At 41.6% G+C, this 144,179-nt stretch overlaps 1 protein-coding gene across 1 annotated transcript; it reads right to left on the reverse strand.

The window, feature by feature from the left end:
- Positions 1-39,266: 39,266 nt before the first annotated feature.
- ERCC6 (ERCC excision repair 6, chromatin remodeling factor) lies at positions 39,267-115,816 on the reverse strand. Its single transcript, XM_081075068.1, has 21 exons — positions 115,621-115,816; positions 110,921-111,356; positions 108,964-109,084; positions 106,951-107,062; positions 101,582-102,281; positions 86,211-86,339; positions 80,820-80,978; positions 71,705-71,840; positions 62,896-63,066; positions 62,242-62,418; positions 57,827-57,943; positions 54,210-54,305; positions 51,959-52,174; positions 51,396-51,506; positions 50,894-51,013; positions 50,067-50,161; positions 46,560-46,705; positions 45,782-46,474; positions 44,073-44,277; positions 43,341-43,416; positions 39,267-41,989 (listed from the first exon to the last, which is right to left on the reverse strand). The coding sequence occupies exons 2-21, from the start codon at positions 111,340-111,342 to the stop codon at positions 41,570-41,572; spliced, it is 4,422 nt and encodes a 1,473-aa protein (XP_080931194.1). The 5' UTR covers positions 111,343-111,356; positions 115,621-115,816; the 3' UTR covers positions 39,267-41,569.
- Positions 115,817-144,179: the final 28,363 nt, after the last annotated feature.

The following is a 144,179-nucleotide window of genomic DNA, read 5'->3' on the forward strand; positions in this document are numbered from 1 at the left end:
CTTGTTTTGGCATCATCTTGCCCAGCACGGACAGGTCATGTGTGCAAAGCAGGCCTTCTCAGCACACTCCAGCGGTGAGGCACTCACTCGCAGCCTCCCTTCCCTCCTGCTGACCTCAGCCTCACACAACAACAGCACGCTTTCAGAGCACACTTCTGAATCGCAACATAAATATTTATTGAATGAAATTGACTGATGTCTGAGCAAGGTTGGCCAGGCGATTCCCCTCACTCGGCCCGTCTCCAATCAGCCCACAGCCCCCATAGGACAGCCTGGAGGGGCGTGGCTCAGCACCGCACCCTGACACCGAAAGCACCTGTCTATCCATTCATTTCTTCATTCACTCTACAAAAAGCTATGGAGCACCAGTTGTGTGCCTGCAGCATTCAGGGATGCACTTGCAAACAAAATCCCAGGAATATGGAAGGTTGATTTGTCAGGAAAGCCTCTTATACCCATTGTAGAGGAGCTTGCCAAAGCCAGGTCTCCAGCGAAAAGATGCATCCCGGGAGAGGACCCCAGCTGTCCAAGGCTGCCCCACAGCCCGCCAGCAGCTGGCCCACGGAGGCTCAGCCTGCGAGGGTGAACCCCAGAAGGGCAGCTAAAGCTGGCCTGGACGAGGGCTCCCCTTTGCTGGGGGGCAGAGATCCCCAGCACAGCCCCTCAGATGTCCACCCTGCACCTGCACATTCCTCTTCTCCTTCACCCTCCAATTCCTTTCACAGATGCTCGCTGAGAACCATGTTTGTGCCAACCTCACGCTGGGGGCCGGAGAAACAAGGTGTCTTAATGGACTACGATGCCATGCCAGTAGGAATAGGTCAGCTCAGGCTTAGCAGGATACTCTAAGCTCTTAGCCCAATGCCTAGCATCCAGTTGAATGCATAAACGGAAGAAGACAAAATCTCTCGGCTCAAGGCCTAGAGGACACAGATGTGAACAGAGCATTTGGTGATCAATGCCTCTCCCTGCAATGCAGGTTGTATGTCCTTCGATGTTCTCTGGGAGAAGTCAGGGCATAAAGAAACACAGGAATCAAGAACGACTCAATCGTCTCCTGTCTCCTGAACCTCCTACTGAATGCTGCTGAGGCATTTGGACAGTCCCCAGCAGTCACCTCCAAGAGGCTCATCAGTGTCACACGGACCATCTTACAGGAGAGAGCACAGCAGTGTGAGAGCGCACAGCCTAAGCTGTAGGCCCAGCTTTATTCACAGACCCTTCTGGGCCGCTCTCTGCCCACTCTGCGGCCTGAAATGGTGTTTTGAGTTCAAAGTCCTCATTGCTACTGAACATTTTGAACATCATTTCCTCCACCTTGAACAGAGAAATGATTCCTATCTCAGAAGGAGTCCTTTGCGAAAGGTTAACATGCCCCATAGCTGTGGTGGTTGTTAACATGTGTGATTTCCCTTCCAGAAAACTTAAAGGGGAGAGGGCTGAGAAGTGGGCAACAGCCCTCCCACTTCTGCTCCTGTCCTCCTCTAGCGTCTTCTAGCATGCCTCCTTTCTCTGACATTGGTCTTCTCTCCCTCCCGTCTGCAGGTCAGCCGCTACCTAGAAATGCCTATGCCCAGCTCAGCTCAGCTCAGCGCTGCTCTGTCCAAGGCAGCCTGTCTCCTTGCGACTCTGCAGTAGCTCTCCCAAGAGCCTCTCCACTGACTCTGACCTCTCACCACCTCTCCCCTGTAACCAGGAAACAGTGTTTGGATGGGGAGATAAGAGTGGAGGGTGCAGAGTTTGCCACCTGTTATCAGGGTAGACATTTTCTTGTTTGACCAGAATTGATATTGGCTTTGTTTGATAATGTTTAAAATGTAAAAACAAGTATATAGAACACAACTGGCCAAGGTCCACACCCTGCCCCTTTGGAACATCTTGCTCTTTCACACGATGATTTTGGCCTGACGTCTGAAGACATTTGAATTTACAATCCTTGGATAGATTTTTTTGTTATATAGTGGTGGGTTTATGGCTGACTTTTCTGTTATTGTGCTCTTGAGAAAAAGCTATCTAACGAAAAATTAAATCAATCAATGAATTAAATGTTGAAATACTTTTTTAAATAACATGTAAGACAACAAAATTAAAATCATCCATAATATCACAACCTAAAGTTAACCATTATTAACATTTTATTATATAGCTTACTAATTTTTATATGAATTTATTGTGTACATACTTTTTAAAGAAGAAAAAAAAGATCGTACCACTGCCTGGTTTTGTAGTATCTTATTCACTTAACAACATACTGTGAATATCTTTTCATGTCATTAAGTGCTCTTCCATAATATTCTTAGAGGTTCTACACATAGTTAGGATATATGTCCGTTTGCTGCATCGCAGACCCACAACAGTGGCTTAAACAAGACAGTTTATTTTCATTTTCCTCTTTTGTGAATGTCCAGTCTGGTATGGCAGCTCTTATCCATGAGCTGGCAGGGCTTCCATTTTTAATGTGCTTTCTCCACCATCCTTCTGGTATGGTCCTTCTCCAATTGGCCCAAGAGGATTCCTCACCATATCAGCACTGCAGCCACCAAGGCTAGCAAAGGAGGGGGAAGGTGGCACACCCAGCCTTGAGGGCACAGCCCCTCCAAGATCTGAAAGTTGCACGTGTTCCCTCTGCTCTCATCCTCTTGGCCAGAACTGTGGTCACACCCAGCTATTAAGGAGGCTTAGAAATAGTTTTTATCTTGGCATCCATTTGTCCAGACAAATATCAGTTTCTATTATTATGAGAGAAAAGAGAATGGATATTAAGGGAAAACTCTCAGTATCTGCCAATATGGATAAAATGGGGGACAACTCAGTATCTGGAGTGCTGTGGAACATTTGTACCCTATTGTTATTTTCTTAAGATAAAATTTTAGTAGACAAACTATTTTATCAAAGAATAAGCAATATTTAAGATTCTTGACAGTCATTTGCATTTCTTTCCATTTCAGTGAAAGTCCATACCACGTAGATATTTTCCTTCTTGGCTTCCTTTCTGCTCTCCATCCTGCAACAAGGCTGTACTGAGCATAGACATCAATGAGCATAACCCCAAACTGAAAACTAGGTCCATAATGCAAATCCCACAGGCCTGAGTCAGCCCCCTCTAGTTGGGGGTGACAAAGTTGGAACCAGACAGAATCAGAGATGGTCTGGAATGTCAAGTACTGTTGGTAAGGACCCCTACACAGGCCAGGGGACAGAGGTCTGGATGGAAGCCCCTGATCCCGCAGGCAGATCCCTAGGGACAGAGGCTGGTTGGGGACAGATGTCACAATCAGGAAACCCAAGGCTAAAGGACATCGGGGTGGATGTGAGAATGCTGTGGAGGTAGGTCCTGGAACAGGCATAATCAGGGTGTCCTTTTCCAGGGTTAAGGGTTAAGGAGAAAGACATTCATTCACAAGGTCAAATTTCAGGGAAGTCAAGATGCCAGAACACAAGATGACTTCTCCCCAAGGCACAGTCATTTAACATGGTTCTCAGGAACCCACTCAGCTTTGGGGCAGGGGGTTTATGGGGGACTGCCACCAGCAGATAGGTCTCTCTGCTTACACCAATACAGAATGGATCACAGGTCAATCGTGTAAACACCATGAAAATGTAAATTCAGAATAGCAACTGGTGCCTCGAACAGAGAACAGGGAAAATGGGAGGGAAGCAGATAGGGGAAACCCTAGGCAACTCCATCTTAGGAAGCAGGGATGTGGAGGGAGGAGCAATCTCTGAGTCCCCAGTTCTCCCAGCCCAATTTCCTTAGATTGGGCTGAAAAAGGTACCAACTGACTGAGAAACTTCTGAAGGGGCTGCTGCTGCCTTGAAGTCACAAGGAGCCACCCAACCCAGAATCAGGCCCCCACGGCTTTAAGCCAGAGCCAACAACTGCCACCTGGTGGCACCAAACTGCAAAGGAAGTAGCTCCTCCCTTCTTCAGCAGGAAATGTAGATACAGCTTCATATCGAAAACTGGAGCCCTGACTGATTGATCTGGGGGTTGCCACTCCCACCAAGGTCCTCATACAAAGTGAGGGCTCAAAATGTCTGCCGGTTTCAGGATGAACAAATGGACGGACAGACGGACGGGTGGACAAATGGATGGATTCCCCCTGCAGAAGCTGTGCACCCCTTCCTTCTGGTGGGCCCTAAGATGGAGCTGCAGACGTGCCCTGGACCTCACAAGCAGCTCCAGCCCAAGCACAGGCCCTCCCAGGTGTCTCTGCCTCTGGCTCCATCTGGGTCCACAGCTTGCAGAGAGGGTCCTTTTTACACAAACGCGTGGGTACTAGGTCTACCTCCACAGTGGGGGTGAAAAGCAAGAGGTCCAAGGGGCCCTAAGGCTGTCCTAACCCGCATCTCACCTGGACAATCAGAGAAGCCACTCGTGGACTTGTCCCCTCCCCAACCTTGTCCTTGCTCTTCTCTGTCTGAGAAAGCATCAAGGCTCTGGTTCTCACTTCACCTGTCCTCAGCTCCAAGTCATCTCTTCAAGAGACTTCCAGGGCCGCCATACCCCCGCTCTCCCCGCCTCTCTGCCCTTCTCCAGCTTTAATTTCCTTGGTAGCCATCAGCACCTCCTCACAGGGTGTTGGCACACGCCTGGCACCTGACTCTCTGCTGGCCTGCAAGCTGACCTGCATCCCACTGCCTGCAACAGCGCCTGGCACGTCGCATTTTACTGACTGAACAAACCCCAGCTCTTCCCTGGCTGGACCAGCTTCCTGCAGCCCCCGGTCCCCTCGGCTACCTCCAGCCAGGACTGCCCACCTCCGGGAGAGTTCATTACCCCTGAGAAGTACACTTTTTTGCCACAAAGGCAACTTCTCCTTAATCACCCTGCTAATTATCAGTCCTGTAGCCGTAGCTCTGAACCACCACCATTGCAAACCTTGTTTCCTTACAAAGTCCAGAATAAACAAATCCAACCGATTTTGTTTTCGTTATCACCGCTTACTGGACCATAATGATACTAGGTCGACGGTGCACAGAGGTCACTCCATGTCGGTGCGGTGCAGGGCACTGGTGAGAGCCCCCCGTCCAGGTCTCACTCACCGTAACCCCCGCTCCTCCCTGTGTCCAGAAACCCATCACTTACTCATCCCGCTGGCTCCAGTGCTGCCGCCCCGGAGGATGTCTGCTTTATGAGAGGAACCAGGAACCCAGGGACCAGGGGACAACGGAAGTTCTCTATGGGCCAGGTGCTGGGTTGGGTCCCCCGTACTCATACGGCAGTACACAACGTTTTAAATAATTTCTGACAGTCTGACAAACCACACAAATAAATGCATCTTGCTTTATCTTTCTTTTTCCTTTTTAAGGGGTTAAACAGTTTACTATACACATGTTGCTTATCTTGTATTGTATTTCAGGGTTTGGGGAGGAGGCATCTTCTTATTCTACGCCTATTTTCCTGTCGGAGGGTTCTCGGTTACCATTGGACGAGTAATGATTTGTGAGAGCTCCACGTGCCATAAAATTTTACTCTTTGCCATCTGTGTTGCAAATCTTTTTCATAGTTTATTGCGTGGCAGGGCTGTGTGCCCACTTACAGCACAATTTCAACTGCTCTACCCTTTCACCTTGGCGGCTACAAGGGCTTCACCTCCACAGCCCCCTGACGAGTCAGAGGAGGCGGGGCCCTCATTCCTCACTTGGGAGCTGGTTCTCTGGCTACCCAAGAAGGGGGACCTCTTTTCTCCGGCTCCTGGGAAGAGCCTGATCTCACCCGTGTCACCCTCCGCCCGTCCTCCACCCTGCATACCTGAATCCCTGCTTTTTCAGCCTTAGGGAGTAGAAACACTGGTTCTATTCTGGCCTTGCATTTAGGCTCCTGGCTCCTTTGAATCTGTTTCTGCCTGGGGAGGGGTTGGGGGAGGATGATAGCCCTGAGGCACTAGTCAGAGAATGAAGGGGAAAGAAAATGTCCAGAGCAGCACACAGATGAGCCCTGGAGAGCTTGTCTCCACAGGACAGCTGGTCTTCACTTGTGTGTGTCCACAGAAACGCTTCTAAACACGGTGGTGCCCAGGCCACCGTGGGGGCTCTTTTCCACATGCACCATCCCTCAAAGCCATATTTGATGGTGGAACCTGGGGAGGCTGTGTTGGCTGCAGAGAAGGTGGGGGCACCTTGGACACAGGCAAGTCCTCAGGTGACTCTGCAGAGCTACGTCCTGCCGCTCACAAGCTGCCCTTTCCCCTTGACAGCTGGGTGCTGGGAGGAAGGGACAGGCTCCTCACAGGACTTTTGGGCTCACCTGAGGCTGGCCCTGAGCACACACACTCTTGGAGGGAAGCAGAGGCAAGTGAGGGGTTTGTCTGGCTCCTAACTACGGCCTGGGGGTTATTGGAAGAAAGGGGGTCTTCCGTGTGCTTCCGTCTCTTCAATCAACACAGTGTGGCCAGGCCAGAGGGCCCAGACATGTCCGGGGGGCCTGCTGTCGGGAACCTCCACATTCAGCAGCAGCAGGCTCCACAGGTCTCTTAAGGAATCCATTCCCATTTTGTCCTGCAGACACCCAGTTCCTGTGCATGTGGTTTTCACTGTAAGATAATGAAGCTTCTGTCTGGGCTGGGGGTTCAGGGACACTGGTGTTTGGAAACTGGGGGACCCAAGGGCCAGGGCCTCTTACTGCCAGGCTGATCTGCAGACCCCACACCCACAGAAAGTAGGAAAGGACGGTAAAAGCACAGAGCCGTGGAGGGACTGAGCTGGGGCCAGACGAGGCACTGCCACTTCTTCCCCCAACCCCTTCAGGATGGACTGATGAAAAAACTGAGCAAGGCCTGGAACCAGGTCTGCCAGCTCAGGAGTTGTGTGAATGCAGCCCAAGCAGCCTCCTGCTGGCCCGGCAGGCAGGACCCCACCGGGAAGAGAGTCCCACCGGGAAGTGGTTGAGAGCACGGGGAGGGGCCCAGCTGGGCCTGGCTGTGGAAGAACTGAGTGCAGCTTCCGTCCTGTCTAGGCCAGTGCTCAGCACACCCATCCTTTGGTCCTGCTCCTTCAAACAGCAGCTCTGCCCGCCTCGCATGGCACGCCACTCCCTTCCTACCTACCTGAGCTCCTACTCATCCCTCTCGACCAGCGGTTTTCAACTGGGGTGATTTTGCTCCCAGGGCACATTTGGTAATGTGTGGAGATGTTTTTGGTTGTCACAACTGGGTTAGGGGTGAAGAATTGCTACTGGCATCTAGTGGGAGAGGTCAAGGACGCTATTAAACATCCTACAAATCAGACAGAGGAAGCCACCCCAACCCAGTGAAGAAACATTCATCCAACCCCAATGTCAGCAGTACTGAGATGGAGAAGCCCGGTCCTAGGCCCAGCTCGTTCATTCATCCATTCCCTCATTCTACACGTTTACTAGTGCCGACTGTGTGCCTGCTCTGCCGTCCCCTCTGACACGCCGATCCTGCCTCGTGCAGGCTGCGCCCCCCTCCCCTTGGTCCCATTACCTCTCCTGTGTCTTCATTAAGTAGCAGACATGTCCCAACACCAGCCCTGGACCAGGCCTAGAGCTGCAGAAGGTCCAGCTAAGCCCATTCCTAGACGCTCCCAGCCCTGCCCGGCACCACCTGCTTTGCCACCTTGTATGTGAACTAGTGTTTATTTCATCGCCCTCACTACACGTGAGTGTCTCCTTCAAACACAGGACTTTGACTACATTCTCAATGTGTGAAGGGTTGAGACCTGCCTGCCTTCATCTCCATGTCTGTAGGACACCAAGAAATGGTCCTTGAAATGAATCTTAGGTTGGTCTGGGAGCCCCGAGAGGTGAGAGGCCTCAGAGGACTCTTATTAACCAGGCAGACCCACAGTCTGCTCCCCCCAGTAGACACACCTCACTCCCAGTCGGTGTTCTGTGCTGCCCAAATCCGAAAGCACATCTGTTTTCTTTTAAAAATAACTTTAGTTGGTTTTTCCTCTTGATAATATATTTTCATTGTAGAAAATATAGAAAACATAGCTAAGTAAGAAGAAAACAAAATCCTACAAGGTCTCAATAACCAGAGAAAACATAGTGTCGGCTGTAACGCATTTCCTTCTGGTGCTTTTCTATGCAAATAGTTGTAAACAAAAATAGGACCATATTATAAAGACTTCAGTAACCAGTTTTTTTTAATTCCACGATGTTATCAATATCTTGCTATGAACATTGTCTTCAATATCTTCTCCATAGCTTAGATTAGTGGATAGATAGGTAGGTGGATGGATGGAGAGATGGAGGGATGGTGGATGAAGCGGGAAGGAAGGAAAGAAGGGAAGAAGAAAGGAGGGAAGACGGAAGGAAAGAAAGGAGAAAAGGAGGGAGGGAAGAAGGAAGGAAGAAAAAAATGAATGGATGATTATTTATTCACAGGTTAGTTCACTATAGATGGATATTTAATTCACATCTGTTCTAAAATTTTCACTTAAGTGTTTTTTGTTGATAACATACTAAAGGATTGCTGGCAGCGGTCTCTTCTTTCTCATTCACTTCACTTTTATCTAAGAAATGCCATGTGTCTACAGTGGAACACAGGGGAAGACATCTTTCTCTTTCTACTACCTGTTTGGCAGCTTTCTCTCAAGGTAAGACTCTTGCTCTGACTTCGTTACACCTCCAGTGGTCCCACCTGGGATCCAGGTGTGTCAAGGGGACGAAGGGTAAGGAGCAGAGAGGCCTTTCTCTTGACTGCTTGTCTCAGCGGCACAGGGATACAGGTGTGCCTGACTTCCCTTGATGTGCCAGGCACCTGCTTCCTTCCCTAAGCTTCGTAACCCCCACTGCCCACCCACCTCTGAGGAGGACTGCATCCACCATCCACCAGCCAGCCAACCAGGAGAGTGGCAGGCTCTGCCCCATGCTAGGAGGAATAGGACTCCTCAGAGAAATGCGCGACTCCAGATCGGCCAGAGAAGCACAGCATGAGCCTGAGCCATCTTGCTGTGCCAGGAGGTAAGGAAGTTGCCAAAAGCTATGGGAATATTTCAAAAGGCCACAAGAGCTCACTTAAGGCAGCTCCTGGCCAAGACTGGGGATATCTGAGCATCAAAACAAATGATGGTACTAATGGATTATAACCTACTGAACAAAATAAAATTGCATGAGCCCATTCTGATATAAATAATATAAATAAGTAAGCATGGACAGCTCTTCCTTCCAGTAAATGCCAATAATAAGTGTGGAAGGGATGATGGAGTTAGAAAATCCTTTGGCAACCATCATAGTAATCATGGATTCAGGCAAAACTCATCAATGAAGGTAAAACCCAGTAAGCGAAAGTTTGATGAGGAACAGGATAGCCACATAATCTCTAAAGTATTTTCCCACAAATTACTTACTGAGCTCAAAGGGGGAAAGAGTGATGTAGAGTGCAAGAGCCTGGGGAAAACCACCTGCCCCAGGGATCAAGGTCGTCAGCATGACAGATACAAGGACAAAAGTTTGTGGTGTCTGCCAAGGCCATGCCCTCAGGGGACACCATGCCATCTCTGCTAGAAATGCCTCCTCTAACCCTAATAATCGTGGGGAAACATCCCATGGACCCAAACTAAGACACATCCAGCAAAGTCCAAATTGTGAAGGTCATGAAGGCGAGGAAAGCGGGAGAAAGTCTCCTCCTGTAGGAGACTAACAGGATGGACGGCCCAAGGCAGTGTGTGTCCTGGACAGGTGGGCGGGGGGCTGCAGAGGGCAGTGTGGGAGAGCTGACAATAGTTAAGTAGGGATTCGAACCAATAATAGTATTATGTGCATATCACATTTCTTAACTTTGATAATTATATTGTGCGTACCTAAGAGATTATCCTCGTTCTTAGGAAAAACACACTGAAATACTTAGGGGTAACGAAGAATGGTGTCCGCAACTTACTCTCAAATGTTCGAGAACAAAAATGTGTGTGTGGACAAAGCAGAGAACCCTATGATTTCACTGATATGTGGTATATAAACCAAAAAGAACAAGACAAACAAATGAGAAAGAAAAACTCATAGACACAGACAATAATTTAGTGGTTACCAGAGGGTAAGGGGGTGGGGGGAGGGTGATGAGGGTAAAGGGGATCAAATATATGGTGATGGAAGGAGAACTGACTCTGGGTGGTGAACACACAACGGGATTTATAGACGATGTAATAGATGTAATACAGAATTGTACACCTGAAATCTATGTAAATTTACTAACAATTGTCACCCCAATAAATTTAATTTTAAAAAAAATGTGTGTGTGGTGTGTGTATGTATGGGGTGCTTTGTGTGTGGTGTGCATGTGACATGTTTGTGGCATGTGTGTGGCATATGTATGTATGTGTGGTGTCTGTGGTTTGTGTGTTATTTGTGTACATGGTGGGTAATGTGTGTGGTATGTGTGTGGGGGTGGGAGTAGTGTGTGTTTGTATGTGTGTGTGGCATGTGTGGTGTGGTGTGTGTGTGGGGGTGAATGTGTGTGAAAGGTGTGTGTGTGTGTGTGTGTGTGTGGTGTGTGTGTGGCACATGTGGTGTGTGTGGATGTGTGTGAAGGGGTATGTGTGGTGTGTGGTGTGAGGGGGGCATGTGTGTAGGGTGGAGGTGCTGTGTGTGTGTGTGTGTGTGCAGGGACAGAAAGCAAATGGGGCAGAGACGTAAATAATTGGTGAATCTGGGTCAAGGGCACATGGGAGTTCCCTGCCATTCTCAACTTTTCTGTAAGTTTGAAATTATTTCAAAATAGAAACATTTTTCAGTTAAAGGAATTTGTGTGCTGACCCAGACCCTCTGCTTTGGGCATCACTGAAAGAGTAGAAAGCAGTGTGGCTGACGTCACCCTGCGGCCCAGAACCTGTGTGTGGTGACCGGGGCCGCTCAAGCCTGACCTCGCCACCTCAGAACTGGAGCCAGGAAGCCTGGGCCTCAGCTTGGGGAGGGCTGAGGAGGCTCATCTGAGCTGATGCAGGGGAAGCACTGAGTGTCTGACGCACAGTGGGCTCCCAGCTCCACTGACTCCCTCGCCCCCAGCCCAGGGAACTGAGGCCCTCCCACCTGCCCCTCTGGGTGACATCAAATACCAGGCATCCTTGGGAGGTCAGAGGCAGGTGCCTGGCTGAGAGAACGTCCCCTCACTCTGGCTCTGGGGTTGATCCCAGGATCTCGTAGACTTCCACATAGAGACATGGCAATCTGAAAGGAGCTGAGCCCTCATTCGCAAAAGAGAAGGAGAAAAGCTGCACTCAGTACCATTGAGAAATGAGAGCCAGATGCTGAGAACTGTCACAGTGATGGCTGCCACGCCAGCCAGGAACTGGCCTCCTTTCTGGGGAACATAAATGTGCTCTGACCCGGGAATCCTTCCAGAAATGACAACAGGGAGAAGACCTGTGTTCATGGAAGGTCCACCAGTATCATTTATAACAGGAAAAACGAGGACCCAGTCAATTGTGACATGTCTGCATGACACTATATTATGTGACCAAAAGAATTCTTAACATAACAATGACTGATTAAAGACACAAATGAAAAAACATATGTAAAGTATAATCTACTATGGAAAAATATTCAGAAGAAAAAAAGGCAGGAAGAAAATACATTTGGAAGTTAATTATAATTGTCCATGAGCAGTATGATGATGGATATTTGAATTAGTTTTTCATACTTTACGGAACTTCTAAATTTCCTCCAGTGAGCATGTGTCATGTCTCCTTATTACCCATGGAGTAAATCCAGCTCCTTCCTTGTCATTCCAGGTCTTGTAGGATTGTCTCCAACCCACCAGCACTCATGTGCCAGCACGGCCTTCTCTGTTTCCCTTCTAGAATACTTTCCTTTCTCTGCCTAGCAATGTCCAGGTGTCTCTCAGGGCTGGCACAGATGGCAATCAGCTTTCTGGGGACACTGCGTGGGTGCCCTATACAATGCCTTAATTGTTCGTGACAATTAAGTTTGTGAACTTGTTACAACAGTGTTGCTAACCTTTTTTGATATCAGAGGGATTCTTCATAATGAATTTGTATCAACTGGACAAGCAGTTAACCGAGTTTACTATTTGGAAGTGCCGAAAAGGCTGCGTGAAGCACTAGACAACTTGAACTTTTCGCCAACAATTCATGGCTCTTGCATCACGACAATGCACCAGCTCACAGGGCACTGTCTGTGAGGGAGTTTTTAGCCAGTGAACAAATAACTGTATAGGAACACCCTCCCTACTCACCTGATCTGGCCCCCAATGACTTCTTTCTTTACCCTAAGATAAAGGAAATATTGAAAGGAAGACATTTTGATGACATTCAGGACATCAAGGGTAATGCGACGACAGCTCTGATGGCCATTCCTGAAAAAGAGTTCCAAAATTGCTTTGAAGGGCGGACTAAGTGCTGGCGTCAGTACATAGCTTCCTAAGGGGAGTACTTCTAATGTGACCATAGTGATATTCAGCAGTGAGGTATGTAGCACTTTTTCCTAGGATGAGTTCGCAAACTTAGTTGTCAGTCATCATCAATGGCAGTGGCATGAACTGTGCAATGCCGCCTTCCATGCCAGTCTTTCTTGGAATCCTTGTGGGACGACATCGTCTGTGTCTTGCAGTCCCTACCAGAGCTTTGGTACATCTTGCCTGTTCACTGAGAGCCTGCCTGCCCCCCGAGGAGGGAGTGTCTTTGGGAATAGAGCCTTTACCTCCTTGACCCCCAGAGAACAGAATAATGGTACAGGAAACATGACCAATGACAGAGTGGAGGGGGATAGGGAAGGAAGGAAAGAGTGCCTTTGGGGACTTGCTAAATTCTCTCCTGGCCCTGCCCCGAGCCACCAACGCCCGCTGCTGGGCATGCCCATCCTGTCTCCTCCAGGACAGTCCTGCAGAAGAGGGGCTGCCTCCATGGCTTCTCTCCCCACCCCACACTCTCCCCACAGGCCTCTCCCAGCCAGGCCCAGCTGCCTCTGTGCCCAGCAGCTGTGGCAAGCTGAACTCAGGGGAAATGCATCTGTAGGATCGCCCTTCCCAGGCCTCTACCTGGGTTCAGCTGGGACCAGTGCAGACCAGCAAGCAGTGCCCTGGCCTGTCTCTGGCGGGTTTGCTCCTTAGCAGGCCCCGCTCACGCTGTGGAAATGCTGGGCCTTGTAGTGAGCTGGGGTCCTGGGCAGGTGGTAGAATTTAAATACATGGAGCTCAGCTCTCTGAACCTTCTCGTGCGCGCCCACCCAGGAGATGTTGAAGAAAAAGTGGGACTGGTCTACGTGCAATGCCAAAGACCCGGAAAGGTGGGGTGGGCAGCAATCCAAGGCCTCTGGCTGTCACCTTTTCATGGGGCTGGGAGACAAGAAAGATAAGGCAGAAGGTAGCTGGGTCAAGGAAGAGAAGAGATAGGTCTAGGAGTGATGTTCAGTGCCCCTAAAGTGAGGATGTCCAGCCTCACTCTTCACTCTCCTTCTCCTTTGCTCAGTGCCCCCACCCCCACCCACCCTCTACCTCCCGGCCTGCCCTGCATGTTCCCATCCACCAGTAACCCCAACCCCAGCTTCCCTGGGGCAGCCCAGCTCTCCCCTCTCCTGGAAGCACAGCCTGAGGGAGTAGGGGTCCTTGGTGATCCCCTTGGTGTTGGCCACCCTCTGGCAGTGCTCCAATATGAAGCGGGGCAGACATCGGAGTGGGCCCCATGCATGGTAAGCTTGTCCACGGAAGACAAATGCTCCATCTCCTCCACCGGCTTCACTTCTTCCAGACGTCGTCCCTGGCTGCCAGCACCTCCAGGCCCATGAGCAGCAGTGCATGGCTGCCCCACTGTGAGCAGCTCCAGGCCAGCCACACTCTGGGCCTTATATTCTCTGGGCCCTGGGACTGGACACCTGGTGGGTGGGCACCCTCTTCCCTGTGTCATTCCCAGGGAGACGGTATGACAAAGGTGGAGGGGCTAACAGGGGCCAGCCAACCCTTCCCGGAAGGAAGGTCTCCTGAAGGAACAGAGGGAGCATGCTCTGTGGCCTTGGGCCTTCCTTGTGTTTGAGCCTCAGTTTCCCCATCTGCAAGGAGCACCTGAAAGTCCTACAAGGCCACAAGGGATACTCTGAGGCTGTGAGTAGGGTGCCAGCAAAGCACAGCCACCAAATATTAACTAATTTAAAGGATTTCAGATTGGGTACCTCAAAAAAACAAAAAAATCCAAAAAGTGAACAGGAAGCAAACCAGTACTTGTGGGGCCTCCCCATGTTTCAGGTTAGTATCGTTTTATTTGGAAGTGAACGGTAGGGAAGGAGCATTAACTTCAGAGTTTGGGGCCTCCAGAGGTCCTTACAGATCCTGCCAACAAATCCCCACCTGCTTTCCCTCCCCCCTTCCCCCCGGGGCAGAGGTGGAGTTCCCACAGGACCTACTCTCAGGTCAGAATTCCACTGGAGAGAGTCCTCTCAACCCAGGTGGAAGGCCAGAACCCTGGCCAATCAATCACTACACATTGCCCAAACCAGGGATTAACACTTCCTTCACAGGACTGCAAGAAGCAAGAAGCAAAACGAGGATGTGAGCCCACCCAGACCACCCCACTAAACAGAACCCAGCTCTACCTACCCCACAGTTTTTTCAGATTCCTGCCCAGACAAAATCCAAGACCAGTAAACCTGGTTGGACCCCAATATTTTTAAATCCGGAAGTCTCCGAAAATTGTTTGAGGGGAAATACAAGATCGAGGCTGTGACTCTTGCACTAACGGGGTTCAGAACGTGGTTTGGAGTCAGAGAAACCTAACTGTATATTCTGCCACTTGGGCAAACAGGTACAGTTTTATTTGCTCAGCTTTATCATCTGCAACAAGGAATGATAAGGTCCCCCGCAAGGGCTGTCACCGGGATTAGTGATCAAAATCACTCCGTTCATGGGCTCTGTGGGAGGCCTGGTGCTGGATGCCTCCTGCCCAAGGTTACCCACCCTCAGTGGGAAATCCCAGAGAGGATGGTGGGCTCTAGGAAGCCCTCCCAACAGCCATCCCCTGGCAGGAGGACTTCGGAGGCCCTGAGGACTAAACCAAAAATGCAGCCCCTGCATCTGAGATTCAACCTGAAAAGCCATTCAGTAAAGTAAGTAAGTCCAGTGGTTCGGAGATTTCATTACGGTGACAACCCTGTTGTTTTTCAGAATATTGAACTCATTCCAGCTGTGTTTCTCCCACAGCTTACAGACTAATAGGAGAGAAGGCTGTGGGCCCCTCCTGCAGCCCAGGCTTCCGCCTTGATGTACTGGGACTGTCCACACCTCTAGCAGGTGACTGTCCAGGAAGTGCTTCCTGGCTGATTAGAGCCCTTGTCCCTGTCTCTGCTCTCTAAGGAATAAGCCTCTCCAGACAGTCACTTCCCTGGGCTCCAAGGACGCTGGGCAAACGCCTTGGCGGGCGTTGAGGTGTCTGGGGCCGGTCTCCCACCTTGAATCAGGCTCCCATAGTATGTAACGTTAGCTGTATGTTTTTGCAACAATTCTACATCAGTAAATAAATATCCATTGTGGTTTTAAACAGCATTCAATATATAAGAAATGAAGCACTCAGCAGTGTGACCAAACCACTGCTGGACCCTTCCTGCCCAGGTAGCTGGTTGTTGCAATTTTAAGATAAATGCTTGTATATGTGTATTTTGTGTACATAACTGTGAAGAATAGAAACCCAGACTTGCAATTCCTGGGCCAAAGCGTATATTTGTTTTTCATTTAAATGGACATAGCAAAATTACCACTCTAAGAGCCACGTCAGTTTACACTTCCCTCAACAGATGGTGAGAGCACCCCTTCCCACCCCGGGGACATTGTCCATTTTTTGTTATTTTTTTGCACGTGACTGTTAATGCATGCAGACCTTGGCTGTTGTGGGCTATTTTGGTTCTGATCACCACTGAGATTGTACGTCTTTTTACGCTCTTGGCTGTGTGAACTTTCTCCTCCATGAACTGCCTTGTAATTGTCTCTTTTTCTTATGGTTTTGTAGGTGCTTTAATGTCCTGGATACAGATACTGTGTCCTAGATGTCGCAGATTTTGTCTTTTATTTTTGCTTACTAGTGTCTCTAGTGGCTCCATAGTTTTCAATTTTTGAAGGAATCAAGTTTATCAACCTTTTCTTCTGTGTTTTTGTATTTTCTTTTGTGTGTGGGGGTGTGTTTTTGCTTTTGAAGGCTGTTTCCATTCTAAGTATATACACAAATTATTCAACAATTTCTCACAATATTTTTATAGTTTTTTAGTTCCTTAATTTGAAATTTAGTTTTACATTATTGTCTACAACTATCCACAATATTTTAAATGTATATTTAGGTTTCCAGTATCATTTATTAAATAATTCAGTCTTCTTTCTGGTCCCATCGATTGTACACTAATTTCCCATGCATATATGGGCTGTTACTGGATTCCATTCTGGTTCATTGATATATTTGTCTGTTTACTGCACCAATGACTTATTAATTATTATTATTATTATTATTTAGCTTTGTGTTCTGTTTTTGTATGTGGTGGGGCTGGTCCCCTCTCTGGTCTTCTTCTCAAAGACCTCTTGGCTAATTGTCCATCTGTCCTGCAGCGTCTGTGACTCAGGCCCCCCCATCTCTGTGGTGGTGGTTCCCCTTGCCATCCTTCAGTCCCAGGGGATCAATGGGTAGTTGATAATTAGTATAAATCCACTTAATCCCCAGAGGCCTGAACCTGTCTTCACACCCAGAGGAAGCAGCCCAAAGCCAGGCAGCCCCGCCCACGTGGGCAAGGAGGCAAAACACCTTTCCTGAAACGAGGGAGATACTGTCCAAACCAGTAACATTGAATTTTTTATGTTATGGAGTCTGAGGACAATTTGGGGTCCAGAAAGGAAAGGGGACTTGCCCAGGTCACCGAGTGAGGGGCTCCTGATCCCCAGCAGGGCAATCTCTGGTCCCTCCTGCTGAAAGAGGCCCCGCCCAATCTGAGCCAGGCCCCTCCCCTTTGCCTTGGCAGGACCTAGGTAGAGGCCCTTCCCCCCAGGGCTCTACTCAGGGCTTGCTCCTCACACCACTGGCTTTTCCAGGCCACATTTTTTTGTAAGGACATCCTCACTGCTCCCGTTACCCAGCCCTAGTGGCTGCACAAGGGGGACCCTGGGAGTCAGGCTGGGCCCCTTCCACTCCTTCACGCACCATCCTGTCCATCACCCAACTACTTCGGTTCTCATCACAGCTCCACCTCTTACTAGGCACGGTCTGAATCTCTCTGTGCCTCAGTTTCTTTGCCTGTCAAATGGGACAACGGTCATAGCTACCTCATAGGGTTGTTTTGACTGTTAAGTAAGGCAATATTTGGAAAATACTTGAACAGCACCGTCGATGTGCTGACATATAACTGCTCTTGTCACAGCCGCTCTCATCATCATATCTCAGCGCCTCCCTCAGCGAGATGCTGGCAATCCGCCAGCCTGGCCTCTTCTTAACACAAGGCACCTAACACTGGTCTCCTCACAGCAAGGCAACTCCAGTTGTGGCTCTTTGGTCTCCGAGTTCCTTCCAAATCCAAAGCAGACCCCTTTCGCCTCCCCTCTACCCTAAAAAACGGAGGTCTTTGCAGCTTCAGTATGGTCCCCTGGTCCCCTCTGTAACGGAATCGCCCTTGCCCACCCCACCTGCCCCCTACCTTCTGGCCCCTTTCTGAGTGTGTGATCTTCCCATGCTGGGTCCCATGCCATGCCACTTCGAGCTGACGCCTGTGTCCCCAGGCCCCAGCCCATGTCTGATGCAGGGCTGCTGCTTAGCAAATCTTTCAGAAACGAAGGCATAAATGTCCAGACAGTAAGCAGGAGTTGGCTTCTGAATTACCTGTTTGAACCCAGTTATATCTAAACACTGTGGTCCACTCAACGAATGCAGAATCCATCACCTCATTTATTCATTCATTTAACAGATGTTTCCCGGGTAGTTGCTCTGAGCCCGACAGCAGGACTCAGAGGCAGGTCACACGTGCCAGCCCCCCTCAGGCAGCATCCAGCACAGCACCGTGTGGCTTTGCACACACAGATGTGGGGGAGGGGCTGGTGTCTCCATTGCACACTTATTATTCTGTCTTTTACAATTAATAAGGAATTTGTGGAGAGGTACTTGAAACTACATAAAGACGCTCCAGACAGCATCCATCAACGGTTCTTCCATTTTTACTGATACTTGCCAAATGGGATTTTTTCCAACTCCATCTACATTTATTAGTTGGTATTCCATGCTAGTGAGAACTTTCCCTTGTCCCCAATTTATTAATCCATTTATTTATTATCTATTTATTTGCATGGACTTATAGATTCTTTTTTATCTAATAGATTATAATCCATACTGCCGTTATTTATTGGATGCTGAGTGTCCCAGATTTGGTAATGGAAGACCCATTATGTTATCTCTTCTGTCCCTTTAACATGTCCCTGATATTTTGGGGTCATGTCCTTATTTCTGGCACAAAGATGTTACAACCTCATTACATATTTAATTTGCCCCAGCCCTAGAGTGAGCCTTGTTCCTTTTAGGGGAGATGATATGTAGAGACCAATATCGGGGTATTCGGTATCCTCATTACTACACACCAGGCCACTTAGCAAGAATCCTTAAAAGCCAGCTGAGAAAATAATCCAGCCCAGAAGTAGCCCTGGGCTTTGCCCTCCCCTGCCCCCATCCCCCACCTCCGATTCCAGAGGCCAGACCCCTTGGTCTGAGCCCCATCGGGCCTTCTTCCCATAGGACCCCAAGTTGGCTCCAGAATGTGGTTGTCAAGACCCCTGTAGGAGCACAGGGGGCCGTCAGGCCTAGGACTGCCCACCCCAAGCTCCCAAGGATTGTCCACTCCCAGCCTTTCCGCCCTCCCTGAGAGCCCAGCTCAGGTCATATTCACAGCAGCCTAGGCAGAAGGGGCTGCTGATGAGAAAAGCAATTGGCCACAGGGACACCGTCAGTTTAGTCTTCGGTGGGCTCTGTTGGCTCCTCCATGCACAGTCAACCTCCGTTAGGGATTAAAACCAAACTAACAAGCCTCTGGCTTCTCACCCCGCTGCCCCTGTGTTTCCCTCACAACCCTCCCCACTGGTCCCACCAAGGTCATGAGATCTGACCCCGGTGCAAAAGAAAGAGAGACTGCAGACACCACATCCTTTCTCCATCCTCCAAGCATGCTCAGCTCACTTTGCTGGGCCCTGGGGATGTCTGACATGGAGACAGAGGTGGATCAGGGCCACTCACCCCAGGGAGTCAGTGTGTGGTTGGAGGTGATGAGAGACTCCCTCAGAGGAACTTTCTTTAATTTAGCTGTCTTTAATTTTTTTTAACAAAGCAATATACAGAGGGGACCAAAAACATGTATACACATTTTAAGAAAGGAAAAAACTGTATTAGTTGTAATACTCAATATATACTGATAACAAAACAGATGAAGACAAGTCACGTTTGACTCCTGGAATTACAACAGGTGCGCAAAGTGGTTCCCATGAGCATCCAGACACTTCTGATGACGGCAAAGTGCTGCTTGAGCATTGATGACATCTCTTAAAATGTGTCTACATTTTTTGGCACCCCCAGTATGTATACGTTTTAAAAAACAAATTCTACTCTAAAGCTGATAATTAGACAATAACACCTTGTGCCTGGATTGGGGTAGGGGTGCACAGCTGCACACGTGTCTCCAAATGTCAAAGCCTGTCCTCACTGCAGTGAGGGGAGGCTCTGTGCACAGGAGCAGAGCTGGCTGGCTGCTGGGCCTCCCAGGAGGCTCCTGCCTCTGAGTCATTTGGGTTTTCTTGAGAAGAATCTGCCAATTTCCTGCCTTGGGGATTAAATCTGGACATTGAGATTCAGGCTCCAGGTTGGAGAAGGAGGCATGGCTCTCACCTTTTACACAGAGGTCCACTTGATTTCCATTTTGATGACACCTCTGCACCCCAGCACCTACCGTGCCTGGTGCCTGAAGCGCACAGCTCCCCCAGTTCATTCCTGCAGAGGGTCAGCATTCCTCTGTGGCAGAGGGGATGTGGGGTTTCAGAGCTGGAGGCAATTCCCCTGTGTCCAGCCTCCAGGGGTGCCTGTGCGTCTAGTCCTTTCCAGCTACCCTCAGTATATTGTCTTCCTCCCCCTTCAACTCTATTCTGGTAAATCACTCTCCCTCCTTAATCTGCATTCGCTTTGAAAATATTTGTGGTATTGCTCATGCACAGTTTCTTCTGCTATCCTCATGCCCTGTGGGTCTACACCATGGTTTCAGGAAGGAGGGGAGATAACTGTGACCTCAATCCACCTTTCTCACTGGAGGTCTCTGGTTCATCTTCTAAGTGGTATGTCATTTGAAGAATGTTTCTTAACCTCCCCGGGCATAAGTAAACACGTTGTAAGCCAAGGATGTGCAGTTTTGGGCATCGGTAAGATCTCAAAGTGCTTGATGGCCAGCGTATCCTGGTGCGTGGTCAGGATTTAGCACGATCATTGGGACAGCAAGCCCTCACTTATCGCAGAGTGAGGCACTCAAAGTGGCAGCATGGGGCAAAGACAGTCCAACCGAGGTTCACTAGTGCTACTAAAGGAAGGCTCTAAAAAGAGGGAAAGAAAGAACACCTCTTCTCCTGAGCTCAAATGTCCACTCTGCCCCTGCACTAGGTGACCACTCACGTCCTAGCCTCAGCCTCCTCAGCCTTGTGTTAATGAGAGAAACTTCATGCAGGCTCTAAGGACCAAGGGAGTGAAGGGACGTTGGTGAAGAATGCTGGGTGGAGGTAAATGGTGGATGGTGGATGGCGGGTGGTGGATGGAGGTGGATGGTGGATGGCGGGTAGTGGATGGAGGTGAACGGATGTGGATGGTAAATGGTAGAGGAACGGATGAAAACGGAGGCTGGGAAGCCCTTCCCCACCTTTGGGTAAAGGAAAGACTTTTTCTCATTCCTGTGATATTCACATCCACCTTCAAAGGACTTTTATACTTCTGATCCATTTGAAAGAGTAGAAATTCTTAGTTGACTCTTAGAGGGCTTTGATGTGAAGGAGAAGAAGGAGGACCACACCCCACTCCAGGAAGACAAGTTCCAGAATAGCTAATTCCAAGGACTTTGCTCTAACCCCTAATTTAGGTCTAATTTAGGCCATTATCCTCCAGAGTCTAGAGCAGTGGTTCTCAAAATGAGGTCCTCAGATACTGTCTCAGCACCACCCAGCGTCTTGTTAGAATAATTATGGGCCCCAACCCAGACGACTGAATCATGAATGCGGGTAGTGACTCCTGCTGAAGTTTCAGAGCCACTACTCTACCGTGCACACAGATCACCTGGGGATCTGGTTAACATGCAGGTTCCAGGACCCGGGATCCTGCATGTCTCACAGGCTCACATTATGCCAATGCTGCTGGCCCAAGGACTTCACTTTGATGATCAAGGCTCTCAACAATGCAATTTGAGCCACAAATTGTATTATAAATTCTCTAATAGCCACATCAAAAAAAGTAAAAGGAGATAGGGTATGGATGGTAAATTATGTTTTATTTAAACCAATACATGAAAAATATTATTTTAACATGTGATCCAGGGGTGGCTGGGATGGCTCAGTTGGTTAGAGCGCAAGATCTGAACAGCAGAGTTGTGGGTTCGATTCCCACATGGGCCAATGAGCTGAGCCCTCCACAATGAGATTGAAAACTATGAGCTACTACTGAGCCGCCGGAGGGGCGGCCGGATGGCTCAGTTGGTTAGAGCGCAAACTCTTTAACAACAGGGTTGCCAGTTCAATTCCCGCATGGGATGGTGGGCTGCATCCCCTGCAACTAAAGATTGAAAACGGTGACTGGACTTGGAGCTAAGCTGCGTCCCTACAACTGGATTGAAGGACAATGACTTGGAGCTGATGGGCCCTGGAGAAACACACTGTTCCCCAATATCTCCACCCAAAAAAAAAAAAATACCAATAAACAAATGAAAAAAACATGTAATCCATGCAAAAATGTATCAAAACATTTTATATTATCTTTATATTATTTCTGTATTGACATTATTTTTCATACTTAAGTCTTTGAAATCTTTTACGTTTAGAGCACAACTCGGGGCACTGGCCACATCTCAGCATTCCACAGTCACACATGCCTAGTAGTTACGGATTATAAAGTACAGCTTTAGATGCTCTCCTCACACTCCCACCCTCTTTTTCCTCCAAGGACTCACCCTGGAATGAAGGCATGTGTCCACAACTCTGTTGGTGATCTTCCTGTGGGACTGTCCCCTTATTAGAGCGAGTATACATTTCACTTCACCACTGACTTAATATTAAAGATGATTCATACCTGTATTTGGAACATTTTATTTCTCACCAAGGATCATTATTCTTATGCTTTAACACCCCACAAGAAGAGAGGAGGAAAATCATTGTGCCCTTTTAACCCAAAGAGCTGGAACTGAGCCAGGGCTCTAAAATGGGGCTCCACATGGGGTGGGGAAGGAGGAAGACTCTCCCAAGGAAAACTGAAAACCTAAGCTTACGTCGTGCACAGGTTTGCAATCCAGCTGTACACAATCATGGAGGTGTGGAAATCTATAAACTGAAAAAATTAACATGAGAATTGGTTATAATTGGGTGAGACCTCAGGCATCCCAGAGGAATCAAAAGCAAAACCAATCTTTAGGAACAATTTCCCAGCCCAAAGACTTCTACATTAAAAACAAACAAATAAAACCCCTGTTACATATGAGGTCCCAGTTTAAAAATTCCAAAATATACAGGGAAATACAATATAATGAGTAAAAATTAACAGAACTATCTAACGAGCCTTCCCTACCACAACCAAATTTGAAACATTATGAAAAAAATTAAGTAACACTATTTTAAATGATTAAAGAGATTAGAAACCATATGAGAAAAGGAAACTTTGAAGAGATAAACTAGAAAAAAAATAACAAGAGCAGGTATAGTTATGTTTGCATTGGACAAAATAGACATAAAAACTAAAAGCATTATTAGTGTCAAAAAGATTATCGTATGATGATAATGGGAACAATTCACCATAAAGATAAAAAATCCAAATCTGTATGTTTCTAATAAAACAACCACAAAACAGATAAAGCAAAAGTCAATAGATTTATAAAGGTAAATTTTAACATCATTATTAGAAATTTTATAAACCCCCACTCAGTAACTGATAGATAAAGCAGAGAAAATTAATAAGGACATAGAACATTTAAACAGCACAGTTTACAGGTCTGACCTAATAAACATTTATAGCAGGGGTGTCCAAACTGCGGCCTGCAGGCCAACTGCGGCCTGCAATCCATTGTTAATTGGCCCGCAGCAAATTCCAAAAATATATTTAGTTTAGTTAAATAAACCAGGTGAGGCAATACGTACTTCACCTCGAGTGAGTGGCCCGGCTGTTTGTGTATTTTACCGCATATGGCCCTTGGTAAAAAACGTCGAAAAAAGTTTGGACACCCCTGATTTATAGTATATACAATAGTCAGCATAATCAGGCCAGTTTCTAGACAACAAAGCTGTACTCCACAAATGCCAAAACTCAATACCATGCAAACCAGGTTCTCTGACCACAGTAAAATCACACTAGAAATCAGTTACAGAAAGATAGTCAACCTTGCAAATGTATCTGAAAATTCAAAACCTTTAAACATCTTATGAGGTGAAGAAGAAATGATATTGGAAGCTGAAAATTAGAACTAAATAATGATGGATACGTAACATTAGAAACTATAGGATGCAATCACTTCTGGACCTTTTGGCTCAGACCAAGTATAGAAACTGTACGATGCACCCAAAAACACACTTAGAGGGAAATATATAGCTTTAAATGAATGTATTAAAAAACAGGGAAGACCAAAAAATCTGAAATAAGAGTCCAACTCAAGACATTATTAAAAGAGAAACAGGCTGAAACTCTAAAACTATAAAATAAATGATAAATAAAGCTCATGTTCTTTGGGGGAAATAAATGAAATTGAACCTCTACCTCACACCATGCATAAAAATCAATTCCAGCTGCATTAAGTATTTAAATAGCAAAACTAACATTTTTAGTAAAAAATGTAAGTAAATACCTTTCTGAATTCACACTAGGAAAATTTTTTTCAATAGGACACAGCAAGCATTAGCATTAAAATAAAAGTTTGATAAATTTGACTATATCAAAACTAAGAATTTATGTTCATCAATAAACACCTTAGAGAACAAAAACAAGTTACAAACTGGGAGAGAATATTGGCAAAGTGTATGTAACCTATACCAGATTGGTATCAAGAATGCGAAGAAGCCCTACAAATCAATTGGAAGGGCAAACAACCCAACAAAAAATGAACAGGAAAAAGAAATGATGAGGAAAGCAAACACATGAACAAATGTTCAAAATCGTTAGTGAATAGGGAAATCAAATTAAGATCAGGATGAGATTTTGTACTCATTTGATCCACAAAAATTAAGAAATCGATAGCATCAAGTATTCATATGAATCACCAAGATTTCTTATACTTTGCTTGAAGGGGTGATATTTGGTACAATTGGTACAATGCCACTCCTAGTTATATGTCCAGCAAAAGATGTCCAAGAGATAGTCTTTCTCATGTACACCAAAAAGCAAATATCAGAATGTTGATATCCACAGTATTATAATATAAAAACTGAATGTCTTTTGTTGACTCTGAGAAGAATATACCACCCAAAAAGGACACCTCATGGTTAATTGGACTCAAATTCATGACCAGAGGTCCCTCACATAAGCTACATTTCAGAGAAAGACTGGGCTGCCAAGCTTTCTGCACTGTACTCCTGCCATCTTAGTGACCTTCACAAAGAGCTCCTAGGATCATAAATCAACCAATGGGCTAAACACATGCCTCAGCTAATCGGGACTGTACAGCTCTATCATTTGCATCTTCACCAACCAATCAGAGTGGCTGCATTCCAACCAATCAGGACAGTGCTTTTTAGACCAATCAAACTATGAAGATTTGGAGTTCTCATTTGCATGAGAATGGACCAATCAGGGACCAGGAATGGGAATTCTCTATATAAGCCAGCTTTATCTGTGTTGGAGGAGCACACTTTCAGTTTCCGTGGAAGACTGAGTTTCCCTGGCTGGAGCAGCAACGTCAGAGCTGTGTTATCCACCAGAGTGGATAGGAACGGAGCTGTAACCCTGAGGGGCTGCCTCACAACCATGCTTTTTCACAGCTGAGCTGTTTCACAGTTGAGCTGTTTATGCTGAATAAAGTCTCTCTCCCCCTTCACCACACCCCAAATTGGGAACTCCTATTGGCTTGAATTGGCAGTAGTGACCTTCAGTTGACACTTTCAATAAGATGATAAATAAATTGTGAAATATTCACAAAATAACATATTATAATGTACCATAGTAAAAATTAAAGTCCAGCTATATGCAGTAATGTGATGAAACACAGCAGTGTAATATTGACTTTAAAACACAAGTCCCAGAATATTATGTCCTGTGAAATGCTCTGTTTAATAAAAACAACTGAAAATAAGTAATGTACTTTTAGGAATACACACACACAAACACAGAGGCAAGAGGATGAAAAGCACAAGAACCAGAATAGTGGTTACCAGTTGGGGAAGGTGGGGTGGAATAAACAGGTAGATGTGATATTGGAGGTGTCCTCTCTCATGCTGGGCAGTGGGTCCCCATGTGCTTATTCTTACATACATAAACACAACAAAACAGGTCGCAACAGGCTAATAACGGGAATCCCGAGCCAAGAATTCTCACTTATGCAATTCTGAGCACCTGATGTCCATTAGAAAGTTAATAGCATAGTACTCAAAGAAATAATAGAAAGACAAAACCTAAATTCTTTCTTTGAAAAGGTTCTTTGAAGAGACTAATAAAGAGACAAACCTCCAGCATGCCATGGAAATGAAGAAAGACACAGAATCATCTTAGAAGTTGTAATGATTACAAGGTACAGTCAAAATTTAAACAACCATTTGATAATAAGATGAATAAGTTTATGCCAATAAATTTAAAAACCTGGATCAAGTTAAACATTTTGTACAGAAACAGAAGTTAATAAAGTAATATGAGAAGAAACAGAAATGCAGAGTACGTTCAGCTCTATCTGTCTAAGTAGAATCAGTAGTTAAAACTCTTCCCACGAAGATGAACATACAGAGCCAAGTCCCTTCTGAGATGGAGATGGAGGGAGTCTCCTTCACACAGCAAGCCTCCTCGTAACGGTACAGAAATTGAAACAACATTTGTGTATAGACAGTATATATTATAATACATATGTATAAAACTTACCCCATAGAGGTAAAATTGTAAATCAGTAGGGAAGAAATTGTGCTGGGTCAATCAGCTCTCCATATGGAAAAAAACTAAAATTAGATTCCTACCTTACATCCACAAGAACAAATTGCACAAGGTTGAAAATCTAAATATGAAAAATAAAACTTTGAAACTTTTAGATGAAGATATAGGTGATGTTTATGACAATTGGGAAAGGGAAAGATTTCATAAACATAAAACAATATGCTCAAACCATAAATAAGAAGGCTGACACCCGAAAACTTCTCTGATAAAAATGTTATAGAAAGTAAAAACACAAGCCACGTGGAGACAACATTTGCAACATACAGATAAAAGGTTGGTATCTAGAATATGTAGGTAAGTACAAAAATCAATCAGAAAAGGGTAATAGAAATGAACAAATGATATAAACAGGCAATTCACAGAAAAGGAACATGAGTGATCTCGTGAGCAAATGAAAACATGCTCAATCTTACCAGTGATCAGAGAAATAAAACAATGAGATACAATTTCACTATTTATCCATTTAAAATATATATTTTTAAATGTGTGAATGTTTTTTAAATCAAATAAGTGCTGGCAAGGGCATAGCTTCATAACTTGCTAGGTGGAGGGTAAGTCAGTGCCATGGAGAGCAATCTGTCGGTTCCTAGAGGAGGAGAAAATGGAACCCCACCCAGGTGCCTGGCATCCAGAAGCCCTGCTCGTGTGCACAGGTCATGCTGTTGACAGCATTATTCTTGGTAAAGGCAAAAAAATGTAGACCCCTGTCTCAGGAGATAATTAGATTTCAATGGAATATTAGACAGCAGTTAAAATGAACAAACGAAAGCTATGCAATACCAACATGGACTAAATCTCAAAAGCATAGTATGTGAAAAAGCAAGATGCAAAAAAATATGTACAGTATGATATTATCCTGTTTATTTTTAAATGTTTCTAAATAGTATTTTATTTGGTGTGTGGATATGTACATAGATATAGTCGGTGAATAAAAATATGCCTGATTATATACCAATTTTATAAGATTTATTTATATATATCAACTTTAGGTGTCTACTCTCCTCTAGGGAGAGAGGAAGTGAAAAGGAATTGGGATGGTTAATTCTTTTGGTCACATTTGTTGAAAAAGATTTGGAACAAATTTTGCATAATCTTGATATTTGCCACAGCTGGGCAAAAGATACATGGATAAAATATTACTTAATTCTGCCTTCATGAAAGAACAGAACCTAAGAGGTAGTTCACTGAAAACTAGTAAAATTTCACTCAAAAATAGTGGAAATGCAGGGTGGGAAACATCATAAGAATGAAGATTTATCCTCAGAAATAAGAAACTAGAGGGGGTGGGGACTGAAATCAATAAGAGCAGAAACTGGTGAGCAGTCAGGATGGGAGGTAGGTAAGGGGGGCGGGGTGGAGGAAACCAGAAGCAGGTGGAAAGCCCTGTGAAAAATACTGCCTTCTTACCTGGACATATTTCAGGTTCCAAACTGTGGCTATCAAATGGAAGGGGGAGCCTCCTTTCTAATGCAAATTAAAACTATTCTAAAATGTGACCATCATAAAACTACAACTAATGAAAACAAAGAAGTTTAACCCACTTTGCCCTCTTGGTAAAATCACAACAGCTATTTACCTCTTCCCCTCTACTTGGGCCTCTATATCCTGATACAAGCTCATTTTCCACAGTGTGACATTCCACGGTGTCCCTGGCACACTCTAGCCCTCCAGGCACCGCCCAGTGCAGCCCGAGCTTGTCCACCCCTGGGCGCTCTTGGGGCTGTGAGGAGGTCCACCGGCCACAACACCACTTTACAAGGTGTTTCCGGATTGGATAGGTATCAAAAAACGGTGCTTTGTTTTCTTTAATTACTGGTTATCATCCACGAAAAACAAAAAGGAAATAAGGCAGGGATTTGAAAGAACTCAAGGAAGGAACAAAGGAAATACAGGAAAAGAGAGCTTAAAATTTAAAGTAAAATGTTGTCTTGTGAGCTAAGCCAGGAAAGTCTTCTTGGAGCGAGGGAAACCTGAAGGGCTTCCTTCCCTTTCAGAACGGCCATCTCTGGGCGTTAGCACTTCCCCAGCCCAGGGTGTTTGTATCCGAGCAGGACTCCTCCCCCAGAGGTTCTCCCCTCTCCCAGGAAAACTAAACTGAATCTCCAGAGTTGCAAATGTCTAGTTTGTTTTTGTTCAAGCAGAAGAGTTAAATGCCCAGTTTTCCTAATTTGCTTCACTGACCTCCAAGTTACAGTTTTGGCGGAGACTGGACCCTCTGGAGGTCCACAGGTGGATATGCTGAGCTGGGCGTCCTGTCCCAAAACCCTGAATGTCCTGAGAAACAAAAGGTAAGTTTGTGGACTGCCTTGTGCAATACATGCTTCCAAGGCTGAGGGCATCAAATTCATTGTGAGGAAGAAAATGATAACTGGTGCAAGCTAAGGTGCTGCTTTTCCTCTCTGTCCAAAGAAGAAAGTTATAAGAAGCAACTTAGAAATTAGCTAATGAGATGAATAGTCAGACTTTTTTCTGTCTTAAATTCAGAGACTGTCCAAAGCAATAATCTCAACTGAAGTTGGTTCCAGCCTTTTTTTCAAGTCTGAAGTCCACAGTACGGGTATGGGGAAATACGCAGAACAAAGGTTTGGGGCAAGAGCTCCAGGAGGATTGAACATGCTCGGGGCAGGTGGTCACAGAAGTGGGAAGAGGGTCTTGTTAAGACAGACTGAGATTACTTTCCATTCACCTTTACCACATACTGCATTTTGCCGTGTATAATGCGCACTGTTTTGCCAAAATTTGTGAAGGAAAAATAAGGCTGCGCATTATACATGGGTAGTACTAATTCTGTGTCTATATAAATGTCTTTAATTCTTTTATTTATGCTTATGAGTTAAAAGTGTAACTCTAGAAATCAATAATGATTCCTGGAACATGGTATCGGTTTTGTTGAACTTACAATGAACATGCAGCAACAGAGTTCTTGTCCTTCTATGATGCTGTAGGGAAGATGTTGAGAAAATTTGCCTTCATTGGCTGTTATCTTTTGTCTGGCTGTTAGCTTTTGTTCTCCCACATGAGAGGCTGCATGTGGGGTTCCCTCACGTGAGAGACTGCACATGAGGTACTGGTTAGCTTTTTGTTCCCTCGCATGTGGAGGACTGCATGTGAGGTGTGTCTATTCTCTCACATGTAGAAGACTACATGTGAGGCTTGTCCCAGACTAACTCTCAGTTGGTTTTTGCTCTATTTCGCCCGCATCAGCAGATGAGGTGGAGAAGGTGGAGAAGGATGAGGTGGAGAAGTAACTAAGTTATATCAGAATGACATGACAGGCATGTTGCCAGGCTTTGGAAGGCCTTGGACCAATGGTCCGAGGAGAGAGCAGCAGCTGTTGTTTGTCCAAATGAACTGGCCCTTCAGTCAGATAAACAGTATTTTTTTCACAGTAACTGCCGGACCCTTCCGGAACTGGCCATTCCCCGAGGGGGAAGCAGGAACAAGAGGCTTGGCTCTAAGGTACATCTGAAAAAATATATAAGACAGACCTCAGTTGGCAGTGTAATTTCATCTTTTGTCATTGGTGATTCTTCATCATTCCAGCATCTTGGAAATTTGTACGTAACATGCAGCTTACAACACCAGGAGACACCCTAAGTTCCGGCCTCGGACCTGGTGAGGTCTGGCTGGTTCCCGACCTCCCTAGTGTTGTTCCCCATGGTAAGCCTTCTTGAGAACTGGTTAGCATTTTGAAAACTTGTGTGCAGCTTGCAGATTGCAACATCAGAAGATGCCCTAACTTCCAGCAACAACGGCAACACCAACGGCAACAGCAGCAGCATTCTTAAGAACTAGCAAGCAGCAGTGAGAGATGCCTCACCTTTCCTAGCTGTAGACCTGACAAGGTTTTGATATCTGACCTTTCCACTGTTGTTTTTACTACAGTTTGGTGAGCCTTTGGCAACTACTGTAATAGTTACTATCCTATAGAGTTTATTACTGCTTTTGGTTACTCCTTATTGATGTTATTTGTGTATGTAGCCAAGTGATTTTTTGATCAATAGTAAACATATGTTGGGATTTCTTAAACTTATATGTATGAGTACTCCTTTGACATGACATTGTCATCAATGTATATAGTTTAGTCTTAACCACCTTTACTTTCTGTCATTAGCACATTCTTTTAAGTGCCTTTGTCTTTTGCTAATGCATATTGCTAAATAGATTAGATATTGCTAAATAAATTAATCCCACTCTAGTGTCCTCCTCTTTCTTTTCCCCGCTCATCATTACAGATGCATAAATATTGTAAATTTGTTCCCAGTACATAAAATGTCTTCTACCTTGTATCTGTTCTTGTGTTTAGCAATTGTTACATAAAATTTCTTATACCATTATATGTTAAAAAAATGAATGCCAAAATTCCTTTATAATACAAAAAAACAAACAAACAAACAAGTGCCTAAATATAAATAAATAAAAATTTGAATTAAAAAATTAAAATGAAAGATTTTTTCCCTGAAAGTTTGGGCCAAAATTATGGGTGTGCATTATACACAGGAGTGCATTATACATAGCAAAATGCGGTAATGCTTTAAATTCTTCACCTTCATAATTTCATTCCTATTTTTAGTAAAAAAAATATTCTCCATTTTAGTCTCAGGTTACTTGCTCAGGAAAACGTAGTTTTTATTCTCCAAATAAAAAAATTTCAAAATTCTACTCCAACCATTAATTTGAGGATTAAAACCTATCCAATAGGCTAAAAATGTTAGTGTCCTTTGTCTCTAGTTACTTTGTTTGCATTCACTTCTGACACTTGTGTCAATGGAAGTATAAAATGTCCCCTTGGTGTGACCTGGTTGTCAGGAGGTGACCTCCTCTTCCCCAGCAGCACGGCCCAGCTCTCTCAATAGCGCAGGAGGCATGCTGGAATAAACAGGAGCGTCATGCACAGGCCAACAGGGAGTTCAAAGGTATCGATGGAAACATAACTAAGAACCACCAGAGCTGAGGACAACCATCACCAGAAGTAGGAAGTACCAAAGTGGTGAACTGCGGCACAGGAGTCAAGGAAATTAAGCGACCAGAGGAAGCCACAGGAGATCTTCCATATTAGTAACACAACTGAGGGATAAGAACGCCCAATCCCTCCAAGACAAAGGAACAGAGTATTATGCAAGAAGGACCAATGACAAATCTTAGAAACAAATGAAATGCGTTTTATAAAATTAGAAGAAAAACAGCAAAGCATAGACAGAGTAACAGAATTGACACTGCTGAAAAGCAACTTAGTGAGCCTGAAGACCAAGCTGAAACATTTTCCCAAAGGCAGCATTCTAGCAAATGTTCATATAATTCCATGTTACGTGAACATTTTTTAGAACATAAAAAGGTGGGAAGTTTCCCAAATCATTTTCCAAAAATAGAATAACCTACACACACACACACACACACACACACACTCATACACACACACATACACACACACACATACTCACATACACACACATCAAAAAATGAGAGAAAAAAACTAGAATAAATTCCCTTATGCACCTAGAAGTTAAAAATCTGATAAAGTATCAGCCAAATAAAACCAGTAGTGTATTGAAAGCAAAATACACCATGATCCAAATAGGGTTCCCCACCTCCACCCCAGGACTGAAACATCTCAGGAATTATTGAGTGAGTTGATTCAACAAAAACTACATCTACTATATTAATCCAATTTAGAACTTTAGCAGATTAAAGAAGGAAAGTATTATCATCTCAGTAAACCTAAATGAAAAATGCAACATTCATTCTATAAAAATAAATTGCAAGCTAGGAACACGGGGAAAAGTTATCAACCAGAAACTTACAGAAAATCTGCTTGTCACATGGGAAGCATTATTCATGTAGGAACAAGACACAGGTGGCCGTGGTCCTCGTCAATCCTTGCTAATGGTGGGCTAAGTAAGAAAACATTGGGCACAGTAAGAAAAAGAAGGTAATAATATCAAAAAGAGGTATAATATCAAAAAGCAAGAGGCAATCCTATCATTATTTATAGATGACACTTGGTATACCTAGAAAATATAAGTGAATTAGTTGGCAAACTCTTAGAACTATAAAGTTAATTTAACAGTAACAATAATCATAATAACAGCGGCAATAAAGTAGTAACAGCTAACACACGTAGTTCTTATTTTTGTGCCAGGCACTATTCTAAGTCCTTTACACAACATGCCTAACTAGAAAATGTAATTATTTCGGCAGTGTAACAGATAAGATTATCTAAAAGTCCTCGTAAACAATCAGAAATGATATATAACATAAGAAAAAGCTGAGATCTTAGCAAAGTAATCTGCCATGGGTCACCAATGAGAAAAAAACTGAAAAACGGCATGGTCCATGCTCATTGTAAAGTGCTGTTTCTGAAATCTTATAGTTTGGATTTAACGCCAAGGCATGGATAAAAGACAAGGGAAAAAGTGTCAGAACTGGGACTTCCATTTGCAACCACAATCCTTAGGAAACAACAGGCTAGAATAGGATCTACCTCTTGGGACAGAGAAGTGTTTCTGTTTGGGCCTGGATTTTTAGTGGGGACTTTTATGCCCCCTCATTCCACACTCCCACACCCACTCTCTGGGAATTCATAATTGTAATTAGCTCCTGTGGGCTTAGGGTTCAAATTTACACCACCATGTGATCCAGGAAGTTGCAAGTCAAGAAATTAAGACAAAAATTGGACCCAGGCTGGTAATACAAGACATCAGCAAATGTGAAACCACCATGCTGATGAGGAAGACTTACACCCACAGGTACTCACATCAGCCTTATAAATACACATACAAACATCCACTATGAGTGAGAGCCAACAGATACAACAAAGAACAGGATGCGTGCTAAGAATTCAGCCAACACAATAATTGGATGGAGACTCTAAATACCGTGTTTCCCCGAAAATAAGACCTAGCCGGACAATCAGCTCTAATGCGTCTTTTGGAGCAAAAATTAATATAAGACCCGGGTCTTAGACCAGGTATAATAATTATAATATAATATAATATAATATAATATAATATAATATAATATAATATAATATAATAAATATAATATAATGTAATAAATATAATATAATGTAATAAATATAATATAATATAATATAATATAATATAATAAATATAATATAATATAATAATCGGGTCTTATATTAATTTTTGCTCCAAAAGATGCATTACAGCTGATTGTCCGGCTAGGTCTTATTTTCAGGGAAACAGGGTATTATGTTTAAAATTATAGCCATAAAAGAAAAATTCTGTAAAAAGTATTGTGAAACAAAATCAAGAAGTTGGGGTGGGGGGAAGAAGCAGTTTTGGAAATAAATATTATAGTTATAAAATACTACATTCAATATGGGTAGCTTAAACAGAAGATTCGAAATAAAGGGTCCCAGAAAGATGGAAGTAGAGAAAACTTGGAAGAGACAATATTCAAAGAAAGAATTCCTCCAGTTTTCCAGAATTGTTGAAAAACATGAATCCTTAGATTCAGAAGCAAAAGTTCCATACAGGATAAAATAAATTCACACAAATCAGAGAGAAAATGCAGACCACTAATGACAAACAGACGCTATCCATAAAGGAACAACTTCGAAAACTTAGACAAAATGAACAATTTTCTAGAAAAATCTAACTTACCAAAATTGACTGAAAGCATTATTGAACACCTGGAAAGTTTTTCTAAGTGTACAATTCAGTGGCCTTTGGTACATTCATGTGTTGTGCAAACTCCAACTCTATTTAGCTGCAAAGCACTTTAACCACCCCCAAGGAGAACTGTGTACCTATTAAATAGTCACTTTGCATCCACTCCCCAACACCCAGCCTCTGGTAATTTTCAATCTACTTTCTGTCTCTATAGATTTGTCTGTTCTGGACATTTCTTACAAATGGAACCATACAATATGTGGTCTTTTGTCTCTGGTTTCTGTCAGAGCAAAGTATTTTTGAGGTTCATCGATGTTGTGGTGTGCATCAGTACTCCATGCCTTTTCATGGCTGAGTAATATTCCACCGTATACATATAGCACATTTGTTTATCCATTCATCTGCCAGTGGACACTTCAGTTGTTTTTACCTTTTGGCTAGTGTGGATAGTGCTATGAACATGGGTGTACAAATATGTCAAGAATCTGCTTTCAATTCTTTTGGATATATACCCAACAGTGGAATTGCTGGATCATATGGTAATTCTATTTTCAACTTTTTTTGGAAATTGCCATACTGCTTTCCATAGTGGCAGTATCATTTTACATTCCCATCAACAGGGCACAAGGGTTCCAGTTTCTCCACATTCTTGCTAATGCTTGTTTTCTTTTTCTTTTCTTTTTTTTTTTGATAATGGTTATCCTAATGGGTGTGAGGTGATACTTGTACTTTTCATTTGCATTTCCCTAGTGATGTTAAATAGCATTTTGTGTGCTTATTGGCCATTTGGGAAAAAATGTCTATTCAATTTCTTTGCCCATTTTTTAGTTTTTTGGTTGTTGTTTTTGAGTTTTAGGAGTTCTCTATATGTTCTGAATATTGATCCCTTATCAGATATCTGATTTACAATGTATTCTCCCATTCTGTGGGTTGCCTTTTTATTCTGTTGGTAGTGTCTTTGAAGCACACATTTAAATTTTTTCATGTACAATGTCTTTTTCTTGTCACCTGTGCCTTTGGTGTCAGATCCAAGAAATCATTGCCAAATCCAGTGTCATAAAACTTTTTGTCCTATGTTTTCTTCTAAGAGTTGTATTGTTTTAGGCCATGCTTCTATCCTGTTACGTTTACTGAGGTTTGTTCTATGGCTTAGCATACAATCTATCCTGAAGACTGTTCCATGTGTACTTGGGAAGAATGTAGTCTCTAATTGTTGAGTGGGATGTTCTATAGGTTAGGTTCAGTGGCTTATCGTGTCGGTCACATCTTCTATTTCATTGTTATCTTCTACCTAGTTGTTCTATCCATTATTGAAGATCTGGTATTGAAGTCTACAACTACTATTATTTCTCCCTTCGTTTCTGCCAGTTTTCGCTCCATTTGTTTTGGTGCTGTTTTTCATGTTATGTAGGTGCACACCATTATAAAATGTCCCTCTTTATCTCTACTAACATTTTGAAGTCTATTTTGTCTGATATTAATATAACACTTCACCTTTCCTGTGGTTGCTGTTTGCAAATCTTTCTCCATTCTTTTTATGTTGTTGAATCTAGTGTGTGCATCTGAAAACAACAGAAGACTTGGATCTTTTTTTAATCCAACCTGACTTTTGATTGGAGTTTAATTCATTCACATTACCGATATAGTTGGGTTTATACCTGCCCCTTTATTTTTTGTTCTCTCCATGTCTCATGACTTTTTTGTTCTTCTTGTCCTCCTTCAGTTTTCTTTCACACTGAAGGAATACTTTCTAATGTAGTTTTTTCATTATTTTATCCGCTATTTTTTGTTATTTTCTTAGTTGTTGCTCTAGGGTTTACCATATACCTCTTACCAGAATCTATTACAGATTTATACTAGTTTACCCCCAATGATGTATAGAAACACTCCTATATAGTTCTATTGCCTTTTCCCTGTTTTTTGAGATATTACAGTGATACACATTAGTGTTACAAATCCAACATTACACTTATATTACTTTATCATTTGTCATTTCATTAGCTCATTACAGCTTTGCTCCCACCAATCTCCTTTGAGCTGTTATTGGCAAATGTTACACGTTACATTTCTGTATGTATACAGGCCCTGCAATACATTATGTATGTATGATTTTATACTACTGCTTTTGGAATCAGTTTAGAGGAGAAAAACATGCATTTATAGTGTTGTCTATAATGACATGTTTACTACAAAATCTTTTACTAAAGCTCTCTGTTTATGCGGGTTTGCTTTACTATCTGAAGTCACTCACTTTCAGCCTGAAGAACTTCCTTTAGTATGTCATTAGATCTGCTAGTAACAAATTTTATTTTTATCTCAGAAAGTCTTTTTATTTCTCAGAAAGGTGAAATCTTCATTTTTGAATGACACCTTTGATACAGGATTCTTGGTTGTGTTTGTTTTCTTTGAGCGCTTTCAGTGTTATCCTTACCTTCCAGCCTCCATCATTTCTTCTGAGAACTATTAATCTTGTTGAAGTTCCCTTGTAAATGATGCACAATTTTTCCCTTTCTACTTTCAAGACATTTTGGTTTTGATTTCAGCATTTTTACTATGATGTATCTATGCCCCTTTGCATTTGTCCTGCTTGGAGTTCATTAAGCTTCACGGATCGTTTTCAATACATGTGGGAAGTTTTCAGCCATTGTTTGAATATTTTTTTCTTCTACTTTTTGCTCCTCTCTTTCTGGTACTCCCATTATGCATACATTGGTGCACTTAATGGTGTATCACATTTCTCTGAGGTTTTGTACATTTTTCTTCAGTCTTTTTTCCTCTCTTCTTTGGATAGCATAATCTCTATCAATCTATCTGCTAGTTGGCTGAATCTTTCTCCTGCTGTTTCAAATCCATTGCTGAGCCTGTCTAGTGAACTTTTGTCACTACACTTTTCAACTCCATGAATTTAGCTCCTGGACCCTGAAGCTGGAGAGGATGACAAATGCTGGTGGCATGCCCCTCCCAGTGAGGTATTGTATCCCTTGATTGGGGACTGAGGGAGGGAACCCCATTTTCTTGGCTAAACACACTGGATTACAGCATCAGTCATCACACTGAGATGTAGAGTGAGGAGAGGAATGGATTTAGATCAAAAGTCCCAGACTCTAACTGTTCCTACCAAGATTTAGTATATTTCCTTGACTAAATGTCTCTTCATTTGCAGTGTGCCCTTAAGACTATTTCTGGAAACGAATTTTTGTTTTTGGAGGGGGGGTTGTTGTGCAGAACCTTATAAAATGTAAATGAAAGACATAATGGAATTATGTCTTTGTAATAAATATGTATTATAAGTGGAGTGATATGCCCTATTCATAGATGACAAGCTCAGTATTACAATGTTTCCCAAGCAATCTGCACAGTCATTACAATTTTGAAAACAACAAAATCCAAGTATGACAAGGTGATCCCAAAATTTATATGGAACAAAGGTACAAGAACTAGTGTACTTTTGAAAGATGAGGGGAATCATTCTATCTCATATGACAGCCAATTATAAAGCTACATTGATTAAAACAGTGGGTTACTGGCAAAGTTAGGTAAGTGGACCTATTTAATATAACAGAGCCCAGGAACAATTCTACAATTACATGGAAATTGGATATAATGATAGAGGTGGCTTTACAAATCAGGAGGAAAAGGATGAGCTATTTTTTTAAAAGGCACTAGGAAAATCAACTATCCATATAGAATTTACAAGAGAATTTATGAGAATATAATCATGACTTCAGGTTATTAAAGGAGCTCTTAAATAAGTAAAACATTGATAGGCTGAATTTTACTATATTTAAATTTCAAACTTCTGTATAATAAATGCCATCATAAACAAAGTAGATACATGGATATTCTAATTCCTCAGATTTGTTATGTAAAATTAAAGATACCCAACCAAAACTAAAAACCTATAAAATACCTAGGAATAAGCCTAATATGAAATATGTAAGATCTTTATGAATGAAGTTATTAAAATTTTATACAAGAATATAAAATATTTTAATAAAAAAGAGGCCTATCATAATACTAATGGGAAAAATTACATTAATTATAAAGAAGTCTATTATCCTCAAATTAATGTATAAACTAATGCAATCTCAATCAAAAGAGCAACACAATTTTAATGGAACTTAATAAGCTGATAAGCTAAGATTCACCTGGAACAGAAAATGTACAAGAATAAGACAATGAAGAAGGAAAACACAAACAGCAAAACACAGTACAAAGTCAAATGACAGTGACCTCTGTAGTTGGTAGAACAGACATCTAGATCCATTGTTCAGAAAGAGGCAACTTAGCATATGATCAACTTGGCATTTCAAAGAAGTGGAAAAAAGAATGGATTATTGAATAATAGTTGGGACATGTGCCTTTTCATTTTTGTTTGGGGGGTGGAGCCCTAAAATATAAATAACCAATAGTAAAACTAAGCAAATATGACATGAACAGGCAACACACAACAGAGGATCTACAAATGACCAAAAACATAAAGTGTTTGGTTTTAAAAGTCATCAGGGAAATTTAAGTTATAACAAGATACTTTCAACCACTGATTGGTTAAAAAAAAAAAAAAAAACTCCCAAGATACTACCTACTGTTGGCAAGGGTGTGGAAAATGGGTCTTTTATGGTGTGAATTGAAGGAAAGTTTCATTATAGCCATTAAAATTAAAAATCCACATAATTTTTAATCCAGCAATTATGAAGGTAGAGTTACAATTGCAGGAATGAAAAGATAACATGCATATAACATTAAGTGAAAAGTTAGTTGCAAAACAATGACATAATCCCACTTATGTAAATCCTACATATAAAACAAAGCTAGCTACTTTAAAAGACTCCAAAAGACACTGGTTTAAACAAGTCAGGAATTTATTTTGCTCTTAGTAGATGAAAAGAAAGCAGTTCAAGGTTGGCAGGCCAACTTCTCCATTCTTAGCACAGCTTCTGTCCATCCCATGTCTCTGCTCCAGCTCCCACTGGCCTCTCAGCCAGCAAAAAAGGGGAATGACAGGAAGACAGCACACCGACTCCTTAGCTAAGGGCCTAACCTGGAAGTTCACGCATGTCCACTGCCTGGTCATGTGGCCACAGTGAACGATGAGGGAGGCTGAGAAGGAGAGTCTAGCTGAGCAGCCACGTGTTCATATAAAATGTGGAAATCCTGTCTGCAAAAGGAGGAGAAAAATGAACATTACAGCAGCAGTCTCTGCTACAGATACATGTGAATGCATGGAAAATAGCTGGGACGAATACTCACCAAATCTAGTACTTACTTCTGGAATAGGCGCAAAACTGGGGGGAGGCAGAACAGTGACTAAAAATTTTAAAATTTTAGTCTATTTATGTATTAACTGAATTACAAAAAATTCACATTTTAAGATCCTTTATTTGTAGCTTGATAAATATGCTAAACTCATTAAATCTACTGACACTGTACAAAGCTTTTAAGGTTCCAAAAATTAGATTTTATCTAAATGGACAAGGTACTCTACATTATTAAAACCATTACACTTAGACATCTTTCTTTAAGTCACCCCCCACACACACACACTCAACCCCTCACCGGACGAATGATGACAATGTTTACAGACAACCACACCGAGACACACGCAGGGCAGTGACCTACCCACGGTCACAGCTTGCCAGTGGCAGGCTGAGCAAGAACTGGAGTGAGGACCACCTTGCTTTTACTGCATCATAGCTTTTGATGGCATTTGCTGCTTGACGAGAAGCTCTGTACAGTTTAGACTTCAGACAATATAATATAATGCCCAAACACTTGACAGCTGTGACCTGTATCAGTACTACAATCTGAACAAGGGGGACACAATCTCTTACAGGCTAATGATTACAAAAATAAAAATGAAAAAAGGACTTCCCAGAAACAAAATAGTCATGAGTTCGACTCCCTTCTGAGACTAAGTACTCAAGTTTAGAATTCGCTGAGCTGTTTAAAAATCCCTTCTATGACTTCTAGATAATGATGGCAAAATGAGGAAAATAATAGTTATCTTCCTCTTCTAATATCTAACAAACCACTCTAAAAACAGAAAAAAAGGAAAAAAAGAAAAAGCCAGAATCTGAAAAAAAAAAAAAAAAAAAGAAAAAGCAGGAGAAAACCCTGGTGGTAATCACGACTCCAACTCTGACTTCTCCTGCCAAAGGGGAAGGATCCTTGGCCCAAGCGATTGAACACAATCTCAGGATGGAAAGGTAAAGCCCAAGTCGTCCAACCAGAGCTGCGTGCTGTCCAGCAGAGGCTCTCCCCAACCCCCAGCCCAGACCCCTTCTCTCTGGGTCCTGGGGAAGAGCATAAAGATCTGGAGGCAGCTGCCCAATTTCAGCAGGAGCAAGAGGTAACAAATGGCATGGGAAGAAGGCAAGAATAACATGGAAAAATCAAAGACAGGACAAAGAGCAAGCCAGAGAAAACAAATCCAAGAAACAAACTGCATGCACTGTGACAGGTCTAGAAAAAATGTAAGGAATACAATAAATGTAAGAAAACAAGACTTCAGAACTGAGATCTTAAGTGAGAAGGAAACAGGAAAAACAGGGCTCAGAAAAATTGATAATCAAAACACTACCATCACCAAACGATAAATACATAAATAACAGAAACAGAACAGATGCAACTGAACACCAAACTTCTTAAACAGGAGTCATAGTGAATGCAAACAAAAAAGAGAGATGGAAACAATAGGACAGAAGATAATACAGAAGGAGAACAGCACTGCCTAATATGAAGCAATCAGCACCCTTAGGAAAGCAAACCATGAATAAAATAAAAAATGCTCAAAGTTACCTCCCAGCATAGAAGCAGAGAGTGCTGGAATAGTGGTCACGGGGTGGGAATGATGGCAATCTGGATGGTCGTGTGTGTGTGTGTGTGTGTGTGTGTGTGTGTGTGTGTGGTTTTATCTATACTTTTGGTTCTGCTTGTGTTTTTTTTTGTTCTTTAAGATAACACATTTCATTTTCCTAAAACCAAGTCACTGTAGGGGGGAAAACGATACCCTTTGCTTAAAGTAAAGCCAGTGTAAACTGAGTACATTACAACTTCTGGCAAACACATCTTATCATTTATTACCAAGCTATTTCACGCTTTCCTAACATAAATACCTCCCAATGTAACAGTACCTTAAAAGACTGTTGAAAAGCAATTAATAATACGATTTAAAAGATAACAAATCTGAGCTTTTTGGGGTGGCAAATGATAAATTTAAACATTTAAAGAAGCTATCTAGCAAAAATAATGCTGTTCTCAGATACTGATGAACTAATTTATTGAACAAGTCTGACTGAATGTAAGACGTGTTAGCACCAATAAAAATAATTTTTGAGCTTTCTGGTCTATAAACTGCTACATGAGCAGCAATGTGTTCCAACAGCATCTTTTGGCAAAAGGAACAAATGTGTTCCAAGGATTAACTGTTAGGCCCCCGATTTTATAACATAATTCACAGTACCAAAAAAAAAATTAATCCAAGTCTTTCTAAAACTTTTAAGTTTCAAAAAATTTCTTCTTCCTTAAAGTTTTAATTATGAGGTAGATTATCATTCAAAGTAAATATCAAATGTAGCCAACCTGTGGACAAACATAATTATTAAGCACAGGTTAATAATCAGAAATGTCCGTTAAAAAGTCAATTAACACTTTAGAAGTGCTGATCAGCAGTACTCCGGCTTGAGCTTCCAAATCCCTTCACCACCAGAAGTTCTGTGAAAAGTGCACAGACTTCTCAGTAGCTCTCGAAAGACACAAGACTGTGAAGCTGACAACCTGCACTCAAACTCCTGCAGGATCTCCCGCGTGCTGGCCTGGCCGTCCACCTGGGCCTGAAAAGCAATGAAGTTTCTCATCTCTACCAGAAGGGCGTCGTGCTCCGTGGTGGTGGACAGGGGGACAGAGGCCTGACCCTGCACACTTTCATTTTCCAATCGCTCCGGCAAGATTAGGTGGTTTCGAGCTCTCATTTTAGCCAACAGTGAGGATGAGGGGAGGGCCCCGGATGCCGACTCTGGATCTTCCACTCCTCCACTAAAATGCTCCGCAACGTTCTCTTTTCCATCTTTTTTCATGGCGCCATCCTGAAGAAAGAAGACCACTGCACTGATATGCTTAAATTCTAGTTTTCAGTCCCACTTGGTTCCTCAGAGGCTCTGAAGCCCAGAAAACAACACATGTGGCCAGGGCGGTGAAGTAGATGGGAAAGAATGAGACGGGTCTAAGAGAGGGCAGGAGGACAATCAAGCGTCTAAATGCAGCTGCCACTAAAGAATATGTCCTTAAAAAACCCCAAAACTCCACTATTCACTTGGTCACCTTCTGAGTGACATGAATGGAGGAGAGCGGATGCGTGGGGACCAGGCTTCCAGAGACAGCATCTAGGAAATGGTCTCCAGGAGGCACGAGCTCAGGGGCCTTTTCTTGCCCTTCCTCTTAAATTTACCGTGACCTGGGCAGGCACTGTGGGATAAGGAATGAAGTCACAGCTGTACTTTTTCTTCTTCACCTTTCAATCTTTTTACTCTTTTCCACATCATACCTCATGTGCGTTTCCTTAAAACAACAAAGGTTCTCTATTCCTGAATGTATTCAGGAATATGTGTAATCTGAAATTGGAGTCTGCACCTGGAGTTTTCACATTTTATCAGTAACATCATCCTAACCCAGAAAAGACCAAACAAGAGATACAGAAGGAGCCTGAGCTGGCAGTCACGGCCAGTGACAGGACAGACTGAGATGGTACAACGCTCCAGGAGCCAGTGAACTGCAACCAGTCAAGACGACTTTCCAGACCTGTGTTCCAGAGGGTAGTGGTCTTTGGAGCTGGCACTTCACCTCCGGAAAGGGCAGGCTGTGTGGGCAGCAACTCGTTACGTGTCACCTATCCCTGTGCTAACTTTCTGAGGGTAACATGGAGAGTCTGCTACCCTGTTCCCCGAAAATAAGACCTAAGCAGACCATCAGCTCTAATGCATCTTTTGGAGCAAAAATCAGTATAAAACCGGTATTATTATATTATATTAATTATATTATATTATATATTATATTAATTATATTATACTATATTATATTATACTATACTATACTATATTAGGCCCGGTCTTATATTATGTTATATAGAACCCGATCTTATAGTAAAATAAGACCGGGTCTTGTATTAATTTTTGCTCCAAAAGACGCATTAGAGCTGATTGTCTGGCTAGGTCTTATTTTCGGGGAAACACAGTACAGAACTTGCTTGGGTAAAAGACTTCCTTTCATGAAGTTAGTTGCCCTTTAGATTCAAAGGAAAGCGCATGGGAAACCAGAGCGCACAACACAATAGGTGTCATCACGCTGGCGACTTTCCTCACATTGGAATCGGGTTAAGTTTTTATGGTGATTCCACCCAAGGAGCCTCACCCAGGAGAAGAGGACAGGCCATCACATTACCTGACATTTCTCCTTTGGCGATGTCGAAGGCTGCTGTCCAGAGAAGCTAGAATTCCTTTTCTGACCAAATCTACTCCTAAATAAGAAAAAGAATCACAGTAGGTAAGTGTTTGTTTTGTGATTAAGAGATGAAAATGCCTTTTCAACAACTAAACTCTTCCTGGAAAACTTTTCTGCTGCATGGTTCTTCTTTCGTAGCCATGATACTTCTGTTCTATCCCCTTCGATTCCTCTATTTTACTCTCCAGGGAAGTAACTGCTGCATCTTGCATAAGAACCATTCCCTATCCTTGTTCAACATGACCTGGAAACTACCCTCAAATCCCAGGTGGGAAAACCCTCCTAAAAGAGTACACTGTTAGCATTCAATAATTTCTGACTGTTACTAGACCACAGCATTCCTTCAGTAATTACTGATTATTGAAAACTGGCTAATCGTCTTATTCAAGTTTAATCGTGATGCTGCATCTCTTACTATTTTTAACATCTTTTAAAATAAAACAGATCACTTCTTCAAAAAATCAGCTTTAGAAAGCGGGGGTGGGGTGGGGGGGTGGGTGAAAGTGAGTAAGAGGTAAGATTACAAATGTTTCCCAAGTCAGGCAAGTGGGCCGGCCCAATCCCTCCCTAATACGGTCTACTGCTGCAGATAAACAGGTGGCCACGCGCACCCGGACTTTATACCCAGCCTGGAGCACAGGCCTGTTCACAGGGGGGCGGGGCATCTCTTACTTCATTCCTGCAGGTGCACCAGAAAGCCCCCTGCGGCCAGTCCACGTGGGCACCCCAGACTCTGCTCCCAAGCACCGCTGACGAGACAGTCTGAGCGCTTTCAGGGCTTCCTGGGCCACGCGGCTCGCCTCCGCCTCCACGAGCACGTAATCGGGACTGGCTCCATCCATGATGGCGTCGTGCTTCATGACACTGTGCACACCAACTAGCAAGAAGGCAACAATAAGTGTGTTATTTATTTCAGATCGGACACAATCATCTTTTCTTCTGTATAGTCTAGCATGTTGTGGGTGGACAAAACAAATGACTATTTTTAGCTGCTACTTACCGACGGACCACCATGACCCAGGAACTTACATACGTTGTTGCTATTTACCTTCATCGCCACCTGATGAGGTAGAGACTATTACTACCCGTTTTACAATAATTGAAGCATAAATGCTTTGATCACAACTTCAACATAACCTTTTCCCTACTATCTGGATACTTCGAAAGCCTTAAATAAATTCTTTATTGAAGGGAAAAATCTAAACTAGAGTTATAGAATTTCTAAAAAATGACCATGAAAACACTATATAGCAGAAGAATTTAATGCAGTTATCAGTGGAAAATTCTTAGCCTTAAATACTTGTATCAATAAACACGAAAGAATAAAAATAAATGAACTAAATTTCCAAGTCAAAAAGTTTTATAAAAATAAAGCCAAAAAAAAACCAAACATTCACCAAAATACAAAATAAAAGCACAAGGAAAAAAGTAATCAAGATAAAAGCAAAAAATTAATGAGGTAGAGAATAATCACGGATCTAATTAGTAAATCAAAATCCTGGTTTATTAAAAACAAAAGTCAAAAAACAAAACATTAGCTTAACTTGATCAAGAAAAAAGGGGGAAAAATACAAAATCAGAATTGACAAGGGAGAAATTATCTTGAAACAGAAGCAAATTAAAAAAAGAATTATTACAAGAAGTATTTCCTATGCTTCTATGCCAATAAATTTGAAAACTAGACAACACAGATAATTTCCAAAACAGGAAAACAGACCAGTAAGTGTAGGAAAAAACAGAGAAAGTTAATAATAAACTATTTTACATGAAAGCATCAAGCCCAGATGGTTTCTTTCTGGAATGCCATACATAAATCTGCCTTGAACAGAGACCGATAAGCAGCAATCTTTTGGAAGTCGAGGCCATCACACAGTGAACACAATGACTGCCAACGACTGAATAACATGACTCTCCCCGGGATGACTAACCGTACAGGAGCACCTGTCCTCCAGGGTCCCCTGCAATCGTTGAGTCTGCTTTCCTAATTTTTCTGCCTTGAAATTAGCTATCAGCTTTTCTGCTTCCAGAATGCCCACGCCTGGCCATACCCCTGCCTCTGTCCCCATGATGTTACTTGTTCTCCTGTGGTTGGAAAACCAGATCAGTACAGGACGTATAGAAACTTTCTACTAACATTCAGGTAGGACAAACCCATTTAAAGCATCACACCCCTCCTGCATATGGTGATAAGTACTATTGTTCTCCAAAGTTTCAAATTCTTCTAGGTCTTCAAAAAAGAGGGGTGAATATGATTTTCAAAAATGTCAATTACCCATTTCAAATTGGAATTTTAGAAGAATCCTTCCAGTTGAGAGCCCACACTGCACTGTCAGTAAAGTCTGCTCCTAGCACACCTGTGGCAAAGTCAGCAAAAGGGTTACCTGATTTTTTGAAAAGCTTTTCCAAAACATAATCATCATTGTTCTGTTCCTTGTTCTCACTCTCGTTTTCATTTTCTTGCTTCTGGTACTGCTTTTTCTTCACCAGGTGTGGGATTCGAGTTCCTTCAAACTTGGCGTCTCGTCGACGCTTAGAGTTCTTAGGCTTTTGCTTTGGCCTCAGATGTTTCTCCTGGGTCTCTTCTTCCGCCACACTGTGTTTTGTTTTTGACTTGTGCTTATAAAAGTTATTTTCAATTTGTTCATTTTCCCAAAGGGGTTCTGTTTGAACTTGGCAGCTTTCTCTTTGATCAGAAAAACCTTTCTTTTCATCAATGCTTTCCTCACCAGATGTCCTGTACATTTTGCTGATTCTTGGAGAATCTGAGCACTCCCCATTTCCACTCAGCACTGGTGAGTTCTCTTGTCTAGACACAAGATGCGTCTCTTCGTCAAGTCTAACACTGCTAACTGGAGAACTGGGTGTTGGAGTGGCATCTCTCAAAGAGTCACCTTTATTAGAAGTTACTGCATTTACGTCAGCTCCTATAGCTGTAGATTTCTCTTCAGACGATGTGGCATCATTTGCATATGCATTAGAATCAGGGAATACTGGAACACTATGGTCTGTTCCAAAGGCTGGTTGAAGTTTCCTTTTTAAATGGCGTTTGGGTGTCTGAACATCTGAACCAGTTCCTACAAAAGGGAAAAACACACTAATGTTACACTACATGATTCTTACATAATTTACTCCTTTAAGTTAAATTATTTTATGTAATACCTGCAAAAATAGCACTTGTTTCAGTGCTCTGGGATGCATCAGGGCTGGTCAGAGTAAACAGCTCATAAAGATCATTGGACTTGAAAAATCGCCTTTGCTTTGGATCTTTTAGCACTCTGTTAGTCAAAAACTGCTTGAAGATTTGTCTAAAAGATAAAAATTAAACTGGTATGAAATAATATTTAGCTCTACCTCAAAATTCTAATTATAAAACAATGTAAGAGAGAGATGATAACCAGGGCTCTACGGATATCTAACGAATCCCCAACACTTCTTAGAAAACTGCAATGCAGGAAGTACATAAAACATCCCAGGTTTTACAGAATTTAAGTTAGAAATAATACCTTACGAGGTGTGATAAAACAACACGGTGAACGTTTAAATTAAAAATTATTACAGTAAGACACATTGCCATTAATCCCCCTCAAAATACTCCCCCCTAGCTTCAAACACACTTATCCCATTGTTCTTGTCACTTTCTGAAGCAGTTCTGGAAGTCCTCTTTCGTGAGTGTCTTTAGTTGCGCTGTCATGGCTGCCTCGATGTCCTGAATCATTTTGAGTTTGGGGAAGAGCCAGAAGTCTTATGGTACCAGATCTGGTGAATAAGATGGATCAGGACACATCGTAATACTTTTATTTCACAGAAATTGCCAGAAGCAATGTGTGACATGGAGCATTATCATGATGATGATTTACGGCACACTTCAAAACACACCTTCTCTCAACTGTAGCTCACACCCAGCTGACTGCACCGAACAAGTTGAAACTTGTCCCGCACTGTTACTAAGGTTCAATGAGCCACTTCCCATATTGAAGATCCTGCCTTTCTTTTGAATGGCACTTGGCAGCAGGATTCACCATATTTTGTGATCACAATGGAAAGGCTCCATGTCACACATGGCTTCTGGTATGGCAATTTCTGTCAAATAGAAACATTGCAACGTGTCCTCATCCACCTTCTTCACCAAATCTGGTACCATGCGACTTCTCACTCTTCCCCAGTCAAAATGACCATGAAAGGTAAACATTTTGAATTGATTCAGGACATCGAGGCAGCCATGAGAGTACAACTAAAGACACTCACGAAAGAGGACTTCCAGAACTGCTTCAGAAAGTGGCAAGAATGATGGGATAAGTGTGTTCAAAGCAAGGAGGAGTATTTTGAGAGGCATTAATGGCAATGTGTTTTTTTACTGTAATATATATTTTTTAATTTAAACATTCACCATATTGTTTGATCATGCCTTGTATTATTATTTATACCCAGTGGGGTTTTGCAACTTCCAAGATTAATCACATTTCAAGAAATTTCTTTTCACTTACATTCATGTGATTCAGCCTCTCTGAGCTGGAAGGAGTCAGCCTCCTGATGCCTGGACAAGGGTCGTCTGCCCTGCCCTAGCAGGACCCTCCTGACGAGGAAATCTTACCTAGGCTTTGCGAAGTTCTCCTTTGGAGTCACCTCACCAGCTTCCACCGGCTGATCCACACTCTATGCTGAAGCACTACACCTTCATCACTTGCCTGGGTATCTCCATAAAGTAGTCCTGCCCCTTCCTAATCACTTATTTTTCAGGCTAAGGCGCGTATCTCTAAGAGGAAGCTTTCCCTCTAAGGATGTGTCTCTAGCCCTCTCACAACAAGGCTCTTGAAGAACATGAACCATCCCACGCATGGCCCAGTGCATGGTGGAAAGCAGAGGCCTCCCTTTAGAAGCTGGGATGCAGCTCAACAGTAAAGTCTTCAGCAGGGGAGGTGACAAAGTTGGCAATATCTCCATTCTACTATTGAAGTTACCTTTGATTAAATCCCCTAGTCATTATAGAGAGAAACATGGAGGAAAACAACTGGTGTCCGGGTCAACCTTTCTCCATGATGCATCTGAGCCAAAGCCAACAAAACACCCAGAATAATCACGATTGTGTGCTGTGTTTGAATACCAATATGTTAGCGTTTCAATTTTGTCAATGCTTAAAATTTTTCTGGAAGAAGATAGTAGGTAGGAACATTTTTCTCTAATACTACGAAGTCTACACATAAGCAGTCCTTGAAGTTTAATAAGGTAGAAAAATGATCAGGATCAAAAACATTTTTCAAAAAACTTACGATGAACACAGTGGTACATGTACCTTTACAGATAAATGTTATCAGATTTGGGGGGTAGATACCCAGGAGAGGGATTGCTGGGTCATATGGTAATTCTATTCTTAACTTTTGGAGGAAACTCCATACTGTTTTCATAGTGGCTGCACCAGTCTGCATTCCCACCAGCAGTGTATGAGGTTCCTTTTCCTCCACTGCCTCTCCAACACGTGTTATTACTTGTCTTGCTGATAACAGCCATTCTAGCAGGTGTGAGGTGATATCTCATTGTGGTTTTGATTTTCATTTCCTTACCAGCTAGTGAAGTTGAGCAGTTTTTCATATATCTGTTGGCTGTTTGTATGTCTTCTTGGGAGAAGTGTCTGTTCAGGTCCGCTGCCCATTTTTTAATTGTATTGTTTGTTTTTTTGTTTTTTACTTGTATGAGTTCTATATACATTTTGGATATTAGCCCTTTGTGGAGGCTAATTGTGAGAAAAAGGAACCCTTGTACACTGCTGGGGGAATGTAAATTGGTGCAGCCATTATGGAAAACAGTATGGAGGTTCCTCAAAAAATTAAGAACAGAATTACCATATAACCCAGCAATCCCCCTTCTGGGTATCTGACCCAAAAATCTGAAAACATTTATCTGTAAAGATATATGTGCTCTGATGTTCACTGCAGCATTATTCACAGTGGCCAAGACATGGAAACAACCAGTGTCCTGCAATAGACGATTAGATAAAGAAGATGTGGTACATATATACAATGGAATATTACTTGGCCATAAGAAAAGATGAAATACTGCCATTTGCGACAACATGGATGGATCTTGAGATTATGCTAAGCAAAATACGTCAGACAGAAAAAGCAGAGAACCATATGATTTCACTCATATGTGGGATATAAAACTGAAAGCAACAAACGAACAAGACAAATAAACAAAAACTCATAGACACAGACAATATTTAGTTACCAGAGGGTAAGGGGGGACGGGGGTTGGTAAAAGAGCGTAGAGGGGGTCAAATATATGGTGATGGAAGAACTGACTGGGTGGTGAACACAGAATGCAATGTATAGATGATGTATTATAGAAATGTACACTTGAAACCTATATAATTTTTTTACCCACCAATGTCACCCCAGTAAATTTATTTAAAAATAAATAAATAAGTAAATAAATAAATAAATAAACAAAATAAAAAAACTTACAATAAGCCATCTAGGCTTATTTTAATATGAAAAAATACAAAAAGAAATAAAAAATTTAAGAAAGCACATTATCCCTCAAGCTATGGAAACAATTGCTCCAAGACGGAAAGACTTTTTAAAATTCTTGGTGGTGTCTTTCTATATCCTGCACACACTGCAGCCAGGAGAGCAGTCGTCAGTCAAGGAGTGGGCAGACACGTGTACTGACCGGTGGTAAATCTTTTCTTCAATGGTGCCCGCAGTCAGAAGCCTGTACACCGTAACCTGCTTCTTCTGGCCTATCCTCCACGCTCGCTCCCGGGCCTAAGACAGAGAAACACATCTCAACAAGGGCCCTTCCTAATGACAAGAACTGAATAAAAGAAACATAGGGAGCTGGATGCTTCCTTCCACTCCCAAGTCAGAAGTTTGGCTAATGAGGCTAAACCCACCTAAGGCCTATTAAGGAAGATACACAGGCAGGTGACAAAGAGGGACCAATATCTCTACCTAGAAAGCATATGTGTTGTTAAGGTCACATATTCTTTTCAGCCCACGTCTAGCAATGGATGCTATGGCCAGACTGCTGGGCTCTTCCTGTCTGTGATGCTGGAGGGTGTCTTCCTCATGCTGAAGATGAGGCAACAGCCAAGATGGGAAGTACATGGTGAAGCTAGCACGAGCACTAAGGCCACTCCCCAGTGCCAGCCCGTGAACTACAGCTGACCCTGAGCCCTGCATAGTCACACTCCATGCACAAGTATAAGCTCTGCCTTCCCCAAAACTGTACTAATAGGCCACCATTGATGGGAAGCTTAACATAAACAGCGAATAAACACATACTTTGTATGTTATATGTATTATATACTGTATTCTTACAGTAAAGTAAGCTAGAGAAAAGAAAATGTTACTAAGAAAATCATAAAGAAGACAAAATACATTTACTGTATTTATTGAAAAAAATCCACATATAAGTGGACCCGCACAGTTCAAACCCATGTTGGTCACGGGTTAACTGTCTGTCACCAATATACTCCTTTTTAAAAAGAAACAGACCTGTGTGTCGGTGCTCGGGTTCCAGTCGGGGTCATAGATGATGACTCTGTTTGCCCCCGTCAGGTTGACTCCTAGGCCACCCACCCGAGTGGTCAGAAGAAACACAAATATGGACGTGTCCTAGAGGTAAAACATACAACACTTAATATGCACATTTAAGACTCAGTAGAGTTCTGCCCTTCCCTATTCCACACATGGAAAATGTTCCCAATATAAGGAATGGGTTATGTCTGAAAGACCTTCGTTAGTCAAGATCCCATCTCACAGCTCCTAGTTTTATTATCAGTATCAGTAATATTTAAAAGTTTGGATTTCAAGAACACACACACACACACACACACACACACACACACACACACACACCACCCCCCACCGCCCCCTTGCCCAATAATCCCGAAACGCACAGACCAGTCCCGATGAAAGCACTGCGTGCAGACACGCTCCTTCCTGCTCGCTGCATACAGTACCCCCATCAGACTCTCCTCTTACGTCCACATGTTACCTCATTGTATCTTGTAATCAGTGGTTGTCTTGAAGCTATTGTGGTCGTACCATCCATTTTGAGATAGGAATACTTTCGGGCTCTAAGGAATACTTCAAGTATGTCCAACATCTGTTTGGGAGACAGGATGGGGGATAAGAGTTTAAAAATCATATACACACCCCAATGAGTGCTTCTACCTTGTGTAAACAGTCACAACTTCCCACCAGGCGTAAATGAAAAGGGTTTCTTGCTTTAAAGCAGATAAATATAATTGCTACAAGAGTATTTTTAATATTTCCCTACTGTTAATTCTTACAAGTTTTATAAATAGCTGGGCATTGATTTGAGTTCAGGCCCAAACTCACCACAGCTAGAATTCCCCGGAAAGTAAGCCTTTTTTAAAAGCCAACTTCTGGGCACCAATTCGAGACAAGGATCCAAGCTCCCAAAGAGACCTGCAGGCTGCTCCCTCAGTATCAGTGGGAAGATCGGCTTTTGGATCCTCATTTTAGACGATAGCCCATATTTTGAATTAATGACTGTAAGTCATAAAGAACCAACTTGTTGAGGCTGATGCTCACCTGCCTTGACTGAGAAAACAGCAACACTCGCTGACCCTGCTTGTGCCATATCTTCAACAAGGACTCAACAACTATCATCTTTCCAGAACGTTTCCAGTATCCGAACTGGTCTTCTTCCAGCTCATCCTCTGGAATACCTTTGAGATTCTTGGGGCCCCCAGAAAAGAGGTCAGGGTGGTTGCAGATTTTTCTTAGGGCTATAAGTCCAGAGAAAATCTACGGTATAAAAGAATTACGTGCACTCAGATTATCCCATGTAAAATCATATTCCTCGGGAAGGAAGGGAAGGAGGCTGTTCGGTATGTAACACAGGTTAAGAAGTTTTACTTACTTTTACATTAATATGATGTAGTATCAGAAAATGTATCTGCATGGAAAATACACAAATGGGAGAGATCTGAAGGGCAGTTCACTGAGCAGGACACAGACGGGGTGAGAGCCCGCCATCCCTGTCCAGCAGGACTGCATCTCTCCCAGCTTTCAAAGTGTGACCAAATCAAGTTCACCAGCATAAAAGCTCAAGCAGAAAAATATAAATCATAAATTAAGCCAGGAATCAAAGTGTATGATAGTTTTAACCAGTAAACAACACTTAAACAGACACATGATAAAAGATCTGAATAAATCAGGAATATTGTCAAAATTCCCTCAAGAGCCATCTGTGACTCATTTTCCTCCCCCAGCCGTGTGCTGTCCAATCCAGTAACACCAGGCACATGCGGCTAAGAGCTCAGGAAGTGTGGCTAAGCCCAACTGAGATAGGGCACAAATGGCAAACACAGCTGACCCTTGAACAACACAGGTTTGAACTGCGAGGACCTTCTTATACCTGAATTGTTTTCAATAAATACATGTACAGTCAGCCCTTCATATCCATGGGTTTAGCATCCGTGGATTCAACCAACCGCTGACTGAAAACAGTACTTTTGATCTCAGGCTGGGAACCTGTGGATGAGGAGGGCTGATTGCATGCATTGTTCAACGTCATTTAAAAAAAGGGACTTGAGCATCATTGGATTTTGGCATCTGCAGGGAGTCGTGGAACCAATACCAAAGGATGACTATAGTTAAGCTTTTGAAAAGTCAAAAGTTAAAAGCAGATTTTTGACTATGTGGGGGGTGGGGAGGGGAGTGGCTCCCCTAATCCTGGAGTTGTTCAAGGGTCAACTGGGTCCAATTTTGAAGACTTACTACGAAAAAAAGAAAGTAAAATATCTCAATAACTTTGATTACGGATATATCCAGTTAAATAAAATCTATTACCTAAATTGACTTCACCCTCTTACTCTTTTATAATTTTTAACATGACTACTAGGAAACGGGAAATCGCACATATGGCTTGCGTTCTGCGTCTGCGGGCTGGCGCTGATCCCGATCAGCTAGGGCTGCACAACTTAGAGGCACACGGAGCTGAGCTAACGGGCGATTTAGGAGATGAACAGATGTGAATGATTTACAAACCTCCTATAGATGCCAATGAAAGACAAAGTAAGAAATTGTGAGGGATGGTTAAAAGAACTGAAATGACTTCATTTGGAAGAAAAAGCGTGCAGGTGTCATGGAGCACAGGTGGCACTCATGTGACCCGCATCTAGCTCTTCATCTACGTCTGTGTACAAGCAGGAAAGTGTGTGTCCTGGAGCATACTCAGTTATACCTCCAGTGAGGACAGATCAAAGACTAAGAGAGGCTTTCTTACACGTCAGATAAGTAAAACACAATTCCCATTTTAAGATACTGGGACACAAAGAAGTTGAATAATTTACATGAAGCTTTGACTTAAATGCTGATTAAAAACCTACTACGTATACTTACTTAACAGACATGTACACACAAAGATGGCTGACTATTGCCAATAACTGAAATGACGGTATGGAGAAGTTTATGACGTTAATTCCTCCGCTCTGCGCCTACAAAACCAGCAGTCCATGGCTGCTTCCCGACATTTGTCACAGGGTCGGTAGCCCCGCAGGACTCACCATTACAGGCCCTGCCTGCTGTCCAGCACTGTTCTCCCACCTGACCACATAGTGCTGGATTCAAGTGCAACAGCTCCAGTACAGACAAGAAATGGATGTGCTGAAATTTAATCGTGTGTTCTCTCACTTCTGGAAGGGCTCCAAACTAAGTGAAGGTTCACACGGTAATGTTTTCAAGAGTAAGAGTGAACCCTGACTAGTACTAGTTTCCTTTCTTTCCCCACTTCCCTTGGTCCACAATTCATTTCTCCGGCTTCTGTCAGTAGGCTGACCTGTAGCTCTCCATTGAGAATTCTGTAAACTTCTTTGGAATCGATGAAATTTTGGTAGACTTTATGTTGCTCATCTGTAAGACGGCAAAATAAGACCTATGGGGGCAAAAGAGAGAGAAACTATGTAATTTCAAAAGAAATTTAACAGAATAAAATTATTAAAATACCAACAAAATTTTCTAATCAAAACAGTATAATGTATGCAATGTTAACAATGTACCTCTTGTTTCAAAGAACCCAAACGAAGCCACATCTGTGAGCTGAACAGTGAGCGCAGCCCCCTCCTCTCACCAGCTCCCATTTCTGTCATCCATCCATCTCTTGGTCCGCACTGTCCTCACAGCCCCTGAAGCCTGGTTTCCTGCTCACAGGCAAGTTCAAGGCCAGGTGCACAGAGACACCTTCCTCCAACCTAGCCAACAAGCGCCCGACCGTCTCCCATGTGCAAACCTGACCAGGGCCCGTGACTCCGCCGGCACACCCCCTTTCCTGGAGTTCTAAGCGCAGGTCAACAGGTTTTCCAGACTCTTCTCTGGCAGCAACCCCACCCTGCCAGCCCAACTGCAGCAAATACTCCATGCCGTCATGTACTCTGATTCTGCTTCTCAACCTTCCTCATTTTCCAAGTGGACCGCTGTCACCTCATGGCTCAACTTTCCTCCTTGGCTAGTCATATTCCCAAGGCATTGTCCTTCAGTCACACCCCTGCCACCCACTGCCACTGCCCTGTAAACTTCCAAATGTAGATTAACTCAACCACCTGCCTTCTGTCCTCCTTCCCAGTTAAGGGTTGAGCACTGCTGGAGAATGTCACTCACGAGGGTGAAGTCCTGCCACTGCCTGCTCCTGGTCTCCAAGGGAACCCTCTATGCACTCCCTGCCCAGCACCTTCTGCAAACCCAGAATGGCTGTGACAACACTTCTCACTCCCCTCAAGCCACCCACCCACCTCTGTCTCAATCTCTACTTAAAAACAATCAAACAAAAACAAAACAACAAAAATAACACTGACGCTATCAGGCATCGTTCTCTATAGTTTTCATTTCCTAAAATTTATCTGTTTCTTCATCTGCCTCAGCGTATTTTCCTTTAGTCTCAAAGGAATAGGTTCCTATATGGAATCAAAGGCAATCCTTCAACCTTCCCACCAGATGTGAAAACCCACTCATCACCTTCCTCAGGACATAGCTCCACCCTTCAGACTCTCCAAAATTCGAAGGCGAAAACTCCGAAAGTATCATGTACAATAACCAGCTTTACTTCCTTGCCTTCTAGTCACTCATGAACCCAGCACAAGCCGGGAGGGCACTTCCGCTGGTGCCACTGGGACTGTGATGGACGAGGTCACTGTAACTTCCTAGTTGCCACACACTGGGTGCTCAGGGCCTCTGGACTCCGCTTCTCCTGAGCCATCCCTTGCATCTCCACCTGGGCCTCTCGTCCTCCCAGCTCACTCCTCTACTACCTTCTCCTTAATTTTGCCCTTTCCCTGGGCTGCTTCTCTTCACATTCTACATGGACTCCTTGGGCAAACTCACCCCTTCTTGTAACTTGAACACCTTCCCTGCTCACAGGTCATAGCTACACCCAGACTAGAACTCTCCTCAGTCCTGAACCCATTTATGACTGCCTTTTGGTCAAGAAGATGTTCCCTCGCACTTCAAACATAGTAAGCTAAATTAAACTCATCAGCTGTCTCCTCTGAGTTGTGTGTCCTTCTGAAGCCTCTGCTGCAACAGCGCCATCCCAGCATCCACGTGAGAAACCTGGGGGTCTCCAGGCCCTCCGCCTCCTCCTGCCAGTCCCACCTTCGCCTCCGTTCAGGCCCACAGCTTTGCTCTTGAGGAATATACAGGGACTGGCTAACTCATTCCACTTGCCTCCATTTTCTTTCCCTCCAATGCTTTCAGATACTCCCTGAGTAATCTTTCTGACCTGAACCTGAGTGTTCATAACTCAGGAATTTCTTAAATTCACATTTCAATCCTTTAAAAATGGCAAGAGAAAAGCCTCTCTCAATCACCAAGTAAATTGGACAAGCTATTCACCAGGTACCTAGTGTCTGCGAATCACCGTTCTAGGTGTCATGCAGAGTCTGAAAACAGAATGCCAACCTCAAGGAGCTCCAGTGGGGAGCCTGTGGGGTCTTCACATGGAGCTTGTTTGTGTATGTGCTTGCTGGAGGGAACAACATATGCAAAGGGAGGGAAAAGTGGCTCATGTTTAAAAACAGGAAGCAATGTACCACAGCTACTGCATGGAACAGAGGAAGAGGGATTCAGGTATTCCAGTGAAAATAAGTCGACACAAACAGCTAAATCAGTCTTCTTTGTGGGGAGATGGACATCAAAGGTATGCTGATAGGGAAACAAGCCTTGGAAAAATGAATCCAGCAACAATGTGCAATGCTGAATGGAGAGGATGGTGCCCGTGGCTGAAAGACCAGCCACACTAAACTGCTCTAACTGATGAGGATGTAAAGCAGATACATGAGAGATTACAAAGGACACATAAACACATCAGCTGGCTGACTGAGAATTAGACGCAGCTCAGAGAGCTGTGTCCTGAGTAACCAGCAGGAAGTGAGGGGAATGCTAAGACCAAAGCCTAAACGTGGAGGTGAGTTCTGGTGGGGAGGGAAAAGGCAGTGAGGAAAGGAGCATGGATGACAGAGCTCCCAGGTCCTTTACAGTTTCAGCATTCAAAATCTGCAGTGCATTCACTCTTAGATTCTGAATAGGAGGTGCATTCATCTATTCATAGAGCACTAGGGTGGAATTTTAAACGATGATTCTTTGAAAACTGAAGTCAGATGATATCACTCCTTTGCTCAGTATCTTCCTGTGAATCTCCTCCAGTCTTCCCCACGACCTGTGGGCTCTGGTGATCTGGCGGGCGACCCGACTGCTTCCTTTGAGCCTTCTCCTTGCTCCTGCCTTCCAGCTACACTGGCGGCCTTGCTGGTCCCTGAACATACGAACACACCCCTACTTTCCATCCATCTAGAATGCTCTTCCTCCAAAATCCCCTATAAGTCCCTCCTTCACCTTCTTTAGGCCTCTGCTCAAATGTCAGTTTATCAGAGGTCTTCTCTGACTGTCCCTTATAAAAGCCTGCTTCCCCAAATCCTTGCCCTCAGCACTCCCTATCTATCTCCCTTACCCTGCCTCATTGTTGTCTCCACACTTACCGCCACCGGCCACCTGATGTATTTATTTTTGACTGTCTCTCCCCAAAAATGAACACGAGTTTAATGAGAACAAGTGTTTGCTTCACTCACTGCTATCTCCCAGGCATGTGGCTGGTACCTAGTACAATTTGTAGCCTGAATGAATTGGGGACTTTGAGGCAAATGGAAAAGTTCGAGAAGAGTAGCTGTGGGAATCCATGTGTTAATAAGAGAGAGCTAAGCCTGTGGATGAGAGAAGCGTCTTCCTGAGGGCAGATACCACAGCGGGCTCCCCGGGCACATACAGGTACATATGGGTGTAGATCGGCCTGCCCCACAGCACCTGGGACTCCAGTCAGCCTCACCAAGTCTGCATATGAAAAGCAGAGCAGATAGACAGGTATGCTCGTGTTTTAGGAGTGTTTTGGTAACTCCTGGATTTACAGACCTGTTCGTTTTTATCTGGCAAAGAAAGACTCATTTTGACATCTGACTTCATTCTCCGCAGTAGATATGGGTTTATGGTATCCCGTAAGACACACGCACACTTATAAGCAGTTTTGACCTTTAGTAAGAGAAAAGAAGAAACAATTACCACATGTTTAAGGAATGTGTTTGTTCTTACCTCTCAACTGATTCCAATGCTTAAAAAAAGAATTTTCAAAAGAATCACCAATGACTGTGGTTGGCAATGGCTGCAAAATGGTTTTAAAAAATTAGTATAAGTTAAATATACTCCAGGAGGTGGTAGCTGTCATCATAATATCAGTAAAAAAAACCTTAACCAAAATGTACCAACAAAAGAACACTGGTAATTTTGTGCCCTATTCTTCTACACGTTCTTTAATTATTGCATAGTTAAACCCTAAGGTCAAGATTTATTTGGTTCTCAACCACCCTCTAGGGAAAACACAATGCTTTCAAACAAATCTTTGCTTATAAGCTTGTATTCTCCAAAAGCTACAAAGGAACTGCGACCCTGCAAGACTGAAGAGCAAAAGCCAACTCTGGGGAAAGCTGCAGCAATGGACGCAAGAAGATCATCAGCGGAGACCACTGCCCACGGAGACTTAGGAGAGTAGGATCAAGAAAAGCCCCGTGAGTCCAGAAATGAAAGGGCACTCCGGCCTACAATGGACAGCTGGCTTTGTAATGGAGCACAGCCACAGGAGACAGGTATTAACTGTACGTATAAACACAAAGGCCCACAGCGCAGGAAACCACTCCCTCTGCAATTCACTTAAGGGCAAACAAAGAATTCAATGAATTATTGATACCTTAAAAAACAATCTAAATAGGCTTAACAACCTAGTAAATTACTATTTAATAGAACAAGAAAAAATGCAACCAAAGTTTAATCTTAAGAAAGCTGCGAAATGAATGACAAAAAGAGCTTGATCGTAATACAGAAAAAAATCACATTACAGAATTAACATTAAAAAAGAAAACATTTTAAAAGACCCTAAGAAGACTTCAAGTATGTATACATGTGTGTTTATCTTATGTGTATGTGCATGTGTAAACATAAAAAAATAGGTTTTACTTGGAATAGCAGACAATAAGAAAGAAGCTCAATTAATCAACAACTTTTAGTTACAGGTAACCCCATAAATGTATCATTCAGACACTGATAAAAATTACCATTAAGACAGGTACATATTATGGGTTATAATGCAGAGAGGATTAAGTTTCAGAATTTAACAAGACATTATAGTCTCACCAAGGAAGTACTTGTTTAAATTCTTCCTAAAAATAAGCACAGTGTTTTAAGGAAACTGTCCTTACATCCTCACCTCTACCCACACTTCTCCTGCCGAAGAGCCAGTAAGCTGGTTGGTGATGCTGGAAAACCAGGACGGGGCTGTTGGGCGGCCTATTCTCTCCTGCTCGTCCACCCCTCTAGGAGCTCCCCTGCTCCTGAGCCACTGTGGTGAACTAACAAGGGTCAGAGCCCAGCACAGCTGGGGACAGGTCTGGGTCTGTCATATCCAACTCTCCCCAGAGGAAGATCTTAAGCTCTAGGCTGGGGTGAGGATAGGAATTCAGGAAAGACTAAGAAACCTTATTTTAGTCTTGATGTCAAGCCACATTCCCCAGTCCAACCTTCCTAAAGAATCCCGTGCTTCAGGCAATAAAGCTGATTCTCCTGTCCTTTTCTCTGTGAGTAAAAAAAACACAGGAGGGGGAATCCAGCTGTTTCTCTATCACTATTTCTCTATCACTTCCAACTCCGCAGTGCTGTGGAAAATGGATACCGAGCTGAGCATGCCCACGATTTCTTCCTATTCCTGACCAGGTAGAGTCATAAGTACACCCAGCTCTGCTCCTTCCAGAGTTGTGTGACCTTAGACAAGTCACCAAAATGCTGAGTCTCAATAACCTTGAGCATGAAATAAGGAGGTTCGATTAGATGACTCCTCAGGTTCTTTTTAGTTCTAAAATCCTCTGCACAAGCTTAACATACAGATCCAAGAAGCAGTCCCCACGTTTGGTATAACAGTTACTGTTCTTCCTCCTCACCTTCCCCTACCTTTCAGGTCCTAGTGTAGTCGTCTGGGCCTCAGGAAGCCTTTCTGACTCCCACAGTCTCTAATACTGTATATCGTTGATAACAGATCTTATTACCCTGCATTATGATCATGTTTATTTTCCCTCTACGGACCCCGCCATGAGCTGGGAATACTATTCACAGAAAGGTTCCAGTCGCTGGCCATCTCCCGTCATTTTAGCCCCAGCCTGACACAATAAACATCTGCTGACAGACTATCTTCTTGGGATTCAATAATGTGTGGCAGCCATGGACTCAAACAGAAAGGAGCAAATAAAAACTACACCTCTGCTCCCAAGGACCTTATAATCTAAAAATGGAAAAAAGTGCACAAACTTCTGAAACAAGGACTTCAAGGAAAAAACAGCCATATTACATGGTGGTCTCAAAGTATTTCTCCACAAATGATTTATTAACTCCAAAAGAGAAATGGTATGTCTGAAGAGTTTAGAAACCTGGCAAATAGCACCTCACACAAGTAATCAGACCACCATCAATTAATACCGCCAACAGCATGTACCTCCAGATATGAAGAATGAGAAAGATACGTCACTTCTGTGACATTCTCGCCAAAAATGCATAATCTGAATCCAATCACAAAGAATGGAAGACAAACCAAAGCGAGATACATGCTATAAAATGACAGGCCTGTGGTCTCTGAAACTGCCAAGGTCATTGGAAGGCATAAGAAAGATTAGAGAAACTGTCCCAGACTAAAGGAGACTAAAGAGACAAAGATATCACTAGAAGAATTGGTAGAATATGAATGACATATACTTTCAATCACAGAATTATATAGATATTAAATTTCCTCCCGATTTTGATGTTTACACTGTAGTTATGGAAGAGAATGTCCTTGTTCTTTAGAAACACACCCTGAAGGATTTGGAGGAAAATGACATCATCTGCAACATGCTCACAGTGATTCAGAAAAAAATACTATAAATTTATGTGCATATACAGAGGTGCAGTGAGGGAGGGAAGGAAAGCTAGAGCAAATGTGGCAGAATGTTAGCAAAATGCTAACAATTGGTGAATCTGGGTGAAGAGTACATAGGAGTTCTTTTTTATGGTTCTTGCAACTTTCTGTTAAGTTTGAAATTATTTTAAAATAAAAAGTTTAAAAAAAGAGCACGATAAATGCAGAACAACAGTTATTCAGTGGAGGAAGAGAGACCCTACAAAAGTTAACTGAAAATCATTCAATCTCAAAATGTAAAAAGTATTAAAATTGTTGTTGACAACCCTTTAATTTTAAATGCCTAAAATTGTTTTTCTAATTAAGTACCTCAAAACACGTGAACGTCTCTGTTGGTGAAAAGCTTTGCGGCCAGGCACGACCTGGCAGACACAGGCCCCCTGAGAGCTGTGCAGAAACCCTGCCTCTCACCCAGGCGGGACTCTGCCCTCAGGTCGGCTTCACCTCTTGATGCTCCTGTCTGTGACAGCCCCATGCTACAGATCACCCAGGCCTGAATCCTCGGGGGTCAGCTGCAGCAAGAGCATGACCCCATACGCCGTTTTCTTTATCCTATCAGCCTCCACACCTTGTTTGTTCTACCTACAAAAATGCCCCCCCACCCCCGCTGGGGTCCTTGCTCTCCACTTCCATTCTCAGGACCACCACCCAGGTCCAGGAGCAGGCCCTCATGATTCCTGCAGGTACTCAATGCCAGCCTCCCTCCCACAACTACCCACAGCCTGAGTGACTCTCTAAGAACAGCCCTGTCCCAGGGTCCTGCTCAGACACCCTCAGTGACATTTCCTTGCCTGAGCGCCCGACCTCCCTCTCAAGGCTCCCACTACCGGAACCCTCAGCTCACCTTCTACTCCCCCACCAGCATCTCCAGTCCTGTCAAGTGTGTCTCTTTGCTGCTCACAGCCACACAAAGCAGCTGCCTCCACACTGTTACCCTAATCTAGAATGTCATCGTTCTTCTCCGCCTGTTTTCCCAGAATCAGAATAAGGGATACATGTCTCATTAACTCTTCCCTGAACAATCCCCCTCCAGTTTCCTCTTTTCTGAGCCTTCAGACTACTTTATAAGATGCACTACCCCAGTTCGCACTGCTATATGCTGTCCAGAACTGACTCACTCTTATCTCATAATTTCTGACTGCTCAAGTATTTTACAGGATTTTTAAAAACTTACCTGGAAAAATCCGAGCTATCAAGCAAAAATAATTTTTGATTTTTATCAGACATTAGGCCATCTCCCTAATATTCTGAATGACTTGGCTACAGAGTATATAGTACTGAGCGGGAACATTAGAAATATTGAAATGCCGAAAGTGTTACCTGCCTAATACATTACCTGTACTGGGGAGGCGTTTGAATACCCCCCCATGGTGATGGGGACTGAGAACTGCTCCATAAACACAGGCAATGTGCCCAGCTTTCCTGGGAAGATAAAGTCAAAGAGCGACCACAGCTCCCGGAGGTTGTTTTGCATTGGTGAGCCAGACAAGATGATGCGATGAGGGGTGCGGAACTATTTCGGGAAAGAAAATATTTCTTTATTAAAGTTACCTCTTAACAGATGGTCACTCACTACCCCAAAATACTCCCACACAATCTTGTTATTTAATACATATCATTTTGGTTTCCTCCAAAACATAAACATTTTATGCAATTTGAATTTTTCAATTACATACAGATAAAAAAATTGGGAAGAATATTTTTCTTATTGTTCAAGCTGAATACAATGGATTAGAGTTGGATTTGGTTACATTCTAACAACTGATCCCTACAAGAGATATTAAGTAATGTGAACAATTAGAATTTTAGAAAACCATGATTAAGGGCAAGAATAAAGAATTTTCTGCGTGAAGGCAAAATGTGTGTTTCAAATTCCTTATGCAAAGGCATAAGAAAAGATTCCATAAGTGTGTTACTAAAATCAGGGAGTTTATTCTCAATTACATACTACGATCCACCCAGAAATCCCCCTTGTTATTTAAGGTCATACCTGTTTGCAAGCAAGGGTGATGGCAGCATTTGGGTTTCGGATTTTGTGTCCTTCGTCCAAGATCACATAGTGCCAGTCATGCCTGCTAATATCATCTTGCATCAGGCGAATGTAAGAGTAAGAAGTGATCAAAATTCCGTGACAATGAGCAATATCTCGAATTAGTTTCTCCTAAAACGGTAAAGCCAGTTTTAAATAAGAAGTTCAGTTAATAAGCAGTCTTGAAATGACAATCTTCCAATCGTGATGTAAGCCAAAGCACTTCATAAATATGTATACAAACATAATACCTACAATTGTACATTATCAGCAACAGAAGTTTCCTGTATGTTTCGTGTATCTCTAAGTGGCAAACACTGCCGAACATATCCACTATCGGGGAAGGGGGCTCAAAAGAAGACCAGAAAAAGTTATAATATATAAACACTTACTTAATTTTTATTTTTCGGAAACATCCTTTGTGTCAATCCTTGTTAAACTTGGAACAACAAGGTAGATGGAAAGTGATTTATTTTAAAACAAAAGCAAGAAAATGAGAGAAAAGCCAAGAAGATAAGAAAGACAAATACTGGAACTCTAACGATTTATCACATGAATTCCAGGAGGATAGAGAAGAAACAATCAAAAGCAATGATTTTTTTTTAAACGCAGAAAAAAATTTTGAGGAGAGACTTGAGTCTACAGAGTAAAATATCACCAAGTGTCAGGCAGAAACCATGAAAAGACATAGACCTAGGCATATACCTACGAGCTGTCTGAATTCCAAAAATAAAGAAAAACAAGAGAAAATGCTATAGCTTCTGAACAAAATAGAACAAGATTCCCTGGAGAGGAAAAAGGCTCCATCAGTGTTGAACATCTTTTCTGTAACACTAAACATGTCAGAACTCAAAGAGAAATCTTTCCATAGTTCTGGGGGAAGCAGTGAACCTGGAACTCTGCACTGATCCGAACTACAATAGCAGCCACGCTTGAAAGGAAAAACAAACTCTACCTTCAGACAGGCAAGGACAGAAAATAAACCAACAGGAGATGGGCGAGGTACAGTATGGGACACCCAGAGGGCGCAGCGGGTACCGTCACTAAGAAGAGGACATGGTCCCTTTCTGTGAGTGGAAGCTGTGCCCGCAGATAACAGACCTCCCCAGCAGGAAACTCGTCACAGACACAGCAACTCTGAGAGAGAACAGGGGTCCTGTTACTAACTCCCGTTTTACAGATGAGAAAACCGTGTCTTAGGGATAGTAAATAATATATCAGGTCACACAGCTGGTAAGTGGTGGAATCAGGACTTGAATGTGGAAAGCCAGCCAACTCCAAAGCTAGTATTAACTAAATGTTAGACAACACTGCCTCTTATTTTACTATAAAAGAAAAAAACTTTAAAAGAAAATTACACGTAATATATACACCAGTTCTCAAAATAAATTATTAAAACAATAATCAAGTAAATATTAAAACACTGCTAAGAAAGGATCCAAAATATAAAAAGGGAAGTATTTTTAAGTGTTGCTATAATTCCGGTTTCGTTTAACAAAACCTAGAGTAAGAATACGGGAAAATACAAGAGAACTAAAAATCTCACCCTGTCCATGTGTTGAACAGGGTGACAGATAGTATTTAATTCTTAACCGCAATTGGTTGAAAGACATTTGCTAAACATTCATGCCCACTTACTGATTAACAGTTGCTACTTCGGCATAAAGGTGAAAAAATAAATAGCTTGTAGAACTATTAAACTACAACAGGGCAAAAAAGACTAAACATGTCAGGGGTCGCCATACGACAGTGGGTTACTAGCAGCTAGTCTTTTCACTGGGTAAGTATGGTAAAAACAGTCTCATGATTAAAAGAAACCCAAAGTAGACTGGCAAGGAAATTAGAAAATAGGGGAATTATCAAAAGATATACCAAGGAAATGCAAACAAAAACAGGGCAGGATTAGAAATATAAATATCAGACGAAAAGAAGGGAACAGAAAAAAGAGGGATGATTTTTATTTTAAATGAGACAACACAAAGAAAGAAGAGCCGTGAAACTTTACCTACCGAAAAGCACTACAACAAAACAAAAGCAAGTTCCTTAGAGCTGCACTGACAAAGTGGCAGAGCCATCACCTTCACGGGACCTGACTGTAGTAACCTCTCAGAGTCTGACAAATCAGAAGAGAGACAGTAACATTAAAGGAAACAAAACATTTAAAAATTAAGGTGCAAAGGATCTGAGTATCACCATTAGTGAGCTCCTTTTCCTAGCTATCAGCAGAGCTTCAGCCCACACAAAGAAAACTCATGTTTTACACTCTATTCAAAAAGCCTGAAATCAAACTCAGCACTCAATGCAAGCTGCTGAAAAAAGGAAAATGAGAGAATTAGTAAGATAAAAATAAACGTTAGTGAATCTTAAAGAAAAAAACTTGGTAGAACTGATAAAGCAAAAAACTAAGTAAGTCTTTGAAAAGACCAACCAGAACAGACAAACCTCTGAAAAGTCAGCCCAACGAACAGAGAGACTCAGAGGCACGGCATGAAAGCTGTCAAAGGAAGGCCATGGCGGTGCAGAGAACACAAATGCTAACCCCACCACGTGCAGTCTAATACCAAAAACTGAACATCTGACAGAGGACGACTGTTAGAAAAATAAATTACCAAATTGACCCAAGAAAAATGAGACAACCCGATCAGACCAATACTAAAGAACCTGGACAAGATGTTATGCTATTCCCACCAAAAGTCTACCACACCCAGAGGATTTCATGAGCGAAGTAGGAATTGATTGTTATTTCAACTGTTCCAAAATAGAGAAAAGGATAAAATGCATTCCAAATCATTAATATAAAGCCAGCAAAAACCTGTTTTCAAAACTGGCAGACACAACACATTAAAGAGCCATTACTTTATAATAAAATCTTGCAATATATTAACCTAATAAGACTTATTACAGGAATATAAGAGTATATAAATATCAAGATACCCGATGGAATAATTCATGTAATCACAATCATACAAATTTTATAAACTCTATCATCTTCAAAAATGATATTATCTTAACAAACTAGGATTAGAGTATTTTTTTAATTCAATAGAATAACAAAGAGTATGACAAGGGCCGGGAAATTTTTGAAAGCGAAAAATAAAGAGGAGGAAACTGTGTTCTCATGTCATAATGCACTGGACACTTCACAGTCATTAACACTTCAGAGAGCAGCTGCCATAGCTACCTGGTACCTAGGAAAGGCCCGACAGGTGAGAGCTGCGTTCTTACTATGACCGCCATTTTGCCCCCTCGCTGTGCACAATACTAGTGCCTGCTCCATACTACACCTATTTAACCTGACTCTGTACCTATGATGAACGCAGCTGTAAATACCTCAGGGATCACAGCCGCACAAACAGGACTGGCCTGCGTCACTCCTCCCTGCCCCCAGTGCTACCCCACCGCCACGGGCCCCACTGGAAAGCTGGCTGCCAGGAGGTGCACTGCTGCACCCCTCACCCCTCACCACACCAGTCTGGGACTTTTAGAAGCCGGTGATGATTTCAATAGTTCTTGCACATCTAAATTTTCCATGGAGATGCTGGGCAGGCAGCTAGCCCAACTCTACCCCCATGCCTCCTCCAGAAGAGCAGTGGCTGCTAGAAGCCATAAAGCAGGTAGGGCATGAGATGACAGCAAAGAAACCCGGAATGCTCCATGCTCCATTCTCCTCCAGGCACAGAGCTCTTTGTATGCACAGAGAAAGGGGAGATGAAAACTCCAACTGTGTGGGGCTTAAAAAATAGAAGTTAAATTACCACTCTTATTTATAAAATATCCACTAAGTCACAACTAAACCCTGCAAATGTGCTCCCCAGAACTCCTAGCTGCTGGATCACAGACTCACCGTGGTCATGCAACTGACCTCCCAGGAACATGACCCTGAGCTGGATTCCGGACATCACTTCACCAAGTTAAACAAGTGAGACACGGAGCCTCTGGAATACATCCCAGTGGAACGATGTTCAGCTTTTCTTGTATGTTTAAGGACTGAAGTTTATTTGAAAAACTCTGTAATGTTCGCTATAGATGGATAATGATGAACACAAACTAAGAAGACACTTTTATAAAAAGGAGTAAGAAAATTTTGAAAATGTCCCCATCGAAAAGATAACCTCCACTTACTTAACAGCCATTGGGTAAACACACATCTAAGACTGTTTTCACCTGATTCAATCTCAGAATTCTGTAACTGTCCAGGCTGGAGTTTCAATAATAGTGAATTGTTGAGTATTACGGACATCTCTATCTAAACACTTAAGACAAATCATCTCGGGCGGTTTCAAATTAAAAGCTTGTAAAATATGTAACCTCTCCTAGCTTTTGCAATTAATAGGGTACATCTGCAATTAGCCTGACTTACTGAATGCAGTGCTGTTGTCACTAAAAGACGTCTGTGAAAGGACTGCTGTTATTACGGGGGCTCAGGAGACCAATCGCTCCTAGAGGGCAAACAGTGGCCTGGTGGAAAACACAGCCATAAATCACTCTGTCAGGCAGCGGGAGCGCAGGGAGCACGGCACGCGAAGGCCACTCACGCAAACAGCACGGCAGCTTCCCAGGCAGGATTTGCTGCACCTGTAATTAATTAAAATTTCCTTCAAGCTAAATCTTTAATAAACAAGGATTTGTGCTGACGATGAAGAAAAATGGGCCCCAGCAGCACAATTGCACAATCCACCTCACAGAACGAGCATCTACGATTTCTTCTATCAGTTATATACACCGTCTCTGAAGGTACTAGGAGCTACCTCACTCTGCGTACTCATTTGTGTACTTGGAACGGGTCTGAAATACTTAGGATGCTTGAGGGACCGTGTGGCCCTTTCCTACTTCTGTTATGTTTTTACTTGACTTCATTCCAGCTTTTAAAAGCCAAATCTTGTTCCTTTAGTGCTTCAGAAAACAGGCCTTTTTAAAGAACACACAATGATAGTTTTCACTAATGCCCCAGTTTTTGTGTGGTTGGTTTCTTCTTTAATCACACCTTGTAGTTCCCCAAAAGAATTTTAACATTCTATTTCATTGTTTCCATTTGGGGCCAAATGTATCTGGACATGAGAAAAACGGTCTGTATGTAAATCACCATGCACATTTTTGATAAAGCAGGTGTGAACCTTCTATCCGCAATGTATTTATATTGAATGAATCACAATGTCGGAGCCTCTTTTCTCAACTACTAAGGTGAAGAGGTCTACAATATTCTTTGTTTCTAAGTAAAAATTACCTGAATAAATGTAACCTTTTCCTACACACATATTAACAAATCCCAACAAAATTACCAAAAAATCCCATTTTGCGGGAGATCAAACTAGCCTCAGAGAAGCTAAGTAACTTGCCCAAGGGCACAAAGCTGTAAAATGACATACCCGGGACTCACACCCTCGTCTGGTAGTTACAAAATCTATGCTTTAAACCTTTATGCCATTATTACATTTCCCACTTGTAAGCCTCTAAATGCCATGAATTAATAAAAATGAGATAAAACTCTTTGAATTATCTGAACTATTCTATATCCTACATAGAAGAAAAAGGTGGGAGGGACATGAAGTGACAACTGTTTCTTTCCCCAAGAAAATGGTTAGCTTTTCAAGGTCAGTTAAAAACAACATATCCATTTTTTAGAGCCCTAACAGCATCAAATACCTGGAATATTATGTTTACAGTTATGCAACAAATAAATACCATGTTTCCCCCAAAATAAGACCTAGCTGGACCATCAGTTCTAATGCGTCTTTTGGAGCAAAAATTAATATAAGCCCTGGTCTTATTTGACTATAATGTAAGACCGGGTCTATAATATAATATAATATAATATAATATAATATAATATAAGACTGGGTCTTATATTAATTTTTGCTCCAAAAGACGCATTAGGGCTGATGGTCCGGCCAAGTCTTATTTTCAGGGAAGCACGGTATTAACAGACTCACACACCAAGTTTTTCTGTTAGAAAAAGCGATCATAAAACATAACAAGAAAGGGAAAATCTTTGATTCCTGTTAACTGAGATTTCAACTGATCATAAAAGGAGATTCAGAAGACTAAGATGTCTTTTATCTGATTTGATTGGTAGGTTGGGAATACCAGCCACAGATTTTTTGCATGGTTGCTGGGTGTTTCTTTGACAATTCTAAATTCTGCTCTAAAGAGAACATTAACAACGATAACACAAGATCAAGTGTCAGAAGAGGTGGCAAGCTGAAAGGCTATTCAGGGAAGAAGAGTGATAGATGAGCTTCACTCAGAAACTGATCATTTGATATGGTCTCTAAATGCAAAAATTTCAAAATTTTAAGTCAGATCAGCTACAATAAATCATTAGGATAATACAGATAACCCACTTGAATAATAAGCAGAACTGGCATTATTGCTCTTTTAAGTATCTTAAAGAGAAATCCTCTTCTTTTCTCTACTTCCCAAGCACTGAAAGTGCCCATGCCGGTGCCACTACTACATGGAGAAAGGGCAGCCAGCAGGCACAGAAAGCTCCCACGAAGCAAAGGAATCGCAGCTAATAAGGATGGAAAGGAAGTCAGAAGTTAGATGCGGCTCCGAGGCCAGATTGGCACTGGCAGAATATTTGAAATATGACTAAGAAACATACTCTATTATGTTTCTTATATGTTTCACAGATGTGTGTGCAATCTAACACACATCTGTGAGCCAACAGGTGTGCAGGAGGTGGTGAAAAAGGTCTATACATAAAAATAAAAAGGGACAGAGCAGAAGGATCAAATACCACTTTGGTGCTTGAATCCAGAAGCCAGAGTTTTGATCTTGGAAATGTTACTAACAAGGTCTGTGCAAAGGAATTAACACATTTTTGATGTGTCATCATCACACTTACTAAAATGACATTAGCATTCTTAATAAACAATAAACTGCTTGTGTTTCTAAGTCGAGACTATGGTTTGAATGATGCAAGAGAACATCATCTTGATTCTTTGCCTGACAACTTACATCTTTAGAGATCTGAGATATTTTACAACGGAAAAGGAACAGTAGAAAGAGTTAAGGGTGAGAGTAAAAACACAAGTCTACCACTTTTCCTCAAAAGTTAAGAAACTTCAAGTTAAAGTCCTTGGTGAACTGTAAAGAACTGAAAAAAAATTATGAGCAATCAATCATGTGCATCCAAGTGTCTGTGTCTGCAAAACAACCTGAGAAGGCGGAATCATTGTCAACAAGAGTAAAATATGTTTGCTAAGATTTGCCCCCTAAACAAGTTAAAGAAGCATCACAGAGACACCGACCAATGCCAGTCTATTTCCATTAACAAGTCAATGTATTTTGTCTACACGAAGGTAGTCCTTCAGGTTATAGTTACAGAGGGAATGCAGGTGAGCCACTTCCAAGTGAAGGTGTGAAATTACACACTTCACTAGCCCAAAAGAAAACGATACAGAATGTATGAAAAATTTGCCTTTTAAAGACAAACATCAACTAATAAATCGAGCCACAGAATTTACAATACAAAACAATACAATTAAAAGATGTCAACAGAGAATGGAAGTGAAAAACGGAATAACAAATGTTTACAAGGGTGATAACAGGATGATTACAACAATTTATTTTGACTAGAAAAAAAATCTAAACTGTTACTATGCTGCTAAAAACATCTTTTTTTTTTAATCACAGCATTTATATTTTAACTCAGTTTACTTTACATTTATCATTTAAAATTCAGGGCAAAGTCAGTGGTTCTGACAACAGCTAGTAAAAGATTCCATCTCACCAAACTTGAGCTACTAAATTATAGATATTCCTGATTCACTTTTATCGAAGTTCTGCTTACTCGCAATAGCAAAACAGATGGGAATATGGAGGAAAGGAGTATTGGCAAAATTAAAGGAACACTGGAGTATAGCGACTCACATGTGTCTAACTCAGTGAGGCCAGCACTCGCTACGAGCTCTTTCACAGGGTACCCGAGAGCTCACTCAAGAGCTCCAAACACGCAGGAAAGAACTCATAATAAACTGCCACTTCTTGTCAATAAAACAACCTGCAAACCCACAGTAAAAATGTGTAATTATTATTCACTCAGCAAATGCTTAGGGGGCACCTGGGATACAAAAATGAGGACAACACAATCCCTACTCTATGGAGCTTGTAGTCTAGATGGTGAGACAGAGATGAAAATAAAAAAGCATAATACAATATATCTATGCTATCCACAAGAGCATAGCTTAAACCTCCTTTTAGATAATGTGGCTAAAACTATGAATAAGTGAGGAAATACAACTATGAAAATACAGTGATATAGTTCTCTGACAACCAAGGTTTCAGAGGACAAAAAACAACTTAACTATAAAGCAATGAATGTAAATTGTAGAATTCTCAAAATGAGAGGTTGTTCTTTTATTAAATAAAAGTATGTTTGAAAAGCATATTAACAAATGCATTTGCCAAGTAAGAGTTATTACATGACATTTTATATCCACCTTCCTAAAACTGTTTAAAGTGCCGCCATCGAGCCAGTTAACTGTTATGTAGGCCCGACTCACGGTTCCACTCACGCGTTCAGGCCATGCCCAGTGGTTTCACTGGACAACAACATGTCGCAACACCACTAGGGACTGTGAATGATAAAGCCTACATTCATAATTGTTTTCAAAATACAGAGCTGTTAATTAAATCACTAACAAGTTTCAATGCATGACAGAAACATACATTTGAGAAATACATGGATGAAAGAAAACACAAGTATGTAAAATGGAGGGCTTTAAGACAAAACAAACGAAAAGGTTCTGACGTGTAGTAATGTTACCTTTTTGTGGGCATAAGAGCCGGTTTCGTGTAGAACTGCCACTCGGAACGGAGGCCACCACACGTGAAATTCCTTCACCCACTGATGCATCACTGTTGTTGGACAAACAATTAGAGTCGGACCCAACCCCTCGAACCTGCACCCAAAACACCCAAGAAGAAAACACAACCATGAATGACAGCATATAGATGATTAATTGCCAAAAAAAAACAAACAAACAAACAAAACTTAACAGCTCAAAAAAGAGAATCCTAGCTATGGAAATCTATTGATATTTTCTTTAAAGAAAAAGTATTGAGGTTAATATAACCAAGAGAAATGTCTTCAATCCCATTCATCTATTAGTAAACGCAGGTATTAAGAGAAACTACCAGAAAATACATTAAAATATAATGTCTAAAGTAAAAGAAAAACAAAAATTATGTGACAAAAATACTTTTTCCTCCTCTATTGCAGATTAGTGAGGGTATTACATAGTGTATCTTCACCTAAGGGAACATGAGATCTTCGATTTGTTTGAGCCTTTACAGTCTTCCAAGAGTTTTCACCCACAGAATTTCAACAAATTTCAATTCAATCTCACAGTCCTGGGAAGTCAGCAGGACTGAAATGCCGTGGACAAAGTTTGGAAGGGTGATGTATCCAAGGTGACATGGTTACACCAGGAGACGGACCAATGCCCAGAGCCAGTCTCCTGAAAGCTGTAGCCTGTTCTTTCGTGTACGGTGCCACTCTCTTCTCCATGTGATAAAAAGCAAGGGGAGGAGCATCACAGTGTGCCTAAGTGTGCCACAGTGTGCCATCACAGTGGCCGCTTCTAGTGGAAAGCCCACCCATGGAGTGCGGGCTGCACGTTGTGGAAAGCAGCTGAGCATGACACAGCAAGAGACGCAACAACAGCCGTCACATGCTCGCCCAGCAATCCCAAAGAAACACTTATGTACTGGATTCACAGCGCAGCACTACTGACACTGGGAAAAGTGGGCTTATTTTTCCTATTTATTGATGTGCAATTTCTACCTAAACATCCTTAAATAAGAGAAGGGTTGACTAAATCATCTCATTCTTTAACACAGCACAGGTTAGGGGCCCTGCCTAGGGCTGAACCCACACAGACTGTGAACTTAGGCACACTAAGCTCTCTGAGCCTCATTTCTCATCTTAAAGTGGGAATAATAACAGCACTGATCATAGAGGGCTACATAAAGATTAAATCAGTTAATATCTGTAAAGTGCTTACAACAGTACCATACAGTAAATACTATAAGGGTCTGTTAAATAAAATGGAGAGTATCTGAAAACTTGGAAAAATATTCAGAATAAGTCTTTTAAAAAACAAGTTTACTGATGGAATCACCCTAATTTACCTACACACAGGTAGCTGACAGACTGCTCATGGCCACCATCTCCACATCCTCTTGTCCTCTCTCTCCCTGCTAACAGAACCCCATTTTGTGCAGGTATCCCTCTTCCTTCCCAGGGGTGAGCTGCATGGGACTCTGACCAGTCTGGCTATAGCGAGCTGGGGAGACGCAGAGGGCTGTCGGCACATACGGCCCCGGTGACGCTCACTAGCCCACTCAGGAGCCTGGAAGACTGGCTCACGCAGTGCAAGGAAGGACTGACGGTATTCTCCTTATCCTCGGTTTTCCTTTCTGCAGTCTCAGTCCAAACGCATTAAATGGAAAATTCCAGAAATGAACAATTTGTAAGTTTTAAACTGCACACCATTCTGAGTAGCGTGATGAAGTCTCACAACATCCAGCTCCGTCCTCAAATCCTCCCCTTGTCCAGTGTAGGTACACTGTACACACGCCCCACCCACTAGTCACATAGTAGCCGTCTAGGTTATCAGACTGACTGTCGTGGTATCACAGTGCTTCTGTTCAAGTCACCCTTAGAATAGCCTAACGCTACATCACAATGCTTACGTCACTCACTTCATTTCCCCTCATCACGTAGGCACTGTGTCATCTTACATTATCACAAGAAAAAGAAGGGTGAGTGCAGTACAGTAGGACATTTGAAGAGCTACACCACGTTTGCTGAACTTTTATTACAGTATATTGTTGTAATTATTCTATTTCGTTATTGTTGCTCACTTACTATGCCTAATTTATAAATTAAATTTTATCACAGGTAAAACAGCATATATAAGGTTTGGTACTATCCAAGGTTTCAGGCATCCACTGGGTCTTGGAAAGCACCCCCCTCAGATAAAGGCGGACTACTGTACTTTTTAGGTTGGGGAGAGTTTTCTCTCTTGGTCTGTCCTGCTGCATGTGAACATGGAAACAGCCCAGTGGCTGCTGGGCAGTTGGGCTACAGTGCAAAGAGAGATATTATAACCACAAGGAAAACTGGCCTTAGGAGAGAATTTAAGTACTTGGTACCTGAAGACACGGCTAAGCTACTGATCACACTGCATCTACAGCCCACCTCGTCTGTAGGTTTCTAGGTGTATCGCACATGTTATGAACATTTAACCTAATTAGAGGCCGGGTTTTATTTGCCTGCAGTCAAAATACCCTGGTATGTTGCACACTGTAGGTGCCTGACTAAGTCTGTGCCATCTGCCCTCCCCTGCCTTCCTGTTACAATGGGACAGGTATCCCTCTGCCTTGCTGTGAGTCGTGACTCTAGCTGCTTCAGCTGCAGTCCTGTGGGAAGCTGGCGGCCAGTCAGCGCATAGATGAATGCTAAAATCGTCACCGTGACTCTGGGAATCTCTGCAACATGAAATTTATGCTCAGCTCATGCCCTAGGAGGCAACTGGCTGAGGACACTGCAGACCCACAGGCCTGCCCCTCGCTCACTCTGGAATAGTCACTGGCACTCTTAAACTGTCATTCTCCTGCTCCCTGACTTTTTTCTGCCCAACACGGATGTTGAATATTTGAAGTTAGGTGCACACCGCACACACTTCCCCGATGCTATCTCATTAATTCCCAGTTTCAATCACTCTCTCTACACTGATGATGCTAAACCCAGTCTCCAGTCCACATCTCTTTCCTAAAGTCCAAAGTACCACATTCTTGGATGTCTAATTGCTAGCTGTATCCATTTACATGTCCCCACGGCACCACATGTCATACACCCTCCCACCCCCACCAATCGTGCCCTCCTTCCATGTTTCCTAATACAAAGGAAAGAATTGTCACCTCTTCTCCAGGTGCCCAAACTAGAAGTCCAGGTCTCATCCTTGGTCTGCCTCTCTTTTTCTCCACTCTACCCAACCTATAGAGGTCATGTCACGTTGACTTCCTAAATCTCTTCCAAAGTCCTCCTATGTTTCCATCTACACTGGTGACACTCCAGTTCTGGCCACTGTCATCTCTTACCTAGGTTACTGCCCTTTCTAGCATGATCATTTCAAAAATGCAAAATGTGAATGCTTCATCCCTGTGCTTAAAAAACCTCTGAATGTTTGCCCACTGTTCTTGGGACAATCTAAACACCTTAACCTGGCCTATCAGACCACAGGATCTGACCTCTGCTCACCTCTTCAGCCTCACCTCTCCAACACCTGCCCCTGAGGTTCAGCACTCCACCTGCCAGCTCTGGCTTCACTTCCTTCTTATTCTTTTGTCCTAGCTACTGTCTGTTTGTCCTTCAGACCTCAGCTTCTCCTCTATAGTCGTCCCTGTCGTTTTCTCTCCACACGGGCTAAGGACACTTCCTTGGTACAACCACACTAATGAGAACCCCATACTAACCCTATCATAGCACATATCCCCCTTACTGTCACTGTGTGTTAGATCCTTCCTAAGCTCCTTGAGGGCAGAGACAGCCTTTTCTTCAAATGATCTCAATGCCTAAACCACAAACAATGGATATTGGCTTTATTAAAAGAAAACATTTTTTTAAGTGCTGGAAGAAAATACATTGAAATGTTAAGAGTGTTTCTAAGTTCGGGGATCATGGGTGATTTTTATTTTCTTGCTACACCTCAATAAATGATTCATGAACTTAAAAAAATTGTTAACTTAGAGTAAGTCACAGAGTGCTTGAAATATTAAAAATAATCTTTTGCACAACTGAAAAACACCTTGTGGTTCTAACAGAAAAATGAGCTTTAATTTATGTGAGGCTTACCCTCATACTCCAATGAGACAAAATGCACCCACTTACTTCCAAATCTTCTCAACCTCCAGCTACAGTCTCTGCCCTCTCCTCTGCAAAAAGGGCTCAGACTACAGAAGCCAGAGGCTGGAACAGAATCCGACACTTCCAGCAGAATTCCAGCGCCCTGCTTGCCCCTCACCAAGGACAGGTCCCCTCGATGTTTCCTGGGGAGAGCATGACTCTGCCAGTGGCGCTTTCGAGACAATACTCCTTTCTAAAAGGATTAAATGTACCAGCTTCTCCATATCCTCTAAGGGGAACAAAGTTATCATCAATATGCGCTTAGCAGGGATTAGGAAACAACCAATCAAAACCTGGCTAACCCATAAGACTGTCAGATGATTTCTCAACGAAACTTTGCAGGCAAGAATGAAGTGGCAGGAAATATTCCAAGTGATGAAAAGCAAGGACATATAACCAAGATTGCTCTACCCAGCAAGGCTGTCATTTAGAATTAAAGGACAGATAAGGAGCTTCCCAGACAAGAAAAAGCTAAAAGAGTTCATCACCACCAAACCAGTATTACAAGGAATCTTAGAGGGACTTCTTTAAGATGGAGGGGGGTTAAGGATGGGTGAAAGGGGAAGGGATTAAGACGTACAAATTGGTTGTTAGACAGTAGTCAGGGGGATGTAGGTTATAGCATAAGGAATGTACTCAATGATATTGTAATAACTAGGTATGGTGCCAGAAAGGTGTAAGATCTATCAGGATGATAGAGGGGAATGGGGTTGGGGACAAGATGAAAAGCGTGATGGCATTAAAAAATACAAATTGATAGTTAATACAGTATGGGTGATATAATCAACAATGTTGTAGAGATCATGTAAGGTGCCAGACGGGCACTGGACTTATCAGGGGGATCACGACATAGACTGTGTAGTTGCCAGACCAATGTGCTACACACCTGAGGCTGAAGGAGAATAGTATTGAATGTCAACTATAACTGAATATATAGTTATACATAGTCATGGTGGATGGAGTACCACATAGGGAAGACAGTCGATGGTATTGTAACAGCTATATACGTTGTCAGCGGGGTAGTAGCTTGGGGGTGCGTTATCACTCTATGAGGTGTTTAAATGTCTATTACATTGCTTTGTACACCTGAAACTAACTTAAATAAAAAAAAAGATTTCCTCCACCTCCACCCCCAAAACAGTAGCAAACAGCTCACTGGTGACCACCAGTAGAAGTTGCTAGAGCCCCAATTCATTATTCTGACAATTGATAAATAAAGGCAAGTCTGAAGAACGTTTTAAAAAAAACAAACAAAAAACCTGGCTAAAATAGTTAAAAATAAACTCACTTTCAAATAAGTATAAATACATACTTTTTTCAGGTTATACAGCATTTTTTTTTTATGACATGTTTTCTGCAAACTTCTACAATGATGACTCACACTTTGCCATTTAAGGCCAATGTTTTATTCTGGCTGAATATCTATTTGGCCTTATTACGACCTATGATTTCTGCCATTCTCCCCCAATAGAAGACTATGGAGGTTTTCACACTGAGTGGAAATCTGGGAGCAGACCTACATTGTTTCTGAACCACAGAAGGGCAATGAAATCCATTAACAGTCACATCAGCTGAACCATCTGCCCTCCCCGGCTTTCCAACCCTCAATACTGGTGAGATGGGCATTAGAAATGGCTAACTGGGGCCAGCTGGGTGGCTCAGGAGGTTGGAGCGCAGTGCTCCTAACATCGAGGTCGCCTGTTCTATTCCCACATGGGCCAGTGAGCTGCGCCCTCTACAGCTAAGATTGTGAACAACAGCTCTCCCTGTAGCTGGGCTGCCATGAGCAGCCGGAGCTTGGAGTGAGCTGCCGTGAGCTGCCACGGGTTGCTGTATGCTGCCATGGGCTACTACGTGCCAGTGTGAGTAGCCGGCAGCCATCATGAGCTGCTGTGGGCTACATGAGCTGCTGTGTGCTGCCGTGGGCTGCCGAGTGCAGCCATGAGTGGCCGGTAGCCAGCGTGAGCAGCCGGCAGCCAGCAAGAGCTGCTGTGAGCTGCCATAATCCGCCCACTGAAGACCAACTGCCTCAGCGAGGGGTAGCGCAAGGCTCATAATACCAACATGGGCCAAGGAGCTGTGTCCTACACAACTGGACTGAGAAACAATGGCTTGAACCGGAGTGTGGGGGGAGAGGCGGAAAGAAAGGGCGTAAAAAAAGAAATGGCTAACGGTACTGGAGTGATTAGCATCAATTACCAAACTGGCTACCACTCCTTTCATCTCTGATTATCATTGATTATCTAATGAATTTAGGACAAGCCAATAGTTAGTTCCAGGGTCAAATGTTTCAATCTGCAAGATGGACATAGCCTAGAACTTACCAGGCATTACAAAATAAAACATTTACCTTTGAAATATTTAACTTTTCTCAGGTCGTTTATTTATAATTAGGAGTTTACTAAATGATATCCAAGACTCTAAAGTATTAACTGGAATTTGAAAGATAAATCACCTATTTCCTCTCCACCATAACATTTAGGGGGCTCATCATTTAGGGGGCTCATCATGAATGGCAAAGTGAAAAGAGTATAGTGTGTACACTATAAACTAGGAACACGATAACCAGCATAGATTTTTATGAACCACATGTAATATGCTTCTCCCTCTTAAAAACACACACACATAGAAAATACATTTAAAAAAGCGTTTTCTTTTACCATGAAGTTTCTTCTTGGTATGTCAGAGATTTTAAAATTGCAACACTAAAACCATCTCAAATAAGGACCCCAAAATCTACAGCTTGCAAGAGTTCAGAGGAAACGAACCCAGCCAGTGAAGCAATACCGGTTCCTAGCACTTGACTATTCAGTTTCATCTGAACCTCACTGAGTATTCTTCTATTTCTTTAGGACATAAGCATAGAGGAGAACTCCAAGTTCACTTACTTTCAGAGGAGAATACAGTATAAAACTGTTAGAAAACATGACTGTTTGCTGTAGCACATGGAAGTGCAGGGCCCAAGCTCCTCGGCACACCTCTACTCATAAAAAACCCAGTTGTTTGGCTGATGTACGACCACGTTCTGGGAAGCTCTTGTACCAGGACTATTGCAATGAAGACGATCTGGGCTAAAGGCCAACATGCCACAGTATTTCATTATGGAAAGAGGCTATGAGCATTGATAGTTAATTGATTACAGCTGCTCATTATTAGCCCTGACTTCACTCCTAGTAGAGTTGTCACTACTCAAGAGAGCATGTTTTAATTTTTAGATCAAAACTACACTGCAGGGATGACTTTTGGCTTCCTAGGCCCAATGTATTAGATTCGGCACAAGTTTCATTATAATAGGAAGGGAAAGGGAGGAAAGAGATGGGAAATAAGAAAATCCCAGAAATCATTTATGGAAAGAACGACAGTCCTAGAAACTATCCGGAGCAGCCTGGGACTTTCTAGTTATTAAAAAAAAAAAACCCACAGAGAGTTCCAGAGCCAAGCCAACTGAAGAGCTTATTTAGAATAGAGAAGCATTTCTACAAATGCTAATGAAGTCACAGAAAAGAAAACACTAAATGCCCATCTTCAACTCCGACTTTTCTTTTGACCTAAAATGTTTCATGTTTCTAGGCAAAATGTAACAGAATTCTAATATTTAAAGAAAAACCTCTGCTTCAATACAACTTCCTTGTAATAATAACAAAATATTTAGTATTTTAAAATCTCCAGACCACATGTAATATGCTGTTCTTTTCCTTCCTACATTTATATAAAGATTCCTAAAATATTCCAAAACTTCAGTACTCCTCATGAGAAGTGTTGATCTGCTAAATTAACAAAAGAGTAAGGAATAAAAAAAGGCACTAAACTCTGAAGATTAAGAAAAAAACTTCTTCACTCAGTAGTCTATGGTCTGTATTTGGCTCTCTACTAAGCACTTCTCAGCCGATGAAGCAGAGTGTGGCCCAGGAGCTCTCTGCAGCCGCTGATCTCAGGCTCACTGACACCATCCTAAAGGCGGGTCCCAATCCTATCTAGTGAGTGCCTGAAGTTTCTAGGATATAATCATCTGCTAAACATCTCCCTGTTGTTACTCATGAGATAAGGCTACTGGAATCTAAGAAGCTCTCAGATTAACTGGGTTCAAGATTAAATAGCCCACATAATTCACCTAGCATTATTTTTACCAATACTGATGTACATAAAGCCAATGTCCAGCTCAAATATGGAAACAGTCACTGTACCAATTTCAAAATAAAGTACTTCAGTCCTACCATACCGAACTAACGCAGTTTAAATGCTTACTCTTTCAGAGTACTACAGCTTTAATAGTTTATTTAAATTCCTAAAGAGAATCAAGATTAAAATCTAAACATAGTATTCTATCATTTTAGTCATTTAGGATTTGGCCTTAGAATTTATATAAAATCCTTAAAGATTGGGAAGAGGGTAGAAAACAGCGAGCAGACAAGTAACTGCATTAAAAAAAAAGCGCTATCTATAAACACTCTCATGCATATTGATTATAAAAGAAATTTGGGAGAATGGCTTCTCCTAAGCTCCAACTTCCCCATGAATAGACTTTGTACTTACTGTAATGCTCACCTGGTCTCCTGCCAGAACAAATATTTTAATATAAAATTTAATAAATGGGGCTAAAAGTATTACATCTAATTTAAAATTCCATGTTGTGTAAACTATTGATATTAACATAATTGAGTTTGTAAACAATCCATTTGCAGAAGCTAACCTTAGACACTATATTGACCCAAAATATCTAGTGGGGCTCATCTGCAAAATGAAGCATCAATGCCTGGAATTCATTAAAAGTGTTACATGTTTAATTTCTCCTGCCCTACAGCTCCATTGTCTCGTAAAAATTTTCCTTTGATGTCCCCCACTAAAAGAATTAAAGGAATATTGTAATTGAAATGTCATCAATAATTCACAAAACCCTCCTCCACAGCAATACATCTGATGAAATATTAATTGAGCTCCACAGACTGACAGTCTGCAGAGGAGCACTTGCCTGTAATTTGAACCACGAGTCCTGATCTTGCTGTAGCTCAGACCTGCCAAGAAGGCAATTATCTGGATGGTCTTGCCCAATCCCATTTCATCTCCCAGAATTCCTCCTGCCTGCTGGCAGTGCAATTCCCACAGCCACCTAACACCTGTCTGCTGGTACCTACAACAACAAACATCAACAAGAAAAAGAAAATGGCAAATGGTGGGTAATACAGATCATAACAGAAAGTACTCATGAATTAATCATTTGGCTAGGTCCTAGTACCAGTCAGAGAAACATGCTGGATGTGTGTTTTACATGAGTATTATATTTATAAGGTCATACATTTTTGATTACCTAGACATAAAATCACAAATTTTTCTTTACAGAATGTTAACACATTTCTAATTAAACTGATAAATGGGGTAATTAAGGACTATTTCATTTCTTTTGCAACATTAAAAATAGCTTGGTAAATAAGCATAACTTATTATCTTTCATTTAGTATATTTATGGAAAAAAATCTCAAATATTTTTAGATTATTAAGTCCCAATAACTTTTCTATGAAAAAAAGGTGTAAACAGCATCAAAAAGCAGGACAGAGAATACCACAATTTACAGTATATATTGCTGAAAAGTCACTTGGTAATCATATTATCTTTTTATAGGAAAATTAAATTAAATTTTAAGGCCATAAACAAGTCGGAATAATAGAGCTACTCGCAAAATTAGTACATAACAGGTGATTCTGTCATATTACTAGCAGATGCAAAAAAGAACAGATTAAAGACTCAAGAATAACAAGGTCTTTTTAATATTTTAAAGCAGAACTTGATTCAGGGACTTTTTCATAGATACAAAAACATCAGAGGTATTAAAATTTTAAATAAGGAATACAGGCCAAAGAGAAATAACACAGTCCCTCTACCAAAAAAAAAAAAAAAAAGTTGGCATTTTCCTTTCTCTACCAATAGCTTATTTAATCTATAATCTAAAAATAAAGTTTAAAAAAGGAATAATGCAAAAAGAATTTTTGAGAGTGAAAGCTTTAACATCATGGAATGGTACAAAGACTGTATGCACAATTAAAACGGAATCTAAAGCATAAAACACTTAAGTTAAAAGACAGAGAAATCCAAAGGATTTTTTTTTTCCAAATAAAATACCAAGACTAATGAGCCTTCCACCTTAAAAGAAAGTGGTTTTGCTGTTTTACTGCCCAAATGTTTACTATTTGGTACATGGGACATCCACCTAAAATCTCATTATGGACGTCAGTCCTTGTTGAACTAGTTTTATTTAATCTTTTCTCAGTAAAATATGTCATAATTAACTTTCCCCCAATATTCTTCAAAGTCAATTCCAAAAGTTTGACTCTAGCTGTTGCCATTATTATTTATCAAATAAGAAACACTCCGAATGAGAATTTTGCTGCTTTACTAAGTTTACTCATTATACTACACACTTCGAATACAAATCCTGGAAAAAAGGAATAAAAATCCACACACAGTAAGTGTAGTCTGGATAAAAGATCATTTAATTTGGGAAGAAGGGAAAGTTCTATTAACAAGTGGTATGTAATCAGGGAAGAAAAGCTACCACTTAAGGAGCCCACTGCCAGGATGGACCAGGCCCATAGAGCCTCAAAACCACTCTGCGGGGAGATGTTCAGCCCATTTTATAGTTGGGGAACAAAGGCACAGAGAGGTTAAGTAACTTGCCAAAGGTCACACTGATTAAAAAAAAAAAAAAAAAGAGCAAGCCAGAAATGAAATCCAGAACTTCTGATTCCAAACCATTTTAGAGATAATCTTGACCAATGGAGGGAGTTATTTTGCTCCCTGGGGGACATGTGGCAATATCTAGAGACATTTCTGATTGATACAACCAGGAAAGAGCAACTGTCATCTAGTGGTAGAGGCCAGAGATGCTGTTCAATATCTTACAATGCACAGCAATAGTCACAGCAATAACAAAGAATTACTCAACCCCAAATAACAGTTGTGCTAAAGATGAGAAACCCACATCCAGAATAAAAGCTGGTTGTAAACTGGCTACACTAGCCTAATCTCAGCTTTGGAAAAAGACGTATTCAAAAAACTCTCCCAAAAAAATGATGTACAGTGGTCCACCCTTATGAGTGGTTTTGCTTTCCGCAGTTTCAATTACTTGCAGTCAACCACAGTCAGAAAAGATTAAATGGAAAATTCCAGAAATAAACAATTCATAAGTTTTAAACCGCTCACAGTTCTGAGTAGTGTGATGCAGTCTCGTGCCTTCCCACTCCATCCCACCCAGGACAAGAAGCATCCCTTTGTCCAGCGTCTCCCCGTTAGTCACTTAGTAGCCTTCCCGGTTACCAAATCCACGGTCATGGAATTGTAGTGCTTGTGTTCAAGTCACCCTGATTTTACTTAACAACTGATGCTAGCAATTCGGATATGCCAAAGAGAAGCTGTAAAGTGCTTCCTTTAAGTGAAAAGGTGAACGTTTGCTACTATCTGTGGTCTCAGGAACCCTTTGGGGGGTCTTAGAACATACGCCCCTCGGATAAGGGGAGAGAGACTACTGTTCAGTTTCCAGAATCACCAAATTCTAGTCAATGGACCGACCTCCTTTTACAGAGGTACAGAACAACTAGGGAGCCAGCTCTTCTGGGCAGAGCAGGGACCAAAACCTCCCAGGGGTCATTCCAGTGTTCTCCTGCACTGCACTGCCTCCCCACAACACAGGTCCAACACCTCTCTTTGTTTGGGGCCAATCAACATAAAGTGGGAAGAGTCTGGAGAGGAGCGATGGAGAAACATGAAAGAAGAAAGGGTGACTCGTTTGTTATCCCAGAGGGAACATGGGAGGGAGTTAGGACATTTGGATTCTATGTGACCCAACAGAGGCAGTAACAGTGTGCTAGGTGTTTTCTTGCCTACAAATGTAATCTCCAAGGGTGTTCGAACAGCAGAGCATTATGTCTTTGTAAGAAGATGATTAACACTAAAGAAATGACTGAAGGAAAAATATCTACTAGGCAGCCCCTTAAGTCACATGGCTACCTGGAAATCCCCTAAAACAACCGGGGACAATGTACGAAGATGGCAGGAGAGACTCTTTCTTTTCCTGAAGGTCCGCAGATACTGCACCAGCACACTGGCCGGCAGGCGCGTGTGCCTGGATGAGAATTTAGGGTGCCTGGGTTCTGCTTCCAGCAGTGGCCCTGACTGACTGACTGAGCTTTCGTTGCTTTAATTTCCTGATAACAAACATCGTAAAACAATTATATACTTTAAATGAAAGCAGGTTATGAAATTCTGTTTTCAGAACCTTTGCTAAGCATGTAAAAATTACTCTTCAGGGAAAGTTAAAAGATTTTTACAAACTATTGTACAATAGTGAAAAATTACTATAATCTGCTCTACCCTTGCGATCAAAGCATCACAAAATAACCACAGGTAATTGGTATATCTTGGCATTGTCACACTAAGTCAAGATTGCATTTACTGGTGCAGCTAAAAGTAAAGTCAAAAGAGTGAAGTTTGTCATTTGATTGCTAAATTACACAGATGAATGCATTTTCTGGGCAAACTCTCAAAACAGAATTTTAAAAGTTAAACATGATCTTGCAGAAAATAGCACTTCAATGGATAATTGTACCTTCTGACTCCCTTGTGTACAACAATACCCTGTTAATTTAATTCCACAGAGTGCGGTAAATACAGTAAAAATATATCTACAGCTTAAAATTAAATTGGCCTGGCTAAAACTTAATCATAAAAGGAAAATGGAGACTATCAATCCTATTACTTTTTTTCATATAGCAGAAGAAAAGGAACAGAAGTTTTAAAACATTTACGAAATATTTAAAATCCTGTTTTTGAGAGACGAAAAATGAAAACAAAATACTTTCCAAGAATATGCAATTAAGATAAATTAAAAGAAAAACTTGTTTACATTAACTACAATAAGGTTAATAATCAATATACTGAATCATATATACTCTTAGTAAGTAAAATTTGGTTGTAACTGAAATTTCTTTGCTAGAACATTTCACGTGTATACAAAAATGCATATTAAACTTGAGTCTTAAAGATATTTCCCCAATCACTTGTAGAAGTATCCTTTCTTTGATAAATAAATTTAATCTACAACTTGGGTATTCCTTCTGCTAGTACAACACTGATACCATTTGGCCTATTCCTTAACAAGCAATCACTTTAGAGAACATGAAGAGTTGGCAATAAATGTTGTCTTTATTTATCTCTCCACAGTTAATTTTCATTTGGGAAATGCAATAAACAAAGTAGCCACCTTTCTGGGCTATAAAGTATCTACAAAAATTACTGGAGAGATTCAGACTTGAATTTCTTAACAGTTCTTCTGTCCAATTATAGCAAGCCAATCAGGACACTTCATATCTTTAGAATTCAACTTTCCTATATGTTTAGTGGGATAAAATAACTATTCCCTGTCTCCCCTCGACCCCACCCCGAGAAAAATTAAAAGTATAATGAAAGCTCTTTGAGAGGATATATAAAAAGCATGCTATTTTTAAACAAACGTCTTGCACAGCTGAATCTATGAAGGAGATTAAACGTAACCATCTTGAAGAAATCTGCATCCTGCACCCAACTAAGTGGTGATCCAAGCGACAGACAGAAGCTATTTAATGGTTTAACTTCCTATCTGCAGTGAAGAAGGCTTCCTAAAGTACCTTATTAAGTAAGTCTCACGAGTGATGAGATTGGAAATGTGCCCCAGCTTTACATTCATCCTGGGAGACTTGCCTGGGCCTTGCAGGCGACAGGCATGCACCTATCACACAGCACCCGCTATCTGTAAGGCCGGGCCGCTTCACATGTGAAACATAGTCAATTTCAAAGAGCAACTTAATCCTGAAGGTGTTTGCCCACATAAAATATTTAGATGCGCATTTGGTCAGCTCAAAAGTATTATAGCCTTAGATACAATATAGGGCACTCAGAAAGTACTCTCAACAGTTTTTTATTTCCACATAGGAGTAAAAAAAAAACCTATAGAGACAATATTGATTTTAATGTACCACTTTTCTTAATTAAGCTGACTTAAGAAATGAGAGGTTTGGTTCGTTCAAATTACTAAGAACAAAAAAATAACTCAATGTAGATGGTTTTTAAATGTGTTGCTTTTAGTCTGCTGAGACAGGTCCATACAGATTCATCAGTTTACAAACATACCCAATGCGCACTTTAGTCTATTTATTATCATCTAATTGTAATGAACAGCGTGTGGCTACAATTTCATTTGAGAGGATCTGTATCTGCAATAAATTGCTGCAAGTACCTTAAGGCCCACAGGTAACTGCAGTGTAATTCCTAAAATAGTAATTTGTACACAATGGCTTGATGACAGATATAAAGGAAAGAACACATGACACATACTTAAAAAGCTTTTTGAAAAGAAAACCCGGCATTTTAAAACCTTCATCAAATTCAGCATCACTTTCCTCAGAATCATCTTCAAGCTTCAAACTCTTCTCTTTGTCCTGCAGTCTCAGTTTGTTCCATCTCCTACCATAAAAATAAAAAACATATTTCCATTATTTTGGTTACAAAACAGATTAAAATAGATAATTCTAGATAATGCACAGGGGAAAAAACAGGCAAATTAGAATGGTCTTTTAGCTTTCTGCTGCCATCATTACCCAAAACACTGATATTCAAAGAAGAAGAATTCTCTTTTCCTTCCTTCTCAATTCAATTCTTATTTGAATTATTATACCTGTACTAGAAATATTTTTGTAAGGTCCCATTTCATTATCAAAACTACTTGCTCCTCCTCTGGTACACCCTAAGGGAACATTTCTCTGCTAGTTCCTAAAATATATGAACTTAATTCCAGAAAAGATTCAATGAAAATTTCAATATAACTAAGTATCTCCAAAAGGGCAATATAACAAAACAACAGATTTTATGTATAATTACTATTTCTGTGCTACAGATATGATAGTCATAGTATAAAACAGCACAGTATCTTAAACATAAAGCAAATTTTTGGTCAAAATTACTATATATCAGATTCACATATTACTTAATGGTAATATATAAAGGTATTAATAATTATATTCCTAGTACCAACAATATAAAGGTACTAATAATTATACCACTGAGGAAAAAATGTGTTCACTAAATAAAATCTAATTCATAAATTTAGCAATATGTTTTTCAGATATAAAATAAAATGAACATTTATATTTCAGAAGGGTAATGCTATGTATCTATAACAGAAAAAAATGTCTAAAGAGCTGAAAGTCTTAGCAACACACCAAGGTTTTTGGGAAGGTGCAGCCATTTAGCCAGACTAATTCTGCATTCATGTAACTATAATGGACACTTGTGTCACGAGTTAAAAAAAAAAAAGTCAATAGCCTCACATTCTATTAACTTCCAAAATCAAAGGATGATTTTTTTCAGTATGCATGCAAGTGATTTTGAATTTCACAAAATGGTGGAAATGAATTAAAGCAATAATACAGAGAAAGGCCTCTAAAGTAAAAAGCTCACAGGAAGGGAAGGAGCACAGCAACAGTAAGAAGGCATTTATCCGTCACTCATCATGCAAGAATAATAGAGAGAAGGTAACGGAGAAAATGGAGGGATAATATGGCACACACTACCCAGCTAGAGGAATGGTGTGTTTTCCAGGATCGATTACCAAGCGAGCAGAGGCCAAACACAGAGTGACAGGCAACCACACCCAGGGAGCTGCTGGAGGACAGTAAAGCACACCCTCTGATAAATTCCTGCCTTGCTGAAAATTCCATCTCTTCAAAGTACCAAAAAGAAGGATTAGCTGAATTTAATTATAACCAATAAGGAAAAACGAGTTGGTGATCTAAAACTGCTTCTCGAGGTACTAAGAGGACCTATAGGTAAGCAGTGTTGGTCATTTCCAGAGGACAGCCAATGGAAGAGGCAGCCTAGAGCCAAGTCTAAGGAAATAGCTTTCATACAACTACAAGGTTTAATATGTGGTAGTCTTTTTATGTAAAAATTTAATGACCTTTTTGTGCTTAACTTCTAAAGGCAATCTCTTCCTCTCTTTTATTTGTATTTTTCTTCCTTAAAAATCATCTCCATGCAATTGATACAACGAAGTATCTCTAGGTAGCTCTAACAGTCTTTGCTATTCTTCTGAGGTTCACATTACCTACAAATTTAATTACGTGCAATGGCATACGGCAGCGGTTCTCAACCAGGGGCAAAGTGGCCATCCTCCGCCATTCCCCACAACACCAGGGTAATCTGACAACGTCTGGAGACAAATTTGGTTGTTACAACTGCTGGGGAGGGTAGATATACTACTAGCATCTAGCAGTGAAGGCAGGCGATCCTGTAGGCACCCTACGATGTGCCAGGCAGTCCTCCACAACAAATGTTACCTCGTCTCAAATGTCAGCAGTGCCAAGGCCGAGACACCTGGGTACATAGGTACCTACTGGTGGCACTGAGAAACCAAAACAGTGTACATATATTTTCTGGATGTGTGTGTGTGTGTGTGTGTATGTGTGTGTATCTGAATTCTTGCTACTCACTATCTGAAATTTAGCAAACAAGCAATTTCAGATGAGATATTCCTCAGCAACCAAACTGTTACTATCAGAGCTCAGAACCAAACATCTGTATAACAAAAGATAGTTGTATTTAGCAAATTTATGGATAATAAAAATTTGTGGAAGAAAAATCACAAAAACCAGCATAGCCACTTAAAAATACTTCCTTTTACAACTACTCTAAGATAATTTTTTACAGGGAGAAAAAGAAACACACCGGAAGATACTGTCTTTAAAAGTTTGGCACAACAGGTCATTAAATATATTACATACAAGGTCACATAGTAAACTTCATTGATAGATGACAGCTGCCTCCTTAGACTTGGCCAGTAAATCCTTGTGGCTGTTAAATTTCCCACATCAATCTGCTTCAACAGGGTTTCAGCTTCCTCCTTCTGCCTCCCTCCCTCCTAAAATATACGGCATCATATCACCACAGAACACACAGCACCTAGGAAACCACATAAGCCGCTACAGAAATGATTGCATTCCAAGGTCTTCTGCTTCATAAAGGTGAAAAGGGACAAACATTTATTCAGTTTGGCTAAAGGATGACTAAAGGTGGTGGGCAAAAATCATTATTGCCTACAAGTACTTGTATCATTGTGAAGACAAATAGCCCTAGTAGAATCACACACACATATTCAAGACAGAAAAGACCAGGTTATGAAATCACATGCCTATGGGCTCAGGCTAAGCGCTACTGTGTTAGAGCAGCAGTTGCTCCTGTGCTTTCCAGCAAACACAGGCCTGCTTGTCGCCCACTGCAGCAGAGCAGCGCCGAGCGCGGGCTGACAAGGACCAAGGGCAGGCACACTGGAATGTAGAGGACTCACCTGAGCCAGACTCACCTGAATTCTGAGAGAAACAGTTGCTGCTCCCACCTTAGATGTCATCAAGGGTCTTACGCTCTCTTTACTGTGCTTACCCGGCTCGTCCTACAGCCTGGCAGGCTGCGTGATCTGTCTGGCCAGCAGGTGTAAAGGGGGATTCTGTGCTATGAGTAAACTGGGCTTGACATACACAGGAAGAGCAGGCCAAAAAAATCAAAGCCTGGACGCGGGTGGTCTGGAATCAAATCCTGACTGCCGTTCTTCAGCTCCTTAACCCAAGCAAGTAAATAATGTCTTTAGTATCTAAGTTTCCTCAACTGTGAGATGGGAGGACGACAGCATCCACTTCACTGGACCTTGAGGAGGGTTAAGCGAAGCATCACAAGTAAAGCATTCATCAGCGTGAGCGTATAACATAGTAAGTGCTAAATGAATTAATGTATCGTATGTGGTCTGACGTATAGGTGTGAAACCCTCACACAACCCCAGGCAGGAACATGGCTCTGATCACTTACAGAGGAGGAAGCAAAGGTAATACACAGTCCAGAACAATTGCACGTGGTACGCAACGCACCGCAAAGTTTGAGCGAACGCTCTGAATGTGGGTATTTGAACAAAAACGAGGAAGGTTCATCAACAGATGCTCAGTCAAGTATTATGAATAACACGATCACCGTGAATTAAAAAACCAGCCATCAGAACGTACCTGCTACAGTATCTCAGTTTAAAAATTCTGCAACCGATTTATAAACAGTGCACTGTCATGAAACATGGCTGTCTTTTATATGACATAACAAAAATTAGACACAGAATAACTTAAAATTGGTTGGGGTGGTTTGGAAAACTAAGATCCAGGCCCAAGTGATATGAAACCTTAAAAACCAGAAATGGCTAAAATGTCTCAATTCTATTATTTCAATAAATAAGCCAAATGACTAATTTTAAAAGTGGAAGGAGGCAGTAAGTAGTCCCATATTTACGTTTTTGGAAAAGAAATAAATTTTTCCTGTTTTCTACGCTCTCATTTAAAAAACTCCACACACGTAATAGTCACAGCTGCAGCCACATAAAACCAGTGGGCATGGTGATTCTGGCAGTGTCTCTCCCTCACACAACTACGGCAGTCAGCCCGCTGCTCACTCCACTGGCAGCCACTCAGAAGAGAGCCCAGTAATAAACATAAACTTCTGTTCCAATCAGATGCAGGCAGGGAAAACACTCCCTGGCTTCTACATTCGCGCAGGAACGAGAAGCTGGTCCAGGCCGCAGGGCCTGGGGCTGATCCTGCAGTAATGACCGATCACAAGCACCCTGGACTCGGGGCCAGACAGCTAGCAGCACGGCACAGCATACCCAGCTGCACACCAGGAACACTGCGTCCCCCAGCTGTCACCTACTGGCGTACCTCGTCAAGGGAAGCCTAGCAATACACCTGAGAGCCAGTTGCCACCATTTCAAGTTAATTTACATTCAAAACAGAACTTCAAGCATGTCAAGGGTGTTTCAACACACATAAGCGGGAAAACGCAGCCAACGTCATCATGTCATACCTGTGGCTCCCTCATCCCTGTGCATCTGCATTCTTGTGCTGCCCCCAGTCCTCCTCCCCTTCACACACATCCGCACACTCCTCCCCGCAAGCAGCCCTGACCAGTGACGCACCTGTCCTCGAGGTGCCTCCCCAGCCCCTTGGCGCCGTGAGCACATGTGGTGTGTCCACTACAATGGTCACCAAGTGGTAGCGTCTTTGGAAATCCGCACCTGTCTCTCTCTACGACTGGGAGCCACTTGAGAGGAGAGACTACCTTAGTCATTTTTATAACCCGAGAGACTAGTATAATGCCCACCTCACCACACACACTGAATGAATGAATGAATGAGGTTCAGAATTGGGCTAGGGACAAGGAAAACATCAGGGTCTGAGAAGCATGGCTTGAAAAGGGTCAAAGTGGGTCATCTGAAATGGATTCAAGAAACGTCCTGTTCTATCTCATTTACAGCCCACCCCCTGCTGTATCTCCTACTGCTCCTACATATATTAAGATACTACTCCTGGTCTGTCCACTGGATAAACATGCTACAGGTCCCCTACAAAGACTCAGCCATGGCAGAGGGCAACTGCAAAGTCAGAGAAATTCTCAATGTAGGTTTTATAAGAAATAAATTTTTCAAGTTATTTTCAAGTCCTGAGCTCTGTTTTTGGGGGGTTTCCCAGTGGATTCACTTTGAAACTGGATTCTGCATACCAGCTGTTGGGAAGAATTAGAAGGCCCGAGTTTGGGTCCATGCTTCCTTAGAACCAGGTGGAAAGGGCTGAGCAAAAGACTGAACTTTCTATGAAAGAATTGGTCTTCTGATAGAAGTAAAAAGAAGTTTAACTAGCCCTAAAATATAATTACATTAGTAGAAAGAAAAAAATGTTTTTGATGTTCCTACCTTCCTCCTTTTCTTTAATCCATACAAGTAATAGTCACAGCTGCAACCAAATAAAATGACATGAGTGTATTATTCACTGGGGGATTTTCTAACTCCTGTAGTCCCTCAGCCTCCAGCAGCAGCCACTAGAGGAGAACCCAGCAAAAAACACAGACGTTAAGATACCCACTGAGAAGTGCACACTGGATGTGGGCAAAGAGCTGCAGTACAGGTCTGTAACTGGTAAGGAGAGGTCCACACTTAAGAAACATCATGTAACAGTCACTGCATTTGTCTCCTGGACCACAAAATGAGCGAAATGTTAAATTCTTAGAGAACTAAATGTATTACATATGTATTGTACCCTTTGGAAACTGTTTTTTCTTTTATACTACATACACACAGATGCTACCTTGTAATTATTGGCAGGATTACACAAAAAAGTAAAACTGAAGTTTTAGCTAACTGTCATTTAAATGTGAATGAAAAATAACAAATGGCAAAATACCTATTGCAGTCTTGGGCAGGCATGCGTCAATGGTAGGCCCCAAGTCTAAAGGCCATCACGCTATTCCACCCTTACTGTCAGCCAAGATCAAGATTATCATAGACCACTCTGGGTAAGACATGCTATCCGTCAGGGCAGCAAGGAGTGTGAAAATCAAGCCTTACAAGGCACAACAGAAGGATCTGGAATACTGACCTTAGAACAGAGAGAACTGTGAGGGACCAAAGTGTAATCCTGACCTACCCTCACTTAGAACCAATGAACACGATGTGAAGTTTGAAGAAGGCCCTCTGGGCAGGTGTCCAGTGTCTCCTAGTGTGTCAAAGGAGGTAGAACTTGTTATTTCTCCCCAAACAACTGTTGATAATGTACCTAGAAGTATAGATATTTTATCACTAAGTGGAGACTTGATCGTATTAATCAAAAATGTATGAAAGGTACAAAAAGCCAAACATCAACAAAATTAAGTTTATAACAGCTAATGATTTAGCTATGCAAACTAACACCAACTGTGCAACTGCCTTTTACTTTGGAGAGAAGTCACCTTTTCATCTAGGTCAACATTCATAAGGCCTTCTTCATGATTCTCATGGACCCTCTGACTGGCTCGATGGATTCTTTGTAGTGCCTAGCGGTGTGCAAATAACAAGAACAGCCGACATTTACTGAGTGCCTGACACATGCCAAATACCTCAGGTATTATCGTGTGTGATCTTCACATCGCCCTTACGATGGTACTGCTATGAGTCTCATACTATGGATGAGGAGAGAGACATACGAGAGCTCAGAGCTACCAAGTGAGATTGGCATTCTGATCCCATGACCTGTGATTTCTAAGCCCTATGCCAAACATCACCTCCTTAAGTAACATAAGTTAGCCCTGGACAAGTTGTGTTTTGAAATTACTCATACGTATACCCTCACTATGCATATATTTTTTAAATTTAGAGTCAGAAAATACTAAAATGATTTATAATTACTGAAGTGCTGGGCACTAAGTTTTCCACATGCATTACTCCATTTAATCCCTCCAACCCTGTGAGGCAGGTAGTATTACTGATCTACAGTAGCCTGCCCGAGGCCACCAATGTTAAAGTTCAAACCCAGATAATCGAGCTTCAGAGTCTGTACTGTTACATAATCTTGCCTCTCAAACAGTATTTTTCAAACTCCCTATAACGACCTCATTTCTCATATGTCAATAATCACCTCTTTAATTGCTAAACAATGAAAACAATTGTACAAGAGCAAACCAAATTCTAAGGCTTCAATTCAAATTTGTCTCTAAAAATATCAGTGCTAAAGTTTAAGGAGGGGAAACATGGCCATTTTTGTACCGTGACATGATTTCTTCCCTGCCTTAATATTATGCAGATAGTCAAAACTCACTTTTCACTGGACACCTGCCAATTATTCCACATAACAGTAAAATCAGTTTAGCAGTTCTTTTTACTACAGATACTCTGGGCTGAACAAACACATAAGATACATTTAATACCAAACAAACAAACCAATGTACTCAACTGCTTATACAAACCACAAAAAATGCAAAATATACCTATTAACAGGAATTGTCAAATATTAGTAACCTGAAATCACATATTATTAATAATAAAACGAACATGCCCTCTCCAAAACTTCAAGGAAGTCACATACTGAGCTGTTTGAAATTCAAAACTGACCTTACTGCTCTGTCTTCGTTTTTGTTTTGACGTTGCGAGGGCCACTAAGCCTGGAGCAGTTCAGGTCTATACTGACTGTGAGGGAAAAGCCACACATTATATAGTTAAATCATTCATAACATGGGGTGAAATTTCAACCTGAAGATTATTCTCCACTTATTGCGATATCCATGAAAGAACTTCCACAACAGAAGCGCAATGAGTACAATCTGATTTTTAAAAATATATTCAAGGCACCAAGCTGGGTATTTAATATAGTTTGCATTTCTGTAGTGCAATAGGTTTTCTATTTCAGACAGCTAGGAATCCCTTACAGATTAGCCTAATTTGCTAAATTGAGATACTCGGTGTTTTACTTTTCTTATCTGTCTTTTTATGGTCTATCTGGGTGGACTTAATTGGCACATCTGAGCAGATGAAATACCCTCAGTTAGGAGTCCGGATCTCACAGAGTAAATTAAGACTGAGGCAGACAATTACGCACTGGAGCTGAGAATGAGGTGTGTGCAGAGCACAGAGCAGAATTAGTCTTCATTTGTGTTTTAGCTTCATCATTTAAAAGAGGCCAAGATGCTCTCTAAGAAAATTCCTTAAGGGAGTCACTTTTTCTTTTCTTTAAAACACAGATTCGTAGAAGAAAACAAATAAAGAACACAGTTTTACTTCTTGAGAAAAAAGTTAACTCCCAGAAACTTATCATACGAACAATCTTCAAATCATTATATTTAGGTTTCTGAATCAAATCTAGATTAAACTTCAACTAAGTTTAGAATTTTCAGAGATCAAATGATTTTGGTGTTGTTTTTAAGGTACAAGCAAATCAAGCTCTCCAGTGTAATTTGGCCTTTGCCTAAGTGCGACCTGAAAGTGCTGGGTCTTCATCCAGTGCAAAGACACAACTGAAGGACAAAAGGGACAATTCCAGTGTGAAGGGAGGCAGCTATGGGCAAAAGGAAGAGAAAGAGGCTCCTTGAAGACAATAAAATGGAGAGAGCAACTAGGAGAGTGGTTCCAGGGGCACAACCTTTAGGAGTATTTCAGGTGAGAAAATGGAACCTGCAGAGAGAGTGTAGCTGGTCACCATCAAGTGCTGGGAGAAGCCAGCTGCTGAGACCACGAATGCTCCTCTGAGTCCACGGCATGGGACCAAGGTGACAGATGATCACCCCAACCCAAACCACCTTCCGATTCCGAATTACTTCATGTTTCTGGGCTCAGGTCCCTATCTCCTACGGGTCTGTGCGGATTAAACCAATGGACCCACATAACCTGAAGCTCTGCCAAGTGGTGAGCACTCAATGCTACCTATCACTGTTGTTCTCATATGACCTCCTCCCATCCCCCACTGGTGCCACCCTTGCTCAGGCCACTGAGGCCCCCAAAGCTCCAAAGCCAGAAGACTTTTTTCAACATTTGTCCTACTTGGCCTGATCCCTCTCAGCATCTGAAAACTGACAGCCTTCTTCTGGAATTATGCACACACACAATGCAACCCTGCAAACCAGGACCCAACTCACAGCCGCCCCCCCTCCGGGCCACAGAAGCCCCACTGCTCAGGGGGAGGACAATGCAGACCCTTTTTCCCAAATGATGAAGCCTTGCTGAATATTAGAAGATATTCCGTAAGATTTACATAATGAATGGGGTCATCAGTCCTTTTTAATCTTTAAATTCATATAAAACAGTAAAAAATAGAGGAGAAGGAAAAAAATCTTTCAGGTCAAAAATGTATTAAAAACCAGTTACATCAACAGGCATCATGACTATGGATTCAGGTTACACCAGACCCTGAGGCCAGTTCTACCTCTATCCACACGGCACTAGGCAGGTCTGAACTCCCAAGCAATCTCCCCACACCCCTCCCACTGGCTTAGGGTTTGGGTTGGGTTTCCTGTCCTGGGAGGCGGCTAAGTGCTGATTCTTGGCACCACCTTGTGGTCACATCTAGATATTGCACATTCCACTTAATTCCACAAATGGAAGCAAACTGACATTGACACAACCCAGTCCTGGCTCCCAATCCCAGTTCTACCTCTTAGCAGTGCAATCACGTGCAAGCTGATCAACTTGAAATGGCCAACATAAAGGGTTTGTACTGCCTACTGTAACTGTCATAAACAAAAGATATGTATACTCGTACAAACCGTGTTTCCCTGAAAATAAAACCTAGCCAGATAATCAGCTCTAATGCGTCTTTTGGAACAAAAATTAACATAAAACCCAGTCTTGTTTCACTGTAATATAAGACCCGGTCTTAATATAACGTAATATAATACCGGGTCTTATGTTAATTTGTGCTCCAAAAGACGCATTAGAGCTGATTGTCCGGCTAGGTCTTATTTTCGGGGAAACCCAGTAGGAACAAAGACTGGAATGCAGGCAGAAAAACAACAAAGAGAGATGACAGTTTTTTCATCTTACAATTTTACTACAGAAAAACAAGAACTCATCCATGTGAAAGGGGCGGGGGGTGGCAGGGAAGCCTACAAACCATTCGGAGGTACCAACTTAACTCAATTTCAGGCTGTGACCTCCACTGCTTGGCCCAAAGTACCACAAAATCTGAGAAGACTCCGGCACCATCTATGAAGAGTCTGTGAGTCTGTTTCTGAACTCTACTGTGTTTCACTGACTGGGGATGAGGGTAGGGCGAGGGGAGGAGGGACTGAGTCCAAGGTAATACCAAGCTGACTTTGATTAGAATAGAAAAGAAGCATTACATTCTCAAACACCATCATCCTTACCAACAATTCACTCCAAACGCTTCAAAGGTTTCCTAAATGGGAACATCAAGGGTCTATGACAATGAAGGGTGCCATCAACCTCACCTCAGAATCAGTGGGAATCAGTGGGCCCGCGGTCAAAGAGCAAGTGCAGAGCCCGGCTCTACCCGCCCCTGACCTGCTGCCTCAGACGCTCCAGGCTGAGTCCTGAAGACACCCATCCAGTGATTCAGAAGCACACGCCCCAATAGGAATCAGATGATCTAGTAGGTACTTGTGGGGACAGAGCCAGGAGAGCAGTTTCCAGGCTCTCGGCCTCACGTGGAAAGGTGCTGGCTCGGGTAGTAGATGGTCATCAGCTGTGGCTGGTTGGTCATCAGCTGTGGCTGGTTGGCCATCAGCTGTAACCAGTTAGCCAATTAGCCCCTGATATAACTGCCGTGGCTGCACTGGTTGGTGAGAGAGTGAGGAGTTGAGTCGAGTGGGTCAGTTGGCAGGCAGAGAAGTGGACAGCAGGTTGCAGGTCATGTGGCTCCAGCCTCTAGTGAGACTATAGTGCTATGACTCCCCTACCTATGGCTCCGTGGGTGTTCCTTTTTGGCCTCACCATATCCTGCATTCTTATGTAGGGAGCAGGCCACCTCACACGACAAATGGCGCAGCGAGCCATTTGGGGGTCCCCGCACGACAGTACTGCATGTAAATGAGTGAACTGACCCAAAGTTCCTCTCCAGGCCCTCTCCTATGTAAACACAATATACAGGGTACATAAACGCGTATTTTAGAAAACCATGTACAAACCAAGGCTGCCAAAAGCTACAACCTCAGAAAGGAAAAGAATGTATACGTCGACTTAAATACATCAACTGGTTCTCAAATTTGACAGTGCATCAGAATCACCTGGGAAAACCTTTTAAAACTGCCACCTGGTAACCCCATGCTAGACTTCTAAACTCCATACCTGCACCGGCCGGGCTCCCAGGTGATTCTGCAGAGCCAGACTGCAGGCTGGGAACCTTTGTTAGTCTGTGCTTGTTGCCAAGGAAATATAGGCTGTTAGGTTAGCAAGTTAAACAATATGGCTGGCTAATGAAAGCGCAAGTGGTTCAGGGTATGGGTTTAAGTCAAACTACAAACACTAACCCGAATTGTGCCAGCAGCAGACTAAGCTTATTTGGAAGGGCACCCTCTCACTCAGGACGTAACCCTACCCACACCCCAAGTCTGACCCAAGCAGCGCTGACCACTGCTGGGAAAGAAGCCAGAGTGGGTGACATTTATTTGTGTTCTGTCTCAAGGCTGGCAAACAGCTGGCATGAATACTGATGCTTCCCCCCTTGCCCAACGCAGACATCACTCATGGACTAGAGGTGCACTCTTTCCCAGGGAACCCAACCGGGACCTCTGTCTCCCCCTGAACAGACTACCACTGCCCAGGGTGGCAGCTAGCTGATGAGGCGGGGGCTTACGTGCTCCCTGTCCTGAAGCAGACAGCTTAGAAACGGGGCCTCTGCAGACCACTGCCACCACACCAGTAACCAAGGCAATCCAAACGAGACCCCTGAAGAAATAATGTACCTCCAAGGAAAACAAGCATTTTCCTTGTCAATGACACACCTGAAGTTTTGGACAAATGTGGCAAGTGTTAAACCTGCATCCTAAGGTCCCAATCAACACACCTGAACTAGCCAACAGACACGGCCCTGTGCTGGGATGAACCGCCTCCAGTCTTCCCCAAACACCCAGTCTGAATTCATTATTCCCTTCACACTGGTTACGGCCTGTCTGCGTCCACGTCCCCTAAAAGACTGCAAGTTTTTTGCTGGAAACCCTAGAAGCCAGGCCTAGAATGCAGACATGCATTCATGCAGTGAGAGCCAAGACGAAGCAATGGCAGTTGACCTGTCTCAACTGGGAATTGAGAACAGAGGCAGCAAGGACCGCTGATCTTTGATCACTTTGCGGTGAATGTGATCAAACATGTGGAATGTTTGGTCTTCTAGGCAGCTCTGGGCTGTCCTGGCTGTACAGACTGGACGACATAAGTGACATGCACGTGCTCATCTGAGACACACGTCACTCAAACACTGAAAATGTGTTATTATTTTTTTTTTTTTGAAAATGTGTTATTTCTATTAAGTCTTTACTTGGCTCCGAGAGCTCCCAGACCCAAGCTTTCTAAAGCAGCAATACATTTTAAGAGCTTAACCTCATTACTACGAGATATTAGGGTATCTAATAGAAACTTTGGTACCACAAAATTAAAATTAAAAAATAATGGATGTTTTGTTGTAAGATCTGCATATCACTAACATGTAAGAACTGACAGAATACTTACTTCTAAGAAGTAGCTCATCCATCCTGGTACATTATCGGAGGTATGAAAATGAGGGGACACACTGAGGAGACGGCCTCCAAGTGAAATTTAGTACAAAGAAGGAAGCAGGACAAAAATGTGGGAAAGGGAAAATACATGGGAAGTTTAATAAATGGTTAAAACTTCAAAGACTGATCTGAGGTCTTAAGCTAAATCAGAAAGTAGGATCTAAGTGCTGTTATCCAGTTCCACAAAAGGTTAAGTTCTAAAGAAGGACCTGTAGGAAATTTCCACGGAGCATTAGTTAAAAACAAAGATATCTAGTTAGGAATAACCTAGTGCTGATGAAAGACCTATGACTTTCAAGTTGAGAGAATAAAGGGGATGAGATGTATAGGAGCCACCCACTTTCACTTCAAGGAGTTTAAAAGAACATTACAATTAACAGGGCTATGACTAATACATATTTAAGTTCAAAAAAAGATGCATAGCCTGGGCACATGGGTCTAAATTCTAACCGTTAGGAAAAACTCATTTTCTATATTGTAAAATACACGGGGCTTTATTCAGCTCATCCATCATCAAACCATTGCTAAAATAAGAAATCCTAAAGTCTTTTTCTTCACCCAAGAGAATGCCATTACAATTTCAATCTGTCTACAAAGATCAACAACAAGAAGTAACAAAATATAAAGAGTGACTGGCATTTCTAAAATGTTCTTAATATACTTCTCAATCCTGAGTATTTTATTTTCTTTTAACGTCCCCAATACAAAGAGTACCAGAGGAGAAGCAGCACAAACATTTCAACGTGGGTATCTGCAGTCTAACAGCCTTAATAACTGTAGCTATAAAATTTTAAGAGCTATAGTATTTTGGTGGCGATTAGCGTTATTGATATTTTTGAAATTCATTTGAGATTTTACTGTAACTTTAGCAAAAAACTGACTTATAATATAGCTTTAGAAATAATAAATTGTTTGACAATCTTAACATTATTAAGAAAAACTTAAAACTTAAACTAAATCCATATTAAAAATTCAATCAAAATAAATTGTTCTCGATCAAAATACTGATATATTTAAAATATACTTAATATTGACCCAATTTAATGGGAAAAACATATTGCTCCATTTATAGTCAATATGTTGAGATTAACACTTATTAATTCTCTACAGTAGTTAAGAAAAAAACTGATACCAACTCACTGTTCAAGAATATTGAGCAGTATCCCTCAAAAAGTTTCAGATATTCAACCTGCAAAATAACTTTAAAGTTGCACTGAGAAGTGGCAAACTTAAGCCACTCCTCAACCACGTATTACGTAAGATACCACTACAACGTGAGTGTAACAGCTCTAACAACTGGATTTAGGTCATAGGTCCTCAAATTATTTGTGAAAAGAACCATGCTGCATCTTCTTTAACCTTTTCACTGCATTAACTAATTTCAAGTTTGTTCTCCAAAGTGTGTCAAAAATTCACAGAAAATAATTACACTATTTGTATTGTTAAGTAAATATAATTAAGGTGCTACATTTTATTAAAATAAATGATTAAAGTATAAAAATTTCCTATCGTTATTCATTCTTGAAAAACACAATATAGAAAAATGTACATCTGCTTTCCTAAACTTCCTTTCTGGAACAATGAGCTCGTGGGGTCAAGTCGAACGCCGCAGTCAGCGGTATGGAAATATCATTCGACTCTGGTCAAACGTCACAGCGAAAATATAAAAAGGAATGTATATGGCAGTCGATGTGGGTCATCTGCAGTTAAGTAACAGAAGAAAAAGTATCAGATCAAGATCAGGTCAATGGAAAGCTAAAACACACACAATAAACTAACGAGGTCTCCCTACGTTGAGAAAGAAGAAAAACCTGTCGAGAATTGGGGAAAAGCCATCCCTGGAGCAAACATTTAAAAAGGCGACCTTGGTAAGCTAACATGTGAGAGTGAAGCCGCGGCACTGCTGTGCTGGGAAGACGAGGTCGAAACACCTGCATCACACACTGTTCCTGGCTCACAGAAGGTGTGTGGCAGCGTCATGCTGACTCTACAAGCGACGTGTTCACCTTCCTTTCTGTCTTACACCTTACTTGCAGCATACACTGACAAAGTCACGGAAATAAAAGCCAAAGGAAGTCTCTAGCACGAAAAAAGAGTGAACAAGAAAGGTATACATATGAAGGACATTTCTGACATGAGAGAGCTTTATAATTCTGTAGACAACGACTTTTTCAAGACAAGGAGGGAGGATTTAAGAAAGCAAGTTTATTCTTGCATATGCTAAAGCTTAAATCTCAGCTCTTATTTGAAGGAAAGTCCTCTAAAATTACTTTCCTGCTTCAAAAGAAAAAACAAAACCACCCAACACACACTCCATAAGCCAACCTTTTCCTTCTGCTGACCTGTCACAGGGCGGCCACCCTGGGTGTAAAGGCACATGACACAGCCCATGCTTCCAGCCTCTGCACTGCCTCCTGCCCCAGTCCTTCCCCCCCAGCTCTTCTTCTTGGACTTGCCGCCAGATGAGTGAGGTCAGTTTCTAGAGGAGTCAGGGGATCTGCTGATTCTAGCAGGCTAAGGCTGCAGGAAATCCAACCTTTGGATAAATGGGCATCTAACATATGAAGCTGGATCTAGAACTCTCGTTTAGTTATAAACCTGCAGCCTGAGCTAAAGCAAGCAGTCCAATCTGCTCATTATCTCTGTAGACTGACCTTAACCGCTGCTTGTAGGAAGCTTCATCTCCATCATCTCGGCATCTCACTACTTTCCGACCGCCTCTTCCTCCTGTGGCAGCTTCAGCTTCTTCCCCAGAACTTGGAAAAAAGTCATCATCAATACGCTGCATTTTGACTTTCTTCTGCCACTTCCCCCATTCAGAGTCGCTGCCATCTGACAGCTCAGCCCCCGTGGCTTCCCGCAGCTCTTCCTCCGTGGGAAAGTACTCGGACTCTTCACCCTCAGAGTCTCCCTCCGCCCCCCGCCACACAGCAGACTCCAAGGGTTTCTTTCCTTTCTGCAATCCCACTTTCCCTTGGAACTGAAGAGCCTTCTTCTGGAGCTTCCTGATGTGCTTTTTTAAGCGCTTATCTGTTTTTGAGAGAACTCTGCTTCTCTTCTTTGGTTCGTTTTCATTGAGCATTGGGTTGAGTTCAGAAGTCACCAAGGCTGGAGTTTTTCTAGCTGCCCTTTTCTTACAAGCTCGCTTCTTTCTTTCAAAAGACAATTTTGCTTGATCTGCCAAATACTTTTCAAAACCTGATGCTTCATTGAGCATTAGTTTTCTAGGCTTGTTCTCCTGTTTCTGAGGGATCTGAGTCCCAAAAGGTGTCATCTGGCCAGTGCGGATGAGCTCTTCCCAAGCAGTCTCCTGAACAGGCATGAGCATGCTGCCGAGGCAGGACAGGCCCGCTTCTGAAAGAGGAACAACAATGCACAGGGGACCTGTGTGAAACCTTCCAGGAGTACACAGATTTATTCAGTGCACAGTAGGTACCTACAGATAACTCATATTAAAAAAATACCAATGTACTAAAGCATACTATCTATGAAGAATAGAGTCAAATTCATTACAGCATTCATCATGCCACCTGTAATATACAGGTGCCTGCTCCAAAAGGTGATTTGCCTGCTCCAAAAGGTGATTTCTCAAGAACCTTTTCTAAAATTTGGCATTATAAATACATATTCTCCGTGTGCATCCAAAGACAGACTTAGTCATATGTAACATACAGAGAGACATATATTTAGCTGTGTTTCCTTATCAATTAAAGAGTAACATGGGAGGAAGCACTCTCCCAACTTTCCATGTCACTGCTAACATCAGCATTCAGGTGGAGTGAAACTCAAGAGACAGTAAAATGAAACAGACATCTAAAGAATCAGCATGCACCTAAACAGGTAAAACATAAATGTTAGATCTGCACTGTCCAATATGATAGTTGCCATGGGGTTATTGAAATTTAAGTTGAAAACTCAGTTCCTCAGGTGTACCTGTCATATTTCAAGTGCTCAACAGCCCATGTGGCTAATGGCTACCATAACAGATAGCAGAGACAGACATTCCCATTATTGCAGAAGGTCTACTGAATAGCACTGTGTTAGGTGTGTGAACTTAACTGGCTAAAGAGATAGACTAAAATTGGAAGTTCTGCCAAAGTAATATAAAGTCACAGAAATCATCCCTCTTCCATTACTTAAAATTAATCTCTGGCAAGATTACTACTTTACCTATCACCAAAAGACCAAAACAAGTAAGGCTTAACAGGAAGAAATCCGTATTCTAAAGTCTACGTTTCTTTTTGGCTAATAATGACATGGCCAGTTTCTCATTAAACATGCACTGAAGAAAGAAATACATCAGAAAGTGCACCAATTCTAAATGTACAGCTCAATGAATTTTCAGGAAAAAACAGACCCATGCATTAGCATCCAGATCAAGAAACAGAAATGACTAGCACCCCAGATGTGCCCTTCTTGGCGCCTCCAAGCCTCTGCCCCACCCCAAGATCATGACCTGACTATGAACAGCATAGACAGGTTGCACCTGACTTTGAACTTTATGTAAATGGAAATGTCCATATTCCTGTGCCTGGCTTCTTTTAGTCAACATTATGCTGCTAAGAGTCACACTTATTATTGAATATAGTTAGTTTGTTGATTCTCACTGCTAGTAGTATTCTATTATATAACTACACTATAATCTTCCATTTCTGTTCCACAGGTAATGGACATTTGGGTAACTTCCAGGTTTTGGCTACTAGGAATAATGTTGCTATGAATATTCTGGTATATATGTATATAATTCTCTGGGTAGGTTAAGCGTTAGTGGACATTGCCAAAGTTTTCCAAAATGGTCCTATCAATTTTAAGTTCCACCAACAGAATCTGAGAATTTCAACTAGTCCCCATTCTTGCCATTCCATTTCAGCTATGCCAGTGGGCATGTAGCAGTACTACTTAATGGTGTAATTTGTATTTTCCTGATGACTAATGAACTACCATATCTTTTCATAGATTTATTGATCTTTTCTTTTGAAGAAAATGTTCAAGTCTTTTATCCGTTTTTCTCACAGGCTGTCTGCCTTTTTAAAAAAGGAAGATTTTTAGGCGTTCTTTATACACTCTGGATTTGAGTCCTTTGATTGATATACGTAATGGAAATGTCTCCTCCCACTCTGCAGCTTGCCTCTCATTCTTTTCTGACATACAGTATGCCTTAACTGTAATATAGTTCATTTAACAGACCTTTTCCCTAACAGTGAGCATTTCTGTGTCTCATTAAGCGTTTGCCCAAGACATGAAAATGTTTTCCTACATTACATTGTAAAAGCTTAGTTTTACCACTCACATGCAGATCTACAATCCATTGGAAATTATTTTTGCAATGGTGTAATGAGCCAAGATTCATTTTCTATTCACGTGGATGAACCCAGCACAATTATTAAAAAGATGATTCTTCTCCACAGCACCGCACTGCCACATCTGTCATAAATCAATTGACCATACATGGCTGGATCTGTTTGCTGGACCCTCCCTTCTGTTCCATTGGTCGGTCTGTCTCTCCTTGTGCCATTACCACAGTGACTTAATTACTAGAGTTTGATAACAGGTCTTGCTATTTTGTTCTTCAAGATTGCCTTAACTAACTATTCTAGGCCCATTGTACTTACACATAAATTTTAGAGTCAGTTTGTTAATGTCTCCTGCCCCTCACCCTACACTTTCCATCCCACACCCATTCCTCAGTGCCCCCCCCAATACAGGTGGGTAGAACTGAAATCATTAAAATACTGTATCTTCTGATACATTACCACAGTGTGTTTCTCCATTTACTTAAGTCTTCTTTAATTTTTCAATAATATTTTCTAGTTTTTAGTGTAGAAAGCATTGCAGGAAACTAGATTTTTTGCTAAGATTTATTTCTAGGTATTTGGTTTTGATTATAATTGGCATCTTTACTAAATTTTATTTTTTGTTTTTACTAGTATATAGAAATATAAACAATTTTTACATATTGGCCTTATATTCAATGATATTGCTAAATTCACATATTAATTCCAATAAATTATCCATTGATTCTTTTGGATTTTCTACATAAACAATCGTGCATTCTGTGAATAATAATGGTTTTATTTCCTCATTTCAATCCTTATGCTTTTTATTTTTCTTCCATTTCTATACTGTCCAGTATAATATTTAACAGAAAAGGAGACAGTGAGCACCTCATCTCATCCCAGATCAGAGGAGCAAAGCCAACTGTTGCAGAGTATATCCTACCTACTTCCAGGAAAGGATTCTTTATCTGATAATCCTCACAACCACCTCTGAAATGGAAAATGGGAAAGGAAGCAATGTGAGGAGAAATGAAGGCCTACCATACTTAGGCCTGTCTCATGGGTTCAAAACAGACTTGGAAATGTGAAGGGCCGCAGCCAAGATCTATGCCTGGGCAACAGGGCTGGGGCACACTAAGCCTGGGTTCCTGGACTCATTGTCTTTCCAAACAGGGCACAGGGACAGGGTGGAGGAAGGCGGTCAGGGAGACCACAAACTGATGCCCCCGAGTAGAGATATAATAGGAACCGGGAGCTCAGAAAAAGGGCAAGGCCATAGGTTTACAGATTTGTAGGATACTAGAACCGACATGCCCTCAAAAGCCTTGGGGAACGGATGAGATTACTCAGGGAGGTCCAACAACAGGGATCAGCAAGAAATTCTGAGAATAATCAACATTTCAGATAAAGCCAGGGGGCGGCCGGATGGCTCAGTTGGTTAGAGCATGAGCTCTCAACAACAAGGTTGCTGGTTCAATTCCTGCATGGGATGGTGGGCTGCGCACCCCCCCCCCCCAACAACTAAAGAAATTCCTGCATGGGATGGTGGGCTGCGCACCCCCCCTCCCCCTGCAACTAAAGATTGAAAACAGCGACTTAACTTGGAACTGAGCTGCGCCCTCCCCAACTAGATTGAAGGACAACGACTTGGAGCTGATAGGCCTTGGAGAAACACAGTTCCCCAATATTCCCCAATAAAAAGAAATTTTTTTTTTAATTAAAAAATAAAGATAAAGCCAGAAAAGCTGGCCAAAAATAACTGAACAGAAATGGTCAGAGGACCAGAAGGAAAACCAGGAAAAAGGGATCCCGGAAGGCACAGAAGTATCAGTTGCTGACAAAGGCCAAATGGAGCAAGGGTGAAAGAGTCTTTTGGATTTTAGAAAAATAACTATTAATCCTGGGCAACATTTTACCAAAGAAGCAATAGGAGGTAAAAGATAACAGCAAGTTTCAGGCAGCCAGACAAGAATAAAAATCTGTTGCCAATGAGAAATATGGTACCTCAGCAGCACAAAGCATAGCCATAGGCCCAATGAATTTCTGAGAGATTAAACTTTAAAAGCACATCTCTCTGATATTTTTTCTATTGCCTCAATTAATTCTTCATGATTCTCTTGGCTCATTGAATAAATTTCTGGAGCTTGTAGAAAATATTTGCTTGAAGAGCTTAAATGATAAGAAGTCTTAATCTATATTTCAAGTAGTAAATGACCGAACAGCTACCAACAATTTCTAAACATACATGTACATACACGCTGACTACAGAGATTTCGCTTCAGAGCTGATGCATTTTCCCAGAAGACGCCCATCCAAGGCAGTGTCTAAACATCATGCCACAGTATAACTGGAACAAAGGTGTCTTTTCTTAAATAACAAAACTAATGCTTGGAAAGCCTGCCTAATGTCTCAAAAAGATATGTGAAAGCAATTCTATGAATGCTGATTGACGATGCTGGGCTTACAAAATGTCTCATTCAATCGAGATTTTAGTTGTCTTTATGAAATTATATAAGAATGTTAAGATTTCTGATTTATTCAACATAATAATAAATGTGTGCCAACAGCCAATAGCAGACTTTCGTTCTCTAAAATCCCCACATGACTTAAAAAGGATTTGGTTCTGCAGGTGTAGAAATGTACACGGTCCTCACCGCCCAGGCTGGGACTGAGGAGAGATCCTCCACTGACTACAGGCATCAGGCATCCACTCAAGAACACAGAGACACTGTTCCCAAAACCCTCACCTGCATCCTCCTCCTCCAGACTGGCGTGATCTATTTCAACTTTTACCTCCACTCCTCCGAGGATGGCCTGCAGACGTTTCTGTTTTGCTGTTATCTTCTTTAGCTGTTGTTCCTTGAATGGTAAATATTGAACACAGAAAACAGCAATGAAGTGATTTCTTGTTTAACACAAAAGACAGCAGTACAAAATTTAAAAACTTTAATTGAGAGCAATATAAAAATAAAAGAAATTTCATATATTCCAATTATAGAGAACCTTATTTGAGCAACTGCCACTTTTCTAGCAGGAAGCAGGCTGCGAAGCATTTCCTTCAGGCAGGTATCTATATCCGCCCCCGCCGCCCCCCTGACTGGGATGCACACAGCTTTCCATGTGCGGAGCACTGACGTTCACATGTACTGACTGCCGATTTGGGAGGTGGCACTGCTCTATTTGGGTCCCCAATTACAGCTGGGTAAATCACCACACTTCTCTGCGTTTCTGACCTTAGAGCCAATGGGCTATGAGCTCAGTAGGCTGTAGGAATAAGAAACATAAACAGGAATGTTCAAAAGTTGAAAAGGTCAGTCCCCCTTGATAACCTACCATATTTACGATTGTCCTTTACAGTATTCCACCCAATCACAAAACTTTAAAACGAATATATATTTAGGTATGTCCTTTTAGCCCACTCACCCAGACTCTTCTCTGACTTGTCATACTCTCCATCACCAGAGCTCAGGTATGGGGCCATTCCTTGGGCCTCCCCAATTAACTAGGCCGGTGGTACCTGGTTCTTCTTAAGGTCAAGAATGTTTGAATACCAAATATGTGTGTGGGGCAAGGAGAAATCCTGAATATAAAGGCCATGTTGTAATGATTTGTTCATTCATTTTCTCTTCCAATTTTTCTCAACAAAATCTCATTGAAAACAGCCTTTCTCTCTGAACAGTCTATCTCTAAACATCAAAGAGCTGCTAAAGATAGCAATACAGAACTGAGTTGGATTATTGCCGAAAGCAGCCTCGTTTGATCTTCTCCTCTCCCTTCAATCCCAGCCCACCGGAAGCCCAGAGTCAGAAAAGGTCTCTGCACATTAACTCACAGGCTCCCACAAGCGGCCAGGTGCCCCCTCTCTGATTTGGGGAGACCCCGGCTGCCTCAAGCCACTGCTAGCTGTATTTTGGGCTGCTATTCTGGAGGTAAGTGAGAGAAGATGGGGTGGTAAAGATAATAGGACTGGTAAGTGGAAAGCAAGAGATGGAACGGAGTCTCTACATACCCCATCAGTGGAGCTTAAATGAAAGATGCAAAGACTCTACTCACTATAATGAAACAATCACAAGAAAAAGGACATGTATTAGTCATTTTGGATGGGCAGAAACAAAATGATCAAAACTAGTCATTCCTATCTACTGCAATGTATTTTCATAAAGCATACATAAATCCTACAGTGTTTCAAACCTCGTGAAAACAATGTCACCAGTAACAGATATTCCCTACCCTTAACTTAAGTTCTATAAGTGTAGACCCAGTGTGGCTGAGTGATGACTGCAACACCTAAGGCCAGGTTCTCAGACAGCGAGCATGAGCATATGAGGGGTGATGGCTATATCAACAGGAAGTAGACTATAAACAATCAGAGCAGGCAGGAGCTAAGCAGGAAAAAGTTCACGCAAGACGAGGTGACAGAGTGGAGGCTGGCACACCCAGGAGTCTCAGCTGGCTAGAAGAAAGCAGTGAAGCTAGGAAGGCTATGAAAGTATACAGTGAGGAGGGACGCAAAGCCAAAAAAGTACCTTTTTTTCAAATATGTATGTGGGAGTATGTGTGTGTGTGATCTTTTAAAAATACTCTTTTAACAGAGGATGTTAAAGGGAAACAACTGAAAAAGTAAACATACAGAAAGGAATTCAAAATTTTCTATTAGAAACATTATCTTAAATACTTTACAGAACACTTCCTAAATATTAAATGAGCCTAAATGATGACTTTTTCAAAAATGCAATACTTAATGTGCTATTTGGAATCACCTTATTATACTTCTGTCGTTTTACAGAATCTAGTTTCCGGCTGATGTCTCTGTTGGTGGCAGCTTGAGGACTAAGTTGTTCAATAATTTTATTGATTTGCCTTAGGGATGCCGTACATGACCTGAAAAATAAGATAGAATGTCTATTTTCCACTCTGGTAACATTTTTTATAGCATAATATAGAGAAATACTAAAAACATGCCCCTTTTATTTATTAACTGAAAGATCAAAGAAACTAAACCAGAATGCATATTCTTGTTGGCCACAAATAGAACTTGAAGAGTTGTTAGAAGTTTAAGGTGACTAGTGTTTTATCTGACTTATTTAAAGCAGCTCATTCCCCTTTGTAAGCTGCTTCATTCATTCTACAAGCGTTTTAAATGTCTACTTTAGTCAAGGGACTGTGCTAAAGCAATGTGGAATAAGTGGCCCTTTTATATGAAAAAATGCATAATACATGGATTTTTTTAAAGACGATTTTTAAAGCAGTTTTAGGTTCACAGAAAATTAAGAGGTAGGTACAGAGATTCCCTCATACCTCCTGCCTCAAACATGCACAGCCTCCCCCATTATCAACAAGGCTTTTTAAAGCCCATTATGGAAGTCTCCCAAAGTTTGGAAAAGTACTAAAAATGCTTAAACATTTTCTTACATAAGTCAGACACCCGTGACAACACTTTTCTTTCAAGTGACTAGAAATCACATTTGCTATAGTATTACACTTTGTAGCATGAAGGAAAAAAATTCAATTTATAGTACCTTTCTCCTAAAATCGACACCATAGAATTATACTCCTAATTTTCAAAACACAAATTCAATCTTCACATTTGGGTAATTTGCTATTTGTATCCTTTATGGATTTCAGCCTAAAAGATGTTATCAATGCAAGTTACTGGCAGTGTAAGCACCATGTGTCACCACCCATCTAGAGTTAGCTGCCTTGTGACTCTGCTGTCACGTCTGCAAGCAGTGAGCACATTTCTAAAGTCAAATGTAAAAGGTGTGTTCATTATAAAGAGTTGAGGTCCTCACACCTGAAGGTTAGACATCAACTACTCACGAATACCTGCTACTCAAGAGGCCAAAAGAATACACCAGGAAACGTGTTAACAAAAAACATATCTTCTAAGTGCCAGCAGCTACCTATACTACTACCTCCTCTCCCCCAGCAGGGTCCATCTAAGACTGTACCGTCTCTACACCCAGTCCCCCCTTTCCTTTCTTGGTTGCTTGACACTGCCTAGCACACTGGGCATGGCAGGGAAGACTGGCAATGAGGAGGGAGTGAGCTCAATCATCCACCCGCCTTCTCGCCCAGGTCCAGCCCTCCCCCACCCCCACCCCAACCCCACCAATGTGTTAGGCTCAACAGGGCCCTTGTCTGTTTCTCCTCTAAAACACAAAGGAAATCTTCATGGGACTTCATCTTCCTTTACAGAGTCAAAAGCAGGACAGAAGAATGGAAAAGAAGGGAGGTATTCTCATTATTTCTAGAAGTACAAATCTGAAAAATCACCGAAAGACTGGCACATTCAATTTAGGGACAGAAAACTGGAAAGAAACTACAGGACAGAGAATAATGTGAGGGGACAGATATGTTCCTCGAATCTCGAGCAAAACACATCAGAACTGTAGGTACACTTCTCCTGAGAACCTTTTTGTGCACATGCTGTGGGTTCTGGGTCACTTACTTCTTTCTCTCCAGGACACAACGCATCAACAGGCTGCTGTGAGCTGGACTGAGACCCTAACTACCTACCACGTACAACACTGCTCCAAGGGAAAGGGCTGAGGTTCAGACATGAGGTCGAGAACTGCCCTTACTGATTACTGACTCCATCCTCCGACTAAGAGGTCCTATGATTCTCCTAAATTTCAGGAACACTGCAGCTACTAGCTGAATTTGTCCATCACTATAAACACGACTCTGCAATCAGAGAAGATGGTCCACACTCACGTGAGGTCATCCAGGACGGACTGATACTCCTTCTCCGCATCGGCGAGCTGGGCAGCACGGCTGGCCTCCTGGATGGCACTACCCACCTGCTGAAGCACACCCTGCTCCAGCACGTCCTGGTCGTAGACGTCCACATCCAACCCCTGCAGTTCCAGCGCCTGCGCACTTGGCTCCACTGCCTGGATCTGACGTCTGCTGATGTGCAGGAGGGCAGGCCCTCTCCTCAGAACTTCCATCGGACACCCCTCAGCGGAAGGGGGTGACCCATGAGCAGAGGAACAAGAGGGGAGGCTGTCCTCCATGGCCACACCGCCAGCATTTTCTTCTTTCATTGTTGCTTCTTCACTGTGACCCACATACTGACTCTGTAAACAGTCTTGCTCCTGAGTTTGACTTGAGGGGGGGAGTTTGTCATTTGCCATCCTCTACAGACTATCTAAAAGGAAAACATTTTTTCAATAAGCCTTTTGGTTATATAAAATTGATAGTTATATAATTTCTTAAATATTTTATAAAGCAGACTGATTTCTCAAAAGTAATAATCTTAAATTTCCAAGTATTATTTTTCTTAAAAGCAATCTATTTTCTTGAGTTCTGACAACAAATAAGAAAAACTGACCAAAAGAAAAAAAGAAAAAAATGCAGTATCAACAACAAAGGACATCTGGGTGGCCAGCTAAGAAAGCTGGCTACCCAAATCCTGAGTGACACCCAGAGTCTTCTCCAAATCAACTGAAGTCCTTTGACTGTTGCTTTCCCAGGCAGCATCCTCACTGCATTAAGGCACAAATGATTTACATCACAGTGGCATGATTAACTCCAACGTACAGATTTAGATTTAGTGCTGTACGGAGAGAGCTTCTGTAGGAATCTGACATGAGAAACTCTGAGGTTGAACATTTTCTCCAATGAACACAAACTCTGAACAAGATATAATCATACTATCACTCAAATTAGAATCTGAGAAAAATAAAAATATTCTCAAAAGTAACTCCATTTCACTGCGTGATATAATTTCTTACCCAGGAGGTTGACAAACACATAAAGCTGGATAATATCCAGTATAGACAAGGACGATCCACCCTCACACAATGCTGGTAAGAATATAAATTAGTGAAGCTCTTTTGGGAGGCAATTTAGCAGTATCTATTAAGATTGAAAATGCACGAGGTATTATTCCAGAGAAATACATATGTACAAGCATGTTCATTTTAGCATGTTTTTAATATCTTAATATAGGCATTAAGCATATTCAGTGCTATTGACATCAAAGTGAAAAAAGCCACATAGCATGAACACATTTACATTGAAAAATGCGAATCTGCATCTGTGTATATGGAATGCATTCAAAGTGATCTGTAGATAGTTGGGGAAGGCAAGCAGAAGGGGCAGGGAGGAATAAAAAGGAACTTTCACATTTTATTCCAAGTACTCGGGAACTCCTTGAATGAAAATGTATTCACTATATTACCTGTATAACTCTATCTAATAAGTAGATTATAAAGCAACACAATGACCGAGACAGCATTGCTGTTAATTTAACTGTGAATAAACTAAGGTTGCTTTCAGCACTGAAACTTTATTTCTATGAAACGACAAGTTCCCCCAATTAATGATCGTTCCTCATTAAATAAAACGATCCCAGTGGCCAAGCACTGGGATGTGGAGATGCCAGGAGCCTCACATCCTCCTGAGCTGAGTGGCTCACTCTCTAGTGGAGGAGAAGCGTGTCAGCAACACCACAGTGGGGAAGACCTGTAGAAGAGACACGGACAAGAGACCACGTGGACAGAGAGGAAGGGACAATGCATTGGGCCTGGAGTTCAAGAAAGATGTACACGCTAAGATTTGAACACCTGGCCCAGGGTCCGATACACAGGAGGTGCTCAGTATGTGCTGAGAGGAAGTTAGGTTCAGAGTCTTAAATAACAAGTCTGGTCTGGACAACTGAGTCACTGGTGAATTCAGTGACAAAAATGAAATCTCAGGAAGGAAGCAGATAGGAAGCAGGGAGATGGGCTGGGGGCGCACTTATGAACCGCCAGTAACGCATCCAGGATCCAGAAGTGCAAACCTGGGCTCAGGAGAAAGAGATGTGGCTGAATCACCAGGGCCGACAGCCCCAGGGACCCCAAGGCTATCATAGGTACCAGAGATCCTTTCAGAGGGTAAGATTCAGCTACCACTGAAAAGGTTAAAAGTGAACAACAGAGTAAGACAGTTCCTCCATTTGGGGGCCTTCTGATTATTTTCAGGAAAAAGGATCAGCTTAGTGCTCTATCATTAACTAGTCTCCATTTTCAACAGAGGGCAGGATTCTGGCTCAGAGTCTTAATACTAGCTGGAATTTAACAATTGTTTTCATTTTTATTTGCACATATGCAAGGATTTCTTATTCAGTTAAAGAAAGACATTAATTCAACCAAAAATATGAAATAATACTGTAGTATAAAACAAAGTTAAAATAATGACGTTTGCAGAAAACTTCTAATAATAGAAAAGGAAGAAGAGGAAATGATTAAAAGTGGGAAATGATATGGCAAGTTCACACAAGGAAACTAGAAAGGGTTCAGTGAATTTCGCAATTATCAGGCCACTGGTTATCTTAGTAAAAGAAGTTTCAATGGAACAATGAGGACAAAAATCAGGCAATAGTGAGTTAAGCGAGCACATGAGGAAAAAGAGGCCACAAATGGGTAGCCTACTCTTCTAGGAGCTTGCCTATGGAAGAGAGACAGCTGGAATGATAAAGTAATAATGGGTTGGGGGAGGAAAGTTAGGTCAAGAAAAACTATAGAATGCAATAGCTGGAGAGGGAGTAGGGACGTAACCTACACAAAATGTTGCACAAGAAGCAGAAGCAGGAAAAGATCAAGTATAGAAATAAACAGAAAGCACAATACATCTTTCTCTGACTCCAGCAAATTTGTAGCTACAGAGGAGAGAAGATGAGGTGAACCATACCAAAAATATCCCATAAGGCAGGAAGTTTGGGCGTTTTCTGAATCGGGGGACAAACTTGAGAAGAACAAGATTCTGGAATAAATGTTCTGTAGAAGAGAAAAGCTAATGGGAAACAAAGATAGGTGACAGAAATGGAGGGCCTACCTAAGGTTGCTCCCTCCAAACCCACAGACGGCCAACACTCCCCAAGACTGTAAAATTTCCTCCTTCAGTAATTAACAGTCCAGGGGATATGTCACATTTGGGGATTTTCATAGCAGAAGTAGCAGAGGGAGACAAAAGGGCATGGAGTAAAGATGCTAAAGAAGAGGACAGTTCAACTTATTGACCTTGGGTGTTCAAGCTGGGTAGATTTAAAAATAATCAAGCCAGAAGAGACTAGAGGAGGAAGGGTGGAAGGGCAAACAAGGGAGAGAGAGTGAAAGGAGGAAGGAAGGATGAAAAAAAGAAAGGAAGACATCAAGAAGCCACTTGAAGAGAGACTCTGGACCAAAGAGCATGTTTTCTGGAGTGAGAGCTGAAAACAAGGAGGTTCTCGTCAGAAGGTAAACAGAGTCAGAAGTAAAATAAATCATCCATTTAACAAATATTTATTGAGAGTCAATTACACCAGGCAATGTGCTAGGTTACCTGTTTCTGTCTCCAAGAGCTTAGTCTCTAAGACCAGTTTTTAAGAATTACACCAGTATACATATACATATTTAGTATATAAATATGTACTAAACCTATATACCGGGAGTGCCAAAAAAATGTATACACATTTTAAGAGATGTCATCTATGCTCTAGCAGTACTTCGCCGTAATCAGAAGTGTGTGGACACTGATGGTCACCACTGTGAGCACCTCTTGTAACTGCAGGAGTCAAACGTGACTTGTATTCATCTTTTGTTATCGGTATACATTGAGTATTACAATTTTAATAGTTTTTTCCTTTCTTAAAATGTGTATACATTTTTTTGGCACCCTCTGTATGCACACACACACACACACACACACACACCCCCGGCGGGGGAGGGACTAAGTGAAGGGGGGGCAGCCGGGACCAGGTCACGCACAGCCTGAAAACGCAGCCTGAACTTTACTTCACGTGCAACTGGAATGTCTTCGACGGGTTTTGAACACAGTAATAATGGGGGCGTGACCCAACTGACGCTTGTGAAAGGCCACCGGCGCTACTGTGTCCGTAAGGGACTGGAGGAAACAGTGCAACAGGCGCTAACGGGGGAGGGTCCGGGTGACCGGTGACAGCGTGTGCACGAGGCCGACAGCGGTGCCGCGGACGCTCCGTGGGAAACGGCCACAGCCTCCACCGTCAGCCTGCTCCACCTCCCTCACACACTCCTACTTGACTGCGCCAACGCCCGACGCGCCCGACGCGCACTCAGTCCGATTCTCCTCCAAACAACCACCCCGGTGTCTGACCCAGATCAAGCCGGGCCTGGCCGCTCCGCGCGCGGGGCCTGACACCAGGCCAAGCAGCCCACGCGTCGAGGCGAGCCCGCGGCGCGCGCGGCCACAGGTGGGGGCCCCGCCGGCGCAGGTGAGCGTGCGCCGCCACGTCACTTCCGGCCGCAGGCGGGCCCGCACGGCAGGCGCGCGCCCGGACTGCGAGCCGGCTCCGGCCTCGCGCGCGGACGGGCTCTTTGACGCGAAGCGGGGTCGCAGCTGTCTGGGGAGCCGGAGCCAGGCCCAGACGTTCCCCGCCCGATGTTCATCCCCGCCGCGCCAACACTCACCCCAGGGCCACGCGGCCGCCGGTGCGGAAACGGAGACACCAGCACCACAAGCAGCAGCTGAGAACTTCGGCGGGGAGAAGCCACGGCGCCTGCGTCTCGGGCCTGCCTGAAGCGCCGCCCCGTAGACACCTCCGCGCCGCCGCCAGGGGCCGAGAACTTCGACTGGGAGCGGCCAGGGCGCATGCGTCTTGGGCCCGTCTTAAGCGCCGCCCCCAACAGTGGCCTGACAGGCTTGCGGGGGTGGAGCCTACAGCGCATGCGCTGGGCTGCTGGGTTGCTTTGGAACGGCGGGCAAGACCACGTGGTTTGAGAGTGGGGTGCAGCCCCGCCTTGCTTGACCCGGGTGTGGCTTGGGACGGTCACTTCACTCCTGGTGAACATGGCTCTGTAGTAAGGCGGTTATAAGGATTAAAAGACGTGTTTCCAGAAAGAAAGAGGTATTGGAGTAGGCCGTGCGAATGTAAATGCTTACAATTAACCGTGAACTCCGAAGAGGAAATAGGTTTAGGGAAGGGAGCTGTCTTGAGCTCCGCACCTGTCTGTAGCCACAGCCGGAGGCATTGTGACCTCCCTTGATAATCTGGCGCGGCTGTGAGCAGGTGAAAAGTAGGGGGAGGGCTTAGCTGGACCCCCGTTCTCACCTGAGCTGGGGCGGTGCGTGTGCTTACTGCGCTTTTATGCACGTCGGGATTGCATCAGTGAGTCCATCATTTAGTACCGGTCCTCAGATCAAAGGGGTAAGGGGAATTTGAAGAAACAAAATGTCCACACATAGGCTCAGAACAAAGGAAGGAAATTAATCCTCACCTGAGGAAGGAGTAGCCCTAGTGGGTGGGAGCTGTACCCAATGACAGCGCTCAGCCCAGGGATTCCGACACTGGGAGAGGGTGGGTTTTCTGGGCTCCAGAAGCAGAAAGGTCCTCTGGGCATGACAAGGGAATGGTGGCAAGGCTCTCTGGGGCCTGGGTAGGGAAGTGCCTTATTCATTTTGAAGACTGGAAGTGGAGTTGGTAATGCTTAGTAATACCACCATCTCTCTCCTGTTAGCTGATGTTCATAAGCCTCCTGTTATCCCACGTAAAAATATAACTTGTTTTGGAAATGGGAATAGAGAATTCTTCGTCTCTTGAATGAAATATTGATTCAAATTTTAAATATTGATAATAGAAAGGCAGTTGGTGAGATACTAGTTTTCATACTTAAATCTGAAAGCAGAATTTCCCCCAGATACATAGTGGTTTCCGACCATTTTGAGAATGAGGTCCCCTTTTTAATGTGTACTGTTTGGGAAATCCCCTATGTATCAGTCAGAATTTTGACAGGAAGCAGGTGGTACACTCAAACTTATCCCTAATAAGTTTTTTACAAAGGCATGGGCAGGGTTTAGGAAAACTCAGGACAGCACAGTACCCCTGAGGCTAGCATGAAGCGAGGAGCTGTTCCCATCTGTTGTGTGCTGGATTGATTCCCCCAAATTCAATGGAAATCCGAACCCCCAGGACCTCAGAAAGTGACTGTATTTGGAGATAGGGTTTTTAAAGACTCTAAATACTTTTAAATAAATTAAAATGAAATCATTAGGGTGGACCTTAATCCAATATCACTGGTGCCCTTATAAGAAAGAGGTAAGGACACAGACACACACACACAGGGAAGACCATGTGAGGGAGAAGACAGTCATCTACAAGCCAATGAGAGGAATCAAAAGAAACCAACCCTGCAAGCACCTTGATCTCAGATTTCTGGCCTCCAGAGCTATAAGAATATAACTTTTACTGTTTAAGCCCCCCAGTCTTTGTTATGTTATACTCTTACAGCAGCCCTGGCACCATCCATGGCCCAGAAAGGGTAATGGGAAGACACAGGTTCAGAAGAGAACAGCTGAATAGAAAAGAACACTTGACCAGAGAAGAGATAGGCACCAACTGATGGCCACTCAGCGAGAGGGGGCTGGGGAAACAAATACTCTGATCTCAATATCCCCCATTATTTCCTCTACTGGTGCCTCCCACTGGTCAAAACCAACTGAAAGCCAGAGAGCAAGAAAGCCTATTGATGCCCAGACAGCTCAGCCTGTTAGGGCACAGGGCAGGGTAGAGAGATGGAGAGTGGATCTGGAACATCAAACAAAATATGCATCAGACCTCACGGAATTGTAATTACCCTTTTAAGATCCCTCTAATTTAGAAAAGGCATGATGATTCAGTCACTATTAATTCAATAAAGCTTTTTAGGTGAATTTGTATTTAGTTAATTAAAGAATCTGCATACTTTCTCTAAACCAAGTTTCTCCTGACCTCTTAGCTTCAGAGTAATAATAAGGGGTCACATTAGCAGCATTAACTGAGATTTTGATGATTCCTGTGCCCACCTGAATACTCAGGACCCCTCTTTTCGCTCTTGCCCTTATGAATACCGTTGTAAAAGAGACCCCAGAGAGATCCCTTGCCCCTTCCCTCATGTGAGGACACGGTGAAAAGATGGCCGTTTATGAACCAGGAAATGGGCTCACCAGACACTGAATCTGCCAGTACTTTGGTCTTGGACTTCTCAGCCTCCAGACTGTGAGAAATAAATTTCCGTGGTTTACAAGCCACCCAGTCTATGGTATTTTGTTATCAGCCTGAACAGACAAAGACAAAATATAAGAAACAGATTTTATTAACTTATTTGTAATACTCATTTACAAATTTAGATAGATTTCTGGATGTCAGCCAAGACCTCTCCTTTCCTCCCTATATCTGCTCAGTCCCCTAGTTCCATCTGTTCTGCCTATCTCTTACCCACCTATCCCTTCTTCAACAGTTGCCTTGACTGTTGCAACCAGTCTCCTAACTCCACTCTTTTCCCTACTCAGACATTTCTTTCAGTTGCCAGAGGGATTTCAGATGCTCCTCAGATCATGTTTCCTCTGCCTCAGACCCACCCCTGCAGTGTAAAAATCTAAGCTATATAACATGCTAGCCAAGCCATTTTATTATCTTGCCCAATCTGATTTTTTTGCATCATTTCTGTTCTCTCCCTCGATGCCAATGCCCAAGATTTAAGAAACTACTTAATATTCTCCTCTTTGTGGTCCTACTGCAATCAGATCCTACTGGCTAACAAGCCTATTGTGTGCATCTCATTCCAACTATCTTAGTCATCTGTGGCATAATAAAAACCATACACCGGGTGGCTTCAACAGCAGATAGTTATTTTCTCACAGTTCTGGAGGGTGGGATACCTAAGATTAAGGTACTGGCTGATTCAATTGTGGTGAGGACTCTTGCTGGCTTGCAGACAGCCACTGTGTCTTCACATGGTGGAAAGAAAGTTCTGGTGTGTCTTATAAGGCCACCAGCTCCATCAGATTAGAATCCACCCCTTTCTTAAGACCTCATTTAACTTTACCTCCTACAGGCCCTGTTTCCAATGCAGTCACATTGGGGGTTAGGGCTTCAACTTATGAATTTGACAGGGTGGGGCAGGTAGTGGCACAACGATATAATTCAGTCCATAGCCAACTCTCCTCCAGTGACCTCAGGTTAGTAACTTGAAATCCCTGTAGGAGCATTTACTTACAAGAATGCAAATCAAATCAAATTGGAGGGTTTTAAGTAAGGAAGTGACATGATAAATTTATATTTAAAAATATTATTTTGGCATAAGGCTGGTTACATAGATAAATGGAATAGAATTGGGAGTCCAGAAATAAACCCACATATCTATAGTCAATTGATTTTCAACACGAGTGCCAAGGCGATTCAATAGGGAAAGAATAGTCTCTTCAAATGGTACTGGGAAACTGGATATTCACATACAAAAAATGATGCTGGAATCCACCTCACACCATATACAAAAATTAACTGAAAGACCTAAATGAAAGAGCGAAAACCATAAAACTCTTAGAAGAAAATTTAGGAGTAAATCTTCATGACATTGTATTTGGCAATGGATTCTTAGATATGACACCAACAGCTCAGCAACAAAAGATAGATCAATTGCACTTCATCAAATTAAAAACTTTTCTTCCTCAAAGAATGCTATCTAGAAAGTGAAAAGACAACTTACAGAATAGGAGAAAATATTTGCAAATCATATGTCTGGTAAGGGACTATTATTCAGAATAGATAAAGAATTCTTCCAACTCAACAACAAAAAGAACAACTAATTGAAAAGTAGGCAGAAGTCTTGAATAAACATTTATCAAAAATTACATAAAAATGGCCAACAAGTACAAATGTGAAAAGATGCTCAACATCATTATTCCTTAGGGAAATGCAAATCAGAACCATAACGGATACCACTTTGCACCCACTGGGATGGCTGTGATCGAAAAATGGAAAATAAGTGTTGGCGAGGATGTGGAGAAATTGGAACCCTCATACATTGCTAGTGGTAATGTAAAATGCTGCAGTTGCTTGGAAAACTGGCAGTTCCTCAAAAATTCAACATAGAGTTACCATATGACTGAGCAATTCTAGGTACACAACCAAGAGAACTGAAAGCAAAGGTCCACACAAAAAAGATGAACACGAAGGTTCATAGCATTGTTATTTGTAATAGCCAAAAGGTGGGAAAAATCCCAAAGCCCTTTAACTGATGACTGGATAGGCAAAATGTTGTATATCCATACAAAGGAAAACTATTCTGCCATTAAAAAGAATGAAGGACTGATACATGCTACGGAATGGATGAACCTTGAAACCATCATGCTGTGTGAAAGAAGCTAGGCACACAAAAAACACACATTAGACAGTGGCAATGCACAATTTTGCAAATATCCTAAAAGTCACTGAATTTTACACTTCAAAAGTGAATTGTATGGTGAGTGAATTACATTTCAATAAAACAATTTTTAAAAAATTTCTAGCGCCTTCGGGCTTGAACTGTTGTTCTTGTCAATCTTGTGACAGCTGCCATGTAAATAAGCTCAGTGGACATCAGGCCAACTTAAGATGTGTGAGTGAGGTCATCCTATACCAGCCAGCCCCAATGGAGAACTGAGCCTTCACTGACCTCAGGGATCAGTGGAGCTGACCCAGATCACAGAAATTACTTGCTGACTCAAAAAATTGTGAGCTCTAGTAAATCTTAGCTGTATCCAGCACTGTGTGCTGGAGTACTTTCTCATGTACTAAAAGTTAACTGATATGGACCGTGACCCAGGAGGCTGTCACAATGCGCAGTGCCAGAGATGTGGACAACATAGCTTCTTTGAGGGCTCACGGTACCAGAAAGGACCGGCCATTCACACAAAGCTACTGGCAGCCAGCAGTCACTGCACTGTCCCCTACGAACGCAGAGATCCACGGGGACTCTGAAGTCAGCACAGATTGCCAGTACTCAAAGGAGATGTAGGAATGAGCAAGCAAAAAGAGAGCCAGTCCGGCTTCCACCAAAAGCAGGTGGCCCCTATGTGGGACCGTTCCTCATACCACCTCAGCACATTGCCTGCATGGGCACAGAAACCTGGGCAGGAAGGGGAGGCTAGGAGGGAGGGTAGGCCATGTGCTCACCTCTGCCAGCAGCTCATTGCTTCTGAAGACCTGGCCTGACGATCCTAACACCCAAATAAGCTGAATATTTGCCTGAAGGGACACAAAGGTTTTAACCCTGTATTACAATACCAGACATGACCTGGATAATATTGTCTGGCAAGGGATCAAGTTTTCTTTCCTTCCCACTTTCAGGAACAGAAAAATAACCTGAAAAAGCAATATTGATGGTAGTGGTTATTAGAGGAGGAAAAACCACATTTGCATGTTGCTGGATCAAACCTCCCCAATGCAGCCTGTTTCATTCTCATTCATTTTTCTTGCCCTCATAATTGGAGCTAGCAATGTGCCCAGCCTTAGAAAGTGGAGAAATAAATGTCTGAGTCTCTGCCCATGACCTTCTTCTCTTCGGGTTGTCAGCATGGTGACATTCTATGGGTCCTCCATGATTTAGCTCAAAGCCCAGCCCTTCCATAAAGCTTTCCCAACACTCACCTTCAGGCTGCAGGCAGTCCTCCTTGCTCTCTGTTCTTAACTGCATTCATCAGACTGTTTTAGAGCTGGCTGGGTCAGTATCCATTTCCCCTACTGCTGGGAAACACAGTCTCTGCTGCACCCTACACACTGGGCTCTTTCGCTCCAGGGACACTGGACGCCACTCTGCTCTGTCCCCTCTCCCATAGCCACTAGGACTGTTAGTCACTGAAGACAAAGAGATACGAATCAACCCTCAGGAACAACAGACCTCAGAGCCATTGTCAATCCCAAGTGTACCAAGTGGTGAAGCTTCAAACACTTGCCTCCTGCAGCCTGGCAGGAGCCCCTACTCACCGCTCACCTCATTTCTGCAAGGTCTGTGTTTAGAGACCCACAGACTCCTTAAGACGCTTTTTACGTCTTCCTGTTCTTTGCTGGCAAGTCGTTAATCTGTTTGTGGCAGCATAAATGAAATTAGAGGGTTTAATTAAAACTAATGAATGCGTGAGTGGAGACCAGCCTGGCCGCTTTGCTCTCTGAGCCTCGGAGCAGTAAATAATGAAAATGTCACACAGCGAGTGATATGTTTTAGCAGAAGTGTAAGGCCAGCAGAAACGAGGCCACAGAGAGCTCCTCTTCCCCAGGTGCAATTTGCAAGTTGGTGGAATCACCATTTTGGTGAGTCTTATTAACTAATTCCACATGAACTGTTTCAGTTTTCTGGCCCTTCAAAAACAGGAAAAAATTGGTAGCGTGCTGGATGCCTACTTTCTGCTTACCCTTGGCGTGCTTTCACAGGGCTCCCCTTAATGTCCCAGTCCTCATAGAGGGGAGGAGTGGGCACAATGATGGGGCCACACTATGGCATTTAGTGGGGAGAGGTCCAGAATTCTGACTTTCTCAATATGTAGGACACAAAAGGGAGAATTGCCCTATTTGACTTTCAGATGCTTCCCCAGACATTATCATAGGTGAAAAACCTGCTCATAATTATTTGGGCTTAGACCTGAACTCCATGTGAACATAAAGTCCTTTTTGCACAGTTTAACTAAGGAATTTTCCAAATATGCAACTACTCTGTGAGTGAAGTAAACTGGGACTTTGTTTAGCAGCATTTTATATTTTCTCCTTGTTTAAATATTTTTTAAATTTTTCAATTACAGTTGACATACAATATTATATTATTCGGTATTCAGGTATACAACATAGTGATTAGACATTTATATAACTTACAAGGTTGATCACCCCAATAAATCTACTACCCATCTGACACTATACATAGTTATTACAATATTACTGACTATATTCCCTATGCTGCACTTTCATCCCCATAACTATTTTGTAACTGCCAATTTGTACTTCTTAATTCCTTCTCCTTTTTCACCCAATCTTCCAACCCCCCTCAATCTGGCAACCCTCAAAATGTTCTCTGTATCTATGAGTTTGTTTCTGTTTTGTTTGTTTATTTTGTTATTTAGATTCCACAGATAAGTGAGATCATATGTTATTTGTCTTTGTCTCACTTACTCCACTGAGCATACCTTCCATGTCCACCCATGTTGTTGCAGATGACAAGATTTCATTCTTTTTTACGGCTGAATATCATTCCATTGTATATATCTACTACCTCTTCTTTATCCATTCATCCATTGATGGGCACCCAGGTTGTTTCTATATCTTAGCTATTGTCTAAGTAACGCTGCAATGAACGTATGGATGCACATGACCCTTTCAGTAGTGTTCTGGGTTTCTTCGGATGAATACCCAGAAGTGGGATTACTAGGTTCTTTTTGGTCTCTTGTTATGGCCTTCATTTTAAAGTCTATTTTGTCTGGTATTAAGTGTTACTGTCCACCTTTTTTTTTCCATTTTCATGAAATATTTTTTTCCATCCCTTTACTTTCAGTCTCTGTGTGTCTCTCTATCTGAAGTGAGTCCCTTGTAGGCAGCATATGTAAGAGTTTTGCTTTCTTATCCATTCAGCCACCCTATCTTTTGATTGAAGTATGTAATCCATTTACATTTAAAGTAATTTTTGATAGATATGAAGTTGCTGCCATTTTATTATTCATATTTCTCCTTCCTCCTCTTCTTCTTCTCCTTTTTCTCCTTCTTCTCCTTCTTCTTCTTCTCCTTTTTCCCCTTCTTCTTCTTCAAAAAGTCCCTTTAACATTTCTTGTAATACTGGTTTGATGATGACCTCTTTTAGCTTTATCTTGTCTGGGAAGCTCTCCTTTAATTTTAAATTATAGCCTTGCTGGGGAGAGTAGCCTATTTTTATGACCTTTCATTTCATCACTTTGAGTGTTTCATGCCAATTCCTCTGGCCTGCAAACTTTCTGTTGACAATCTTCGGGGAGCTCCCTTGTAGGTAACTAGTTGTCCTTCTCTTGCTGTTTTTAGGATTCTCTCTTTGTCTTTAATCTTTGCAATTTTAATTATAATATGTCTTGGTTTGGGCCTGTTTGGGTTTATCCTGGTTGGAACTCTCTGCACCTCCTGGACTTGTAATGTCTATTTCCATCACCAGGTTAGGGAAGTTTTCAGTCATTATTTCTTCAAATAGGTTCTCGATCCTTTGCTCTCTCTCTTCTCCTTCCGGCGCTCCTATGATGTGAATGTTGTTACACTTGATATTGTCCCAGAGATCCCTTAAACTATCTTCATTTTTTAAAATTCTTTTTTCTTTTTGTTGTTTTGATTGGGTGTTTTATGCTACTTTATCTTCCAAATTGCTGATTCAATTTTCTGCTTCATCTAATCTGCTGTTGATTCCTTCTAGTATATTCTTTATTTCAGTTATTGTATTCTTTATTTCTGACAGGTTCTTTTTTATGGTTTCTATGTTCTTTATGCTTACTATCTCTTTGTTGTAGTTCTCACTAAGATACTTAAGCATTCTTACAAGCAGTGTTTTGAATTCTGTCTCTGGTAGGTTGGTTGCCTCCATTTCATTTAGTTCTTTTCCTGAAGTTTTCTCCTTTTATTTGGGACACGTTTCTTTGTTTCTTCATGTTACCTGTCTCTTTGTGTTCATTTCTATGTATTAGGTAGATCTCCTATGTCTCTCAGTCTTCACCAGACGGCTTTATACAGTGTCTTGTGTGACCCAGTGGCATAGTCTTCCTGATTACTGTGCTGTGTGCTCCAGGAGTGTCCTTTGTGTGTGTTGTATGTATTCTCCTGTTGTAGTTGAGCCTGGGACCCCTCACTCTTCAGGGGTGACCTCTGCCTCAGAGATATCCCTCCTGATGCTCAACCAGTACCCATCAAAGTAGGGTCAGCCCATTTCACATCTCTGCCCCTCCTACCAGCCTCAACGTAGCCTCTTCTTTATACCTTAGTTATGGGGGTTCTGTTCAGCTAGTCTTCAGATGGTTCTCAAGGTTGATTGTTCTACAATTTAGTTGTAATTTTAATGTGCTCATGGGAGGCAACAAGCACAGCATTTACCTATATCACCATCTTAGAATCCTTTCCTCCCTGTGTCTCTTCTTATAACAGTATTAATCCCATCATGAGGGCCTCACCCTCATCTAATAGTAATCACCTCCCAAAAGCCCCATCTTTAGACACTTTCACATTGGGGGTTAGGGCTTCAACACATGAATTGGGCAAAGACACAAACATTCAGCTCATAACAAAATCCTTTGCCCAGTTTCTGCACCTGAGCCAATTTTGGAACCCGAAGCCCATTGACTGAAGGCAAGGCTGCATCTCCAGCACGATGGACCCTGCAGCTCTAAGATGATTTCCCAGTCATAGGGGACCTCTTCCTTGGGTGCACTACTGCATCCCTAGGAGTGTTGACTGTTCCTTATATCTATTATTCTTGTGTTCTTTAGAGTGATCTACTCATTTTATTATCTAATCCCTTATCATGCCATTCCCCTGTTAAATAATTCTTTATATTAAACTCTCTATATTCAAATTAATGTGATTTCTCTTTTCTGATTGAACCATGACTGATACAGAATTGGTACCAGAAATTATTTTTATCGTCCACCCTCTAATATATATATAAATATATCTTACTAAGGCATCTAAAGAACTTGTTGGTTTAAATGAATTCTGGTGATCCTTATAAATTGGTATGGAGAAAAAGTGCTAGCTAGGTAAATAGCTGCACAGCAAATGCCAGGAGCTGTGTTTACTTTTTCTAATAACGCCATATATCTGGGATGGCAGATGAAATTGGAGTCACCATTTGATTAAGTTCACAACAGTCCACAGTCCAAGATCTTCTGACTTTTGCACAGGCCGCACTGGTAAGTTATATATGGATATCATAATCGCTGCTACTCCTTTGAAGTCTTTGATGGTGGTATTCATCTCTGCAGTCCTCCCAAGCCTGTAGTGAGGCTTCTGGTGTACTCTCTTGGAGTGAGTGGAAGTTAGTCCTTAGCCATTCTTATCATAATGGTCCTCACCTCATAGGTCAGAGATAACATGTGGATAATTACGTCTAATCCAATTATACATTAAAAAACTTGAAAAACAACCCTAGAGTTGGTCCATGGACCGACAGAGCCCACTGTGAGTTAGACTTTGGCTCAAATTCCCTCTCTATCACCTGAACACCATAAACCCCCGCTCTGACTATGGGGCCACTATAGTATTTTGGGTCCCCAGAGTCAGTATATGGTATTCCTAGAGAGATATGGGAATTTCCTTTTCCAAAATGCACAGTCACTCTAGTAGGTGTCTGTGAAGACTTGGAGTAATGTTTACAGTGTTTATCTATGGCAATGATTCAGGGTTTTCCTCAAGGGACTTCTTCATTCATGGGGCTCTGAGTGTGGGAATCACCTTAGATCTAAAAATAGATTGAAAGGTCATGACTCAAGTCAGATTTTAGCTACCAGACCTAGAATTTTTCCTGTTATACAGATCAAGCATTACTGTAGTAGACTGTCCATCTATTTCATTCTTTGAAACACCATCTGCAGTTGGCTACTGCCAAAGACCTCTGTGGGTCAAGGAATTCTGATTGCTTGTGCATTCCTGCTGCCCTTTACAGTAGATGGGTCTTGGGCAGTTAAGTGCTGCCTCTTGGCCTCTACTACTCTGCAATCTCATCCCTATGGAAATCGGGGAGCACATTTCAATATCAGTATCCCCTACAGTCATAGCTGATCTACAAAAGAAAGCAACCACAGAGCTGTTCAAGGGCGCAGGTGTTCTGACCACTAATGTAGTTCTCAGTGCATCAGTGAAGGCAGCGTCTCCAAGGCCTTCTCCAGGAACATGGGTGGGGAACAGGTTATACATGGTAAATCCAGTCCAACATTCCTATCTATCCAGCCTTTAAATTCCATTCTCTGTATTATGCCAGAGCAGCTTTAGCATCTCAACCTCATTAAATGTAGGCCAGCACTGAGTCCAAGTTTCAGTCAACCAATCAAGTAAGCTATTAGAATCACCTCCCGCTGTATAAGGTAACACAGTAAATAAGGTGTGTGTATATATATATGGCATCCTATGCATATTATATATATATATATATATATATATATATAATATGCATAGGATGCCAAAAAATGTATACGCTTTTAAGAAAGGAAAAAATTTTATTAAAATTTTAATATTCCATATATACCAATAACAAAAGATAAATACAAGTCACATTTGACTTCTGCAATTATAAGAGATTTTCAAAATGGTTACCATCAGTGTCCAGATACTTCTGATTATGGCGAATTACTGCTTGAGCAACATTGACCAAAGTGTTCACTTGCATACATTTTTTGACACCCCCGGTGTGTGTGTGTGTGTGTGTGTGTGTGTGTGTGTGTGTCTGACAATTAAGTTTGCAAACTTGTTGCAACGATTTTGCTAAATTTTTTTGATATCAGAGTGATTATTCATTATGAATTTGTACCAAATGGAAAAACAGATAACCAAATTTACTGTTTGGAGGGGCTGAAAGGCTGCATGAAAAAGTTAGACGAAAATGACCTGAACTTTTCGCCAACAATTCATGGCTCTTGCATCACGACAATACACCAGCTCACACAGCACTGTCTGTAAGGGAATTTTTAGCCAGTGAACAAATAACTGTGTTGGAACACCCTCCCTACTCACCTGATCTGGCCCCCAATGACTTATTTCTTTACCTGAAGATAAAAGAAATATTGAAAGGAAGACACTTTGACATTTTGACATTCAGGACATCAAGGGTAATAAGACGACAGCTCTGATGGCCATTCCACAAAAAGAGTTCCAAAATTGCTTTGAAGGGTGGACTAGGCTCTGGCATCAGTGCATAGCTTCCCAAGGGGAGTACTTCAAAGGTGACCATAGTGATATTTAGCAATGAGGTATGTAGTACTTTTCCTGGGGTGAGTTCACGAACTTAATTGTCCAACCTTGTAAGTATGGCACTCATTTTTTCACTTGAGTAGTCGCTCCTCCCATGCTCCATAAATAATGTTTTGAAAATACAGCGTGAGGCTCCCACAGTGCAGGCGTGTGTCACACTGTGTTATAAGGCCTGAGTATGTGTTCTATTCTTAACACAGACCCAGGCCTGAGCTAGAAAGTACCTGCTGTACCTCATACCCTCCCTGCCTAACACAGTGCCTCAGATGTAATTCTGTTTGGTGTTTATGCAATGGATTAAAGGCCATCACATGAGGTCTTAGACAGGTCTGCCAGAGAGTTTTCTTCTGCTTCTGGAGTCCTGAACATTCTTCTTTGCTTGGCATGGTGGTTTTCAAAGCCTGGTCCAAAGTGCTTTGTAGACACAAATTCCATGACCCCTCAGACCACCAGAACCAGGTCCCGAGGAGTGGGCCAGGAAAAGACCTGTCTCCCCACTTTCCTGGGTACCTAACACAGGTAGAGAGGCAGCCCCTGGGACCTCCAGACTAGGGGAGGCATTTCTGACTCCTCCCCTCTTGGGTAAGCTCTTTTCCTCCTTCATTCTCATCCTCAGTCCCCCTAGGTTTAGCTTTCCTTACGTTTCTCTCCACCTCCTGGTTATCTCCCTCTCAGCAGCTTGACATGTCTTGCATGTCAGAATAATAATTGCTGTGTCCAGTGGTAATATTTTTCACAAAGTTACTATTTCATATTTCCCACTCAAGAAAGATGGTATTTTATTTATAGCTGGCTGTTCTAGCCTGAGTCAACTCAGAAGTGACACAGGTAGGGAGTGAGGAGAAAAGTACAGAATTCAGCAAAGGTCCCAGATAGAATCCCAACTTAACAAAAAAAAATTTAAGAAAATAATACAAAATTTAAGAAAATAAGGCAATAATCAAACAATTAATGCCTTAAGATCACAGCTTTAATTTTTTTAAAATTAAAATCCTTATTGGGGATGAGGGTTGGAATTCATAGCAAGTATGGTGTGTGCTGTTTTCTGACTGATAAGGGAATTGAGGCCTTCGGTCCAGGGAAGAAAACGCCAGACTCAGCAAGATTCCAAAGTGGAAGCAATTTGGAAATGGTTTGGAGATCAATTCCCTGCCCAAAAGGTCTGAACAAACCCAAACCAGAGCTTTTTACACACATGATTAGAAATGAAGCAAAAATTTCATCCAAACAAAGGTGTGTGTGCAACATATTGGCCCCTTGGTGTCATTTGAAAGAAATTAGTGTAGAGGGCCAGAGAGATGACATCTGCAATATGCAGTGTTGCTCTGTTCCTACTGTAGCAGAAATAAATGCTCCCAGCAAACCTTCAGGGAGCAATAAGACATGTGCATAAATAAGATTAATCAGTAAAGCTGGCATCGACCTAATGAGTCATCTTTGACATCATAACACTAAGAAAGCATGAGGCTATGGCCTGTCAGATCTGGGTACTCTCAGAAGAAGCAAACGGGAGCTGCCCAGGTGCACAGCTGGGGGTGGCTCCTGATCACATCAGGCCCAAAGGGGAAATGATAGAAAAATGGCTGCACTAGGGGCTTATTGACCTCTGTGGGTCTGTTCTGCGAGGACACTTGGGGTGGGGTGTAGGGTGGGGGAAAATGAAGGTTTGGGGGCTCATGCTCCTTCTCCCTTCAGGAGCCCCCTTCCTTCTGTTCAAATGAAGCTCTCAGGGAGGCTGTTTTTCCATCCAAAAAAACCATCCACCAAGATTTCCTGGGATGCAGCACCAGGTTCTAGGAGACGGGTAAACGGGGGGCACAGAGCACACCCAGGACAGGGGCTCAATCCGGCAGGACCTTCTGAAGGTTCAAGACTCTAAAGAAGAGTGTCTGGAGTGGCCTTGTGTCCAACCGAGCTGCCAAGTCTCCACCCCACTTTGTCACCAGATCCTGTGGGCTAGTTCTTAGCTATAATTCCCCCCTCCTTTCTGCTACGAATCTGTACCTACTCACACACAGCCTTTTCTTCCCTGGAGCCTGAAAAACTGTTCATGTCCCTTCCTTCCAGCCTGGTAATTATCCCCAGATTCAGTCAAGGAAAGTCTGGAGGCCATGGTGCTGTCCTCATAAATCACAGTCCCTTTTAGAGGGATGTCAGTGCCTCAGATGTCTCCACCCCTGCCACCCTTTGCCAAAAATGCCAAGCTTCTTCCTCAGGGAATCATGGGGACATGGCAAGCCGACCATGGCCTTCCCAGGTACTTCCTGATTTTGAAAGGTTTCTTTAAACACCCAAAACTCTGAAACCCAACTTTGCTTTGCTGACTGATTCCATCTTGTTAGTGGACAGCATGCCCAAGAGCCTGAGACAGTTCCTCCGTAATCAGAGCCTCCTGAGAGAACAGCCAGCTTCCCCACTGTGCACAGCCAGGTTTTGTGGCAGCAGTGTCCCCACAGAAACCACACCACACCACACCAGCACTGCACCCAAACCACGCCCAGAGCTCTGCAGACCACTACACATATCGCTGACCCTGCTGCATGCCGCTGGCTACCTGGCTGACTCCATAAGACTCTGTTGCAACATCCAATGTCCTGGGCACACAGCCCCCTCCTTCAAGAGGCTGGTCCCAGAAGTCTTTGGCCAGGACCTACTTCTGCCCTGTTTCCCGGGCCATGTGCATGCTCCCTGTCCATGCCTGCAGCTAAAGGAGAGGCTTGTGAAACTTCCTCATGACAGCCATTGAGTGTACGAAAGGGCAGGAGCTCTGGAGCAAGGCAGCAGCACACATGGCCCAGTGTGCTGGCTAAGTCGTGGGCGTGCGCCCTGCCAAGTGAGGTGACATCTCAGAGCCTTGGTTTCCTCCTCTTTCTCTCAGTCGATGAATAATTACTAGTGCTACTCTGTGCCTGCATTGTTCTAGTCACTGAGGACACAGCAGCAAGTAACAAAGATACAATCTCCACTCTCCTGCAGCTTAGATTTTAATGGAGAAAGAAAGACAAGCAATAAATGAGTAAGCAAATAAATAAATGCAATAACGTCAGCCAGTGGTGAATGCCATACTATGTGACAGAGGGACTATGACTGGACATCTGGGAGGGAACATGGATAGAGCGGTCAGGAAAGGCTGCTCTGAAGAGACGATCATTGAGATGAGGCCTGATAACCAAGAGGAAGCCAGCAATGAGAAGATCTAGGGTGAGGTGAGAGAGGAAAGCTTTCTGGTCAGAGTGAATTCCACCCATTTGCGGGGCAGCAGGGCAGCGAGTAGAGGGAATGAGGGGAAACAGGGGTGATATGGGTCCAAGACATGGGTAGGGGCTGGATCATGTAGGGTCTTGTGAGCTACAGGGTCTTCCACGCTTGAATTTTATTCCAGCCAGTTGTAGTAGAAAACCACTGGATGGTTTTTGGTAGGAGAATGGTATCAGATTTTCATTTTTAGAATTTTACCTCACCAGCCATCTGATGAGTAGATAGTGGCAATGGCAAGGAGTGGGGTGGATGGAGTAGAAGCAAGTGGCTATTTGGCAGCTTCTGCAACTATCCAAAAGGGAAATTAGGATGGAAATAGTGGAGACAGAGAGCAGGGGCAGATTTGGTATATACTTTAGAATAAACCCGACGGATTTGATGTGAGGGTTAAGAAAAGGAAGAATGTGAGATGCATCTAAGAACTTTTGCTTGAGCCACTGGTTGGGCGGTAGTGCCATTTACTGAGGAGAGGCCTGAGAGAGAAGCAGATACGTGCAGATGGGGAGGAAATAGGAGGAATGTTTTGGCCAGATTATGTTTGAGAGACCTCTTGGACCTCCAAGTTTGCAGCTGAGTATACGAGCCTAGAGTTGAGGAAAAGGTCCAGGATAGAACATAAGTTTGAAAGACTGCAGTACATAAATGGACTGTGAAGTCATGAGGTCAGATGAGAGCCCCTTGAGGCTATATGTAAATAGAAAAGGCGAACCAAGCTCTGAAGCCTCCAGTATGTAAAAGTGAAGCATGATAAACCAGCAAAGGAGACAGAGAAACTGGGGTGGGAGAAACATTGGGAAAGAGAGAATGTCATGAAAGTAAAAAAAAAAAAAAGAGAGAGAGATTATTTCAAGAAGCAGAGAGTGGTCTATTGTGTTTATACCACCACTTCATATGACCACCAGAAGGACTGATCGAATCCTCTGTGGGCCATCTCATGATATTGCTTATTAAAAAGCCCTTTGTTGTTGACCTTCAGGACCTACTGCTTTCATGAGGCTCCTGTGTCTCTCTGTGGCCCATTCTGTGTCGAATTGCCAGTGACTTTTAGACAAGGAAGAGCAATCACAGCACTATTTCCCTCATGAAGTCCAACAGAAATTGTAGTGATCAGGGGGTAAAAAGACACTTTCAATGGAATGAACTCAGAAGGATCAAATGAGAGAGGAGAATACAAAGACGAATGAAGAGCTTATAAAAATCCTGCCTGAGAACCAGAATTGTCACCAAGGACGCAGAAAACAAGTTTTACCAAAGAAAGAGTAGAGGATTGTTCTAAACCTCATTAGGACACGGCAACCAAACACTATCTAGTTAGCCCTGGCTGCTCACTGGTTGGTAAAATGGGTTATCTATACAGTAGCTGAGTCAACAGAGTTGCGTGTAATTTGAGGCATTTTATAAAAGAGCACGCAGTACAAACCCAGTATTTCAAAGGGTAAAACAGCTCAGTCATTTCCAAACATCTGTTTCTTTGTGTCTTGAACAAACCACCAGAAAAGGTTCACAACAACCATGAGCTTTAGGTGTGGTGTGTGTGTGTGTAAGTGTATGTAGGGAAGCACAAAAGAGAGTCAGAGATAATCAATCTACTTTGGGGATAAATCAATCTTTTGAAAATCAGATTTCTGTGTGAAATACTATTGTATCTGATGTTTCTCCCTAAGTCTCTCTCTCCTCTTTCTCTTTCTCCCTCACCCCTCTCCCTCTCTACTTCTCCCTCTTTCTCAAAGTACTATAGGCTTTTAAAATTTAATATTACAAATAAAGCACTACCTTGCTAAACAAGATCCTATATTGTATTTCCTATAGTAAGTCAAAAGAAAACCCAAATAAATTGTACAGATTATTTTGGATTCTCATAAACTCCAAGCTGGTCCCAGTATCTGATCTGTTTAAAAGGACAAGGGCCCAAAGATAAGAATTAGTAGCTGATTGCTCCCTCTTGCTGGTGCTAACCTAACTGCCACCCTGGAAGGAAGCACATAGGTGCCTGTGGAGCAGGCCCTAAAACTTCAAAAGCAGCCCCACCAAATCAGGATTTCACTTGGACCTTACACTCTTGTGTCCTAACTGCCCTGGCTTTGCTTCTTCATTAAGAACCACTGAGCTGCCCTGGCTGCTTCTCATGCCCATGCCAGCGCTCAGACTCAATCTGAGTTGGCTTTTTCTCTGTTATTACAGTGGACTCTACTGACTGTCCAGCGACTTAGAGTCTCCCCAGCCCTTGGTTCTCAGTTTTATCACCCTGTGCTGGTCTTGGTTGCTCAGTTGGACCATGTTCCCCTTTAGTCATGCAATCATTCACTGACTGATACGTCATACACCATCCATCCACCCACCTGCCCATCCAATGGCTAATACCTACTCTGTTCCCAGTGCTGTGCCTGATGCTGAGAAGTCAGAAATAATGAGAAATTCAGAATAAAACAAAACCATATTTTGAGAGAGAATAACAAGGACCATATTTACCCTCCCACATGGAACAACCAGAAATTCAGTCAAAATATATGTTGAGACAATGGGTTTCAACCCTCACTGGGCATGAGGCAATGAAACAAGGATTCCTGAGAGATGGGAAAAATTTGAGATGAGCCCTACAATTGCTTCAGCTTACTGCCCTGGAGCATTTAACAGAGCACAGAATACTGTTCTGCAGTACACAGAGGAGAAAACCAAACAGAACTAGCAGACTTTCTGATTTTAGAACATGGAGCTGATAGTCCGAGATAACTACAACAGTTGAATTCAGAGGACAGAGTACCACAGAGGTGAGAGAAGTACCAAGACTTACAGGGAGTCTCCCTTGGATATTTAGCAGAGTATCGACAAGCATGTTTGTGTAAGAAAATAATTCAGGTCTGGGGAAAAGAACCATCCAAAACTATTTCAGGGAACAATGCCCAGTGCTCTCAGTGGCTGGAATAGTGCCTGTTTCTACCAGGCCAAATAGAAAACATCATAATTCACAATAGAAGTACTCAGGAAAGCCTTGCCTCAATAATGCAAAATCATTAACCTGAGACTAGGCACTGCTCCAGACCCACCAAACAAATAATAAATCAAAACTGAAAGGATCAAACTGTCTCCAAGTAAATTAACTGTATCCCAGAACAAAGCTCAAGAAGATTTATAATAATAAAAAATATTCTGCACCCAACAAAGTAAACTCACAATATCTAACTTCCAATCAAAGATTACCAGGCATTCAAAGAGTCAGGAAAACAAGATCCATAATGAGGGTAAGAAAGTTATTTTTAAAAAATGGCCCTTGTTAATTTCCTGAGATGAAAACTACAATGTATAAAATGAAAAATACCCCGAATGGGATTAGTGGGAGAATAGATATTGCAAAAGAAAGGTTAGTGAACTTGTTAACATTGTAATAAAAACTATCCAAAATGAAACACAGAGAAAAAATACATTTTAAAAATGAAAAGAGCATCAGTCAGTTGTAGGACAACTTTAAGCAGCCTGGTATGTGTGTGATTGGAGTCCCTGAAAGGGGAGCAGATAGAAAATACAGTTGTCTCTTTGTATCCATGGGGGATTGCTTCCAGAACCACCCACAGAGGTATCTCCACCTCCCTGTAGATACCAAAATCCACAGATGCTCAATCCTTTATACAAAATGGCATAGTATTTGCAGGTAACCTATGCACATCCTCCCATATAGTTGTCCCATATTATACAACTATAATACAGTATAGTTGTTATACTGTATTGTTTAGGGGATAATAACAAGGGGAAAAGTGTATAAATGTTCAGTACAGAGATAGCCATTGTAAGCCCAACTACACAGTACACAGCAACAACGTAACATTTTTTTCTCAAATATTTTTGGTCTGTGATTCGTTGAATCCATGGATGTAGAGCCAATTGTGTCTGAGAAATAATGACTGAAAAAATTCCAAACTTGATGGAAACAATGAACCCACATATCCATGAAGCTTAGCAAACCCCAAGCACAAGAAATATGAAGACAATGACACCAAGACATATCACAATCAAATTGCTTAAAATCAGTGAGAAAGAGAAAATCTTAAAAACAGTCAGAGGGAAAAGACATGTTATGTATAGAGAACAAAGGTAAACATAACTGACAATTTCTCTTTGAAAACCATACAAGTAGGAACACATTGGGACAGCATCTTTAAAGCACTGATAGAAAAAAAAATCTAGATTTCTACGCCCAACAAAAACATCTTTCAAAAACAAAGATGAAATAAAGACTTTTTCTGACATATGAAAGCTGAAAGAATTCATTATGAGCAGGCTTTCAATACAAGAAATGTTAAAGAATATCCTTCACACTGTGAAACCCCCTCCCCCCATCCATTATCCCTCCGACCTCACACCCAGCCATCACATTATATATATAAAATTGAGAAAATGATAGCTTTGATTAAAAAAAATGTACACAATGAAATAAATGTTGGTCTCAGAAAAAAAAAAGAATATCCTTCAAAAATAAATAAAATAATACCAGATAGAAATCTGGATGTATACAAAGAAACAAAGAATACCAGAAATGGTAACTATACAGATAAGTGTATAACACATTTTTAATTATTTAAGTTTATTAAAAGATAACTAGATTTAAACAAAAATGATGGCAATGTATTATAATATTTATAACACATGTATAAGTAAAATGTCTGACAAAAAGACTAGCATAAATGCTAGGAGAGAAAGTATACTATTATAAGGTTCTTACACTGTATATCAGGATTTCTCAACCACACCACTACTGACCTTTTGGACTAGGAAATTTTTCACTGCAAGGGAGCATCACGTGCACTGCAGGATCTTCAGAATGATCCCCGTCCTCTACCCGCTAGAGGCTCCTGGTGTCTAGACATTGCCAACTGTCCTCGGGAGGACAAAATCACTTCCAGTTGTAAACCACTGTTGCATGTGAAATGGTTTAATGTCACTTGAAGGTCGACTTGATAAGTTAAAGATATATACTATAAACCCTATAGCAACAACTGAAATAACAAAGCAAAGAGCTGATAGACTAAGAAAGAAGATAAAATTAAATATTATAAAATATTCCATTTAAATAAGGCGTGAAATAATTAAAAGGGAACAAAGAACAGCTGAGATACATAGCAACAAATAATAAGATGATAGACTTGAACTTAACCACATCAAAAAATCATATTAAACGTATGTGGTTTATACATTCAATTAAAAGGCAGAGATTGTCAAACTGGATAACAAAAGTACATACTCCCTAGAAGAAATGCACTTTAAATCTAAAGACAGAAATAGATGAACCATCAGGGTGGGGGAAAAAATACCACATTAACATTAGTCAAAAGAAAGCTTCAGTGGTTATATCAATATCAGACAAAGAAGATTTCAGAACAAAAAGTAATATCAGGGATGAAGAAGGTCATTTCATAAAAATAAAGGGGTCAATTTAGCAAGAGGGTATAACAATTATAAACATTTATGACCCAAATAAGAGAGCCTCAAATATACGAAGTAAAACTGATAGAACTATACTGAGAAATAGACAAATTCATATTATACTCTGAAATTTAAATACTCTTCCTTCAATAATTGATAGAACAAGCACATAGAAAATCAACAAAGATACAACAGATTTGAGCATTCTCAACCAACTTGACCTGTTTGACATTTATAGATAGAATGCTCCAAATTACTCATTCTGCTCAGGTGCACATGGAACATTTACCAAGATACTTAAGGCTATAAAATGAGTCACAGTACATAGTCTGACCACAGTGGAACTAAGTTAGGAATCAATAACAGAAAGATATCTGAAAAATCGCCAAATATTTGGAAATTAAATAACATACTTCTATATAATCCAAAGAAGAAATCCAAAGAGAAATTAGAAAGTATCTTGAACTGAATGAAAATGAAAAATCAATATATCAGTACTCAGGGGGGAAATTATAGCCCCAAACACCTGTATTAGAAAAAAAAAAGATCTCAAATTCATGATCACAGTTTGCATCTTAAGAAATTAGAAAAGAAAGATCAAATTAAATACAAAGAAGGAAAAAGGAAACAATGAAGCCCAGTGAAGAAATCAATACAATTGAGAGAGAGTGAGAGAGACAGAGACAGAGACAGAGACAGAGAGACAGAGAGAGAATTCATGAAACCAAAAACTGGTTTTCTGAGTAGATTAACAAACTGCTAGCCAAACCGATGAGGGGGGAAAAAGACACAAATTGCCAATATCAGAAATGAAAGAGGTGATATCACTACAGATTGTACAGATTTTAAAAAGATAATAAAGAAATGTTATGAACAACTTTATGCCAATAAATTTATAACTTAGATAAAATGGACACATTGTGAACAAATTTTGGCTGCATTTTTGCTGTCTCCTTATCCTCTTTTGACTTCTAAATGTTGGAGTGCTCAGGAACCCAATTTTTGGCAATCTTCTCTTTTCAGTCCACTTTCATTTTCAATGTGATCCCAATTATCCTATATCTTTAAACACCATCTGAATGCTGATGACTCCCTGTTTTTTTCCTTCCAGGCTGACCTATCTCCTGAACACCAAACATGTACATTCACCTTTCTACTCAACAGCTCCACTATGATATCCCACAGACATTTCAAATTTAAATGTCCAAAACAAATATCCTGATATTTTCCTACTCACACACACAATTAGTCCCTCTCTCAGGCTTCCCCATCTCAATAAATGTAACCACTGTTCTTCCAATGTCTTGGGCTAAAACCCAAGTAGTTCAATTCCAATCCAACAATAAATCCACTCTACACTACTTTCAACCACATATTGAATCTACTTTCTTCTCTATCTTCACCACTTCTACTCTAGCACAAGCCATCATATCTCATCCAGACTTCTGCAATAGGCTCCTAACTAAACTTTCCACCTCTGTTCTGCTCAGTCCTTACCATCTAACCTAGTGGCATAGATATTTAATGTTCACGGATTATCTGTGTGCTCCTTCCTTTGGGCAGTGCTGTACGCAGAAGTGGCTAAGGTAACACCTCGACGAAACAAGGAATAGCCCATCTACCTCCTCTAGCCCCCTCATCCTTTGCCACCGTGTTGGGTAGTCCCAGAGGCCACATATTAAGATGGTAATCTAAGGTGAAACCAGCCTGCATGCATGATTCCCAGTTTAGAAGGGGCTTGCCCTAGAGTGCCATCAGATTTACAGTGCACTTTGCAAGAGGAAAAAATGAATTTCATGCATTCAGACACTGAGATTTTGGGTTTGTTTGTTACTGCACCAAGTATATCCTATCCTGTCTAATGCAACCCTCTAACACAGCAAAAAGTGGATCTTTTAGGACATATGTAATCACATTTTTAAAGCTTCTTTTGTTGAAATGCAATCGCATAACACAAAATTAACTATTTTAAATTAGTATTTAGTACATTCACAATGTTGTGTAACTACCGTCTCTATAAAACGCAAATATATTTTCATTACTCCAAAAGAAAATCCTATTCTCATTAAACTATCACTCTCCATTTTCCCCTTTCCCCAGCCCCTGACAACTACCAATCTCCCTTCTGTTTCTATGGATTTACCTATCCTAAATATTTCATATGAATGGGATTGTAAAATATGTGAACATTTGTGTCTGGCTTCTTTCACTTAGCATAATGCTTTCAACATATATCCACATTCTAGCATGCATCAGTTCTTCATTACTTTTTATAGCTGAATAATATTCCATTGTATGGAATTTTGTTTTATCCATTGATGAACATTTGGGTTGTTTCGATCTTTTGGTTATTGTGATCAGTGCTGCAATGAACATTTGTGCACAAGTATTTATTTGAGTACCTGTTTTCAATTCTCTTGGGTATATACCTGAGAGTGGAGCTTCCTGGTCATATGGTAATTCTGTTTTGGAGGAAACACCAAACTGTTTTCCACAGTGGCTGTACCATTTTACTTTCCCATCAGCAATGTACTCCACATCCTCATCAACACTTACTATTTTCTGGGTTTTTGTTTTTGTTGTCATCTTAATGAATATGAAGTAGCATCGCTTTGTGGGATTTGATGTGCATTTTCCTAATGACTGAAGATGTTGAATATCTTTTCATGTGCTTTTTGTCCATTTGTGTATATTTTTGGGAGGAAATGTACATTAAAGTCTTTGCCCATTTTTTAATAGGGCCCTTTGCCTTTTTGTTGTTCAATTTTAAGAGTTCTTTATATATTCTGGATACTATATCCTTACCAAATATATGCTTTGCAAATACTTTCTCCCCTTCTGTGGGTTGTCTTTTCACATTCTTGATGGTGTCCTTTGAGGTACAAATGGGGTTTTTTTTTGTTTGTTTTTTGTTTTTAATGAAGTGCAATTTATCTGTTTTTTTTTCTTTTGTTGCTTGTGCTTTTGGTATCATATTTAAGAAACCAATACCAAAGCCAAGGTCATGAAGCTTTTCCCATGTGTTTTCTTCTAAGAGTTTCATAGTTTGGGCTCTTACATATAGTTCTTTTTTTTTCAATTAAAATTTATTGGGGTGACAATTGTTAGTAAAGTTACATGGATTTCAGGTGTACAATTCTGTATTACATCATCTATAAATCCCATTGTGTGTTCACCACCCAGAGTCAGTTCTCCTTCCATCACCATATATTTGAGCCCCTTTACCCTTTGATCCATTTTGAGTTAATTTATTTTTGTATATGGTATGATGTGAGGATTAAATTTCATTCTTTTTGCATGTTCATATCCAGTTGTCCCAGCACCAGTTTTCGGAGAGACTATTCTTCACTCATTGAACAGTACTGGCATCCTTGTTGAATATCAACAGTCCATTGATGTATGGCTTTATTTCTTGCACTTCCAATTCTATTCCTTTAATCTATGTCTACTCTTATGGCATTACCACACTCTTTTAATTATTGTAGCTTTGTAGTAAGTTTTAAAATCAGGAAGTGTAAGTTTTCAAAATTTGTTCTTCTTTTTCAACATTGTATTGGTTATTTAAGACCTCTCCAATTCCACATGAATCAGATATAATTTTTTCATTTTTGCAAAAAGGCCATTGGAATTTGATAAGGATTGCTTTGAATCTGTAGGTGCCTGTAGGTAGTATTGCGATCTTAACAATATTAAGTCTTCTAATCCTTTAACATGGGATGTATTTCCATTTATTTAGGTCTTCTTAAATTTCTTTCAGAAATATTTTATAGTTTTCAGTGTACAAGTCTTGCACCTCCTTGGTTAAATTTATTCCTATGTATTTTATTCTTTTTGATGCTATTGTAAATGAAATATATTTCTTAATTTTCTTTTCATGTTGTTCACTGCTGATATTTAAAAACACATTTGATTTTTTTTTTATTAAATTTATTGGGGTGACAATTGTTAGTAAATTTCACATTTGATTTTTGTGTGTTAATCTTGTATCCTGCAGCCTTGCTGCATTTGTTTATTAGCTCTAGGAGGTTTTTCAAAATGAATTCTTTAGGATTTTTCTATGTATATGATCATGTCATTTATAAATAAATATAGTTTTACTTCTTCCTTTTCAATTTGGATGCCTTTAATTTCTTTTTCTTGATCACTTGCTTTAGCTAGAAATTCCAGGACAATGTTGAAAAGCAGTAGTAAAAGCAGGCATCTTTGTATTGTTTTTAATCTTAGGGGAAAAGTTTCAGTTTTTCACCGTTGAGTGTGATGTTAGCTGTAAATTTTTTGTAAATATCCTTTTCTGTTTTGAGGAAGTTCCCGTCTATTCCTAGTTTTCTGAATGTTTTTATCATGAAAGGCTTCAGATTTTGTGAAATGCTTTTTCTGCATCATATTGGGATGATCATGTGGATTTTTTTCCTCCATTCTTTAATGTTGTGTATCACATTGATTGATTTTCTTCTTTTAAACCATCCTTGTGTTCCTGACTGAATCCTATGGGATCATGGTGCATACTTTCAAAATGCTGTTGTGTTTTGTTTGCTGTATTTTGTTGAGAATTTTTGTGTTTATATAAAGATATTGGTCTACAGGTTTCTTTCCATATTGTTTCTTTCTGTGGCTTTGGTATCAGAGTAAAAGTGGCCTTGTGGGATGAATTAGAAGGGGTCCCTTCCTCTTCTATTTTTTTTTTAACAACATTTTGAGAAGGATTGGAGTTAATTATTCTTTAAATGTTTGGTGGAATTTACCAGTGAAGCCATGTGGCCCTGGGCTTGGGGGGGGGGCGGGAAAAGGGGGGATAGGTTACTGATTTAATCTATTTTCTTGCTATAGGTCTTTTGAGTTACATAGGTTGTTGTTATGAAGACTTCTTAAGTAGTTTCAGTAATTCGTATGTTTCTAGGAATGTTTCCCTCTGGTAGATTATCTAATTTGTTGGACAATTATTCACAGTATTCTCTTACAATACTTTTTACTGCTGTAAAGTGATAGTAATGAACCCACTTTAATTTCTAACTTTAGAAATTAATTTCTAAATTTCTTAATTTGCCTTTTTTTCTGTTAGCCTAGCTAACAATTTGCCAATTTTGTTGTTCTTTCTAAATAACCAGCTTTTTTGTTTTGTGAGTTCTCTCTATTGTTTTTTTATTTTTCTATTTGATTTATCTCTACTCTGTCTTTATTATGTCTTTACTTCTGCTAGCTTTGGGTTTGGTTTGCTCTTATTTTTCTAGTTTGTTATGCTGCATAGTTAGGTTGTTGATTTGAGATCTTTCTTCTTTTTAATGTAGGCGATTACCACTATAAATTCCCCTCTGAGCACTGTTTTTGCTGCATCTCATAAGTTTTGGTATGTGTTGTTTTTGTTTTCATTCATTTCTAAAAATTTTATGGTCTCCCTGTGATTTTTTAATCTATTGGTTGTTCATGAGTATGTTGTTTAGTTTTTGCTATTTGTGAATTTTCCAGTTTTCCTTCTGCTATTGATTTCTAGCTTTATGTCATTGTGGTCAGAGAATATACTTTGTATGATTTCAAACATTTAAAAAATTTTGAGAGTTGCATTGTGGCCCAAAATATGATCTACTTTGAAAAATATTCTACATGCTTTTGAGAAGAGTATATATTCTGCTGTTGTTGGATAGAGTGATTACATATTAGAGATACATATATATATATATATATATGTATGTATATATATTAGTTGGTTTAGAGTATTAAGTTTTCTATTTCCTTACTGATGTTCTATCCATTGTTGAAAGTAGATATTCAAAATCTCCAACTATTATTGTAGAATTGTCTATTTCTCCCTTCAATCCTGTCAATTTGCTCCATTTATTTTGGGACTCTTTTTATTGGTGTGTATATGTATATAATTAAATCTTCTTGATGAATTGATCATTATATTAATATATAGTCACTTTTTCTGTCTCTTGTAACAATTTTTGACTTAAAGACTTTTTTATAGTAGTGTAGCCACCCCAGCTGTCTTAGTTACTATTTGCATGGGATATTCTTTTCCATTCTTCCATTTTCAACCTACTCATGTATTTAGATCTAAAGTTAGTTTATTATAGACAATTTATATTTGGATCATGTTTTTTAAATTCATTCTGCCAATCTCTGTCTTTTGATTTGAAAGTTTAAACAATTTACATTTAGAATAATTACTGATAAGAAAGGACTTACTCCTGCCATTTTGCTATTTCTTTCTGTATATCTTATACCATTTTTGTCCCTCATTTCCTCCATTACTGCTTTCTTTTGTTTAATTGATTTTTTGTAGTGTACCTCCTTGATTCTCTTCTCATTTCCTTTGCTGTATTTTTTATAAATATTTTCTTAGTGTTTGTAATGTGGATTACCATTAACATCCTAAGCTTCTAGCATTATAATTTGAACTGACACCAAGTTTCAATAGCATATAAACATTTTGCTCCTATATTGCTCCATCCACTGTGATTATCATAGCTCTGCCTTAGCCTTCACTTCCAGAAATAAAAGCTTAAGGTCTTCTCAGTTCTTTTTTGAGCACACATTCTGGCCTGGGCATGCATTTGGCTTTCTTAAGCACCAAGTATTCATGGGCACTTTTGAATGGCCTAATATAAATAAATAAAAAAGTCCTCTCCCCAGCCTTTGTTCCCAGGCTTTAGGTGCTCTGCTGTTTGCCAGAGCTGTGAGCTTTGGCACCAGGCAGAAGTAGATTGTTCATTTGCTTACAATGTTATCAAGGAATGCCCACTGTTTTTCCACCCTGAGTGAGTTCCAATTTGGACAAAACAATGACAAGTACCCTGAGACAGTTTAGAACAGAAAATCACAATTATTTTAGAGTAAGGTCTACTCTGCTTCTGCTGGAACCAGGGACCAGAGTCCCACACTGGGAATGTGGGCTGCCATCTTCACAACTGCTGCCAAACTGGGGAGGGGGTGTGGCAAGGGCAAATAAAACCACCGAAAAACTTTTCTGTCATTTTTAACTTAGCTTTTTCTTGATTCTTAGTGTTTTCTTAGTTGTAAGCCTTTGACTATTTTTCAGAGTTCTAATAGAGTTTATTTAGACAGTTTTTGCTTGGTTTTTCAACGTTTCTGTGGAGGGATGGGCCCTTGAAACTGATTATTCTACCATTTTCACTTAAGTCACATAATCAGTTATTTCAATGACCTGAATTTCTAGAATTTGAGCAGAAACCAGTTTATACCTTTTCTCATCTACCTTTAAATATATTCTGTATGTCATTTATTTTTAACCCTTAGGTAAAATCTTAAATAGATCTAATAACTTTTCCAGTTATACTTAGATCATAAGCCAATATACTCTTGGTAGTATCTAATCCAGTATAATAATAACATAATTCCATTTCATGCCAGTATAATAACCATATTTCTAAATTCATCCAATTTAAAACTGCTTTCTACCTTAATCCCTACCTGTTCTAGACCAGGAACTTCCATGAAGCTTCAAAGATAGTGTATGTGTGAAGAAGGACACAATCATCTTCTTCACTGTTTCCTAGCTCTGAACCATTACTGTCAAAGGATAGAGTGGGTTGAACCAAGAGGGAGATAATTAACAGAAGGCACAAAATTCCTGGTCATCTGGTAAAAGCA

The sequence above is a fragment of the Rhinolophus hipposideros genome (genome assembly GCF_964194185.1).
Source record: "Rhinolophus hipposideros genome assembly, chromosome: 15".
NCBI lineage: Eukaryota > Metazoa > Chordata > Mammalia > Chiroptera > Rhinolophidae > Rhinolophus > Rhinolophus hipposideros.

Coding starts and splice junctions, on each gene's coding strand:
- ERCC6 (XM_081075068.1), bottom strand. CDS start 111,342: ATGGCAAATGACAAACTCCCCCCCTCAAGTCAAACTCAGGAGCAAGAC. Junction 54,306..57,826: donor TGCCAGATAAAAACGAACAG/GTCTGTAAATCC, acceptor TTGCCCCCATAG/GTCTTATTTTGCCGTCTTAC. Junction 44,278..45,781: donor AAAGCTTTTCAAAAAATCAG/GTAACCCTTTTG, acceptor CCTTCTTGCTAG/TTGGTGTGCACAGTGTCATG.